Source organism: Acanthopagrus latus, chromosome 9, assembly GCF_904848185.1.
Source record: "Acanthopagrus latus isolate v.2019 chromosome 9, fAcaLat1.1, whole genome shotgun sequence".
In the NCBI taxonomy this organism is placed as follows: domain Eukaryota; kingdom Metazoa; phylum Chordata; class Actinopteri; order Spariformes; family Sparidae; genus Acanthopagrus; species Acanthopagrus latus.
In genome coordinates this window covers 4,020,295-4,162,438 of record NC_051047.1, presented here as the reverse complement: position 1 = coordinate 4,162,438, position 142,144 = coordinate 4,020,295, and the positions used below count along the sequence as shown (strand labels likewise).

Below are 142,144 nucleotides of genomic sequence, written 5' to 3'. Positions count from 1 at the left end.
AAGTTGGAGATGAAGGTGTAAAGGATGAAGGAGAGGAGAGGAGGGACAGAAGAGGGATAAGTCGAAAGAAGAGGGACAAGGAAAGGAAATTGTGAGGGGGAAGAGATGGACAGGCGGGAAAAGGAATGGAGCAAGCGGGGAAATGATAGAAGACTGTAAAGAAGTGAGAGTAGAACAAATAGTGAGGAAGAGAGAAGGACAGATCAAGGAAAGAAGGGAAGCATGAGAGTGAAAGGGAGGGAATGAAAAAAAGAGGGAAGGAGAGAGGAAAAGGACACAGAGACAAAGTAAGGAGAGGGAAAAGGTTGAGAGTGGAGAAGAGACTAAGAGGCAGGAAAAAGGAAAATGGGAGAGGAGGAAAGGAAGAGGAAGGAAAAAATAAAAAAACACAGGGAGGGAGGTAAGGAAGGATGAGAAGGTGTGAGGAAGTGAGCTAAAATATGTTAGAGGAGAAGGAGGGAGGACAGACAGGGAAGGAAAATTGATGGAAGTGAGAGGTGGAAGAGGAGGGAAAGAGGAACACAGAATAGGAAGAATAGAGGAAACAAGGAGGCAATAAGAGAAAGAAAAGTGAGAGTGAGCACAGGGAAGGAAAAACAGAGAGAAGGAGATCAATAAATGGGACCCAAAGAAGAGGAGAAAAAGAGGAAACCGGAGGAGCAAAGAGGAGTGGAGAGGAAGGACAGGAGCCGCAGAGGTCAGAGGTTCGTTTTTACAGTTCTCGCCTCCAGTGAGCCCTCTAGTGGTGGAATCTGTGATGTACAAGGCCGTGGCAGGGGAACACATGAAGCTGACCCCCCCCCCAAATAAGTTTCAGCAGAAATAACAAGATGGCTACCAAAAAAAATGTAAATTGTAAAATCAATATTTGTTCATCTCACTTTGATTTGAATAAACATAACATATATACATATATAGAATTATTTAGTTTGAACACAACCTACAACGTTTAATTGAAACATTTCGATATACATTTCCATGTGAGGCCAAGGCATTCTGTGACACAGTGGTGTAGTTTCCTCTGCAGGGAGCTGGATGCACTGAGAGGGACAGAAAAAGAGTCAATAAGCTGGTTGGGAGAGTCAGCTCTGTCCCGGACTGTCTTCTGGACTCCATAGAGTAGGTGGGTGAGAGGAGGATGCCATGGACAATGGCTCTCATCCCCTGCATGATGCTGTGGGAGCCTCAAGCAGCTCCTTCAGCAGCACAGTGTTAGCTCCTGACTGTAGGGAGGAGCGATACTGCAGAGCTTTTATTCCGTTATTCAGAATCTTTAACTCAGCGTCACATTTAATGTAACTTTGTGTCTTTGTCACCCAAAACTATTACCTCAACATCACAGCTATATATACACCTATGCTGATTGACACTGCAAAATCTAATCTTTTCTTCTCTTAATTATCATGTCATTCTCCTAATAATTTATGTAGTGTAAAGTCTTCTTCTTCTTATTATTATTACTACCTTTTCACTATATTTATTACTTTTTTTCACCTTGCTTTGTCCTGTTTTACGTGTGTTATTGTGGTTGTATATGTCAGAAGGCTGTCCTGCAGTCTCTCAGAGGAGAAAAAAAAAAGGGCAGTAAAAGAAAGTAAAAAAAATGTGTATAAGAGACTAACAGGAGACAAAATGATACCACAGTGAAACATGCTGATGGGAAGATTTAAGTCACCTGCACATAGCTGACTCCACCCTGACCACACCTCAAGGCTCTGACACACCTACTTGAAGACCTTAACGACTGAGAAAGCCAACCATTCTGTGAGATCACAGGAGGCTTTGTGGAACACTGTCACATCATGCTGGGATGGCATGAGTCAACATGTGGAGTCGGTGCTGCTGTGCAGATGAGTGGAGTGGAGTGCAGACTTAGTATGAGGACAAACCTCATTCTAAGATATTCTGAAATATATGGACTTTTTTTCAAGAATTCAACTTGTCAGCCTCACTGTTAAACTGATATTATCATTTTATATGAAAAAACAGTCTAACATCCAAAACAAATGGGTGATATAAGTATCTGGACTAGTGTACTACACTGTATACATTAACCATATCATGATTACAATTTGACTTTACAAACCGTGGTCCTCTCCGGATGTGCCTTTTATTTTCAATATTCATTTATTCATAAAATAAGTAAATGTAATTCATACTGTATGGCCATATGTCATGTATTTCTTTTGAGTTCATTTGTTTATTGTTTTGATGTTTTTTCCATTAAAAAAACAACCTGTGGATGAAGGTAACAAGCTGAAGAACTGAAACATAAACATTTCAGAAATGTTTTTACATAACATCTCTTTTACATAAACTATAACATACTGGATGCCAAAGGGAAAGCAGCAGATGACCAAGCAGTGCCTGTGTTCATGTCAAATCATTATCATACATCATACACAAAAAGGCTCCATTGTTCCCAAAAAATAATTAAACAGACTGAATTAAATAGCATTTAATTTAAAAATCTTTCATAAATAATCTTTCCTTCTGGTGAAATTATACAGTATAAACTTTTGTATTTATTATGCTAATTGCTAGGGTTACTTGTAAAAGGGAAACCTTCAGATGATGACAGTTTAAGAACATGAGATTCACAAAAGATGAACGCTTAATTAAAGGAGGATTTTAATCAGCAGAGATACATCTTCACTGACTGATTTCGTATTGCCTAAACAAACTAAATAATCAAGCTCTCTTTGATCTCATGACTGAATAAACTGGACCAGAAAAAAACAATTTTGTACTGTTTCACTTTGTTCATATGTGGCGGACCCTGCCACATTTCTGGCTTCTAACAGTGTTCTGGGACCTTATTTTCTTCTGAGAACATCTTGTCTTTTCACTTATGGGAAAAAAAAAACAACAAAAAAACAAAACATTTATATATTTCTGAGTGTGTATGTATCGTTTCCTCATTATACACAATTTGTAAATGAGTATGATTTCTCTCTCCTGAACTGCACAGTGCTCCTTTAATGCCGGTGCTGTGGCCAGTGGGGGGCGCTCTGATCAGAAGCTAACCTGAGGTGAGGCGAGCCATCTGAGTGGCTCCGGTCCCATTGACGATCTTTGGCCATGATGCTCCACTCGATTTTTTTTATTTCACCAACCTACTGCAAAGTGAGAAACTGACGAGTAGCCGCTCGTCAAATCAATGGAACATAATAAGGACACGGCAGGGGACGATGCAGGTATGAATATGTATCTGTGAACTCTTTTCAGGGCCGCTTTTTTTTTTGTATCGCTGATACTGTGGCGTCTTTCAGAGAGCGCTGTGTTGGTTGTTGCTAAGCTAACGGTAACGCCGAGCAGGGTAAACAGACGGATTTAAGCTTCCTTCGTGTAATATTACTGGGGAGTGGTTCGCTGTCAGGTTCTGTAAGGACGAATGTTGCTTCTCTGTTCAGTAATAGATTAGTGGCACGGTCTGTGTGGCACAACAGAGCTTTAGTTAACATTTAAAGAGCTAACACCGAGCTAAGTTAAGCATGAAACGTGCTCTCTAAGCGCACACACGTGAAAACTACTGACAGCGGTGTCGGCAGGTTTCAGCCCTCGACACCATGTCTGCTCAACACAAAGTTCAACAGAACTGATGAAAGAATGATGACAAGCTACTGGACACATCTGTAACGACAGTGTGACCTGTGTATGTCATGTTGCCTTAGTGATGTGGGCTAACGTTAGCTTACTCACTTTGCTAACTCACACAGCGTTGTGGTGACAGGGTATCTAACAGCACACACACACACACACACCTTGTGACTTAAATCTATTCCCTGTTGACTGACTGTGTTTCACAAAACTAAACATCAACCGTTGAAGTGGAGTTTGAGTTAGTAGCTATCGCTTCAAGGGGGCTTCAGACCAGGTGACAATCAGCCAAAATGTGACTGTAGCATTAGCGTCCATGTTTCCCCTGTGGTAACACAGCAGTGACGGCTGTTGAGTCAGACTTCATCCTTCATCTGCCTCTCAAATGATGACAATTGGTTTCAAACAGCAGGTGGTCACTGTACTTTAGAATAAGTCACTGTCAGAAATGTGTTTTTTTCTGAGACTGACTCTGCTCCTCTTCTTCTGTAGTTTCAGTGGTTTAGCCTCCCGTGAGTCAAGGGAGGCATGAGCACTCTACGGACACCACCTCCTCCTCCAAGACCTGATATCTTGGTGTGATTTCATCCTGTGTTGTTGTGAAGAAGGAAGAGAAACGGCCTCCATCATCCTCAAGACCCCGCGACCCAGCCTCCGTGTCGTATCAGCCTCCCAGGCGTGACTGTAGGCTTGTGATCCACTTTCCCTCAGGAAGAAATCCAAGTGTGCCTGCCTGTCTGAGCCTCACCTGAGGGCTTATAAGACTGAACAGCTACCTGAAGCTAACACTGTCCACTCTGACAGATGCTAGGATCAAATGTTGCACTGCTGTCGCTGCAGCTTTGATGGCAGTTATGTTTACTTTTGTTCAGGGTCCAACAAGAACTTTGACCAACATAACATTTTCAGCTCTGCTCAACTGGAGCTGACATCTCAGAAACACATTCCCAGAGAAGGCCACTTGTCGAGTGGGGAACTACAAGGACAAAAACAGGAGAACCCTCCCCCACCTCAGGCTTTGTTTTGGTCTCAGCTGTTAACTCCTAGCCTGCCCGTCGATCTCCACCCAAGACCTCTGTCCTCTTGAAGTAACCAATTCTTCGTTGGGTGGTGCCATGCCCACCAACCAGTCCTCCCCCTGGGATGGGGGGAAGCTTCGGACTGGCTCCAGCGCAGACAGTCCCCCCACTACGACCTCTGTCAGTACACAAGCCAACAGCGTTCTGGCAACTAAAGTGCCTTTTAGTCAGACTTCTTTAGAGCTATCCAGGAGAAAGGACCAAGCCAAACCTCCTTCCTCTAATGTTGCCTCATCTTCGCCCCCCTTAAGGCAGACAACAGTGGCCCCATCTGCAGCTTCTGTGTGGGAGAATGGGGACCGAAATAAAACCAACACCCAAAGCCAATTCACTGCTGTGCCAGATGGGTCTCCAGACCTGCCACAAACAGTTAATGGGATTCAAAGGCCAAACCAGGTACTGGCAGCAGGGCTGAAGCCGGCCGGTAGCATCCTCGCAGAGACCAGTGCCCCTTCCTCCATTGCCAAGAACGATTGCCAGACAGGATTTAATGGCCTGCTGACTGGCACTGTGCAGAAATGTTTGTTGCTCCAAACCTCTCAACATGGAAACGGTTTACAAATGAGCAAACATCAGGCTGCCACTGGTGACGCACCATTGGGATTGAAGGCTCTGTTGTCGGTTTGTTATCAAGACCTGTTAATCAGAGGACGGCCCTCTCTGCAGCACACTGACAAGTCAATGGTGAGTATTGGTGTCTCGCAATGTGGAAGCCTCAGCAGAAGATTTTCCCAAGAGTGAAAATAAAAATAAAAAAAAGACATTTCTTGTGACACAGTTTTAAAAATGTTAATGTTAAATACCCAGTGTTTGTCTTAGTATAGATCACCTTAAAGAATGTAGAAAAGAAAAAAGAAAGAAATGACAGACATTTAAAGGTGTAGGGCTCCTGTTGTTAATGTAGAACCAGGAGTGTCACAATTTCGGTCATGAATAATTTAAAAAAGAGAGATGACCTTTCAATCTTAACCGCACAGTCATTTGTTGTTTATTGATCAGTCACTGAACGCTGGTTTAACTCTGGAATCTTTACTTTTGATGAAGATAATTTGAACTTGAAAGCAATCAGGTTGTAAAATGTCCAAGTCATGTGAATTACAGATCTGAAAATGTAAGTAGCAGCTGTCAGCAGTAAAATCAATGATCTGTTGATATTCACAAATCCATCCAGGTGTGTCTAATGATGGCGGTGGTGTCGGTGCTGGAAAAAAAAGTTTTAAATTTAATCAAATCGTGACCTTTTTAATATTAAACGATGATATAAAACGATTGGACACAATACAGTGGAAAGTGATGGTTTCATAGAGAGCTAGACTGATAAATTAGCAGGTGAGGCTGAGGAAATAGACAACCTGTTTGCAAGAAATTGCAGCATAGCATAGTATAGTATATCAGTACCATCGAGCTGAAGCTGTCTAGGCTTTTATCATTACTGATGATGATGTTCCAGAGTTTTTTCAAATGTTGTCCACTTACTGCCTCCTCCATATCTGACCTGTTGCTTGTTTTGTCTTTTCAGCTTGAAACTGCAGACTGTTCCTCTCTGCCACCAGTGCCTCCTATATGCCTTACTCTTTGTGAACATCAGGGGGCAGCAGGGGGAAAGGATGCCTCCAGCTGTGGCAGCACCAAAGTGGAGATAAGAAGCACAACAAAGGAAATGACAACAACTACAAGGAGGAGCCATTCAGCTAAACTGGCCACAAAATGCAGTCAGACACTCAACAGCTGCGCAACAACCACTGCTTTAGACAATCAGCTGCTGGTCAGAGGTGGTCCTCCAGCAGTAAATAAGCCAATTCAGTGTCCACCAGGAAACACCTTGTCCACATGCAGAAGAAGCAGTCCTCCAGTAGCCAGTCCTTTGCCAAACGGCCGCACGCCAAGTGTATTAAGTGCCAGTGGCAGTGCCACGCAGGAGAAGCAGCCCACACTGCCAGATGACATCACAGGTAATCTGAAGGATCAGTCACTTACCATGGATGTCAAAAATGTAATACTGAGCTGAGCATCAGACACCAAAGCAATGACACCTCAAAGGAGTAGCGCTTTCAAATGAACACTTTTTGTACTAGTCAGCAGATATCTCCTCTTGGTCTAATGGTCTGTTCGGCGTGTACAAAAAAAAAAGAAAAGACATCATTAAACATTGTTTTAAAGCTCTGCAAAAGTGTTAGTGCTGCAGAAAGGGAAACATAAATTACAACTCCTGAGAGCACCACATTTCACTTCAGAAATGTGCTGTCCTTATCTGCTAGATAACATGCTGCTGTCTACATGTCTGTCTGTCTGTAGATGAACATGAGCTGGCTCTGAAACAAAGAGGCTCAGTGACAGCTGTCATTCAAACATAAGTTTGCCTCCTGTATTGTTATTATTGTTTATTGAGGAGCTGCAGAGTACATTAATGGTCAGAACGGTAACAGCATATAAGCCGGGCTTATTTTTTAACATTTGAGCACAAAATTAAGTTATTCGTCAACATATATTTGAACATTGTGGCTCAGCAACGCTGTCAGGAAATGACCTAGAAAATATGAAATATCGAGATACTAAAATACAGTGGGGCTTTAATAAATCTGTGTTATGTTCATTAGCAGACATGTGTAGACAGCCACATGTTATCTAACAGATAATGTCACCACATCTCACTTTGGTGTGTGTTCAGGAGAAAGTTGACAACCATGACATCCTACATAAGAACAGTTTTGCTTATTTCACTTGGTGTCACTTTTTATTTTCCTTTGTGCCCCTCCTGCTGGTTAGAAGTGGGCTCAGTTGGGAGGTGAAGTCTTCTGTTCACCAATCAGGATTTAGCTCAATTTCAAGCTGATTCTGATGACAGCTACTTGGTTGTTTGGTCACTGTCATTCAGATCAGTTGGTCAATGAGTGTTTGAGTGGTAAAATCTAAAATAAGTTTTTGTAGTAGCTAAGATGAAACCGTTACAAACTGTTGATAAATGACGATTCTTTCCCCTCGTAGATGTGGCCTGCTGTCCTTCCGGAGCCTTGGTGGGCTCTGTGACCACTCAGATCTCCACAATCCACCTGACCAGGCAGGGATCTTCATCTCCATTCCCTCTCTCACCCTCCCCAATAGAAGAATGTGTGGCTGGAGAGAATCAGCTGTCTGGGTGAGTGATAGTTAACTGCTCTTCTGTGTCTCTTTCTTTTCTATTTGGTCTTCTTTATACTGTATTAAATCTCACCCTTCATGGTTTCAGCCAGGAGTGTGTTATGCAGGTGGATGGTGTTGAGGAGGAGCTACCTGATGAGCTGGAAAATGCCTGTAGTGACGACAGTAAGATGTTAAAATACACACTCTCTCTCTCACACACACACACACACACACACAGACTTAAAATGTACTGTATCGTCGTCAGCCAGTCATTTTGTTCTTTAATCATGCACACCGCTGATTTCAATTGTCCTCTGTTGTTTTCAGATGACTCCGACTGTTCGTCCTCATCCACAGCATCCATTGCTCTGCTCTCTAGGTAAGGCTCTGTAACTAAAAGACAGATAACTTTATGTGTCAGCTTTTAAAGATCCCCTTCACACATGTATCAAGGCAAGGGCAGTTTATTTGTATAGCACAATACACAGGGGCTTTGACGGATTTCATAAAAAGTCTCTTATGGTTGTCTGACATGGTTTTTTTGGGTGTTTTGTTCTGAAAATCCACCTGAAGCTCAGTCTGCTCTGTGCAGCTTGAAGTGGCTTCTGTCAAAAAACATGGTGTGTATCCTCTACATCCTATGTACTTAAAAACAATCATTTGGCAATTTAACAGACACACTTATATATGTTAAGTCCATTTATGAGCCTAAAAAGATGACACGAACCTTCATCCTAGACAACTCCTTAAATTGAGCAATTTACAGTCCAAAATGTCGGCATGTTTTCCTTGGGCCGCCCACTTCTTATCCAGGTTTCTGATTGGTCTCCTAAAATGGCTTAAAACATATATCCATCAGATCCTGTGGACTCTTTGTCTCTCTTTCATTCTCTCTCACTGCATTGTGGAAAGAAGCTGAAAGCAGCAGAGCATGGTGGAAAGGTCCGCTGCATTGTGCTTCATATTGTTCTCTGCTGTGATGGCCTCAACAGTAGAACTCCCTACCAAAGACTGGCAGCTGATTCTTTGCTAAAACAGCCTGGATAGGGAGCACTATTGTCACCTTTTTTTCCCACAACCAGCTGATTTGTTTATGTGTTCATTTACACCACCCCACCCCCACCTTTCCTAAATGCTATAGCACCTGTATGTATAGTATAGTGTTAAGTTAGCCTAGTCTAATGCCATTGTATACCTGTCTGTGGTGGAGGGATTTTATCAAAGAAGAAATATTTGGAAGAGGATAGCACCATCACCTGTTCCTTCATCCATCGGTTTATCCACCTCTCCTTCCTTTCTATATGACTGTCATGTGAGTGGGTTTTATTTTGAGTGTGAATTCTCATCATTTTCCTCTTTTTTGTCCCTCTGATGTGATCAGTGGTGTTCTTTTCAAAAAAGCTCAGGGATCTGTTAATGGTGAACTTAGTTGCAACTTTTTTTTCTGGACGTTCAGGGTCAAAGTGTGCTTGTACTCTCTGTGTGAGGTCTCTGACCGCAAATTCACAGAAGCATCGTGTTTCGAGTGCTTGTTCACCCATCCAGCCCAGCGTCGACTTCTGTTACAAACCACAGTGGTGACTTGATGCCAACTTCCGTTAGTTAGAAGTGGGTGACCGTAACTCTAGCTGCATTACTTTTTCATTTTGTTGTGAGCCTGCAATTTGCTCAATTAATAGTAACAGCTAAGAAGAGCCGCGGTGCTAACAGGACGGAAACCAGACCGTCTTCAGCAGAAACAAACATTGAACTGTCATTCTAGGCAGAATTAATTAGTTTGCAACACGCAAAAACTAAATATGTGTTGTCTAAAGTTGATGTGTACGATACTGTTACTTCGCTGATGTGGCTGCATGTGTTTGGATGTCCACTACCCATTAATATGTCTTCTCTCCTTCTCAGTGTTGAGGAGCCGATGTTACTGGGGGCTGAAGATGATCGAGAGGAGAGACCAGCTTTAGTTCCCAGTCTGTTCCCCCTCATCCCTCCAACACTCTACTTCAGCACCGCCAGTGAGAAAGGTCAGGACACGCTCATCTCGCCGTTCTGTTGTGTGAAACAGATAGAAGCTCTAACAGTTGTTAACCAAGGTTTAGAGAGCTGACCTGCCAGTTTGAAGCAATCGTAGCTCTAAATAAGCACCAGCCATGAGCTAAGTGCTGATAAAATTTGATAATAGCCTGACTGTGATCATCACCACGTCGTCAAGTTAGAAGAACAAAGAAGTTCAAATCAAATCAGATCAAATCAAATCAAATCAATTTTATTTATAAAGCCCAAAATCACAATCAAGTTGCCTCAGTAGGTTTCACAGTCTATACAGTAAACAACATCCTCTGTCCTTACATCCTCGATTTAAGTGAGGAAAAACTTGCCATATTAAAAAAAAACTTTTAACAGGGAAACAAAGAAGGAAGAGACCTCAGGAAGAGCCACAGAGGATCTCTCTCCCAGGACGGACAGGCATGCAGTAGATGTCGCATGTACAGAACAAAACACCAAAATCACAATTTACAAGATGGCAAGTTCAAGCAGACAAAAAGTCCAAGCAGACAAAAAACAGAATGTTTAGCAAGAGATTTACAGGAGAGTGTATGAGTGTGGGACTGATGAACAGAATGAAGAGATGTCTGATATCAAAGCTGTTAAGCTTCAAAAATCAAAATCATCACAGCTCAACACAGTGACAGCTGACTTCAAGCTAGCTTTACCTCTTTTAAAGGAGCAGTTTACCCTCAAATCAAAAATAGAAAGACACATTTTCCCACGTAGAGCCCCCCCTTTGAGAAAAATGTTGATAAGTACTCTTCACAAACAGCAATTGAGCAATTTCATGTAGGAACAATTTTCCCTCTTTGTAACCACTCCCGCCAACTGAAACGCTGAGCAGAAGGAGGAGAGCATTGACTCAGGAACAAGACGCCCACACTTGAGACAGACGTAAACATAATTTACATCCTCCTCTGCTTAGTTCTTTGCTAGCTAGTCAAGAGTGATGCACTCTCTTCTGTGCAGTGATTCGTTTGGCAGGTGTAGTTAAGTAAATTAAAAATTGTGATTGTTTGTTGTTAGTATAGCTGTAAAATACATACGGCTTTTGTGTTGTGTGCTCTGCAGTGGAACTGCTGCCTGCAGAACAAAGACGACTGTTAAAGTGGAAGATGAGCACCGTCACGCCAAATGTTGTCAAACACACCATCGCCAGGTCACACTTCAAAGTCACCAAGAGTAAGTGTGTGTTTGTGTGTGTGCGTGCGTGCGTGCGTGCGTGTGTGTGCACGTGTGTAATTCAGAAACCGGTAAATCATAGACAGAGATGACCATGATGGAAACATGATATCTGCTTAACATCAAACTGGTAAACCGAGTCTTTACTACTGACTGAAAAATGGAGGTGATAGTTTGCACAGGCTGAAATGTGAATGTACTGTCAGATTTGTCCTGGATGATCAAAACCTGTTTGTCGTTGTGTCGTTCATGTAGAGAGCCATGACTGGTTGGGCTGCTGGGGACACCACATGAAGTCTCCTGGCTTCAAGGCCATCGGAGAACACCAGAAGGTGAAAAACTTTTGACACACTACTTATACCAGCTCATGTCTCCCAGAACCATTCCCCTCAGGGAAATGACATTTTCTCCAAATTCCTTCCTTTCCTTCCTTCTGTTGAGGGAGGAAATAGACAAAACTTCAATGTTCTCTCCTCCCGATGTTTCCCTGTGGTATTACTGTTGGTGCTACTGTTGCAAAGAAAGAGTTACCATAATTGCTACCACTATGAGCCTAGCTACTGTCAAAGCAAAAAACAACCATAAGTATCCCAATTTGATCTAGAAACCCTAATCTCAGTTCGATGACGAGGCAAAGTAAAACACTGGCTTGTATCAATGGGTAGGTAGGTTTTGTTACTCACTGGTCTGGTTTTGAACTGGCTCAAGTCCCGGTTGCAGTAGGAAACGCATCTCAACCGGGAAACAGACTTTGACTCAACACGAGCGCTCCCCATCGAGTGAATGCTCGTCCATCACTCTTGATTCACCTCTAGTTTCTATCACTCTCCCTCCTCCCCTTTTTTGCTTCCTCCATCAGTAGGGTTCTTTTCTTGTGCAGTGTGAATTTTCCACAGTTATTTCAGTTGTTCCACTGTTAGCTGAGGGTAGTGACTGGGGAAAACAATGCCTCTTCCTGTTTGGTTGTGCAGTGACGGACAATAGTAATTTTTGCATGGAAAATCCAGTCCAGTGACAGGCTGAATAGCATAGGGAACCAATCTACATGCAGATGTTTTTACAGCCGCTACACTGTGCAATCAGTATTTACTTGCAGAATAAAAGTTTTCTTGCTTATCATTCTGAAGTTAAACCTGGCTGCATTTGTGTTTCTTTTCTCCTAGTTGAACCACTTCCCAGGAACCTTTCAGATTGGCAGAAAGGACCGGTTGTGGAGGAATCTGTCAAAGATGCAGGCTCGCTTTGGCAAACAAGAGTTCAGCTTTTTCCCTCGGACCTTCGTCCTGCCCCAGGACATCAAGCTGCTGCGCAAGGCCTGGGAAGACAGTGGCTCCAGGCAGAAATGGATCATCAAACCTGTATGTTAATAATTTTGTTGTTATACTTGTTAAAGTGCCAAAAAACAAGTTAATCTGAAAAACATTAGCAGTGAGAGTGAAATTATGAGGTGACAGTTTCAATTGCTAGATAATTTGTTGTGCTGTGATGGTAGTGGTGATAATGATGATGACGATTGGCATGAATTGCTCCAAAAGCTGAAACAAGGTTGTTTGGTGATTAATTAACGCACCAAATGAGCCATTCGGATTGTGATGCTAAATGATGAATATGTATGTATGTTTTGCATAAACCAATTTTACCATGCTCTCTTCCTCCCCTCATCTGTAATAGCCTGCTTCAGCAAGAGGAATAGGAATCCAGGTCATACACAAGTGGAGCCAGATGCCCCGCAAAAGACCCCTACTGGTCCAGAAGTAAGTAGCCTAAAATAGATTTGGAATGGTTAGTAAGCAGTAGCTTGTAAGTAGGCTAGAGATCATTTACTGTACCTGACATTGATAATGATTTGCCATTAGGGTAAGACATCTTTTTGCTGGTTGTGTTTTGCAGGTACCTGCACAAGCCCTACCTCATCAGTGGTAACAAGTTTGACCTGCGGATCTATGTCTACGTGACATCCTACGACCCGCTCCGAATTTACATCTTCTCCGATGGACTAGTTCGATTTGCCAGCTGCAAGTATGTTTTTGCACACAGTGACAAACCCACTTACTGTAGATTAGTTCACGTAAAATAGAACCATGGTAGGAAGTCTGTCAGTTAAGCAGGGATAAGTCGAAGGATCTAGTGATAAAAATGTGATGATCTAAAAAAATCAGTATGTTTCATTGTTGGCATTTAGAATAAGAATTCAGAGCTGATGCATGAGGTCATATTTGATTTGATTTGATTTGATATGATTTAATTCATGTGTCTTTCTCCTCTGTAGGTATTCGTCTTCCATGAAGACTCTGAGTAACAAGTTTATGCACCTGACCAACTACAGCGTCAACAAGAAAAACTCTGAGTACCAGACCAACAGCGACGATAAAGCCTGCCAGGGACACAAATGGTAACAGAAAGGAAAATTAAGGAAATATTTTATATTTGAGTAAAAAATAGCATGAAGGTAGAGGGTGGCTATTTTGAAGAAAGGCAAGCATGGAATGTGGGAGGAAGACCATAAAAGAATCAGTTGGTAAAACAGGAAGTGGAAGGAAATAGTGTAATTGTGAGTAATTATTATATTGTGTTCATGTTGCTCCTTTCATCTTTGCTATTGTTAATTTATATGTATATTATTCTTAGCACTTGTCTTCGAACTGCAACAAAATGTGTGTTTGTGTGCATTTCCAGGGCTTTGAAGGCCTTGTGGCAGTATCTTGGTGCTAGAGGGGTCAACACCACTCTGATCTGGGAGAAGATTAAAGACATTGTGATCAAAACCATCATTGCGTAAGTTTGCCCATTCAGTCATTCATTGGTGGCAGAACTGCAGGTCAGTTGCTATTGATTTTCACAATATATACGATGTTCTGTTTGCCAGATGACCAGATGTTCCTCAGTCTTAATCAAGAAGTGTGTGTGTAGTTGAAGCAGAGCAACCACCACCCCCCCTCTTAACTAACACGCTGTCGATTAACAATCTGTCTGTATAAATGTGCAGTCTGTGTGGTCACATTAACAAGTCTTTTTTTTTCACGCTGAGTATAGAGAATTGGTAGAGATTGGAAAGTCTTAAGAAATGCTGAGCTGTAGTGGAGGATGATTAAAGATCTGTTTTGAAATAGTGAAATAATAACAACTGTGAAATGATCTCCCTCCCCTGTGTTGGTCATCAGCTCCGAACCGTACGTCAACAGCTTGCTGAAGATGAACCTTAAGACGCCTTACAGCTGCCACGAGCTGTTCGGCTTTGACATCATGTTGGATGAGAAGCTCAAACCCTGGATCCTGGAGGTCAACATATCACCAAGGTCTCACACACACACACACACACACACACACTTACACACATACATACAGAATGGCATAGTGGAAACAATAGCACCCATGCTGTTGTGGCTGAAAGCCATTTGGTACATTGTTTATAACAGGCTGTACTGTGGTATTCAGTGTTTACCATTGTATACATTTTGTCAACAACTACAACTTATATAGACGGACAATAATTGGATCCAGCTGTTTTCAGACTTGTATCTGTTGCTTTTCTGGTCCAGCCTCCATTCCAACACAGCGCTGGATGTTTCCATCAAAGGTCAGATGATCAGAGACCTCCTGAACCTTGCTGGCTTCCGTATTCCCCAAAAAGAAGATGTGATCGCCCCCTGCAGTAGTGCCTCCAGCTCCACCAGCAGGTAGGTTGCAGTCAGTCTACCTTACAGGCTGCCATTAGGATCACACGCGGGGCCACGTTAACTCTGGTCACAGTTGAAGAACAACTTTGAATATGATCCAATCCAACTAAATCTACAGCCTCAGAAAAGACCTTATAGTTGATTGAACATCTCTGTTTGTCGATGTGTGTCTGTGTGTATATACAGTCTGTGTGGGGGGAGCAGGGAGAGGACTAAGCCAGATCTGTCTGCTGATGAGAAGGTGAAACGGGCCTTTTACCTCACACAACGCTACGCCGACCAGGTACATGAACACAAACACACTAAAAATACTACAGCAGATATAAATAATTTTACAAGTAAAATGCATATAATGTTGTTAAAACAGTTTGAATGTTTCTTCAGCCAAGTTTCAGTAGTAAGCTGAAATGGTTGCAATGAGCTGTTCCACATAAAAGTTACCTCATCTGATATAAAACATGACTTCAGTTTATTGTAGAGTTGTGCAAAATAAACATTCTCAGAAAAATCCACCGCAAATGTTGTTATTCTCTTGTGTCACTACTGCACCACTGATTGTGTAGATTCTTGTGGTGATGATGAGCACTAGTATCAGTTTCAGCTTTCCCTTTTCTCTCTGTCTCTGTCAGGACTTCCTCTCCACAGTGTTGGACGTCTTGACTCCAGAGGACGTTCGCGTGCTTGCAGAGAGCGAAGACGAGCTGACTCGTCTCGGACAGTTTGAGCGAGTTTTCCCGTCACCTTCATCGTCTCGCTACCTTCGCTTCTTTGAGTGTTCGAGATACCTCAACATCCTGCTGGACCAGTGGGAGCAGAAGCACTGGAACAACAGGACGAAAGGTATTTGTGTTCCTCAATGCACAGCACTGTCACACTGGTGATCCTGCTGTCAGTGGTTTTGATTTTGCAGTGCTATCTGTATTTACTTTGGACTGCAAACTAAAATTATCAGAGAGGAAGAACATCTGAAATTGTTTGTGTGGGTTAATGTAATACATAATGTAAGGTGATGAATAGATGCAACATATTCAGACACATGAGCTGAGGCAGCAGTTTGTGTGATTTAACATATTTGAAAAGTCAGTATTGAACATTGGTTGAAGACTTTCAGCCATTTGATTTATTGCAGAAGCTCTCAGGTCATTATAGGGCTGCGCAATATTGGAAAAAATAAATGTTGTGACAAATGTCTTTCCTGTGCTATTATGAAATGATTCTGTCAAGCCATCCAAAACAAGGAAACACATGCCGCAAAAAACAGCAGGACTGCAGCCTCAAATATCTTAACTTAATATCGGTGTGAGCGTGTGTGTAAAAGACCTGTCCCGGACTTCAGTTAACTTGGTAAACAGTCTGTTTTGTTTTCCCCACTACCCCAAAACGTTTCTGTTGCAATCTAACTTACAATAAAAAGAAAGCCTGTTTGAAATAGCGCCCCTATAGATCCTCCAAAATAGCTCAACTAAAGCACCAAGGAGTCTCATACAGGGAAAAACACTCATCAAGTGCTTTAAGTGCCGACTTCTTATCTTGCCCTCTCAATACTAGGATCTCTTGAATAGTCAATACTAACTTTGACACAACGTGACTTGACAAAGAAAAGAATACGTTCAACCGTCCATAGACCTTCATCTGAGGAAAACCATGTGATGTAGTTGAAAGATCTGTTGAGATGGAGATTTTCTTTTTAAAGCCTGTTTTAAAGATGTTCAGCTTCACTCAGAAGCCCTCTGGAAAATGACAATATCAGAGTCAAGCTGCTGATGAGCTGAACAGAGAATGAGGTTAATAACGATGTCAGGAGCTCCTCATCTGACTTTGATATAATGAACAAACATCACACAGAGGGCAGAGGACACTGACACTGCTGGTGTTAAATGTCTGTCTCATGTGCAGGTATCAGTCTGCTGAAGTCTCTCTGTCAGAAAGGAGTCCACCTGGGAACCAGTGACCCCGCTCACATGGTGAGGAACTGTGGAAAAAGAACAAGCATTTCTCTGAATAAGCTGCGTTTGTTTTGAAATGTTGAAGCCTGATGCTGTGTCACTGATTGTGTCTTTGTGTCTCTGCAGTGGTCCAAGTGTAACTACATCTCTACGTTTGAAGCCCACAGACGAGACCTGGTCAGCCCATCCAGATCAAGGTACGCACACACACACACACACACACACACACACACACACACACACACACACGCAGTATCGTGCCACACTGCACAGTAATTAAAGCAGATTAACCCTTTCCTGGCTGCCCTCTCCCGTCTTATCCTCCAGGGTGGTGGTCAGCCTGCAGCACCGCTCCCATCATGACAACGACGACAGCTCAGACAGGGAGGTGGCCTCGGTCTCCAGCCTGCCTGTTTCACCAAGTCCCGGATCCAGTGTCGCCAGCAGTGCCTGTACAAGCCCTCAGCCCAGCCTCTCTCAGAACCTGCTGCCCCAACAGTTTGCCTCACTCTGACACCAGTTTGCTAACGTGACGTTCAGTACCCACAAGAGACACACAACTCAGGGTCCTCAACTTGCCCCCAACACCCCCGTATTGATCTTTCATGTCTAGATGAATGAGTACTGTACTGACAACTGAAAGCTTGGAGCACAGTCTTAACACTCACTGTAGAGGGGAGTGGATTTTGGATTTTAACAGAATTGTATTAGCCTGTTAGAAGGAAGAAGTACATTGACTATATACTGATGGGACCTTTGCAAAAATGTAGGATCTCTTTGAATTATGAATATTTCTGTGTTGAGAAAACATCTGGTCTTGAGGTAAACCTCCATTACTGCGACACCAGTGAAAATCTAACCCTCAAACCGCCATACAAGTACTTTCCTTGTTTTAACATACACCATGTTTAGTTAGAAGGTACTCTTCACTTCTGAGAAGACAGGGATTATTATTATTCAAGACATTCAAGACATGACAGGTGTGACATTTGTTTCAGCATGTGTGAGGAGATGAGTATTTCCTTAATCTCAACATTATTAGCATGTGAACGTGCTCATTAATGTCGTATTTAAAACTGATGACAGGACTGCATGAAGAAGCTCTGACAACAGTGGAAGCATATTGGTTTTAATTGGACGTCAGAAAATGACACAGGCTTCTGGCAAAAACCTTTAAAAGGTATTTGACTGGCCAGTCAAGTCTGAGCTCAGTCCAGGCCTGCTGGGCTCTCAACAACAAGACCTGTGTTATTCTGCTGTTCACCTTGTGGTTGTCCTGACAGAGAACACAGTGATCGTCCCATGTGCTCATATCGTTATAATCCACTGTGTAGTGTTTGCCTTCAGACAAGTCTTAAAACCCATGGATGTATGAATGTTACATCTTCTGCTTACTGGCACCTGTAGTCACCAACCCACAGCAAACACACAACTCTGTGCTCTTTACTTGTGAATGAGACCCTCAGATCCTAGCTGACTCCACTGTTGGTCCTCAAACTTAAACTGTGAAGAAGAAGATTGGCTTTGTCACATGTTACAGCACATTGTATTTTATGAGCACAAATTGGCGAAAAAAGAAATGGGCAACACTTCCTTAAAGAACAAGAGGCTCAAAGTTGGTGATAACAGACAAATCACAGTTTTGTGTCATTGTTTGACTTGAATCTGAGACTGTTGTTGGTTTGGTGTTCAGAGGTTGAGCAACTGATTGCACAAGTGTTACATTCCTCACCTTATAGCGTCAAACTTGGTCTACATGTTTGTGTGTAAATGGAGAGAAGGAGAACTACTTTAGAGAATGGAGTGAAGAACAAAGGGCTCTGATTGGACAAAAGAAGGGAGTGATGGTGAGGAAGAGGAGCTGCAGAAGTATAATCCTGACTTCACCAGGCTTTGTGTGATGTGTTGAGATCGCTGCAGCTTCAAAAGTGTTAACAGTGTACAATGTACAATAATACAACATTTTGATGAATGATGTTGACTCACAGTATGTTAGAGATACTTGAAGGTGAAACTGTGATCACCCAGATTAACATGCATGTTTGTGGACAAAAAACTAATGTTATAACAATATAAGAAGGGCTTTAGTTTTTGAGTGATGATAGATATGATAGTATATAGAATTTATTGAAAGTTGCCAAATGTAAATCAGACACCAGAATTTAACCCTGCAGACCTCAACAGTGTATGTTGATTAACACAGACATCAGTTCTTTTAAAGTTCCACTTAAACTCCTGAACACTGTGAGGTGAGCGGGTGCTGGCCCAGGGTTCAGTGTTGATGAGGGGAACCAGTTTGAAATTTCTTCTGTATCCTCAGGAAAATAAAAAGTATTTTATTTCAAAAAAGCTTCATCTACTGTGAGGACATTTTCAGAAAAGTAACATAAAACTACTTGAAGTTGACAATGTTAAATTCATCATCTGTAAGGCAGTGCTGGTTGTAGATGAGAGAGCCACAGCTGTCTGTGTTATAACACGTGGACATTATTTGAAAAGTGTATTTTTTTTTTTCTTTCATTCCTCCTGTGAATAGTAAAAAGCTGAGGTGTGGAAGCTAACTTGTTTACAAGAGTGTTGTTATGCAATTCACTAACAGATGCCAAACTGCTGTGCAGTGTCAGTATGTATCAGACATTTCTATCTTCATGCAAGCTGCTATCATCACTGATCATACATGAAATAGGAGGGGATATACAATACAAATATTGCATTTAAACAAAACAAGATGAGTGGAAACACACAGTGGTGTCTGAAGGCTTTTTTATGGGTGTACAGAGGTCTGGGCTGGTCAGAGGAAGTAGATGCTCTTCATGGGGCTACTCAGAGCATACATTAAAGGAACAGTTCATTGAAAAATGAAGTTATTATATTCCTACCCCAGTGCAGATGAAAAAAAGGTTGACACCTGTAGTCATCAAAACATTTCTAGAGCTTCACAGAAGGCAATCAACCGAAGCACAGGGGAACGGAGTCATTTGATGTTTATTTTCAGGGCTTTGTTTCCGTTTTATAAAACAAGTTCCCAACTATTTCAGTTGTTGAGGAGAAAGCTGCAACTCTGTTTTGCCATGGAGCCCCAGAAATGTTTTGTGGGCCAAAAAACTTCAGCCCACTCTCCATCAGCATGGGACTTGGGTAGATAATGACCGAATGTACATTTTTGGGTGGACTTTTAGTTTATGGGCCCATTCACACAGAGAGACGTCACTGAGTAGAAATGTGTTTAAAGATTAACTGATTAGTCCAATTAATTAAAATAGCTGCAGTGGAAGTTTGAAAAGGTGAAATATCTTGGAATAAGAAGTTCAAGAATGAACCACCTGCATGCTATGAAGGGCAGCCAGGAGGCTTGTGAACATATCTGTGTTCACACTTTATTTTTAAATCCTGTCACCATGTTGCTTATCCCTGTCTCTGGCTCCGCTGACACACCGACTGCAGCATCTTCACTTCAGCTAACATCTCTCTGTCTGAACTGGGCCCACACAGGGTCTGCTGAGCATCTCACACCCACTACTAGGAACAAAAAAGTCAGCATCAACACACCATGGGTTTGTGTGCTTATGTATTTATAAAGCTTGAAAACTGTTCAACATATACCTAACCTACAGGCTAAATAAGCTAAAACACAAAACCTCCAGTGGAGTGATGCAGCACGGCTCAGTGTTTGTAACAGTAACTCTGTTGGGAAAATATTTAGCTTTTTAAATAACCATGTTCATTTTAATTCTAATGGGAAAATCATTCAGGAGTCATTAATATTTTACATTATAGTTACACTCTGCTTCAACGCATGTATTAAGATCCTCTATACACTACAGCTACACTGCAGTCATGTTTATTGGCTGTATTCAGAGATGATATATATTATAGAGTAAATAATAACACTGTTTTTGAAATTCTTTAAGTGCAGATGACATTGTTTACTAACTTGTAAAATGTTAAAGGGCTATATGAATTGCTCAGGATGATGATTTCAAAATAAAAGTTATTTGCAGTACAAGTCTCCTGATTGTGTCTTTATCTGGGTGATTACAAATATTTTAACGTCCACATTTTTTTTTTTTTTTAAATAAATTATGTGTAATAAGCAGCTTCAAAGACCTGAAGTAGCACTTGGCCGAAAATGAAGCCAGATTGCAGGCTGTGGTATTCTGAATGTGTGTCAGGACTCTTGAAGCAGTTGTAAACTATAAATATCTGAGCTCCTCTAACCAGCAGCAGCAGCAGGTCCATCTGGATAACTGCATTTACTATGAGAAGGACACTATAGTAGAGCTGTATGTCAGAAATATAAGTCAATCTGGATTCAGACTACTTTCTTAATTCTAGAGGAGCTGTATTGATCAAACAATCATCAATGCAGAGTTCAGCCACCAACAAGTACAAGAGAACTGCAGCAATTGTGTGCTCCATTTAGATCGTTTGCAGTTTTTTTTTCTACACACTTTTGACTTGATGGGATGTTTTGCTGGATTTAAAGGAACAACTGTTAAGTACAGTGAATTTCAAGGCCACAGGTACATTTATAAATCTGAAAAAAAAAAAAAAAAAAAAGGGATGGTCTACTCAAGTATTCGGTGTTCGATGTGTCTATAAATAGTGACATGACAAGGCCCAGTGAAACTTAAACATGTACAGTAGTTAGTAAGACTGAGGAAGCCTTAAAGCTGGACTGGTCTGCTTTAAAAAAAATGGTACGTTACCTCCCAACACCCAATGACAAACTAAGCTAGCAACTAGCAGAACATAGTGGAGCATTTAGATAGAGGGAAACTTGGCATTTAGTTACTAAAGAGTCAAATGTTTCAGATGGAGTTAGCTGAAACCAAAGGAGCTTAAAGATGAAGAAATACCTTTAAGGATGGGGCCTATGTTTGTGGATTTATTGGCAAACTTGGTGCTGTTCCTGTTGGCTGTCAAACTGTAATACTGGTATGAGTGTTCAGCACAGATTATCTGCTAATGTGACAGATTTTTTCAAGTTGCATTTTTAAATTTGGTGGATGGCTGCCAGAAACATGGAAGATGAAGAAGACAAAGAAGACAAAGAAGAGCTCCTGTTTCCAGCCAAACAATACAGCATGTGTTGTGAGAAGTTTGAAACCAAGTCTGAAACCAGTTCAATGTTGAATTATCAAAGTAAGGAATTGTGAAAACTACTTAGTTTTATGTCATGTTTTCAACAAAGGTTGGCATCTTCTCATCAGCAAAGCTGAATAGCTCTGCATGCGCAGCATATTACTTTTTGTTATGTATTCTATATGTAATGAGCTATGCACGTACAGTGTCATCCTGTCATTCAAGTCTGCATGTGAGGGCCACACTCAAAACAAGTAACTAAGAGAGTTACAGCACTGGAAGAGAAGCACCAACTGCCTTTAGGACCTGACTCAACAAATTATTAACATATATTAATTTAAAACATGACATGTCCCGACTTTACACACAAAGTCAATTAAAAGTTATGGCTCAGAAATTTTCAGTGGCCAAATTATTCATAGTTGGACAAACATTATAACAAAAGTTACGGTGCACAGCAGCAGTTTTGAATACACTATCAGCATACCTTGTTGCACTCAGCCTGTCTGTTGTCACCTATACTGAAAGTGTCCCATGCCATAATGTACAATGTGTATTTGCGTTCCAGTAGTTTCACTGAAAAGAAATCTGGAGTATTAACATGTTAAATACACACTGTATCTTGCCTCTCAGAGAGTTGGTGGTAACAAAGCATTAGCAAGATTTATTTAGATGTATTCCTTATCTGTTGCTCAAGACAACACACTTTAACTACACATCATGATTATGCATGATTGAAGATTGCACATACTTTACATTATTGACCATTTTCAAAGTGAAATGTTTAAATATGTTAATTTCATCCAGTCCTGTCAGTGGGGACTCAGCTCATCCATTTGAACTTTATTGGTGATGTCATTTCCACCATCAGAGGATGTTTTTGGAGACAGCAATGGGGCTGTGCTTTGAATGCTTCCTGGATCGCTGGTGCTGCCACTTGAGAAACACTTGTACTTCAGTTTGTCACCACAACAACATATAGGGTATGTGTCTGTCTGTAGCTGCCCTCAACTCTCCCTGTACGTTTCCCCTCCCACTCTCCGTCCTCTCCCTCTCCCTCTCTCTGTAAATGCCACAGGCCTCTCACCCTTCAGTCCAGATTTAGACCTCAGTCTTTCCCAGACATTCAGACCCAGCTGTCCGAAGCTGACTGGAGGGGCACAGACTCCCTCGTCTCCTCTCTCTTTTCTGGCTAGTACCTTTGTCTTTCTGTTCTCTTCTTCTCTGCCCCTCCTTGCCATGCCTGGACTCTGTCATCACTTCTTTATCTGACATGGTAACAGAGCCTGCCAGATGTCTGAGCTGGACAGGGGGACGAGGCTTGTAGTCCAGGATTTTCTGGTTCCACAGAGGCAGACCTGCTGCTCCTCTTCGCAAGCCATGGAGCCTCTTGCAGAGGTAAGACACTCTGCTGACTCACCCCACCCCCCTCCAATCAGTCCACTTCTGCTGAGTGTCTGTCTGTGATGGTGTTGTGTGTTTGGACATGGCTTTGTAACTGAGACGCTGCCAAGAAAAAACACTCACGCATAGCAGGTCTGGACGCCCAGTTCTTTCACCTTTGGCAATAGTTTTATTGCATCATCTATTTATATTTACCTTTACAAATGAGACATAGTCAGCAACTATATGCCTGTGTGTACAAACTCCAGGTGGATATTACCATCTGCAAAAGTTTCAGACAGGACAGAGACACTTGTATTAATGCTGGAGTGGTGAGGAAGGCTTGAAAACTTTGATGAGGAGGTGAAATTTTGGGCTGGTTGAGGCAGTGGAGGATTTAATAGCACTTCCGAGCATGTATTAAGAAACAAATGAGGTCACAAGCAAAGCTAAATAAATCCTAGAGTACCAGATTCTACCAAATCAGCATGCCATGTTTCAGCGCATACTTGTGATAGAAAACATGATCCTCGGTGACAGACCCACTTTAATGTAATAAAAGTAAAAGGTAATTTAACACAGGGTTGCATAACAAAAGTTCATAGTTGGAATCTGCATCAGGGTGTATGGAAGCAGCAGCAAGGAGATGGTGGTGATAACGTGGTCGGCATTTTCGTATAAAAGTTCGACATCTGGGAAACTGTCCATCAATGTGGTGGAGACAGGTCTCTGTAAGGATGTGGCAGAGACAGGTCTCTGTAAAGATGTGGTGGAGAAAGGTCTCTGTAAAGATGTGGTGGGGACAGGTCTCTGTAAAGATGTGGTGGAGAAAGCCCTCTGTAAAGATGTGGTTGGAACAGGTCTCTGTAAAGATGTGGTGGGGACAGGTCTCTGTAAAGATGTGGTGGGGACAGGTCTCTGTAAAGATGTGGTGGAGAAAGCTCTCTGTAAAGATGTGGTGGGGACAGGTCTCTGTAAAGATGTGGTGGGGACAGGTCTCTGTAAAGATGTGGTGGAGAAAGGTCTCTGTAAAGATGTGGTGGGGACAGGTCTCTGTAAAGATGTGGTGGAGAAAGGTCTCTGTAAAGATGTGGTGGGGACAGGTCTCTGTAAAGATGTGGTGGAGAAAGGTCTCTGTAAAGATGTGGTGGGGACAGGTCTCTGTAAAGATGTGGTGGAGAAAGGTCTCTGTAAAGATGTGGTGGGGACAGGTCTCTGTAAAGATGTGGTGGGGACAGGTCTCTGTAAAGATGTAATGGGGACAGATCTCTGTAAAGATGTAATGGGGACAGGTCTCTGTAAAGATGTGGTGGAGACAGGTCTCTGTGGGCACAACAGTCTTCACATTGTTCGCAGCCTCAGTCCCATTTTGCCCAATATGAGATATTGCATATAGGGTGTCATTTATAGCATATTCTAATGCTACAGGAGAAAACTGACAACATGAGTGAATGGATAAAATGAATTAAATAGTGGTCCAAGTTCATGTCTGATGTATGATTAGTGTAACATGAATAGTTAGAGGGGCAACTGGTATGAAATGACCAGTATTTTGGTTAAATTCCAGAAATGGACAAACTTTATCAACAGAATGTATAGAAACATCAGTGTTGAGGTTATGTGAAAAAAACAAAACAAAACAAAAAAACCATCTGTGAACTGTTTTGTAGAGATTTCTACTGGCTAGCTAGTTGTCCTGTCTCACAATACCACTCCATATACACTGTAAAAGGAGGTGGTGTGATGGAACACGTATCAGCTGGGAGATGTACACAAGAAGCAAGTTCTCTATTTTTAACAAGTTTTCTTCACTTTTAGCGAAATGCATTTTTAAAAAATGTCTAGATATTAAACACTTTTACAAACACAGAAAAACCACTGTAAACCATCCGAATTCAAGTTGTCTAACTAACTTCACATAAATGAAATAAAATGTCCTGAAACAGTTGTGGTTTGTTTTTCCACACTCACCTCTGGTGTGTTTGAAATAAATCCTCAATTCACAGAACGTTCCAGCTCTGCAGGCCGTCTTCAGCCGCTGCTGGTGTCCGACTGATGTCTCTCCTGTCTCCTCCGGCCATGTCTTGCTTGGAGTCATATTCCTGTAAATCACGTCTGTACTGTCTCCTCTGTCTTCAATCCCGCATCTTCAGTCTTGGAGGCTGTATTCAGCCTCAGTCTGGTGTCCACCTGAAGGTCCAGGGAAAACTGAAGGGAGCCACTCAAATGCTGGGAAAAGAGCAGGATGGGGGTCCTGTAGGATCCTCTGTGACCTGTTGATCAGGAAGTCTGTAGTCCACAGGATCAGCTGGTCATCCAGGTGGAAGCAAGTGGATAGTTCATCTGCTAGGATGTGTGGCTGTAAGGTGTTGAATGCAGATGAGAGGTCTGCAAACAGGTCTGTGGCGTTACGGTGTTCCAGGTGTTTGTGTACCGTGTCCACGATGAGTGTTTTGGCATCATCAGCCCCTCTGCCTGCATGGTATACGAACTGGAGAGGGTCCATCAATGGGTCAGTTACTGTGATTATGTGCCTTCATGGTGAGAGAGGTGAGAGCCACAGGCCTGAGGTCATTCATGGCTTTAACTGAGCTCTTTTTGGCGATGGGGACCACTTTGGAGTGCGTCCATAGCTGGGGAACTGTGCAGCTGTCCATGGATCTTTGAAACAGGAGCTGAAACATGCCCCCCAGCTGCTCTGCACAGCACTGCCACGGCCACTGATGTTGTCTGGGCCAGGTGCCGTGGTATCCTCGGTCCTCCTGAAGGCTTTCACCACCTCCTCCATGTTGGAGGAAAGTTCAGCCGCTGCAGGCTTGACGCAGATGCCGTTAACTCAGTCGGTTGGTGTCTAGCGCGGCAGACATCATGTACATCCAACGGGAAAAAAACTCACAAATATATTACGCAAAACATACAAAACTGTACAAATCAGCTACTCTATGAGCTAACTGGTCAACTGCACAAGTAGCGACCTGGAAGCGGCTCTCTTTGATACCTTTATGATGCACTCTCAGCCTAAGATGGAGCAACATACCTGACTTATCGATGTGATTCAGAATTGAACTGATCATAACTCACTGTAGTAAATATAATGTTATGGTTTAACTAAACTGATTAGAAGTGGCACTCAACCCTTTTTTGGTCTGCTGACACTATGTTTGTCACTGTTAAGCTGTGAGATGTCAGCAAAGCCACTGATTTTATCATTCTCCTCAGGCATTCATGCATGTTTTGTACTCTATCTAATTTTCTCATTTTACATACTGTGTACATACTTTACCATGTGCCTCAAGCATTGTATTATTTTTACCTTGACAGTGCTTATTGCTAAGTTAAGTTAAGTTTAAAACATATCTTTGAGTTTACATTTGAAACCATGGAGGCTGCTTAGAATCAGTGTTGTATAGATTGGTCATGGTTGTCCATACATAGCTCTTGCCAATGTAAATTCCTTATTTGCAGCCTGTCTTTATTGACTCTGGAGTCAGCCAGGCTTTGAACACTTCCTGATCCAACAGCAGGTTCTTGGCTTGTTGTGATGACATGTATCAGCCAACCTGTGGACATTCCTAACAGCTGCTTCTTCAACAAATGTAATTATCACAGTCTGTCCCAACTACTTGTTTCAAATGAGACTTTCTGAGCTGTGAGTGAAACAGTTCCCAGCAGTGCATTGGGGTCACTGGGCCTTTCTGGTCTGTCCAGTGCAAATGCTCCGATAGTTTTCTTTTGCAATGAACTGTCACCGCCAACTCCAATGGCTCCATTGCTAAAATAGTCTGTAATCAAAATTTGACCAAAGGCAAACTTCAACATTTTTCACATGTAGTTTGAGGATTAACTTATTGGAAAAAAATATCTATATCAGTTCCTTCTTCAGTTTAGCTTTGCACAAAGACCCTAAGGTAGAGCATGACGACCTCCATCAAAGATGCATTTCAACCATGCAAACAGTTTTAATGTTGGTGAGTATTCAACACTTGAAACAGAAAACACAAGCGGTGGTTAGAGGAGAACTTAGTTGACCAACAACAGCTGAACCAGTGACTGCATGCAGCCTTCTCACCGCCCTCCAAACTTGGATAGGATGAACTTGTAACAAGATATGATGTGACATTATCTTACCACAGCATTAACCAGACAGATCAGTTAGGAAATGAGTTACCACTCAGAAACATGACTGCTAAAATCTCAGATGACTGTGTAGTGTTACTGTGGCACAGAAGACCTTCATGGCTGCCAAACATGGATGGGGTCATGGAGTCAATTCAGTTTGCAAAATGGAAACTCAGGACTTTTAGTAAACTGTGGATATACTTCCTGTCCCAGGTCCCATTATTTGAGATGGACCAGGAAGAGGATGAGGAAGATGTTCTCTCGATGAAGAGCATAGGTAAAGAAGAGAAGTTTGTGTGTGTGCTGTTTGACGACAGCCCATTTTCCATGTGCTCCTCACTCACTGACACTATTCTGGCAGCAGTGACAACATTTTAACAACCTCCAACCTGATTATGAACCCATATGATGAGCAGTCCCATACAAACACAAACACCAACATTTATCATGATTATTACGAACAGTATGGTTGATATTTGGGCTGAACATCATGTGTTTTGATAACAGTGCATCATGTCTTTTCCACTGTATATTTGTAGGAGACTGTACGTTTGCGACACATGATCTCACGCCCCATGCAGGCACAGACCCTGACACCTTCATATACACAAACTTCATGAAGAATCACTGCTGCTACGATGCAATTCCCACCAGCTCCAAACTGATCATTTTTGACACAACATTACAGGTAGGAAACTTTTAAGTTTTGCTTTGTGTCTAAAATAAATAAAGACCCACAACTGTAATGATTACATGACGATTTAGGGTTGTATTAACTGAAGTACTTGTGTGTTTTTTGTCAGGTGAAGAAGGCTTTCTTTGCCCTGGTGGCTAATGGTGTGAGGGCAGCACCGCTGTGGGACAACAAGCTTAAGTGTTTTGTGGGTGAGCCATGATACATGTCTAACTATAAAGTATCTGTCTCTAATGCAGGCACTCATTAGAGGTGTTTGGTATTCTAATTATCTGACTGACCTTTTTTTTTTTTTTTTTTTTTTTTTTAATGTTTGTTTATAAGAAAGGTGGCTCACTATAATCATGCAAATGTTATCTAACTACATTCTGTAATGTTGGAAACGATGAAAACCTATATGTGTAAATTCAATCTGAGTCTAAGTTTATTAAGGATCTCAAACATGCTAGCATTTACAATAATAGGTGTCTGACCTACATTGGGTTCCTACCCGCAGTTTTGGAGCCCCGGGCTGTGGCTTCAGGTTTCCCGACTGTGTGGCTCAGGGGTTTCAAATGCTCCAGGCCCATTTTATGTGCTCACATTTAGAGGGAAGCAGGTCAACTACAAGACATTTGTATTACATAACACGGACCGTAAGTCCACAGAACACACCGAGCTGATCATCATGACACTTAAAAGCCTGATCCATGGGTGTTCATTTTCTGCTTGCAACTGAAATTTAAACATGCGTGTCTGGACTTTCTGGTGGCCTTGAGGGTCAGAACACAAAATTTCCTGAAACACATTTCAGAAAACGTATTAGCCTATTCTGAACTATTGCTTTATTTTCTAAATGTCGTGTTTTTTCTTATGTCCCTCAGGACCCCCGTAAGATACCAAAGAATTAAACCAGACTTTCCATTTAAAATGTGTTAAAAAATCTTCTTACACGCAGAAAATAAGATTGTTGGATGAATGAAGTCCTTACCGCTAGTAGGCAACAATATTACATTTGCCATGATGGTAAAGCCATTCAGTTTGTAGGGCTTCATGATAGCATTAGCATGTTAATATGCTAATTGACATATATGTTAGCAAGCTTATGTTAGTGTTAGCTCTGGGGCTGCCTATGAAATGTCAATCATTCATTGTCATTGTCACAAGTCAGCTTACCCATGGTACACGGACCGATAAAAGAATGGCTGTCAAAAGTTTCAGCAGTCTTAAAATGATCTAAAATTGAACAAAAAAATTGCTATGATACAAACAGAACAGTAACTTATCATAACTAGTACAACAACTAGTCTGAAAATGCACACATGTATACTGTGTTGTGTACAACTGTCCAAAAAACTGTAACTGAGATTACATTTTCTTCAGTTTGTGTAAAGAAGTCCAACAATTTGAGAGCAGCTTTGCTCTTCATCAGGTGTACATTTCAAGCTTGGAAACTTTTATACTTGTGATAAGGAGGAAATTCTGTGGGTAATTTATTGTTGTTGCTCATCAATACTGATATGTATGTGTGTATGTGTAGGTATGCTGACCATCACTGACTTCATCAACATTCTCCATCGTTATTACAAGTCTCCTCTGGTGAGCTCTGTGCCTGGATGGTTGTTTTGCAGATAAACACTTCTGTTGGACTGTGGCCATTTTGTGTTTTTTTGCACACATGAAATGCACCCCAGTGGTGTCACATTTACAATTAGGGCACTCTTGTCCATCGTGAATTACAGTATTCACACACGCTGATGTCAAAATTGTCCAGTTATATAAGAAATCACAATTAAAAAAACCACATATTCAAACTGTCATCAGGTTTAGACAGAGGGAAGCCTGCAGAGGCTGACGACCATCACTGTCTGAGATGTTTGTTTTGTCTGCAGGTTCAGATCTATGAGCTGGAAGAACACAAGATAGAGACATGGAGAGGTGTGTTCAATACCACAACGTTTCGAAAATAGTTTGGAAAGTGTTTGCGAAGAATATTTGGATTTTATTTTGTAGTTCATGTTAATGACCTGTGGTGCTCTGTTGACAGAGATCTATCTGCAGTACTCTGTTAACAGACTGATTAGCATCACCCCTGACTGCAGGTGAGCCTTTGAAATAATTCATTTAAGGTGTCATCATTTTGATTGCTGTGTTTTATATTAAATACCACAGAAATCATGATTTCAATCAAGGATACCATCTCCCTGGTCTCTGAGATGTATGTGATATTTTAAGCTTTTTTCATCTTCCTTTACTCCCACCATTTTTGACTAGGTCTGTTGTTGCTCATTTAAATATAATATTGATATGCGTGACTATCATTTCTTTAGCATGTTTATACTGCATATAATCTTAAAGGGGCATTAGCACTTCCGTGTTTTAAAAACATTCTTAATCACTTTGTAATGCCAGTGAGTGAACATGCTCTTAAATAAGGTAAAAGAGAGATATTCCCTGTCTTACTCTGTTGCTTCTATCAGTCTGTGGATAGCTCATGTTGTGAGGTGCCTTGGCATGATGCGTATGATGTGCATGCTTGCTCCCGGAGTGCCTGTCTTGCGTCAATAAAGATATGTGGCCATATATATATTATATATATATATATATATATATATATATATATAATACCTGCAAATCTTATCTTATAATATGCCTTCTAACTAGTTCAGTAAACGCCAGTGTTAGCATGCAGCAAATCAAGCTGTGCTGACACTGCTGAGGCTCATGCTGAAAGCTAAACCAAACAGCCGTTGATGAATCTGACCAAGTTACTAAGTTAGCAAGCCAACACCAACGTCTCACATGAATGTACAGTATCATGCAAGAAGCCAACATGCTGACCAACAAGCTAATAATGATATTACTGTTTATGAATACAATTTCTAAAAAACATATTATAATATTTAATATAGTAATTGTCAAATGATAAGAATTGTAACTTTACTTATCTCTTCTATCAACAAGATGCTGGTGTCATGTAGTGTCATGTGGTGACGTTGCTTTTCTTGGTTGATGCTCGCTCACGTCTAAGGAGTGCGAGCACAACCCGAGAGTGAGCAGCAGAATGCTGATTTTACATCCCTTATGGGCCGATAATTTCACTGAAGAGAACCATTTTTTTTTCCTATCTTATCTAATGTCCCATTTTAAACATTTGTAAACAAGCAACTTTCTTGCACTCTGTCAGCAAGATGTAGGCCTACTGACCTCAGACCAGAATTCAGGAAGGTCTGTTGCATGACCTCCTTGAGCTGTTTGAATACATTGGATAACAGCACCAAATGCATAATGTGTCTTGTTACATCCTCACATGTGCTTATTATAACCTTGAATCGTGATTGTATTGTGTCCTCAGTTTATTTGATGCCATCTACTCCTTATTGAAGAATAAGATACACCGGCTGCCAGTCATAGACCCGGTATCAGGAAATGTCCTCCACATTCTCACTCACAAACGCATCCTCAAGTTCCTCCACATCTTTGTAAGATTTTTTATTTTTTTTTTTTTTACCTTTATATTAATTAGGTTTTGTACAATTCTCCACATTCAATATTGATTCAAATCCTTACTAAGCAAAACAAACAAAAAATTGAATCAGTAATTTCTCAACAAAATTTTCTTGTAAAAATACAAATTTGAGACAGATGGAGCATCTGTGCCCTAGAAAATAATCTCAACTCCAAAATAAAAACTGTAAATCCATTCATTCTGAGTGGACAGAAAGAAATAGACATGAATAACTGAGTGTTCAATTGTTGGTCTGTAATATATCTATTTTTAACTGTGATTTTAGTCAATGCACACTTTCCTCCCTTCCCCTCCAGGGGTCTATGTTTCCTAAACCCAGGTTTCTTCAAAAGCGGATCAATGAAGTGGCAATTGGTACCTTCAGACAGATTGCGACAGTCCAGGAATCAGCCTCTGTCTATGATGCGCTGACCATTTTTGTTGAGAGGAGAGTGTCCGCTCTGCCTGTAGTCAATGAGCAAGGTAGTCTACCATCACGGTCACATTGGGTGGTTTAATCAACCTGGAAGAGTGTACATTGTGTCGTTTAATATGTTTCCCTGATGTAGGGTTCTATTTCATTCTCCTTGAGGGCCAGAGACGGTATGCCATACCTGGATATGCACTGTCACATGTGCAGGAGGTCAAGACATAATACTAACACAGTCACAGCTGTGACCTATAGATGATCTAGATGATGTTGGTCTGGATGCTTAATTGGGCGACATTCTGAGCCTAGTCGCTTATTTTTGGAGAAGCAAAAGGATAATGTGTGACCTATTCTTCTGGTTGCAGGGCAGATGGACAGAAATAATGGCAGTCAAGGGAATGATCACAGGCTTATGACTTTGGTCTAAAGAACTCTGGAGATACACGGCTTATCTGTGCCCTGGTGTGCCGTTGCTGATACCATAACATAGGCTTACTGCCTCAGGGGCCTCAAGGTATTCGTTGCGAAATGTCAATCAGTCATTATTGTCTCCACTTCTTGGGCTGCTTTGACAACAATGCTGCAGATACTTTGACTTCTTCCTGCCTTTTCCACAGTTTTTACAGGATTAACATGCCAACAGCTGTTTCGTATGTTCCTTCAGTCTGCAACTGAGACTCCTCATGACCTTGTTAGCACGGGTCATTCATATGCATACATATTATCCCTGGTGTTCAGGAAGAATAGAGCAGAACGAGGTTAGGAATGTAAACTGAGGTTCTGTCAAAGTTCACTGTCACTCGGAGCCTCAATGAAAAAGATTCTGACAGACATTAATGATGGTGGTGCCAATTCCCTTCATCCTCCTGCTCATGTGTCCATTGAATATCCAGGTTTAACATACTGACTCTGATAAATATCCATAATTCATATAATCTTTGTTATATCTGTTATAACTCTCATTTCATTCATCTTTCAAAAATTGTTTTAAATGCAAAAGACTCCTGTCTTCACATCTAGACCAGCAGTAAAAATAATAATACATAATTAAGAGTATATTTTTTGTATTGTGATTGTCTGTTTTTGGTGTTTATTGATATTGGTAATTAGATTCCTTTTATGCAGAACACAAGCATATATCTGCCTACATATGTTGTACTGTACTGTATATACGTTTGACTATTTGTCAAAATATACTGTAGCCAAAATTTATATGAATATAAAATATATGTTTTTGACTATCTTTCCTATCTACTGTCTGTACATCTCTGTCTCCTCTAAAGGCAAAGTGATGGCGCTGTACTCCAGGTTTGATGTCATTGTAAGTTAACTTTATACATTCTGCATCACTGCAACTTTGTTACTGGGGACCACAATATACATACTGTATAAATCTCGAGATACCTCAAGACACTTGTGCTCCTCAAATAGTTGTATGGATGGGTTTCTTTTTGTAGTTTTTGGTCAAACAATATTGATTTGTCTTTTCTTTTCACATCATTCAGAATCTCGCCGCCCAGAAAAACTACAACAACCTGAACATGACGATGCGGGAGGCCATTGCCTCCAGAGCCTGCTGTGTGGAGGGTGTCCTCAAATGTTACCCTCATGAAACACTGGAGACCATCATCGATCGCATTGCAAAGGCTGAGGTAACATGCATGAACTACAGTCCGACTGACTGAATGTAGGATACAAAATGTTCACATGCCTGATATTGTCGAAACTCCAAAACAATTCAAGTCATTCAACACACACATCAAAACAACTTAAACCCAAACTGAATAATATATTTAAATATGTGAATAAAAACTTAGTTTCAAAGAATGTCCCACCCTGCCATTAGCTTTAGGTTAGGATGCCTACACATTAACATTAAAAGACACATGAACAGGGACAGTGAAGCAACAGTTACAGTATTGGCCCCCCCCCCTTGAAATTTTCCACATTTTGTCACGTTTTAGCCACAAATGTAAATGTATTTTATTGGGATTTTATGTGATAGACCAACACAAAGTGGTGCATAATTGTGAAGTCGAAGGAAAATGATACATGGTTTTAATTTTTAATTACAAATATAAAACAGAAAAGTGTGGTGTGCAAAAATATTCAGCCTCCTTTACTCTGATACCCTTAAATAAAATTCAGTGCAACCAGTTGCCTTCAGAAGTCACCTATTTAGTAAATGGAGTCCACCTGTGTGTAATCTAATCTTAGTGTAAATACAGCTGTTCTTTGAAAACCTCAGAGGTTCGATAGAGAACATTAGTGAACAAACAGCATCATGAAGCCCAAGGAACACATCAGACAGATCTGGAATAAAGTTGTGGAGAAGTTTAAAGCATGATTAGGATATGAAGAAAATATCCCAAGCTTTGAACATCTCACAGAGCACTGTTCAATCCATCACCTGAAAATGGAAAGAGTATGGCACTACAAACTGAACTACAAACCTACCAAGACATGGCCGTCCATCTAAACTGACAGTTCAGACTAAACAATTAGTCATGTACTCCACAAATCGGGCATTTATGGGAAAGTGGCAAGAAGAGAGCCATTGTTGAAACAAAGCCATGCAGTTTGTTGTAGGAGGCACAGCAAACATGTGGAGGAAGGTGCTCTGGTCAGATGAGACCAGAATTGACGTTTTTGGCCTAAATGCAAAATGCTATGTGCAGCAGAAAACTAACACTGCGCATGGGAAGATGGATGGAGCCAAATACAGGACAATCTTGGAAGAAAACCTGTTAGAGTCTGCAAAAGACTTGACATTTCAGTCTCTATATGTGCATCGCTGGTAGAGACTTATCCCAAAAGACTTGCAGTTGTCATTGCAGTGAAAGGTGATTCTACAAAGTATTGACTCAGGGGATGAATACTTTTGCACATCATATTTTTCTGTTTTTTATTTGTAAAAAAAAAACAAAAAAAAAACCCAAAACAATTACAACCATGCATCAATTTCTCTCCACGTCACATTAATGCACCATTTTGTGTTGGTCTATCACATAAAATCCCAATGAAATACATTTACATTTGTGGTTAAAACGTGACAAAATGTGGAAAATTTCAAGGGGGGTGAATACTTTTGCAAGGCACTGTACAGTCCTTCCAAGTCAAACAGAATTATTGGGCCCAAATAGGTGTGGTTAAATTGAGACAAACCAAGCTGCAAAGGACTTATGACACCTCCTTCACTGCATTGTTAGTCTAGGAAAAAGTTACCACCACCGAGTTCAAGATGAGTCATCAACAATGTTTTGACAGATAATAATCTTACTTGTTTTCAAATCTCTCTCTGTCAGACTGTTGTGATTCAATGATGAAGTTAGTAGGAAAGCATTTCCAACTGCTGTTCATAACTGTAACCTTTCCAGTTTATCTTCCCTGTATTCCCTTTTAAATTCAGCTCCTTTACCTTACAGAATGCTTTTTATGTGACATATTGTCGGTAGTAATCAGATTCTGTTGGGTTTTTCTCTCAGGTACATCGTTTGGTTCTGGTGGACAGTAACGATGTGGTGAGAGGGATTGTCTCTCTGTCTGACCTGTTACAAGCCCTGGTTCTCAGTCCTGCAGGTATTGATGCACTGTACTCCTAACTCCACCTCCTTCAATTCATCCCTTGCTCTTTTCTCATCTCTTGGTGACCCATTGATCTACCTATCTGCCTTCAAATCCACAAAACTTACCTGCTGCTTCAGGCGAACTGTGCTCCCTCCTCTCCTGTGAAGGCTCATGTTCCTACCGAACAAACTCTTCTTCATCCTCCTGAAGACAATGAAGATCTTTCTCCTCTTCCTGTAAAATCAGATTTTAACCCTGTCTGAGCGTTTTGGCTATCCGTCTTGTACTTCCAAGATCAGCCTCTGAATTACTTCCTTTTACTCGAATGAAAATCTTCTTCTGGAACGCAATGCTCCTTCAACATCCTTACATTCTCCCTGAAACTCCGATTTTAAGCATTGAACAGAATGTTCCCAGCACCTGCTCACGCCTGCTCCACCCTGCTCCAGGAAAATAAACAGAAGTCCTCTCAAAACCCTCCACCCAGCCAAAAACTAGCCACTATTGAATATTAAATCATCCAATCAAAGTTCAAAACCAGTTTACTAAAATCTTTTGATCCCACATACCAACCAGTATCCTTATCATCCAAGTTCTGACACTAGTCACCCACACCTACTCCCAAACATGCCTCTTTCATCAGTCAGCCACTGTCTTCATGCTGCGGTTCCTCCTATGAAACCACACTGCCAGCAGCACCTCTTAGCCAACACTTACCAGGTAGGGAGCCCAGCATTATCTGCCAGTGGCCGCCTGTCTGAGCTTGCATCTTCTTCTAGAAGGTTTCATCGCTGCCTGTTGTAGTTCTTCTGTAGATTCTGCACAAGGATAATGTGAGGGGGGGTTGGTACACACTTGTCAATAAACCTGTGTCTTGTTCACAACTTCACAGTTTTCTTTTACCATTCAACTAATATTAATGTAATTATTGCCATGTTAATTCCCTGATAAGGCAGTGAATCTCAAATAATATACCACCAAGGTGCCCACATGCTGTGATTTTGATTCCAGTGTTGTGCCATTCTGGTTTAAGAATCTGTTATTTGTTAGCAAAGCATCACATTAATGATATGAGTACAGAAAAATTGTCTTCACTCATATCATTGATGTGATGGTAAAACAAAATGTTTAGTAGTGAGCATGTGAGAGAAAATTCCAGCATTCTAGCTCTCATTCCTGAAAAGTGTTCAATCAAATTGTATGATCTTCATCAGCGGTGAGCAGTGCAAGAGGACTGAATCTAATGTTTAAATTCACTTTTTGGATACTTTGAGGACTTCTCATCCATGTTGAGACATATTATGTTTATTTTGAGGTTCATATGTTTATTTTGGGTCCTTTGGTTTTTCTCATCATGTACAGTGGCACAGCAGCTTGGCTCCATGTCTGAAATACTTCAATTTAGCCAAGTTGTCAAGTAAATGAATTCTTCCAGGTGGACCATTTCTTTTTCACACATCTTGAAAGCTAATGTAGCTGATGTAGTACTACAGTTTAAACAAGCAAAAAGCAACATAAAAAAAAAAACAGTTGATAACATCCAACATATTACTGGTTATTTAGTTGGCTTCTAATGAGGCTCAATGTTTACGTATACACATTGAAAAATAATATGCCCCCTTTAAAACTTGGGACCTTGGCCAACTCCATCTTCTGATGAAGATCATGTGATATGATCGAAAGCTCAAAATAAACCTTGTGCTGAGATGTCTTCTCAAGAACAAAAGTTAATATGTTAAGCTGAAGATCTCACAAACCAAGCCTGCCTTATCCTTTTTCACCTCTGTCAGCATGTGTTTACAGTACGCTGCATTTACATCATACCAGACTTACCCCAAATAAGGCAGCCATCTACAAAGCCTGTCGGATGTTGTACTTGTCACACTCCAGTGGTGGTTAAATCTGCCCACTAAAGTCATGACCAAAGAGATGATGCCACAAATGGAGCGACGCCTGCTAGCTAGTTCAGACAGACAACTTGAGCTGCACTGCTATACACATGACTGACATGCCCCACTCTCCACACTCATCTACCAAATGCACCTTCCCAATGTGACAGTCTACTTGAGCCTCAAAATTCTCCCATCTCTCTCTCTCTGTCTGCCAATACCACCACTGCCCTGTATTGCTGCATGTTCTTTCAGCCCCATCACCACCCTAGCATCCACCTATAAGCTCCAACTGGGGGGTTAGGGTTAGGGTTCAAGATGTTTAGCTTATCGCTCCCTGGTGATATGTTTACATATTGGAGATATTGGGGAGTGATGAGGTCTGAGCCTAGATGCCAAACTCTAACCATGTTTTTGTGCCCTAATAAACATTTCACAACTGAGCTGTCTGTCTGAACTTGTTTCCACAGCAGTCCAACAATGTAAACACCTTTTCTGCCAGGCTGTTTAAATACAATCGAATATTTCTGGTTTCTCTGATATGATGTGAAAATGGCTTTGTGTTGATGAAACAATCAACAGCATAAGACTTTGTGCTTACGTGCTTGTCTTCTATATTGAATAGATTAGAGATTTGTGTTGAGGATGTGCATAGAATTGTAAAAGAATGGGTTGCTCAGTTATATGGCAAGACCACAAGTTTACACCTCTGTCACAAAAAGTTTGCTGACAATTATTTTTTGCTCAAAACCCTCTGGCATCTTGACTAAACATTGGCACACTGTAGTCTCAAAAGTTAAACCAGATTCAATGAATGGAATCATATTACTCTGTTTTCTTAATTTTCTCATTTCCTCTTTTCCAGATATTTATCAGAGATCATGCTTTCAAGACTGGAGAAAACAAGATGGAGACTGATCATGTTTAACATGACTTTAAAGAGGTGGTCACAATGTTTGCAGAGCAGGGTTTTGGCTGCAGAAGACAAATATGGAAAGAGAAAGCAATAATATGCACACTTTACCCTTCGCTATGAGTACGAATAATGTGCTCAGTGATCCCCAATAGACAACTCTGACTGTGCTGGAAAGCTACCAGTGTGGAACTTTATCATTGGTGTGGCCGGAGAACAATGTCAAACTGATGATGCACATCCAAAGACTTTACCACTGACCTTGACCTGTGAAACATCAAATCTACATTTATGTTTCAAGTTGTGTTACTTGTGATTTAAGTTGTTTGTACAACAATATGACAAAAAGTGATGTGATATTTAATTGTCTGTACTTAAAGCTCCAGTATGTAGGCTTTAGTGGCATCCAGTGATGTAGTTGCAGATTGCAACCAACTGAACATCCCTCATCTCACCCTGCCCTACAGTGTACTTTCTGGAGGTCCTAAATGCTAACTTCTTCAAAGAAGGGATCTCAATGCTCCATGACAATTAGACTAAGTCTATAAACATAGAGTCTATAAAGTGACAATTTTGAACAATAAATGCCACTCCTTCTACCGTGGGGCCATTCAGCTATCAATCACCCCTCGTCAAAGTCTCATTTGAAGGAAACTATAACAGAAAATTTTATTTTCCTATTTTGGGTGTAAGAACACCAATGAAAACATGACTATAAATACTGTCATTTCTGCCAATAGAATCTCCGAAATCCTATACAATGAACCTTTAATTTTCTGGTCTTAGAATTATTACAAATTGGTTATTCACGTATTGAAAATATTGTATTGTATCATTATTATTTTGTAAATGCACTTGTGCTATAGTCAGAATAAATGTGTTAACCTGAAATAAAGTGATAACTACAAAACTTGCTTATAGAGATGCTATGTTGTATTTTGCAGTAAGGCATTCAGAAGAGGATATCATGCAGTAGTAATCTAGGACAGACTCTGTATGAATATAATCACGTTACATTGTAGCTCAATAGTTGAATCAAGTTGAATGAAGATTCAATGTACAACACAGGGTTGCATAACATAATGGAAGTTTGTGATTCTTTCATGCTACACTAATAGCATGCAGTGCATTGTATACAATTATTACCTTTCACTGATGCCGGAAATATTCAGCACACTCCTCTGCAGAAATATAGGCTCTAGATAAAAAAAGAAGTCAGACCCAAGTCAAAATCGGTGCAGCGTTTGTTTTCCTGTTGAATCTCCTGCATAGTGTCCTTGAGACCTTCAGTGACATGAACGAGGGATGTCATTTCCTCCAGCAGGGATGATTTCTCCCCCTGCCGGCTGAGGCGCTCAGTCTCCAGCAGATCCTCTACCTTATTAAGGGCAGATATGATCTTCCTGGTCTTATCTTTCTGCTCCTCAAGATGGGTTTGATGGAAAGCCTGGGATCTTTCCAAAGCTTCCTTTGCTTCCTGTTGCAAATCCTGTATACTCTTCAAGAAGCCTTCCGTGGCCTGACTGAGGGATGTCTTTCCTCCTTCCACTCCAACTGATAACCCTCCAGCTTCTGCTCAGCATTCCTCAGAGCAGCCACGAGGGTGCTGTTCTCGTGTTTCTCCTCGTCTAGCTGAGGTCTGGATTTCTCAGTCTCCTCCATCAGGATGGATTTCTCCTGCTGCCAGCTGAGGCGCTCAATTTCCAGCAGATCTTCTGGCCTTTTTAAGGGCAGATTCCATCTTCTGGTACTCTACAGGCTTATTGGCCTCTTTCCCGGCCACTTTTTCCAGCAGCCTCTAAATCTGAGCCCTCTCGAATACAAGATCGGCCTCCAGCTGTTGGGTTTTTGTCTGAGGTGCAGGGTTCTCTCTGCTGGGAGGAGTCTGCATCTCAGACTGCTCTTCAGGTTCATTGAGCAAGAGCAAGTGTCCAAAACAGGAAAACATAGCAGCTGAAGGTCGAGCCCTCTCTCATCATTTTACCCTTATCATAGAACTATATATTAGAACAAGACCATCACAATAAAATAAAATTAACTGTTAAATTTGTACTTTAAACTGTATGCCTTTTTTCATCTAGAAAAAGATGGTAAATGAATAAGGTACTTTTAAATGTTTGGTAAAAATGTGGGGTGCCATGCAGCTCAGTTGATAGAGCAGGCGTCCCGTATACAGACGCTTTGTCCTCGCTGCTGCGGACCCGGGTTTGACTCCCTGCCTGGGGCCCTTTGCTACATCACATGAATGTAGTCAGCTGACATTTATGTCCATCCATTGTGCCTGCTGCTTAGACAGCTGATGTGATAAGGTGAGTGTGTCTGTGAGCCTGCTGTCTGCTGATCCTCTCTGACTGATAGGGTGTGACTGCTCTGTTTACCAGAGGTGGTTTTGTTTACCCTAACCGTTTCACACATCCTGGTTACATGATTACCAGTGTACAGTACATGCACGCATACAAACACACAAAGTCACCTTTGGGGAAATTGCTTAGACTTACATTCATCTCCTTGAGCCTTACCCTAACCCTCGCCAATTTCTTCAGTCTAAAATTTAAAGATATGTGTTGTGGGGTCCAGCGTTTTGGTACCCACAAAGCTGTTGGATCCCTCATTGTGAGTGGGTGCCCAGTTTGGCACCCTAATGCAGACGAACAAGACAACTCTCTCTCTCTCTCTCTCTCTCTCTCTCTCTCTCTCTCTCGCTCTCGCTGTCTCTAGACTTGCCTTTATTCCCTGGCCACTCACCCTAACCATAATAAAAGCACCTTACCTTAACTTAAACCAAATTTTCACTCTGAACACAACAATCTACATTATGGGGATTTACATTTTGTCCCCCCTGAGTAATACACAACAACACACACATGTTGATGTCAGTCTATAGGTGATGTAAGGTAGGCAGATAGACAAAAAATTATTCATATTATTGTTATTAGTAATGTCTACTTGAGGAGGAAGCAGCATGTTTTCAGTGTCACACAATCTCTGGATAATTTAACAGTTGATTCAAAGAAGTACCCACTGCATTCAGATTACTGATATTATATAATGCCAATTACTACTCACACCATACAATTACTGCTACATTTGTTACGTGTTACTTAATAATAATGTAATAGTAATAGTGTTATACAATATAGAAGATGTTCAAAACAATTCAGAGTGTGTTATTCTTGGAGGCTCTTGAACTTTCCAGCAGGTAATCCAGGTAAAATGAATTAGAAGCTGACCATGCATTAGCCGCATGCTCCCTCTGCTTTACAGCTCCATCCTTTGAGCAAACAGTTCAAACACCAATCACCTGTTGAGGCTGCTATTCAACGTCTTACTCTGACTACCTGAGCCAACACAAGCAGTCAGGATGCAGCGGTGCATGTGAAGTTGGAGGAACTGATGAGTGACACTGACTCCTGCAATGGATCCCAAACTGAGGTAGGAGACCAGCTCTGTCTTTTGAGTTGACAGGCTAATTATGTCTTTTACTGTGGCTGAATTATTAAACTCATCTGAACATCTGAACTGCCATTTATCAACAGCATACAGACCTGTGAGGCTGTGATCAGACAGATGACAGCGAGGTGTTTAAAAACAGTGTCTTTATTCATTTAGATGAAACCAGGCTCTGCGTAAAATAACAATTCAGCTTTTCTCTGCAGCCAAATTCAGAGTGGTCTAGCAATGCTCTACAATGAAAAAACAAATATGTGCAAGAAAATGTTCCTTACGTTTTAAGGTAAACAAGGGAGGTTGATGTATATTCAACGTTTACCTTATGATCACTCCGAGAGAAGATTCAATGTTTGTTATCATGGAAATTTTCCAGAGCTGTAAAATCATCAGTGAACAGCAGTACTGTGTCTCAGCATCTGATACGCCTCAGAACATATGACATATTTATTTGGACTGGACTTTATGGATTATACTCAGATAGACCTGAGTCAACACTCCTGCACTGACCTCACACCAAACTGATAAAAGTACCTCAAGTCCATCTCAAATTGAGGACATTTTTTTTAATATATATATATATATATATATATATATATATATATATATATATATATATATATATATATATATGTCTTGAATGAAGAGAGCTTCTCTGTGCTCACCTTGAATCTTGAATTTTGTGACATCACAACTAGTCATAGTTCGATATGAAAACAATATTAAACTTACTCGGATGTAGAAACCAGGTAACCTCCAGGTCACAAACAGTTCTCCAAGAATTCACTCTTTCGAGTATTTCCAATCCTCTACTTCTTTATACTTCCACTCCACAACTGGAGGCAGTGTTTCCTTTTTTTTATTCACTAGATTCGTGCAATCATTCTCTAGTTTCTAGTTATTGTGAATATTACATGCTGCATCAGAACCAAAGTAGCAGTTTTAAATTGATTTATTTAATTGGCAATGTAATCTTTACATTTACGTAAATACACTGTATGTTTAATTTACCTAAGTACGTTTATTACCATGAATTATATTTGATAATTTATTCCATTTAATATTGGAGACTTTAGGGCCTTTCTGCATTTGTATGGGTGACATTTCACTTTATACAAAGTAATAATGGCATGATATCTATACTTAAACTCAAGTATGGCTTTCTGTTACTGTTTTCCTGGAAAGCAACAACAAGTCTTGTTTTGTATGGATGGGTCGCCAGAGCATCACTCCTTCAGTGTAAAGGCTTTTCCATTTATGAAGTGTTTCTGCTACAAACTTCACATTTTATTATTCTATTTTTATTTTTTTTAACATTGAATACAGACTGTGACACTAATGGGGAGCTAGGACGTGCTTGCTATAAATATTGGTCATAATTGACAACAACAGCCTGTTTTGTCATTTAGTTTAAAGGACTCATTCTGTTTTGTGGTCACAAATAGCTCAAGAAGCTCCATGAGAAACAGTTGAACATGAGTGTTGTTTGAGGCTCCACTCACCACTGAAAACTACAATATGATGAGGAGATGACGATTTGCTTTTAACTTGTGAAAAAAAAAGTCTGCTGATCTTGGCAGCAGATGTTTCCATTATGAGGATGCATTCCTCTGGTCTCCAGCTGCCCATCATTATTTATGAAGCATGGAGTTCTTTTGCTGTCTCATGTACAGCATGGTTAAACCTTAAAGCTCGGTGAGCATGACTTGGCTTTCAGTATCGCTCTATGATGTGCTCTGTGTTTGATTTGGATTTCCTCGAGGATGACAGTAGATACCAGATAAAACCTAAAACCTGATGAATAACTAAACTGTCAGTCAAGTCAAAGTCATGTTAATAACTCTTGATGCTTATGTAACAAGTCAAATTGAAAAACATCTTAACCGCACAAAGTGACAGGTTTATCTTGATATCCACACATCATCTAATTTTTATGACACCAGTTCAATATTTTGGAACAAATGCTTTTCAGTTTTAAATGTCGTTGGGTACTCTTCCTAGTCTGGTGAGTCTGCTGACATTTTTTATTTTTCTCTCCATAAAAAGGCCAAAACCAACAATGAATTAATCCCATTAATTAGTATTGTCCGTCTAGCCAAAGCCTGATTCAGTTAATCCACTGAGCTATTGTTGTCCAAAATATATGTTCCCTGATTGCAGAGATCACAATAGTTTATTTTATGTCACACTGCATCAAACTATGTTAATCCATGACTGAAAAAAGACCCCAAATAAAATGCACTTTTGATGCATTTTGTGTGTTTGAGTGATGTTTGATGTTTCAGCCTTTTGTTTTAAAGACTGAAACAACTCTTTTTGTAACCTGTTTTTAAAGATTGATATCTTTAATGAGAAGATATGTGCTCAGAGCTCAGTGCTTCAGAGGAAGTCAAGAATGTTTTGAGAGACAGACTGTTGTCGTGGGATTTCATGACTGACTAACATGTAGAATAATGCCTGGATTATCATTTAACTAGCGTTAATCACATATGTAACAAATGAATAAGAAAAAACAGAATAAATTAGCACCAGTCTGCCCTGTTTAGTTCTGCAACCCTGCCATACATCGTCACTGACACCATATTCTTCTACCTGTAACACTTTATGTTCCATGCTAAGTTTTCTTGTTAAAGGAACAAGATATTTTCACATGTCTGTTCCTTGTTATTGGATGACGTTCAGGCTGTGAGAGCAGCCTTGGAAAATAATAATGTAAACTATTACTTAGACCTGTGAATAGCTGTTAAATGGAGTGATGAGGGCAGGTCCCTTTACTGAAACCACAAACAGTGTTTCAGTAACATTGGAACCACTGCAAGTTCAACACTGAGAGAGAGAGAGATACTTAAGACTAAGACTGACTCAAGTTTATTTATTTAGGCATAAAGACAGGTGTGGAGCATGAGCAGGCTGAAGGATGTTTGATAAGTCTTTATTTACAGGAGGCATGTCAGATGGTATGACTAGAGTGAGTGCTGAGCAGAGAGCCGACAGGAATTATGCTCTGGAAACCAGCCAGGGCCACTAATCCAAGAAACAAGCGAGTGATAGCATGCTGTGTTAATTTGCTTGTCCGAGGGAAAACAAGGTCTTAGTCTGAGCAGAGAGACATGAGAAGGTAACAAATCCTCTGACATCCCCAAATGCTCAGAGGGCAGACAGGTAACCAGGTGTGAGTTGCATTGGAAGGTAGTTTTTAGCTGAAACTGAAGGAGCTGAACCCTCCTGGTGCCTGTTGGAGACTGAGAAAACGTGTCTTAACTTAAACAGAATGGATCATTCAGACAGTCCTGCATCCCACCGGTGAGCTGTTTAATGTATTTTTGTTTTTGACCATTTTAACTGTTCTGGATTTTTGGTAATCCCTTTAGGGTCTCCTTTCAATTAAATATATTATTTTCAGCATAGAGTTTTACTCCTAATTTCAGTTTGGGGAGTTCCTGTTTTAGAAAGCGACAGTGGAGGAAGATTAACCCTCAGATTTGTAAATGGAACCAATTTTATAGAATTTCCATAGATATTTCTGTATTTCTTAACTGACTTTAAAGAGCTCCATGGATTGCGACCTGAGTATCTTTAAAATGATGGATTACAGTTGTACTTCAAGTCTTTTTTATTACAAAAAAAAAAGTTTGAATACATTTTGAGGAAAAATCTTAAGTCAAGATAATAACCGCAATGTGAGTGAATGAGTTTTCATCTCAATTATCACGATTCTGCTTTTCACCATAGTACTCTCATATCTTAAAATACTTTTTCCCCCTGATGTTTGTATTATATTACTGGTTGAACAAAACAAGCATTGTAACAATTTGGGGTCTGGATTATTGTACAGATGTTATCCACATTATTTTCAGAATTTCTGTAAACCAATCAGTAGATTAGTGGAGAAAATCTGCAGATTAATTCATAATGAAAATCACTGGTTGAGGTTCTGTACAAAATGACTTTCATCTTAACAAAATACAACATCGAATTCTTCTTCTATATTAATGCATGGATGCTAATATAATAATATAGTATGTAATACTACTGCATTTTACTTTTAATATATAAATACATAGTTATTTCCTGCTCCAAGTTGATTGTATTGATATGCACTTCCTGGAAGAGACAGGCTTTTCTTTAAATTAAGATTTCCATTTGTTGCTATTTCTGTTAAGCTTTTAACTGTGCTAAATGGACTGTACAGAACATCTCTACTGTCGTCATGTGCAACAATCCTCGAGGAAAAATTGTCTTCTCTACTTTTAGCGTGTGTTTTTTTTTCATGTTTGATGTTTTTGTTTTCTTCTGTTAATTACAGAGATTTAACATTCCAGGCTTTATGAACAGATATTATGCAGCACTCATTTCTCCTGTAAAATTGCTCTGGGAGCTCCTATAGTCATAAATGGCATAAATAAATGACTGACATCCTTGACTGTTATCCTTCCTGGTTACGAACCACCAACCCGCTTCTGCAGCCATCTTCACCTTGTTGTGGGGACTTCAGCCTGTAATAATCCTGCTGTGATAAGCTATGTGCAAAAGTAATTTGTAAAATGAATGACGGAAGGATGACACATAGATCTGAGATGGTAAAAGTCTCTCTCCTCTGTGAGCAGAAAGGCCAAGATCATGTTTGGTCTGAAAGTGAAGAAGAAGAGGAAAGTCAACACTGACCTGGTCCTGGAAAACAAGGGAGCTGTGGGTGAGATACACACACACACCTACACACACACACGCACACAACACACACACACACACACACACACACACACACACACACACACACACACACACACACACACACACACACACCATCTTGGTTGTATTTACAGTGCACAATAGAGTATTTTTCCTGCCATATCACAGTTGGTGAGACCAGCCCTTGTCAAACAGTCATGTGTTGAATACTGGTGTACACAGTAACAGTAGTTATGGGTTGTTTAGGTTTTCAACACAGAGCACCATCACGGGATGTTACATCCCTGTTTCTGAGGGGACTTTTTTTAAATTCATAATTAAATGTTCCCTTTCATCCGTGAGGAGTCAGTAATCAGCTTGGATTCAGTCTGACACAACTGACTGCATTTTATTGAAGAGTCTGAAGTTATTTCAGAGCAACTTTTTCAGACATTTAAATCCACCCCTGTGTGTTATGTTACTGCTGTAACATTTTGCCAGCTTGCTTAAAGATTTTAAGATGGCTGGCCACCAAGACGTGGACAGGAGATGTTTCCACTAAGAGCAAGCACACTGTACATGTAGTTAGACTTCATTTACATCTGATTATATTGACTTCATTTTAGCTACATCAAGATGTGCTTAATACTGTAAACTGTGCCCTGTGTGTGTGTGTGTGTGTGTGTGTGTGTGTGTGTGTGTGTGTGTGTGTGTGTGTGTGTGTGTGTGTGTGTGTGCAGACAGTGAGGCGGAGGTGCCCTCTGATGTGACTGTCCTGCTGGAGGGAGAAAAGCTTGAGGATCAACCTGGAAGCTCCGCGGTCAGAACCAGGATAATACCAAACAATAAGAGGTCTGACGAACACGCACTATCTGTCAGCTATGTCTTATAACGTCAAAGTGTAGCAGCCAGGACCCTCATGCAGATACAGAGAATGACTCAGTTTAACAGCTTAATTATGTACCAGGGATGGAAGCGGGCAGAGACAGCTGGCAGACAAACGGGCGGATCCTGAATCATGTGGAAGAACACATTAAGCAAAGATGTGACCAAACAATCTCACTAACTACACAGACTAGCCAGCAAGGCAGCTAGGAGTGTGGAAGTAAAGCTGGAGATGTTGTAGTGGAAGACGTGGTGAGGGAAGGGAGGCTACAGCCACAGCACAGATACAAGCAAGAGCACAGGAGAAACTAAAATGAAAGTTTCAGTGTGATCGCAGTTTCATCAGTGATATTCGATCGGACTGACCCATTTGCTATCAGTCCTGTCAGTCATTTGGGGGAAAACAAAACTGTGTGTTAAGCTACTCTCTGGTTAGTATTCTTTCATTTTGTGGAGGCAATTATTTATCAGAACACCACAGTCTGGCACCAAAGCAAGATTCATTTAATGACCCGTCCTTCTTTTTAGTTCCTGGGGAGAAAGAGGGAAGTGGAGGGAAAAGAAGGGAAAGCACTGGGCCTTAACATATAAAGTACTAAACGAGTGTTCTGTCTGTTTGTGGTTGATGTGCCATGATGACCACTCTGACTGACACTTTACTGTTCATAGATGATGAGTAAATGTTGCATGTTTCTGTGACTGTGTTACAATCAGAGTGAGACACTGACCTGTCCGTATTGACATTTTCACAGGGCCAAGCTGAAAACTCGCATCCAGGACAGTGAAGGGAAACCACAGAGCTTCCAGGTGACAACAAACACAGCACACACTTATTCACTGTATGGGATGTGTATATGTTCAAATGCAAATTTAAACTTAAGTAATTCTCAAGGGAACATCGAGTTAGAACAAACCTAATCCAACATCCGATAAAACATTTTTAAGTCCACTAGATCAGGCGTCTCAAGCGCAAATTAGCTTGGGGCCACTGCTGGAATTGTCATCTTGTTGGAGGGAAGCTACAGCATTCATGCACTACAGGAAAGCGCAATATTGCAGAAATTCTCATTTGTATTTCCATCCTTAACATGATAATAAATAAATGCAAACAGTAGTTTGAATACATTTTATATGGTCAGTTTTTAAGTGATGGTGTAGATCTTTTTTTTTTTTTTATGGTAACTTAAATCCTCACACCGAGCCAAATAATGAAATACATCTGTACTGTATTTCTTGCCAGTCACTTGGCAGCACTTCTGCCCATATTTTCTTCATATCCAACAAAAAAATGCAAACAGATGGAAACATCTGTATGTACATATGGTTTTAACTGTACAAATGTTTTTTCCTTTTTTTTATAACCTTATAGCTGGCCAGCATGGGAGTCACAGCACAGAGTAACATGAGTCACATTGCACATTTAGAGAGTTAGGAGAGCTGACTGACAAGGAGATGGTGGATTTGTTATCAAATCAAATAACAGAAACACCTATCTGGCAATATGTCGGATTTAAACTCAGTGATAACAGGCAAACTCATAACACCTGACTGAGAGGTTGGAGCTGTGCAGCCTGTCGCCTGCAGCTTCCCGTCTCTCTGACATATTTAAAATTGATCTGCTGTCTAAAAATGCCAAAAATGACTTGTTTCACTCTGTAGACCCATTTTGATCAACGACAGCAGTGACTTTGAAAGTCCTGCTAAGAGTTTGTTCAAAAATAAATATGTTTGTGTTTCTATTTCAATTGAATATGAAGATGTAACTTAAATTGGTGTGAAACAACTAAAGAACAATGACTAAAAGAAAAAAAAAGGGGGTCTGGATTAGATTGTATTTTTGGCATCAGGTAGAGGGAGATGGGGACCAGGGCAGCTTGAGACCCCTGCACTGGATCCTGATTTTTATTTGGATCATCAAATTGCACTCACCCGTAGATACCAGCTTAAAACACCTGGGGTTGTAGTAAGAAACATTCTGAGAATCCATTCAGAGACCCCCTTACTTAGCCTAAAAACCTTTTAGAGAAACTCCGAGCCGGAAGAGACAGAAACTAAGTGAGAATGTGTTGTTGACCCTGTTGCTAGGTATGATACATTATTTGAAAATCTTGAAATATAAATGCACTTTTAGGGATAGTTGGCAGGAAAGCGCGGCTGTAGCTCAGGAGGAAGAGCAAATCAGCGAGTAATTGGAGGGTTGCTGGTTCGAAAACCCAGCTCCCTCAGCTGCATTTCGAAGTATCGCTGAGCAAGACACTGAATCCCAAATTTCCAGTCTACTGACAGCTAAAAGCACTGTTTCTCCTCTTTTTCAAGAAACTCCTCAGGCTCTCAAAAGTCCTTTTTCTTTTTTTCTTTACAAGATTCTAGTCTATAGTTTAAGGAAAATTCCCAAAAACTTAATAATTCTAAGAATTGTCTTAGAATTGTGTCACCAAGAGCAACTCAGAGTACAAGGAAGATTTATGAATATGGCCCCTGAGTGTTCCCTGAGAAATTAACAACACAATGAGAAACAACATATATTACAATGTTAAAGAAAGAGAGAGAAAATTCCTGTGCTAGCGCCAAAATGTAATGGGGTCTACAGCATTTGAGACCCATCCTCCATCCATGTTGCATGGAAATCTGTTTGGCAGTTTTTGTGTTACCCTGCTGACAAACCACCCAACAAATGCGTAAAACATAACCTCCTTGGTGGAGCTAATTAAACATAATGCAGCTGATTATTTTAATATATGAGCTGATAAAAGAAATGAAAATATTTTTGATATGTATGCACTACATTATAATACTAAAGATGTAATATGAGACCCATGAATGTACTATATATGAAGTCTTTACTGGGAATCAATCCAGACATCATCGTTCTCAAGTGTGCAGTGGTATTGTCCAATAATGATTTGTCTGTCTCACAGATTGCCATTAACATCACAGAGGCCAGGCAACTGGTGGGAGAAAACATCGACCCCAGTGTGGTGATCGAGATTGGAGATGAGAAGAAACAGACGTCAGTCAAAGAGGGAACCAATGCTCCTTTTTACAATGAGGTCAGAATAAGTTTGTTAGAATCATCTTCGTCTCAGTATCACTGTCAGCGGTTAATCTTTAAAGAACCCATGCTTCATTATTCTCTTACACTTTTCTTTCCGTCAGTATTTCGTGTTTGACTTCTTCGCCCACAAAGAGGTCTTCTTCGACAAAGTCATCAAGCTGACGGTGAGCAAAACAACTGTGAATGAGCATTTCAAAGATGAGCTATAGGTGTCATGTCTTGAATTGTGAATCATCAGCTCAGGCAGCTAGCATGATTATACTCAGAAATCATGAAAGTACATTTTCTTGATATATCTGAATGTGGCAGTGATTATCTATACATTTGAAGATGACAGCAAAATGTTCTCTTTGTATAGAGTTAAACATTTATTTTTTGCAGCAATTGTTTATTGTTTGCCTCCATGGTCTTGTAGCTTCAGGTTGACTGACTCAAGAACGGCATTTGTCTTTTTTGTGAATATTCAGGTGATGCATTCCAAAATGCTGAGGAGTTTCTCTATCGGGTCCTTTAAGCTTGATGTGTGGACAGTCTACAAACAGCCAGGTAACTTATCTTTTCTGACATGTCCCAGAGGAGGTAGCTGCACAGTGCTTTGATCAGAAGTTTCATCACTGTGTATAGATAAATCATCCTAAGCCCAGGCTTCATAAACTGTAACTGTAGTGCAGAAGCTGCTTGGACAGTCTAATATACTACTTATCTACTAGAGCAGGTTGGCTGAATGCCTAACATAAGGGCATAATGGGGATATACACTCTATATACACACTTCTGTCTCTTTCTTGCTCCCTTAGGTCACCAGTTCATCAATAAGTGGGCAATGCTGACCAATCCCGGTGACATTAGCACTGGGGTCAAAGGTTATGTCAAGTGTGACATCAGCGTCTCAGCAAAGGGCGATGCCATGCAGCCAGGACCAAAAGCCAGTGATGCCGACGAGCAGATAGACAAGTATGATACCTGCCTGACTTCTCTAAATGCTCTTTTAAAGGTGAATATATATTGTCCCCCGAGGATGGATCCTAGTTATTCTGAAAATCCTAGCATAACAAGTCTGCACACGAGATGTCTGATAATTGGATGTCGAACTGGATGAACACTGCAGTCTCTTGGAGGAATCAGCAGGGATTTAAACTGCTGCTGTAATATGTCTCTTGGATAAATGCCAACAAACCTGGTTGTTGAAGATTTTATGATGCAGTCTTGGTTGAAATATACTGTGACGTCCTTCTCCTCAGGAACCTGCTGATACCAGAAGGTTTTCCCGCGGAGCGGCCCTGGGCTCGTTTCTGTGTGAAGGTGTATCGCGCTGAAGGCCTTCCACGGAACAACTCCAGCATCATGGCCAACGTCACCAAGGCCTTCATCGGAGACAACACAGCACTCATAGACCCATATGTAGTGGTCAGCTTCTTTAAACAAGTGGTGGGTTGAATCTCTACAACTAGCAGCTGACATACTCATTTAAAAACTGATCAGAAAGCTCACAGCAGCTATTGTATTGGATTATGACCAGTTGTTCAATTCTTATGAGGAAGACAGCGGCTGTGTTTTTATTGTAATTAAAGCTATAAAGCTGTCTAATTTCTAGGCCCACTTTTGCTGTCTCTATAGAGGATTGCACTGTTCCACCAGGGCTCTAATCATAATGTATACTGTTGGGTACACATTTCCCCAATATTGAAATATGCCCAAATGCCCCTGCAATATACTGATATAAAAAAAATAGTCGTGCTAAAACAGATACCCTTGCACCAACATCCAAAACAATTATCATAAGATGAAATTTTAGTTATTACACTGAAAAAAATCAACATTACTATCATTACCTGTTCTCGTTTTACAATTTTCTGCAGTTCTGCATGGGTTTTTTCCAGGAGGGATGCCATACCCTAACAGAAGTGTTGTATGCTACAGTCAGTGTCAAACGCTGTCTCTCCGTCTACTATCACATTTTATCATAAAGTTTAAAAGAGGAATGTAACCAGAGAGTTATGATGATGCTATCACTCTTGATTTGTAGTTAGAAATTTTGTAACATGTCATGAAAATTAGTATCAATTAGCCCAACACTTATGCCAAAAAGGTTTTCTAGCTTCAGGGTTTGCTTCCTGATTATGCAACCCATTGACTATGCCCAGTAGAGTTTCCCCTGCTAGCCACCAGTTCCCACTACACTGTGATGATGTCACAGATTTTACAAATGGTTCTGTAAATCAAATGGATCAAAAATTCCTAATAGAGTCATAATTGATCTTGTTTCCAGTTCTTGGTGTCCTGTCGACAGTTTTACAAGCATCACTTTCATCGTGGCGGTTTATGGGGAAATGCTTTTTTAGCCGCAGGGGGAATTCAATAGTGTGAGTGGCCACCATGCCAATTTGGAAGCAAAGATGAGTGTTGTCCCCAGGGCCTGGTTGGGGTTAACATGGCTTATGGTTCGACATATCAGACAATAGACTGAATCACTGTGACGTTGCATTAGCAACAACACCCATGTCCAGGTACAAAACTGGCACTTGATTTGTATTATGGAGATCTATTTAACTTGCTCATTTCCGTTGACATTTTCAGCCATGGCTGTAATGCGTAAAGATAAATTGTTAAACATGCTGATCCAGCCTGTCTGTCATTTCTGTGCATGTCTTCATTTAATAACCTTACCTTGTTTCTCAGGGTCGCACGTCCACTCAGAAGTCCACAGCAGACCCGGTGTGGAACGAGCAGATCGTCTTCACAGAGATGTTTCCTCCGCTGTGTCAGAGATTGAAGATCCAGGTATGAATGTGGGAGGAGGAAGTGACTTTCTCCGAATTTCACCATGATTTAATGTCACATGATTCTGCCCTCTCTCTTGCCATAGGTCTGGGATGAGGGAAGCATGAATGATGTTGCCATTGGAACCCATTACTTTGACTTGAGACGCATTTCCAATGAACAGGATGGTGACAGAGGTAAGGACACACAGGAGTCATAATCTAGGTGGGAGGAGTGAATTTCTGATCGGCTCATGGTAACTGTTGTTCACATATTCTCTATCCATCTTCTTCTCTTCTTCTCTCTGTTTTCAGGGTTTCTACCAACCTTTGGTCCTGCTTGGATTAACCTCTACGGCTCTGCCCGAAACTTTTCATTAGGAGATGACACAGGGGAGCTAAATGAGGGCATCGGAGAGGGAGTGTCCTACAGGTCAGTGTTCAAGGATAATGATTGTTCCAATATTATTAGAATGAGAAAAAAAATCGCTACATTAACAAAAAAGTAACAAGTTACCAACAACAAGCTGCCAATTTCTTGCTGGCGTCAGGGGTCGGGTGTACATGGAGCTGGCGGTGGAGATCCTATCAGGAGGGACGGGGACAGAGTCCAAACTCATCCGAATAGTCAAGCCTGTGAAGGACTCTAAAGCAGGAAAAGCTGGAGGGAAGGACGGCAAGACTCCTGCAGGAGGAGCCGCAGGAGCTGCAGGTGGAGCTGCTGATGATGACAAAGGAAAGGCTGTGGCACCGGAGGTCCTGCCAGTGGAATCTCCTCCTGGGGTAGGGAGACAGAGCTTTCTCACATAGAAAGATGAGGTTTTTGGGATTGGTATGGCAAATGATAATAAACACTACAATACCTATTAGCCTTTCCTGTGCCCAGTCTTTTTCATGCTGGCTGCCTCTCAGCGATAATACACACAGTGAAAATAAATGGTTTCGGCTTTCTGAAATGAAGGATTGCATGCACCAGGCGTTATCTGCAGTGGAGGAAAATATGTTATTGGAAGTGCCTAAAATGGTGACATGGAAAGTTCTGCCACTGTTTCTGTGTCCAGTTGGATGCAGACAACATGGAGAGCTTCCTGCTGTTTGGGGCGGTGTTTGATGCCACCATGATCGACAGGAAGATTGGAGACAAGCCAATTAGCTTTGAGTTTTCACTAGGTGAGCTGCTAAACCCACTGTTTTCACTTTTTTTCACTGGTTTCTTTTCCAGTGTTGTTCCACCCGTCCTCCAGTCCTGTCCTTGTCTTGTTGTACTGTTGTACTTCTACTTTTGTTTCCTCCTTCAGGTAACTTCGGTAACGTCCTGGAGCCTGCAGGTATCACTGCCCCCAGTCCTGCTGTCAGTCGGAGGAGAAGAGGTCTGGACATCCAAGACAGCAGTGACATTTCGGGCTCCTCCACTCTGAGCTATTCCCCTTCCTCCCCGGCATCCCCACTCCTGCCCAGAGACCCTCAGGACACCACCTTGACCTCCAAGTCCATCACGACTCCAGAGAAACCGCTCATGGTCGAAGGAAACAGGTTGAAACCTGTTGTTGTTGTGCCACAATTCGATTTGATTTTCACTTTAAACATTGTTCGTCAACACTGACCATCATATCATTATCAGATCACATCTTAGATGTTCAAAGATCAACAGATCATTAGGTTTTTTTTTTATGTCCTGACTACTGTCATTTACATTTTCAAATTCTTCCTTAAAAGGATTTTTACACCAACAGTTTGATTTTATGCTGGTGGCTTTTTGCAAGTTCAACAAAAATTTCAGTTCAGTTTATTAAATCTGTCACGTGGAAACTCTTTACAAAAAATGTAATAGAGGATCTCTGAGATAGACAGTAAACCAACATCGCCATTGCTGTTGGTGTTACCTCCAGAAAAAAAAACAAAAAACACTGATCCTGCTTCTGAATTTGACAATTGAAATTGAATGCTCATTTGGACTGATTTATGATTCGGAATCAAAATGGTGACGCTTCGTGGCTACAAGTTACAATTGTGGACACACTGAAAAAAATGGTCTCAGTTGCTTGACTGTGTTATTGGTTATAAAAGTAAAGTTGTGACTCTTTGTGTTTGCAGTTCCTGTGTGCAGTGTTTTTTAGTTTACAGTTCATTTCTCTTCAGTCGCTTAGTTCATTGTGTGCATAACTGTGTGTTAATGTGTGCACAATCAGGTACTACATGTATCTGCCCCTGGAGAAGCAGAAGCCATGTGTTAATGTACTGAGTCACTGGGAGGACAGAACGTACCGACTGTTCAACTCAAATATGCTGGAGAATATAGCTGTTCTCTTTGTATGTACGCACACACACACACACACACACACACACACAGACGCCCTGCTCTTATTTTGTTTGACTATAGTTGTTCTATAGTTATAGACCTGATTTGAAGTAATTTCTGTATGAACAGTTTCTACCGACATCCTTGGAGGAAATTTATATGCACTGTCTATTTTTTGTCTTTTAGGAGGAGGGTGTAGCCAGCGCAGCTGCGCTACACAAGAAGTCAGATCCAGGAGCTGAGCATGCACTCAAAACAGTCCTCAGAGAATTCTGTATGGATGCCAGGTATTCAGACAATCAAATCTATTCAATGTCTCACAGCAACATAGATGAAAAAGCTTTATGCTGTTAGTTTATAAAAAAAATAAGTAAGCTTCTTATTGCCCCGATGTAAAAACCTATTTAGCCATTTTGTCACAACTGAGAAAAGATCCCACCTTCATTAAAGCTGCTGTCAGAGCTAAATAGCTCTGTATCCCAACAGTAACTGGTATAGAGTGTTTTTCCAGTCCCATGTCTCTCCTTCCCTTGCTCATGTAGTAAAAGACAAGAGACATTTTCTGGTATCCCTGCCCACTTTATCCAATCAGGACAGAGAACTGCTTGGAAAGGGGGTCCTGTCTGCATCGCAGGATCCTCCTCCTGTTTGCTGCTGACTGGAGATTACCATGTTCATGTGGTATTGTAAAGAGGAGGGGTGGGACTGCTACTGGCAAAACAGACAGGAAGTTATTGTAAACAATGCTTACAGCAGCTTTAAAAAAGTTGAAAGTGGGTCCAACAAAGAAGTTTTATTTGTGAAAATATTCAACTCTTGACTGTTACGAATCTCAGGACAGAGACTGAGGCCTACATTACCCACAATGCAACTCAGCCACTGAGCAACTCCAGGGAGGCAGTTGATCAGATTACATGCAGCTTCCTCTGTGAACACAAAAGGCTTCATACTACTCACTGAGACCTGTAAACACACTTAAACGTGAAGAAGGCTCAGTGTTCCACACATCTAACCTTCTTTACTTTAAGCCACTCGCTAGGATCATCTCTCTCTATCATAAAGTGACGGAAAGATCGCTGCCACATTAATAATTGGACCGCCTCTGATATTCATTAGAGAGACAGGGCAAACGTTCATATGGCTGGTCTGTATCATATAGTGAATTATGGAGTGCGATCATAGTCACTGAGGAGTGTTTAACTACCGTGATACAGCTGAATAATAGAGGATAACCCTATTTACTGTTTCAGTGTTGCTGATGGGTGAAATCTGGTGCTGAATTTTTATTTAACGGTAGCGCTGTACATTATGATGCACAATTCCAACACATTATACTACTGTTTTTTTCAGGGCAGAGTGTAGACAGACATGCTGACACCAGCTGCTTCATTTCACCATGAGCTTGTTGTGTTTTTTTCTGCAGGAGTTTCATAGCAACAGCAGAGGCCAAGTTGAAAGCGGAGCTAAAGTCAAGTTACCTGACACAGCTGGACAAGAAGCGCCTCACCATGTGTAAACAGGAACTGGTGCGAAAACACACGCGTGACATACACACACACACACACACACACACACACACACACACACACACATCTACAGTGCACAGGATCTTTAAGGCCATAAGACTGAGTGGAACAGAAGAGATCCTTCATTAACTGATTTTTTTTTTTTTTTTTTTTTGCATGAAAAAACAAATAAATCAAAATTGCTCTGTTTTTGTGACTGAATAAGAACAACTGCCTTAAAGGTCAACACAACTGATACTGTTTGAATTTGTTTATATGCGGCGAACCCTGCCACCTTTTTGTGTTTTTGGGACCTTATTTTACAATGAGAACAGCTTGTTCTGATGATCTGTTGCCCTATAAACAGCAGGCCTGCAGAGAAGTCAGATTTGTATTTCAGAGAAATGTGCTTTCAGTACAGTGGGACTATTTTTTGGACCATTAGGGGTTCAGAATATTGGGCCTTGGAAAACTGGGTAGTTCGCAGGTGCAGGTGTTTCTCCAGGTCAGGTGTTTCATCAAGCCTCAACAGCGTTAATCACACATCAGCACAACTAATGTGTGTGTGTATGTTTGTTTGTGTTGCAGGAGTGTATGATAGGAGAGGCCCAGTCCTTGGGAGACAGGAAGAGAAAAGCCGGTGGTGTGAAAGAATTGCTGCAGGATGCAACAAAACTCACACATAAACTACACTTTCTTGTGGAGGAGGTAGGGGACTCAACCTGTGTGTGTGTGTGTGTGTGTGTGTGTGTGTGTGCCCATGTCTTTTTATGTACAGCTTGTCGTTTTTGTGTACCTTTTATGTCATAACTTTTCTTGTCCACTTCACGCGCTGCAGCCCCAGCACACTGTGCCCGACCTCTTTGTGTGGTTGGTGAGCAACAACAAGCGTGTTGCATACGCTCGGGTCCGAACCAGAGACCTGCTGTATTCTAGCAACCGAGAAGCCCGAGGAATCCACTGTGGCAAGATAATAACTCTGTTTCTAAAGGTAAACATACATACATACTTATGACTATAGTATTACTACTATTATCAGTGTTGGGGAAGCTACTTTGCAAGCGTAGCTTGTAAAACTACATGTAGTTCAGCCTGGCAGTAGTTTGAGCAGTGCCTTCCATGGCACAAAGTCCCACCCACTCTGTGAAGCATTTGAGTGCTGCCATGGCAAGCCAATGAGAGGCAGTTTTGGCTTGGCATGTCATGACATGTTTCATGCCTTTTTGCAAAGAAAAGTGAAATTATTATATAGGTCTTTTTTTATATAAAAAAACAAAACAAAACAAAACAAAACAATTTTATATTATTGGCCAACATTGTAGTTTGTAAATAAACTACTTGACACAGCACAAAATATGAATGTAGTTTAACTACCAGCAAGTTACAGCAAATTGTAGTTCAGCTACATGTAGTTTAAATCTCCCCAACACTGATTATTTTTATTATTATTATTATTATTATTATTATTATTATTATTATTATCATTATTATTATTATTATTATTATTGTAAGAAGGCTGGCAGAGACAAGCTAATGCAGGCATATGTGTGTGTGTGTGTGTGTGTGTGTGTGTGTGTGTGTGTGTGTGTGTGTGTGTGTGTGTGTGTGCGTGCAGCCTCCAGGGAAGCGTGTTGCAGGCTTGTCAGTCCAAGCAAAGTTGGATGTGTATCTGTGGTATGGAACCTGCTCAGACTCCAGCCACATGCTGGACGACATACCTGCGGGATTCAGTCCGGCCACAGGGGGCGCCGACGCCAGCAGCCCTCCAAAGTACCTGCTCAGTGCAGGTGAGAGAGCCATTTTTATATTCTTCCATTTCTGTGGTTATTTTTCTTCCCTTCAAATCCACAAAATGCATTTGCCTTCTGTTTCTGGTTTCTAACACTGTTCCACAGCTAAGACTCAAAAAACAGTTTTTAGTACAATCTGTCATGTAGATGTCTGCATAAATACAGTTTATAGGAAAAGGAACTGATTTATCTTCAAATCCATTACATCACTTATATTAGGTTTCAAGCAATAGTGTGTGTGTGTGTGTGTGTGTGTGTTTGTGTCTCCAGAACAGCATACGTTCCAGCTGAGGTGCCACATGTATCAGGCTCGTGGTCTGATTGCTGCAGACAACTCAGGCCTGTCTGACCCTTTTGCTCGAGTCACCTATCTGTCACACAGCCAAACCACCAATGTGAGTATGTGTGCTTGCATGGGTTTGACTTCACAGATACCGAAACACACTCATAATAGTTGGCGGCCCTGATTTTAAAATCCTTTTTAGTTAATGAACAACATACTCCCATGCACATGTGCACATTGCATTAGAATTCTCATAACACCACTCTTGTGTCAAGTCAGCTGATCTTACTGCTACAACTTCATTACCATGGCCTCAGGTGAAAAGTAAGGATTTTACCACTAACTGAATTGTTCTCTAATATGGAGCAGGTTTTAACTGAGTCTGAGTCTAGACTCTAGACTCACAGATCTGCTCCTCGTCCTGCAATGAATCAGAGCTTTGTAAGCCCCCCTTCCTTCTTCCTGCTCTCACACACAGCCAACTACTCTCTGTCAGTGTATTTCCATGTTCCCCCCCTTTAGATCTACAGTTAGAGGATGAGTGTATCTGAGCTGACGGGCCTCATTCACTGCACAAACGCATGTTGTTTGGATCAGAGCTTAAACTAGTTTCAGTTGAGTGGAAGTGAAACTCAAACAGACAGTAGTGAAATGGCGCAGAAAGGAGTTCAGCTGCACCGGGACACCTTTGTTTGGTTCAATCTTGGATCTACTGAAGGATCCGGTGACTATTCCCTGTGGACACAGCTACTGCATGAACTGTATCAAAGATCACTGGGACACAGAGGATGAGAAGGGGATCCACAGCTTCCCTCAGTGTAGGAAGAGTTTCACACTGAGGCCTGAGCTGCTGAAAAGCACCATCTTAGCAGTTTTAGTGGAGGAACTGAAGAAGGCTGGATTCCAAACTGCTCCTGCTGATCCCTGCGATGCTGGACCTGCACTGGGAGAAAACTGAAAGCATTAAAGTCCTGTCTGGTCTGTCTGGTCTCTACTACTACTCTGAGAAACACCTCCAGCCTCATTATGGTGTAGCTCCATTACAGAAACACAAGCTGGTGGAGCCCTCCGAGAAGCTCCAGGAGAACATCTGCTCTCATCATGATGAGGTAATGAAGATGTTCTGCCATACTGATCAGCAGTGTATCTGTTATCTCTGCTCCGTGGAGGAACATAAAGGCCACAACACAGTGTCAGCTGCAGCAGAGAGGACAGAGAAGCAGGGACAGCCGGATGGGAGTCGACACAACATCCATCAGAGAATCCATGAGACGGGGAAATATGTGAAGGCGCTTCAACAGGAGGTGGAGGCCATCAGTGGCTCTGCCGATAAAACAGTGGAGCACATCGAGAGGATCTTCACCAAGCTGAGCCAGCTCATGGACAGAAGATGCTCTGATGTGAAGCAGCAGGTCAGATCCCAGCAGGAAACTGAGGTGAGACGAGTCAAAGAGCTTCAGGAGAAGCTGGAGCAGGAGATCACTGATCCACTACCTGGATCACAGTGCAGGCGTTCTGTCCTTCTACAGCGTCTCTGAAACCATGACTCTCCTCCACAGAGTCCACACCACATTCACTCAGCCTCTCTATGCTGGACTCTTTTTTTTCTGCTCTGGAGACTCTGCTGAGTTCTGTAAACCCAAATAGATGGAAGTCCTTTAAGGGACAGTGGGTTAAATTCTCTGTTACGGTGTGTTTTTTTTTCCATCATTGCTGCTTAGAGCTGATTCTTGTGACATTCCTTCACTGTACAGTGATCACCCGTCCATCAAACATGATGGGCGGTACTTTGACAGGTTTTTGTTCTGTAAATGATTGAGTGTCTTCAGGCAGCAAGGGCTGAGGTTTAAATCATGAATAAAACAAACATGAAGAAAGTTTTTCTTCTCCTCTTCATTCATGTTGTTGTACAGAGCTCATGCAGAAGAGCATTTCTCAGTAAGTCTCTATCCTAAAACAGGTTCGTCACAGAGAGATGAGCAGAGTTGGATCGTTTCACAACATTAGTCAACAAAGAGGATTTATTGCACAAAAACTAAACTGGGGATCCTTCTGTTGAAAAAAATAAGAATTAAAAGTTAAAAGTACTAGTGCTAGTGCACATTTAGGCCTTAATTATCTATAATTATCTATAATCTGAAATACTGGCTTTCAACTGAGGAATTTAGTTTAGGCCACTTTTTACACATGAGGATGAACTGTATCTCTAAAGCAGGTACTGTAATGCCAATAACAAATAAAGCATAGAGGGATCACAATACAAAGGACAACATTGTATCTGTTGAGCCACAACAGCCCAGTACTGTATACTGCAGTCGCATGAAGTCTCTATTTAAGTCTAGTGTACGTGCATTTTACTTCCCAAATCCCTGTTCATAGTCTTCATAGTCACTGTCTTATTTTACACTCAGGTAAAAAACGTAGACTGATCCTGCGCTGAGCTGGGCTTTCCAAGTCTGACTTGTTTGTGTGTGTGTGTGTGTGTGTCGGTGTGTGTATGTGTGGCTGTCAGGTGATCAGTCAGACTCTAAGTCCAACATGGAACCAGTGTTTGCTGATGAGCAGTCTGTTGCTGAGTGGAGATCTGCAACACATCGAGCAGGAGCCGCCACGCATTCTCATCGAGGTGTACGACGACGACGCGCTGGTAATACGATGTAGATAAACACACAGGTGCATTCATTAAGTAGTAGTTTGATCCCTTCCAGCTTCTGACCTCCTCCCTCTGATGTCACCCTGTCCCCTGCTGTGTGCAGGGTAAGGCGGAGTATCTGGGAGCCACAGTGGCGGTGCCTGAGGTTCGCCTGTCCTCTGACCCCTACACGCCTCCACTTCTGCAGTACAGCCCTCTGCACTGTGGCAGCCAGTCAGGAGGAGACCTGCTGGGTGCATTTGAACTGCTGCAGGTCCGTCACAGTGACTTCATGTACCATTCAGTTTCCATCATGATGACACAGGATGGAAAATGAATGCTGATAATGAGGACGTGTCGTTGTGATGACTGTGCGTAGATCCCAGAGTCCGGAGAGCAGAGCCTGCCACCGCTAGAGGAACAAGAAGGAGGAACCTACACAGTTCCTGCCAACATCAGACCTGTCCTCAGCACCTACCGACTGGAGGTGTGTGTGTGTGTGTGTATGTGTGTGTGTGTGTGTGTTTGTGACCCTGTTGTTAAAGACCTTTCCCAGGATAAATTGTCTTTACTGTCATATATACAGCAACATCAATGAAAGAAACACTGAAAGTGAGCAGCAGCTGAGTGTTTCTGTTGGAGAACTCTCAGCTGGACACTGAACTCATTTTCTACTGACATTTAAGGAGAAAAAGTTTTTTCTTCTGAGAAGCTGAAAGGTCAAATGAAAGGCCGCACCAACCACTTGGCCATAACAAACGTCTTTGTGTGTGTGTGTGTGTGTGTGCGTGTGTGTCTTCATCAGGTGTTATTCTGGGGTCTGAGGGAGCTGAAGAAGGTTCAGCTGCTGTCCGTCGATCGCCCGCAGGTATATGCACACCCAAGTGCTATGATACACACACACACACACTCACACACACTGGGCTTAACTGCAGATGAAGAAATTATTTGTAGACTTTACACGTTGTTTTTATTTCTCCTTTTTTTTTGTATATAACAATACTGTTATAAACCTCCAGGGGTTTTCTGAATCTCACCTGCACCATCTGCTTCTTTTGTTGTTGATATGTTTCTGTGTTTTTGTGTGCAAACAAAAATCAATCCATCAAATTCAATGTGACCTGCACGTCTGTTACACGAAAAGAAAAAAAAAGAAAAAATACAACTCATACCTCAAAACATCCTTGAACAGAACCCGTGAATGAGCAACAGCGTAACCATAATTAGGAAACAGGATCCTGATGTCCAGTTAATTTACACATTAGGAGAGAGTGAAGCTCTGGAGAGTGTGGAAAACTGAAATATTAAAAAAGACCCTCATGGAATTAATAATAAGCCCCTTCTCTCTTTCTCTAGGTGTTTATAGAATGTGCAGGTAAAACACTGCGTTCCTCCGTCATACAGAAGTACAAGTCCAACCCAAACTTCAGCACACTGGTGGATGCCATAGAGCTGGTAAGACTGATACTGGATTCATAGTGAGTCATAATAGATGAGGGTGAGATGAGATAGAGCGTGGCTGGTCTGATTCACTATGTGGCCAAATGTATCTGGACAGTCCTGTCCACATGTTATGACATGTTGATGATACTGTGCGTCCAAAAGTGTGGCAGCAGTTTAGTGGAGGCCTATTTCTTCACAAAGCCATCTCCATAAATAAAAAAAAAATTGCTCTCCAGTTGTGTGTGGATGATCCTCTGACCTCCACTCTATCCAACATCGCTGGGATGAACTGGAACACCTACTGTGAGCTTGCATTGGACTGCAGTAGTGCTCTGGTGGCTGGATGGGAACATATCCCTGTAGCTAGGCTCCAAAATCTGGTGGAGGTCTGATACAGATAAAAACTTTAGCTCATAGTTTGACATGAGTTGTCCACCAATCACATAAGGGTGTGGTGTTCACATCTCCACACACTTTTGGCCATGTAGTACACTATGGAATGAAGACATTTATAGGATTATTACCGTTATTTCTTCGAACATAAAAGCTGTACTCTGCTGACCTTTAGGAGTTACCAGAGAACGAACACCTCCATCCTCCTCTCAGTGTCACTGTTGTTGATTGGCGGGCCTTCGGTCGCAGCACGTTGGTTGGAAACCACATCATCAACAACCTCAAGGCCTTCAAATACACTCCACCTCCAGCCCTGCCTGCTCCCATGCAGACACACCAACCTCCCAAGGTGGAATACACCCCTGAACCAGCACTGACACCAGAGCCACAGAGCACCGAGGGTAACTAATGCGTTTATTTTTTCAACTTGATGATGCTTATACTTGCTTTTGTCCCAAGGGAACATTTTTTTCTGTCTCTCGTCCATTAGGACTGTCCGAGCATGCTGGAGAGACCAGTGCGACTGTATCACTAACAAATCAGGACTTCCTCATCACTGTGGAGGATGAAGCCCCACCTCAAGCCCCGCCCACACCAAAGCAGGAAGGACCCAGGAAGAAAAAGGTGAACATTACTGCATATGTAACTACGTAAATACCTATAGATATTCTGATGGATCACATGCGTGTGTGTATTTTAACTCCAGGACAGCAGAATGAAGACCACACGTGGTCGTTCAACCAAGCGGAGGAGGAGGACCATCGCTGACGAATCAGCAGAGTGTGTCATCGACTGGTGGTCCAAATACTATGCATCTGTAGAGAAAGAGGTAGAGGTGATTTTTGAAATGTATTGCCAAAGGTGAACTTTTTTTTCTATAAATAGAAACATGAACATATGTTTGTGTTCCAGGCCAAACAGAAGGATGGCTCTCCATTCCCCCAGGTCTTTGAAAAAGGTAGGAGCTCTCTCTTGTTACACCATGCCTCTGCCAGTCTGGTCTAAGGTGCTGTTGTTTGTTTAATCCAATGTCAAAGGTCCATATCGGTGAGCTAGTCACCTCTCTATCGATGTGAATGAACCCTCAAAGACACCCAAAAATGAAAATTCAGTCATTATTTCCTCCCCTCGTGCTGATGGAAAGTCAGACGAAGTTTTGTAGTCCACAAAACATTTCTGGAGCTGTACAGCAAAACAGTGATGCAACAGTCTCATAAACAGCTAAAGTTGCAGGGGATAACAGAAAAAAACCATGAAATTGCTCTGTAGATCTCAAACTGAGATATATTATAATAATATAATATTTTATCTCCCTAAAGGACATTGTTACATTTGTTTTTCTTTTAATACTGTGATACATATCATAGCAGATTTTTTCCCCAGTCAGTGCTGTGTTCCCATCATGTTTCTGCTGCCACCATGTGGCTGATAAAGTTTTTGCAGATTCAAACACCCATAAAAATAGGACAGCAGGCTCCACTCCACACCAGATGTTGGTTGTGGTGTGAAGCTTTGGTGTGAATAAAAGAGAGAAGAGGATGAAGAGGTTTAGCCCCTTTTCCTTTTGTTCAGGTGTTCCAGTGTGATCTCATGTGCAGCTGTATTCAGAGAAATCTTTGCAACACATTTGTAAAGTACATGTTACTCTCACCACTGATAGTTTTGATTTAGGTCTCTTATAGATATGGTGTGTGAACTGCTCTTAGATCAGATAATCCCATAATTTTCCCCTGACCCACACACATTTGGCTGTGTATTGCAGCTTTGCCGTACCAGAGCTTGCTCAGCGCTGGAATAGACTCCTTGGGTAAGGACTGAAGGAGTTGTGTCATTCCGGAGCAGCATGGCCCCTGTTCATTCTGACTTCCTGGGGCAAAATGTTCTGCTTGCTAGCTTGTTTACTGACTGAGGCTCTGGGAACTGACTGTATCTCACTGGTTTCTGTGGAAAAGCCCTGTGTATTGGCAGCTGTGTTGTTCAGCTCGGTCAGGGTGTGACACTGTCAGTCCTGTCACTGCATGATCTGCCCTGCATCTACCACTGTTGACCTCCAGCTCCTGCTTTTTTGCATACTATGTGTTGGTCCGAGTTTATCGTCGAAGGATCAGTGTGCAGTTCTTCATGGTGGATGGTGTCTGAAGAGTTAATTCTGGTGGAGAGGACGGACAGGTTCAATCACAGATATCACTGTGAGGAATCTGAGTGACACTTTGGAGTATGGAGTTCCTGAATTTACAACAAAACTGACCGACTCTAGTTTGTTTCCTGATGTTACCTGCTGTGACAACACAATGCTTTGCTGCTTCGTGTCAACTCGAGGAGCGCTGAATACATGTCTGGTTTGTTTCATCAGTCACCAGCTCGGATGGAGATAAAAAGAAAAAGCAGAAAGGAAAAGGAACCCTGGAGCTAAGCGTTGGTCAACCTACTAAGTTAGCCACGCTCAAGGTACTCACACACTGCACACAAGTCTGATGACATGCAGTTACATTCAATGATGTCAGATGTTCAGAATGAAAGAGCGACCAGTTGTGATAGACTACTGAAAATACAACATACATACAGTTCATTAATGCTCTGGGAAGCGTTGCCGGGAACCGTGTAAAGACTGACTTAAAATGATGCTCACAATGTCTCTACAGCTGTACAACAGGGAGCTGGAGTCAGAGTTCGGGCCTTTTGATGACTGGGTGAAAACATACGAGCTGTTCAGAGGGAAAGCCAGCGAAGAGGAGGGGGCGACCGAGGAGAGATTTGTTGGCAAATTCAAGGTGAGACGATTAGCTCGAAAGTATTTACCCTAAAAAAATACCGACGACATATCCTCACACTGATCTAATCGTCTATGTGCATATGCAGGGACGATTCTGCCTGTATAAACTGTCTGAGGATGATGCAGAGGACTGGGACGAAGCCGGTGACGCTGGGCACTTCAGAGTCAACAGAGGAATCCCTCCCAACTGCCCAGTCCAAGTTCTCATAAGGGTTTACATTGTCTCTGTGCGTTCTCATTTCTAAAGATAAAACTGATCCTGGGGGGCTTATTTTCTTTAATTCACATAGTCTCCACACTTCATTTAAAATGACACACACACACACACACACACACACACACACACACAACGCACACACAGAGCTGATATCAGAATACAGAAACTGTCCACAGTCTTGAAAAAAGCTTTATTAAAGCAAATGACAAAAATAAGCATTTCATTTGCCTACAAGTATAACTGAATAAACCATGAAAGCAGTGTGTGTTGGGTTTATATCTAAGTCAATTAATTTCATGTACTTTGAGCAAAGTGACTGGCAGAAGTTGCCCTGAGAACATGATTCAAGAACTGTTCTCCAAACACAAATCAAAAGTCAACTTTATTTCTACAGCTCAGAGTACCACATCCGCATTGGAGGGCTTTAAAATCTTTATAACATACATTACTGACAGCTGCACAGGATACACACCAGAGGCACACTGAGATGAGTGTGATTATTTCTCGTTTAGACTTTTTCAGAATATTCTGTCCAGTTTGTTGGGTCAACGCCACCACATTTACTCAGAGGCAATGATAAACATGTTGGCTAAATGTAAGAAAAGCGTAAAAACCATGAATGAACAAAGCTGGTAGTATGTGATTGCTCTTGTGTGTTTGTGGGCCTTTTTAAAACTTACTGTAGCTCAAGATGTAACACAGTCTAAATTTAGCGCCTCCTGTGTAGTATCACTGACTTCAACATCCCATATTTTCATATGTGATGTCACTGTTGCATGCAGAATGATGTTCTCTCTTTTGATTTGGTGTTTTTGTTGCATCAAGTGGCACCTTAGTACCACACAGAGGTCGTTGCCTTAATAAAGGCCACTGACGGTGTAACAGCTATCATGCAGGTTGTTTGAAGCTGGAATTGGTAAGCTGTTATTGACCAAGTATCCACCATGAGCGCAGCACGTCATTATCATCATTAACCATACCTAACTACTGCTTGTGTCTCAGTCAAATGTAAGGAAACACCTCACATTACCATAATTAATGCAAACAAACAAAAAAAAACATGGCTATTGTTAATACTCACCGCTGTTAAGCTATCTTACCTTGTTCATTTTGGGAATCTGCACCTTCTCTGCCATTCATGTGCAATTAGCTTGCTAATAACTTGCTCAAATCATATTCATCTACCCCTCTGGAAGGCTTTGGTCAAAATAAGTCCATAGCATAGTGCTTTCATTATGAGAACTAAAACTAGAATATGACAGAACACCCTTCAGAGAGTAGGTTTACCACTGTTGTTTTCCCTAAATGATTGATCCCCAACTTGATAAAGTTGTCATCAAATGGGCCAGATCCGACTGATTTTCTGACTGCTATCACACAGGGAACGGGAGCCTTTCCTACACAAAGTCGAGGAACAAACAACGTGTCAATGTTCTTTTTTTTTTCTGAAGGCGTTTCTTCATCAGAACTCAGATACCATGGATATGTTGGTTCTAGTGCGATTCTCGATTAATTCCCATTGACCTCAATTCAGCTTTCACCACAGTCTGGCACCAAAGCAAGTTTCATGTAATGACCCATCCTTCTTCTTTTAGCCTCCTTGGCATAGCGCAGGAAAGCAGGCACCCATGTAGACAGACAGGTAGCCTGTCTAAACATTTCATACAGGCTTGGGTGGGCTTGCTAGAGGCCTGCAGCTTACACAGATACTGGATTGTTTTGATTTATTGATTGCTGTTGAGATTTTAATAGTTTCTTTAAACAAATATAATGAAAAAGGCTTCTGGAATAATTTATCAACCCAACTTTAATATTAGTGAATCCATGAAAATTCATTCAAAGACAGGGAGACTATGTAAACTCGGACTAAATCATTGTGTTATGTAATGTGCTGTCCCCTCGTCTCTCCCCAGGCATCGAATCTGCATCCAGCTGATCCAGATGGGAAGGCGGACCCTTACATTGTTCTTCGACTCGGCAAAGATGAAATCAAAGACAGAGACAACTACATCCCTAAACAGCTGAATCCTGTGTTTGGAAGGTTACTGACTGGCTGACTCCAACTTGCCTCTGTTTTAAAGTTGAACACATTTCATTTTTGAAGCCAGAACTTCTCAAGCTCTTTCTCTTTCATCTCTTCTTCAAGGTCATTCGAGATGCACGCAAAGTTTCCTCAAGAGTCTCTGCTGTCTGTGCTGATCTATGATTATGACTTGGTGGGAGGGGACGACCTGATAGGAGAGACTCGCATTGACCTGGAGAACCGGTTCTACAGTCGGCACAGAGCTACCTGTGGACTCCCGGCTGAGTACAGCCTGTAAGTCTGGGGGCCAGCCTTCATTCAACCGGAGAAACTCAGTTTGAGTTATCTATTTTCTTGGATTCATTCTGCTGGTTAAGGTTACTCTTACTTCGTCTCCTTGCTCTTAAGAATTGTTGAAAAAAGAACTTTCATCTGATGAAACAGATCTATTAAATTCTTTCTGAAGCTTTCATTCTTCATTATCAACTTATAGTTTGTTAATCACATGAAAACAAGAAAGTGTGCATCCTCTGCCCCTTGCTTAGTGACGGTTATAATGCCTGGAGAGACTGTCTGAAGCCGTCTGAGCTGCTGTCCAAGCTGTGCAGAGAGAACGGTCTTGAAGATCCTCAGTTCAGACCAGGACGCATCACTGTAGCTGAAAAGGTTTTCACTGGCAAGACACTCTTCATGCATGAAGGTAAAGATGTGCTCTTGGTCTCCTCCTTGAACCTTTAGTTTACCCTAAATTCTATTATTCTTAATGCAGAAATATGTTACTTCGTGGACATACCCTGAATAAAACGAAAACATGACCAGTTTTGTGAACATTTGTGATTTGATTTTCATCAGCAGTGGTGGTCATTTTAATGTGTGTTCTGAATTAAGTTTTTGGGCATTAGCTGTAAGCTAGCAAACAACAACACACACTGAGGGTGTGTGTCAAGAACATTACAACAACATTATTGTACGACAACATCCAACAGTGGAGGTCACGTCTGGTTGATCAGTCAGGTTGATCATCTGCTGTGACTCTGGGTGTTTATTCCTCCAGAAGCTCTGGATCTGCACTGACTCTCTCCTACAGAGCTGGACAACTGAGCAGCGGCTGTGCGCCCAACCCCCCCCCACACCCACCCACCCATACCATGCTACATGTTGATTTATGTTTGATTATGATTCAGATCACCTGATTATTTAGTATCAGAATTTGACAGTCGAAGTTGGATCCTGAGCCTTAATAATGCAGACAACAGCAGTGTCACTTTGAAACTTCATGTTAGTGTGTGCGTGTGTGTATGTGTGACACTTATGAATATGATGTGTGCACATCTCTCAGATGAGCCAGTGGAGTCCTATGAGCACCTGTCTCTGAAGATCCTGCATCGCTGGGCAGAGATCCCAGCTGTGGGATGCAAGCTGGTGCCAGAACACATCGAGACCAGAACGCTATTTAACAAAGCTCGGCCTGGCATGGACCAGGTACTTTGAATATTATCCAACAAAGTACATTTTCTGAATGTAACTTATCTTGACACAACAGAAATTAAGCATAATTTTTACCAGGCTCACGAGTCCTGCTTCCAAATAGGCGCAGACATTCTGTCATCCAGCAGCCTCCTTTTTTTGGAATAAAAGCATAATTTACAAATGTAATCTGATAAAATTGTCTATGAATCACATTTCTAAATATTTCTGTCTGGTACTGGTGCTCACAATGGTTAATAATATACAGTGTTGGAGAAAATGGAGATCATGATCTGTAAGTTCACTGTCATTTCTTTGGGTTGCAGCTTCATATTGTTTCTATACAGAAGCTCAATGACTGGCCTCACACATGGGTCTTTTCATCAAGTGCTTTTCTCTTTGCATCACAGCTTTCCCCATTCATAGCAGCTATGCCAGAGTGCTATCGTGTGAGAAAGACATGTATCTTTAAGGAATCTTTTCAGCACTAAAATGTGTGTGTGTGTGTGTGTGTGTGTGTGTGTGTGTGTGTGTGTGTGTGTGTGTAGGGCCAGGTCCAGATGTGGGTAGACATGTTTCCCATGGACTTGCCTCATCCGGGACCTTCGGTGGACATTTCACCTCGAAAACCAAAAGGGTCTGTAAAGGTCCCATATTTTGCTCATTCTAATATTTTAGATGTTTTTATGTCAGGTGTCTATTTGAAAACGTTCACATTCTTTTCTGTTCAAAAAACACATTTTCTCATACTGCCCGACTGCAGCGCCTCTATTCACCCTCTGTCTGAATGCTCTGCTTTAGCTCTTGTCTCTTTAAAGCCCCATATTAAAAGCCCAGTCTGCTCTGACTGGTCAGCGCTCAAAGGCCTAAGGAGGCACTGCCTGTCATATGCTTTGGGGCGTGGCTGTGGGCGGTGGTTGTATAGTTATGACATCACAACCTTGCAGAGGTCCTGATAGCTTATTAAAGACACAGTGAACACTGAATGTTTCTGTGTGCATGTCTCAGTGGATTGAGCATTTTCATATTTTCTCATCATTTATACAGCACCCAGACCAGATTTATTATCAAATAGATATGGAAGTCTCTCTTCATACTATATGGGACCTTTAAAGTCCTGAATTAAACACTAGTTATTCTACTTATTTTGAAAAAAAGGGAACTAACAGCCCAGTGTGTGTGTGTGTGTGTGTGTGTGTGTGTGTGTGTGTGTGTGTGTGTGTGTGTTCAGGTATGAGCTGCGTATCATCATCTGGAACACAGAAGATGTGATTCTGGAGGACAGCAACTTCCTGACCGGCCAACAGTCCAGTGACATCTACATCAAGGGGTAACACCAAGCTCTGTTCAATATTCAGATGTTAATCTCACTCAGAAATGTCTTTTAGTTTGCTTATTCCTAACTGAAAGGAGCTTAATACTGTATGGTCTCTATCTATGAATAATGAATGTCCCTCTTTGTCTGTAGCTGGCTGAAAGGTTTGGAGGACGACCGGCAGGAGACGGATGTCCACTACAACTCTCTGACAGGAGAAGGAAACTTCAACTGGCGCTTTGTGTTCCCCTTCAACTACTTGCCTGCTGAGAAGGTGCTGACGTATAGACAGGCAGACGGACAGCCGTGTCACACCTGCTGAAACAAGCATGACCTTGAATCTGCAGCAGTTCCAGCTGTTATGCTGATGTAGAAAAATTACCGATATGCCTTCTCAACACATGTATGTTTTCCCCTCTCTCTCTCTCTCTCTCTCAGGTGGTAGTGGTGAGGAAGAGAGAGAGCATTTTCTCTCTGGATAAAACCGAGCAGAAGCTTCCAGCCATCCTCATTCTGCAGGTCTGGGATTTCGAGACACTGTCCTCTGACGACTTCCTAGGTGTGTGTGTGTGTGTGTGTGTGTGTGAAGGCTTCTCCATGTGTATATGTCTCTCTCTATCTGTACTGTGTATTTGACTGTGCATGTGTGTCATGTGTATGTAGGCACAGTGGAGTTAGACCTCCACGGTTTCCCTCGGGGGGCAAAGACGGCAAAGTCGTGTAAGGCGGAAATGTTGTCGGAAGGGCTGGATAGAATCTCCATCTTCCAGCAGAAGAGAGCGAGAGGCTGGTGGCCCTTCAGCAAGTCTGGAGAGCTGACGGTGGGTTCACAGGCACATACGTGCTGCACAAAACAAAGTCATAAAGACTGACGAACACTTTTACTGTCAAGTGTAACTTGTGTTTTGGATCCATCAGGGGAAAGTGGAGGCAGAGTTCCATCTCGTGACAGCTGAGGAGGCGGAGAAAAATCCGGTTGGCCGCGCCCGCAAAGAGCCCGAGCCGCTGCCAAAACCGAAGTAAGAGTCAGGCAGTGTTCTGAGTAAACTAACTCTGACCTGCTGTGGGTTCTTTATGTGACCATGTATGTTTTGACGCAGTGGAGTACAATGTGCACTGGTGCACAGTCATGTTGGAAGAGGAAGGGGCCCGCTCCAAACTGTTCCCACAAGGTTGGGAGCATGGAATTGTCCAAAATGTTTTGGTATCCTGAAGCATTCAATGTTCCTTTCACTGGAACTAAGGGGCCAAGCCCAGCTCCTGAAAAACAACCCCATACCATAATTCCTCCTCCACCAAATTTCACAGTTGGCACAATGCAATCTGAAATGTACCGTTCTCCTGGCAACCTCCAAACCCAGACTCGTCCATCAGATTGCCAGATGGAAAAGCGTGATTCATCACTCCAGAGAACGCGTCTCCACTGCTCTAGAGGCCAGTGACGGCGTGCTTTACACCATTGCATCCGACGCCTTGCATTGCACTTGGTGATGTGTGGCTTGGCTGCAGCTGCTCGGCCATGGAAACCCATTCCATGAAGCTCTCTGCGTACTGTACTTGGGCTAATCTGAAGGTCACATGAAGTTTGTAGCTCTCTAGCAATTGACTGTGTATGTTTTGACGCAGTGGAGTACAATGGGACTTTAAAACTGTTCAAGCTAGAAGTAAATGCCTGTGGGTGAATTGATACTACTGTACTTAGGGCGATGAGACGCCCGCACTGCATGTTTTTCAGACATTGAGTATTTTCATTAGATACGAAGAGCATGTCTGCAGGTTAGGGTTTAGTGTGACATTTTGGTAAGTACACTTGCTTTCTTGATAATTACACGCTGCTCACTAACACATTATATCTCATTTGTTGGAATTAATACAAAAGCTGAAGCTTTTTTGAAAGCCTTAAGTAATTTGTGTCAGAATTACCCAAAGCACTGCTCTGCTTTGAGCTGTTAAAAAAACAATACCAATGCTGCTCAGTTTACTTAGGCACAAAACTACTGTGTCCTCTTTTCCCCTCCTCCCCAGTCGTCCGGACACCTCCTTCTCATGGTTTGTCAATCCTTTCAAGTGTTTCTTCCACTTGGTGTGGCGAAGCTACAAGAAGTACATCATCATCGCCCTGGTCCTGCTCATCACAGTGCTGTTCCTCGCCCTGCTCTTCTACACACTGCCAGGAGCCATCTCACAAAAGATCATCAATGGATGACACACACACACACACACACACACACACACACACACACACACACACACACACACACACACACACACACACACACACCCTTTTTGGCTTTTTACTCCAGTTTGAATAACATTTTCTCAAAGACTAAACTGCCCAAGTTTTAAAACAATGGAAGTACATGTTCTTTAAAGATGTATGCATCTGTGTCAATATCAAATACATATAATATGACAAGTTGTCAGTCAATACTTTATAAAACCAGTGTTTCTGGAGAGAAACACACTGACCTCGTTCTGAACAAAACTGCATCCTATTCAGCTAAAGCTATTCTGAGATCTGATTTGGATTCAGACACCACTTCAACAAACTGAGTATATATCCAAATATATGTCTCTTTATTATGAAATTTGCTCTTTGGCTGCATCTGTTTGCTGAGCTGCTGCAGAGGGATACATAGCCGGGACCAAAGAAGCGGCGATAAACCTGCACCTGCAACCAGTATGAAGATACTGACTTCATTCGGCTCACACCAGCTGCTTCAGCTGAACTATAATCTGTATCTTCTACAGAACAAGGACTGTGGATTTTATCACAGTGTAGTCGTGGTACAAAGGAGCTGCTTTATGGCCACGATGAAGAGCCGATTACAGCAACCAGCAATAATAAATATAAGAAAACAACAATCATTTTAAAGTACTGCAATGCTTTTGCAGTTCCTTTAAATAACATATGTGAGCAGACTGTCACGTGACGTGATAAATGAGACCTTCCTGTCTCTCTTGGTTGTATATACAAGCATGTGGATGAGTTATTGAAGTAGTTTATTGCTGCTGGACTATGGATTTCTTTGTGAAGGACCCCGGTCAGATTTTTCACAACAGTTCAATGGCTGTGACTTTATGCACAGTCTTGGGGCCTCTCTCCTCTGCTAACCGAGAGCAACAGTAGCTAATGTTAGCTTAGAAATGGACTCCACTAACATAAACTGACGTCCAATTACCAGCACATCACAGAAGCTCCACAGAGCCCTTTTCGTTACTCTTTAAAAATCTGTACTAATGTCTTAAGCTTGTCTTAATATACATATTATCTATTAAAGGAGAAAACAAAGGTTCAACGCAGTATTTATTTTAACTGCATTTATTAGAACTGAACAAGGCATCAGGCCTCTCATTTTTACCTGGAGAGCGACTTTGTTCTTTTGGTTGACTGACAAATAAAATAAAAAGAGCACCAACAGTATTTATGCTGTTTGCAGATGTGACATGTTTCTAGTGAACAACTCTTCAGTCAGCATCTGTCAAAGACAATAATATTTGACTGGTTACTTCTCTGTGTACTCTGCCAAGTAGAAGTGTGTCTTTCACATATTTCAGCTCCACAACAAAGTGCACTAATTACAATGACCCACACATTGTAAAACAATTTCTGTCCAACATTTAAAAGACAGTCACATGCACACTTAAAGAACAATGAGACAACAATACTGTCCCTGTGGTACAATATTTCAATCAACTCAAACAACTTTTTTTTTGTACAGGACGGATAGAGAATTGTATCACATTTAATGAGTTTACAGTGCCTGTCTCAGTCTACTGGATGTTATATGTAGCTGATGGAAAAGGAGGGTATAAGAGTTCCTATGATGCATAATAGCAACAATAAGGTGATCCATACCAGGGGCTCTCATTATTTTGTCTGTACATATGGTTCAGTCCAGATGGGATGGAACACTGTCATCTATGCTCAGTAAAGAAGTGAATTCACTTGTAGTCCCAGCCTCTACTTCTAATGTGTTGTGGAAGGAAATTCAGTGTTATGTGAGCAAGTTGTTAACAAAATGATAAAGAGTTTAAGTGGGTAAGATCCAGTGGCTGACAACACAAAGATGGCTGCATCACCACTCCTGGACTGAGCACATTCTGCAGGCGCCTTCTCCTCAGCACCAACAAACATCTCACTGCAAGACATCTGCGTCTGTCAGGGAGATACTCTGCCGCGATAGGCTGACCTGGGGGTAGGAAGAGGATGAGGATGATGTCACAGTGTGCTGATTTTTGGCCATGTTGGGGCCTCTGAGGAGCAGAGAAGAGGAGGAGGTCGTAGGTATGGGAGGAAGACTGGTAGAGATGCTGTTTGCTGCCGATATGTTGAGGAAGATGTTGGAGTGAGACTGTCCAGAACTCTGTCTCTGCTGAGCACTGGAGGTGGCAGCTGAAGCATAACATGACAAAACAGTTGCCTTCACTTTCCTGAGACAGCATCCATATCATCTCATCTTAAACATGTCTATTTAATCATGCTAAATGTGTGCCTAGTTTTTAATTTGTAACAGAAAATCTGCAGTGGCTGCCTCTGCACTTGTGTCATTGTGAAAATGACAGCTCTGTATGTCGCACAAGTGAAGAAAACTGTGACAGAGGAACGACACAAGCCAGTAATAACTGGGACAGTCGACAACAGTTTCAAAAGGAGAGTCATCTTACCATGATGCACTCTGTGCTGCTGATGCTGGCTGCTGATAGGAAAGCCAGTTTGTGAAAGACCTGCAGCACCACCTAGAGCCTAGAGAGTGGCAAGACAAAAAAGGGGAAGGCATTTAATTCTGTCAAGTCCCAGTGACGCCTAGTCAGTAAGTAACAGTGAGGTTTGTAGGCTGCAGCTTACGTGTTAATTATTCAAAAGCTTGCAGCAGATCCTGTGCAATCAGGCAAAGTACTGACCATGAAATCTAAAGTAGGATCTGCTGCTGTAATGTGAGTGAAGGTATCACTTACTAACTTGAGTGCAGTCACTAACAGCACTCAAAGTTGTGACATTAACAGCTCTAAAGAAATTACTGACACTTGATACAAAATCAGCCAGAATACAGACCTGAAAAAAGGGAATTGTGATGCAGTTCAACTTAAATGTTTCAGCCTGAAAATCTCCCACAGAGGGACAACTAATACATTTGACACTTCCTGTGTCAGGGACATAGCCATCATCTTAGTCATCATGTACTCCTTTGTGTAATGGAGAAGCCGAAGTCACTACAGACCTGAGCCTGGTTAATACAGGCCTGGAGTTTCCTTTTTGCCCTCCATCTCGCCACCCTCAGTCTGGTTTTCTCTCGACGCTCTCGCACCTGCAACACATCATCACTTTTTACATTAAGCAGGAAACTTCTAGAGGAGATGACGCTTTAAAATCTACAACTTTACAACATGAGTATTGCAATTCAGCACATAGATTATTTGACTACGCAGAATGTTTCCGTAAGGACAGAATCCGTTCTGAACACTAGGCTGACTCACCATATCTGCTAGCAGAGGCTGAGGCAGCGTCTTCTCCAGCTCTCTGCGTCTGTTGAGGCTTCGCCGGCGGAGCTCATTCCTGCGCAATTTATATTCTTCATAAAGGCTGAGGTCTTTAGTCCAGGGCCGCACCCCCTGGCGAGGTGGGATACCAGGTGGCAAGGACACCATCGACAGCAGGGGGGCTGCTGGCTGAGGCACTGCATCTGAGAGCACACACAGGGACTTTTTTAAAATAAGGCTAGAGGTGGATGGCAGATTACTGATTCACATAATTAAAGATCCCCTCCATGGATTTATTAAGGCATACAAAAAATTCTCCAAAATGCGATTTTTGCAGATAAAAAAGTATAATTACCTTAACCTTAAATTAACATCCTTACAACTCCACCTAATCCTTCTCCATCCTTCAAGATTCCAGAATCTATGAATATTAGGGGTGTAATGGTATGCGTAGGGTCCCATATCGACTTGGTAAATGGCGCTAATGTGTCTAAAAGCTGTTTCCCAACCAGAGAGGAGCTTCTAGATGTGAAAGCAGACAGTGCCAAAGACATTACCAAAGTAATTAGTATTTATATCAATTTCAAATCAGCCATTTATAAAAATATGACCTATGTGAGAGTTTATGTTTACCGTTTACTGATTAATACACTAACAAGCAGAAGTGAAGCAGCTTTTAGTTTCTCTGCTCTCCTCCTGTGGAACAAGCTTCCTGAATACCTGAGGTCTGCTAACACTGTCAGCTCACTGACTCTTAAAACATCACAGTTTACTGTGGCTTTACACTGAGTGAGACACATAACTTCTTTATAATCTGCAATTATTTATTTGCTTGCTTTTATTATTGTTGTAAAAACAATTTTATTTTATTTTATTATTTTTCTTAAACTATTTACTGAACTTTTTTATAACATTTCCTAAAAATAAAAAGTAAAATAAAGCAAATAAAATAATTTCAATTTATAATGTCTTAACCAGGTGGAACAAACTATGACGACACTGCGGCTGGTTAAAAATAAATGGAAAGAAACTGTGACCCCTTACCGAGGTGCATACACAACTGTTATTTCTGTGTACCATTACAGCCCTAATGAACACACATATAATTTCGACTGCACAAGTTTAACTGTTGGACACAAGATGTCTTCTGCTTCACAGTAAAGTCCATTCTCAGTGTGTGCGTCTACTAGAGGCTTTAAGTTTCTCTTCACAATGTCGTGTGCTAAATATTGGACCAGCTTCCAAACTAGTTGTGATGTCATAAATAATGCTTGTAGGCCGACCTCTTAAAATTAGATTTTCAATGAACACTGAGTAAATTTAAACTTTGGAGCAGTGAATGTGGAATCAGCCTTCAAGTGTCAAACTCTCACTCACACACATATTCTACACAGTGAAGCTCAAACATTCAGCTGTGGGAACAGCAGGAAACAGTGGTCAATACTGCTTTGTAACAGCTTACAATCAACACTGCCATGTTAGATTTTTTGCTCAGATTTTAAAATCAGTCCAGCAGTAACTCAGTAATGTGACTGACATCTGCCAACACTCACACACACAGATTTACTCACAGGTGCTTGGTCCGGCTGAGCTGAAGGCTGTGGTGTGATTTCTCTGGCCAGACCATTCTGTCACTGAACTCTGAGCCTGGAGGAACAGACGGAAACCTTAGACAGACTCTGAGAGGCAGTGCATTCCAGGAATTATCTTGTGACATGATACTTTATGATCTGTTTTTTTGTCATTGCAATTCAGTTTCCAGATTTTTTCTTTTACTTTTTTTTAACATTTCATCAGAACTCATTCTATTCTGTGACAACAAAGCATTCAATCAATTCCCAGTCCAGTGGGCAGAGATATTCCACTGTTTCCTCATAGATTTGTCCATCTGATCACTGAATGCGGGTGCTAATATTTGCCGCAGGAGCAGACTGTTTCTCTCAGAGGGATGGACACCAGAGACCATTGACCACTGATAACAATATCATCAGAATAATAAAACTATCAGCACACTGTCTTTCAAAAATTGTGTAGAGACTAACTTATTAGAGATGTGTTTCTCTTGGGGAGAACATGCTCACAGTAACTGCTGATCATTCTCAGATTTGATGTTCAGCTCCAACCTAACCTCGGACTCTGGAAGATGATCCTGCTCCACCTGATAGTCCAGCAGCAGGTTGGCCTCCTCCTGCTCATCCTCTGGCTCCTCCTTGATACAGATGACCTCCTCCACCTCCTGCTTCACCTGCATAACAACAGGAGACAAGCAGGATTTTAGGACTAGCACGAGTTTAATACCTCCACAAGTTTACCCAGGACGTGACAGCCAGATGCGAACATTCCTCTCTTAGTTCAGAAGACCGCCTGTTAATGGATCATTCAGCTTAATACTTTTCTGTCCAGATCAGCTGTGACTGTGACAGAAACACTGATTTTAGTGTATAATTTCTGGATTCTGGTGACCGATTAAAGCTCAAGTTACGTTACTTTTAAGCTTAACAGGCATTCAAAACCAATATTATTTTTCTCATTCTGCCCATTACTGCAGCACTTATATTCACCCTGTGTCTAAGCATCTTAATTTTGCCTACTCGATTATGTTTTGCATTTCATTGTCAGAAGCATGCATGTAATGATGAGCACTAAAAGAATGTATTATTCTAAGAACTATATCAAGGATTGTATTAATTCTCAATTGTTACGTATTGTATTAAGTATCTATCATGGCAATATTTTGCCTTCTAATATCTGATTCTTGATGCACACTGACAAATAGGAAAATTAAATGAAATGTAACCAAATTGTTGGTATTTTTGTACTAAAAAAAATACGTCACCTGTGGAGCAGAGGAGTGCAAAGTGGAGCTATCAGCCTGGGGGGAACCTTCCGGGAACAATGAGCCAGCACCTGGCTGCTGTCCTGGATCCAGAGTCTGGGCCTGAACTGGAGAAGGGGCCTCGACGGTGTCCACGCCTTCTATTTGTGGTTGTAGAGAGATGGTCCACTCACAGTCGTCATCCTCCTGATCGTCGTCCTTGCACTGAGCTTTGTCTTGCTCAGTGGGACAGAACAAAACTGCACAAACATAGGCATGGTCTCCAGTCAGGGATACAACATGACAACAGTCACATTTGTCCATATGTGAGCCACGGGTTTCCTATTCCTATTTTCCTGTTTTTCTATTAGTTTGGAGGCTGTGTAGGTTGGACACTTCATCCCTCTATGTGAACAAGAATCAGGACCCCTAGACGTGAAATGGAGGGGTAAAGCTACGTGGTGGGGGTAGGAGGTGATGCATTTCTTTCATAGTCTTACTTTAGGCTTCTACCAAACCTTCCAAATCACATGTACAAAGAAGCAAAGGAAAAACAAAAATTAAGCACACACACACACACACACACACACACACACACACACACACACACACACACAATAAGTTCCATACCTGTACTGCTGTCCACAGAGAGTGACACAGGCAGCAGTAAGTCAGATGTGTCTGAGCTGGCAACTCCCGCATCTGAATGACAGTTCACTCTGACGGTATGCCTGATCGTGCCCTGTGGGGAGGTGCATTCTGGGGGTACAAACACAGGAAAGAGTGTAAGTCACTGAAGTGGAGAGTCAGGTAGATGTCAGTCCCTTTCGTGATCAGTACCTTGATTGCTTCTTGTAAGTGGTCCCTCAGAGGTACTGGTCTGAGTCGAGCATGGCGAAGAGGTCTCCGTGGAAGAAACTCCAGCACTACCTCTCTGAGCCTGGTGGAAGGTTGACGGTTGGATGCGGACCACAGTGGAGGCGGATGCCCTCTGTTGCAGCTCCTCTTCCACTCCCTGCCGGTAGTACTTCAGCTTCAGCTCGGTGTAGCGCAGCTTGGCTCGAATATTGTCATTCTCCTTCTCTTTCAGGGCCTTTTCCCTCTGCAGCGCCGTGAGGTCCCTCTTCATCAGCGCCACCTGGGCCTTTAGCTCCTCAAACTTGATCCCCACCACTTTGAGCATCTCTGCCAGCACCGTCTCCACCGCTCCGTTCACTGCTCGCTCGACCACGGCCCCCATCTGGCCTCGGATAAGTGACACGGCGATGCTGACATCCATTTTGAAAAGACAACAAGACCCAAAACAGCTGGAGAATGTTCTTCAAAGTTTTACCTGCGTGCACAATCGCATCACAGTTCAGGTGACATTTAACCATTCAGCTCTTTGTCTGCAACTCTGTCACTTGTTACAACTGTCTAAACAGCGACAGAATTTAAAAATGTTATAATTCAGAGACATGCTGTCAATCACACTGAACATTTAGGCCTCTGTTTTTATTAGAGTTACATCAATCGTCAAGCAGTAATTGACAGAAAACAAAGACAGCTTGGACAGGTACAGGACAGCCTTATGAAAAAAACTATGATGGTTAAAACTACATTAAGTGTAGAAATGATTAATGACCACATATTGTTCTCATTTCCTGGTACATTAACTGACAACAGCATGAATAGCAACAGCAAGAGTCCCCTGCATGAGTTAATACACATTTTTTTTCAGTATCTAGTATTTGGATCAGCTCTATGAAGTGTTATTAGTGCTGAGCACACTGGTCGTGTTGTGAATGTTCCTCTCCCTTCTGTAACAGGAGCTCAGTCAGGCCATTGTTCTAGACAGCTGTTCATCAACATGTCAGAGACAGGAACATGAGCCACGCAGTCAAATCAGATAAACTTTAGCTAGCTAACGTTAACGTTAACCTCCCTGTTAAGAAAATGTAGCGATCACGTTTTTCAGACTGTCTGGAGCAGAGACAACCAACCTGACTCAAAAGCAGTGGTGCAGACAGTTCACGAGCTGTTGGCCTATGGCAAGCCGTTTTAACATTTAATAGTTAGACTGGATATGTATTGCAGATATCTGTAATTCAGTTCTTCCTAGTCAAAAGAACATTTCAGATGTTCACAATGACATTCTTCTGAGGACAAATGACGTCACGTTTGCCATTCATGTGTATTGGCCTTTTAATTTCAGATATCCACAGTGACATTCTGGATATCTAGAATGAACATTCTGGATATCTGCAAGTGAATTCTTACTGGGATGACTAGCACTTATACTTTTTAAGGATTTTTAGATATCTTAAATTTAGTTTTGACTAAAACAATCAAAGTTGTAGATATATTAAGCTAACATTTCTACTAGTAAGAATGTTATTGCGGATATCTTTAATTACCATTCTGACTAGTGAGAATACAATTTTGACTAGGAGAGATGCTGTTGTGGCTATCTAAAATGCAATTACAGATAGGAGTGTGGTTGGATTACATGTTAAAACGGCTTGCCTTAGTCGGCCTGGTCTCTTTGTGAGTCAGACTCTGCCGACAGGCGCCCGTTAAAGTGTAGACTGGGAGGACAGGGAAGACGTGTCACTCACCTTGTTTGTGATCAACCGTTCAGTCAGTTACCGTTAGCGGTCTGCTAAATTTGCTAACGAGCAGCTTCTAACATTCTCTCTGTGGGCACAAGATTCAACACTGGCCACCGCTATTCATGAATGTATCGCACACCTCTAAACAAGCGGCTGACGGCGGTCTTCCAACAGAAATGTAGGAATAAACAGTATCGTAGTATTTGTGTTGCCATCACAGCGCAGCGCAGTGACGTGTTTCCGCTTTCCGGGTCAAACAGCCAGTAAACCGTGGAGCAAAGATCGTCTATTGGACAGATGATCACTCTGTGATGAAATCGCAACGTCCTTTTCCTTTTCTTGTTCAACAACCACAGTTACGGGTCTCATGTCTGAGCAACACAATCCTGAGTGTGTACAGAGTAAAGTAGTGTCCAAACGTTTTTCCTTGAAAGGCCAAAACTCAATGGTGAGCCATGAACCTAAACCTATTGTGTCACATTGTATTGTTAAGATGGAATATGGTAACCTGCTTGTTTTCCAAGTTGTCCTAGTTAACTGACTTGTTATGCAAAGTGTCACTCTGCCTCTTAGTTCTATAATATGACAAAATAAATCACGATCAGGCATCCTACATATTTAAAGGATACATTCACCCAAATATTAAACTCCAGTCATCCACTCACCCTGCTGAAGATGTGAGGGTCAAAGGTTTCCTCGTCCACAAAACATTTCTGGAGCTTCACAGCAAAGTAGAGTTGTGGCACTCTGCTAAACAACTGAAGTAGATGGGGACTTGACTTGAAACATAAACAAACCCTTGAAAAGAAAAATAACATTGGCTTCATACATCCTACATCTTCCAAGTCTCCAGAAGCCCAGAGATCCCTTGAAAAGTATGTGATGCCTTTGACGCATGGTTGGGCTCGTGTTTTCTTCAGGTACTGAAGCTCCTGGAGATGGAGCCACTTCTTTGGTGTTTGGTTGTTAACTACATTTTAAATCAGGTCCCCAGCTAGAATGTTGTGGGACTTTTGCTGTGAAGCTCCAGAAATGTGTTGTGGACCTCAAAACTGAACTTTTCATTTGAAGAGCATTGTTACCTCCGAAATAAAATTCATTGGAAAGCAGATGGTGAGCAACCCAAACCGTATGGTGGGGCATCTTCAGCCCATTGTCCCCACATTGTGCAGCACTGGTTTAGCGTTGTGTGTGAAAAATCATGTCAAATTCATATACATTGTCATGCTCAGGCTTCAGTTTGAGGTTCAAGTTGCGGGCTCAAAATACATTTCTGTTTAAGCCTAATATGGAAAGACTTCCACCACAAAGATTTCTATAGATTCTTCACAGTTAAAGCCCCTTGTTGTTTTAAAGCTTTTAAAATGCGGAAAGCAAACGTGATGAAACAGTAAAATAAAGCAGATGTCTGAAAGTACAAACAGGGAGGCAGGGTCGAAACTTCAAGCCTGTGTATGTGTTCCTGTACGGCTTGTGTCTGACTGATATGGCAGCATGTCTTTGTTGCCCTGTTTGTTGGAGCAAATGTTGCCAGATACTGAAATTTCAACCTCTTTCTGCTTCATTATAATATTTACCATTCATTGATATGTGGCAATTGAATTTGGAACCCTGACAATAGTGGGATATGACAGATGTGTAAGCCTTTACATTATAATCTCACAGTCACTACAATAAACGCACAAATAGTCATTCTTGTTATTTGGACAGTTTCTTTTGCAGAGTTGGAGTTTTACTGTCCCTCATTATTTGTTCAAAGCGTCATGGCTTTATTGTACACAAAGTGCACTGTGAGAACCATCTTGTGGTTGAACTTTCTTGTTCACCAAACAGAACCGTGTCATATCCTCATGATGTTGTTCTTTTTCACTGCAGTTGCTCCTCTCAGTGCCATTCTACTCACCTATATAGATATTGCTGGTGTGTGTAAAAGCTTCAAGAGCGACTAAAGAGAAGGCTGTGAACACGAGCGCTCTGCATGTTACTTCACTCCTCAGCTTTGTCTTTGCCCGTTCCTACAGCCTGGTCAGTCAGAGATTTGACGTGTTGTTTGTTCCATTTGAGCCGCGTGTTATTTTATCAGTGTATGGACAAATCATTCAGCTCTTCTGACTCAGATCATACATGGTCCGTCAAAAACTGGACATGCTTTTCAAAAGTTGGTGACAATAAAAAGACTTCAACACTATCACAAGTGAAGATGTTTAATTTTGACAGCATATTAGACATTGGTGCATATGTTTATAGAGATGTGTGCATGATTGTGAGTCAACTGCCTTCACAAATTGTGTTTGTGTTGTAATAATATTCTGATCTTGTCAAATCTTGTCAAATGCCCCTATATTAATACTAATACTGAAACGTATAAAACTAAACAAAAACTTAACATATCCTCTTGCATAATTGAAAACTGGAGATGCTCTTCTCCCACCATAATCATCATCATCATCATCATCATCATCATCATCATCATCATCATCATCATCATCATCATCATCACCAGTGTGTTCCATTTGGGTTAATAATGATTTAATTTCATCAAACACAGTTCTTTTCATACTCAGGTCAGGGGGTTGTGGTCCCAGCTGTAGCTGAGCTCAGACCCAGTAGCTCTAACAGAGAGAAGTAAGAGTAGATCCACGGTCTGGAGATACCCTGGCTTTTTTCCAGACCTTCAGCCTCCAACGTGAGACCCCTTTTAAAGGCTAACTGCTGCTGCAAGAGTGCCATCTGTCTGCAGGGAGAACAGATTTAGAGAGCGACAGATAGAGTGAGCTGTATATAACAAGCCATACATTTGTGATATATAACATGTATATCAGAGGGGATGCGAAAAGTACTGTAAGAATTTATGTTGCCAGACTAGGAGAGAACACAAGGTATGAAGGGCTGTTGACACCAAGAACGACCACTGTAATATAAAAGAGGTCAGCTGGAGTAAAAAAAAACAATATTATAAGCACTCCTGCAATTTAGAAAGATTCTGATTGAGGGTTTCTTCTGTTTATTAAATTACTCTGAGAGTGATCCCAAAGACCCCCTCCTCCTGGTGTGGACCACAGTACAATTTAAAACAAATTAATTAGTTATCATTCTCGGTGTGGACGGCTTTTTCTGGCCTCGAAAGTACGTAATTTACAAAATCTCCAGTTCACGCGGACTGACACGCTGTACATACCTGGCCAGCAGCTCGGCGTGCAGCCTGTCCTCCTCTGCGGCCTGAAAGGCGGCCTCTTCTTCTGTTCTTCTACGCTCCTCTTCCTTGTTCCTTCTGTCCTCCTCCTCCTGCTCCTTCCTGCGGAGGTACTCCGTCCTCTCAATCTCATCCATCTCCTGGAGCTTCTTGCTCTCCTCCTCCTGCCTCCTCTGCTCTTCCAGGCGCAGAAGTTCTAGTTCAGCTGGAGGAGACAAAATGGATTTCCAGGAACTGTTTTTGGTATTTCAGCTAAATAATATTAACAAAAAGGTACAGTAGAATCAAAGTCCCTCTCTGGCTGAATATTCAGTGTTTCTAGCCTCAAAAGGGTGTTTAAAGGGCCTTTTCTAATGTGAAGTGTAACCCAAGATAAAGTATGAGTTAGTGCCAACATTAACTCACATAAACGCTGTTGGCAACAAGCAAGTTCACACAAAACAAATCAATAAACATTTTTAAATCAATTTTACCAATGGGTTGAAAACCAACCGACACACTGGGTTTTCATTTTGTCCAAGACCAGATATACACCAATCAGTCACATCATTAAAACTGCTGACGGTGAAGTGAATAATTCATCATCTCATTAAAATCAGTTTTCTGCTGAGAAAACTTGGGTCATGGTATTCATGTGAACGCCCCGATAGCATGTGTTCCCCCAGCAGGACGATGTGTCCTGACACAGCACAAAGTGGGGAGCACTTTTGCAATGAGGGGGTGTAATTTTTGTGCAACGGGATTCAGGTGGGTTGTGTGTGTGTACCTGCCATTGCTTTTCTTCGTAACTCCTCTCGCTTTTTGTCCTCTCCTCACACTTACCTTTCCTCCTCTGTTCCTCCTCCTCTCTCATCCTCTGGAATCGCTCCATCTGCCGCCTCCTCTCCTCCTGCCTCCTCCTTTCTCTTTCTCTTTGCGCCTGTTCACGTCTCGCTCGCTCCTGCTCTTCTTCCTCACGTTTCCTGCTCTCCTCCTCCTCCACCAGCCTCTTCAGTCTGCAGATGGAGACTGGATGTTAATGGAGCAGCACTTGTTTTGCCCTCTCTTTGAGTGCATTTCATAGGAATGAATGGCGCTCAGCCTCCAACACTGTGTCCAAGGATTTAATTTGATGTCCTTAAGTGCAGCATTCATTGGCTCTTAGGCCAGATGTATTTCCCTAAGGAGTTGGTGGAGAAAAAAACAAAAAGCAAAAAGAAAGTAAATACTGGACTCACCAGATGGACTGATATATAACTCTGAATAAATTATAATGTTGATATGTAAATGCTGGATGTGTAAATAAGCTGTTTGTTAACAAGTTCCCCTTATCAATGTTATAGAGTGGTGTAGTCTGCAGGCCTTAAACCCAGAAATCAATTAGCATTTTGCCATTTCTGGTTCCCGGACTAAGTCGATAAGTCTATTTAAATGGGTTTTTCGCTTAAATGCCTGATATAAGGTGTGTGGTAACCACAGGCTGAAGATATTTACATGTTTCTTTCTCCAACATGAAATATATAATCAGCTGTCCCACAATCTAATAATAAACCTCCATGTATTAAAAATTGGGGTCTAACAAGTGTCTAAATCTAAAACACAATCCCATAGGCTTTTTGTGGAGTGAACCATCATCCCTACACCACTCTGCAGGTGATGATATCAATGATGTGATTCTACTGACCCCAAGTGGCCAAAAAGGTTATTGCAGGTTTAACACCTTTGTTGAACAACAGCTGATTGGAGATTCCAGTTTAGCTGTTTGATTAACACAGACTTCAACTTTAATAAAAAAGTAGGACCTGAGTTCCTCAGCTTTTTTTCTCCTCTCCTCCGCCAGCTCGCTCTTCATCCTCTCCTCAGTCTGCTCCCTCTCCTGCTGCTTCCTCTCCTCTTCCTCCTGCTCCCTCCTCTTCCTCTCCACCTCTAGCCTCCGTCTCTCTGCACGCTGGGCCAGACGCAGAACCGCAGCCTCCTCCTCCTCACTCTTTCTGGGCCTGGATGACTAAAACACACACGCGCACACGTGCACGCACGCACACACACACACACACACACACACACACACACACACACACACACACACACACACACACACATGTCAAATCATGAAAAAGTACTTTTCATAGTCTGTCTGTGTGTGACACTACCCACCTCTGGCTTTACTGTGTTCAGCATCAGCTGTTCCTCTGTTACCATGACAGTTGAACATGACGACAGGCGTCCACGTGATAAAGCGAGTCCCGTGGCGCTGGTGGGCACTGCCCCCTCACAGGAAGAGGAAGCAGACCTCCTCCGGCTCCTGTGGGTGAACTGAGATGCAGCAGCAGTGGATCTGAGCGAGCTCACTGACTGGACACTGCTGTGTCTGTCAACACTGCTGGAAAGACGGTCCCTGTCTGTGTCCTCCTCTGGATTTGGAGATTTAGATTTAGTTTCGGTCTCGTTGTTGTTTCTCTGGGTTGCAGAGGACCGTTTGGTATATTTCAGGCGAGACCCCTCTTCCATTTCCTTGTTCATCTCCAGCTCCTCTTTCCCATCATTATCTATGAGAAAAAAGAAAACCAATGAAAACCAAGGTTTCAGGCAAAGAACAGGACATGATTGATGAAGGAAGGATCATGAATGTGAATCCCAATGTGAAATCCAAAACAGTGGTGAGATTCAGTTATAGTGGTGTCTACAAAATGCCTCTTGTACTGACTTACCAATTATTACATGTAGTAAAAATAAGGCGTATATTAACCACATTCTGTGTATTTTGCAATACATGTAGCAGGATGTGGCATTATTTCTCACTCTTCTTCTTAATTTACTTTTAATAATTTAACTTGCACCTAAACATATATATATGAGGGTCAACATAACAGCTGTTATGCCATTTTCAGAGAATGTTAGGTGAAAATTCAAACAAAGTCCCTTACATAATAAACCAGGAGTTTTTGCTGAAATGTCTGTAGTCTCACCAGTAACAAACTCTTTGTGTTTCAGCCTTCCTCTCCTCCTCCTCCTCCCATCAGAGTCTTCTTTCTGCCTCGTCACCTCTCCTTGCTCTCCCTTCTCCCCATTCACCTTCGCTTCCATCTCTTCCTGCCTGTGTGTTGTCTTCTTCTTCTGAAAGGCACAAGGGTAACTGTAAATCTGAATAGCATCTCATTTCATGAATTACTTAGAGAGAAACATTTTCCCCCTACCTTTGGGTAATTATGTGTCAATTGATGACATTTTCATTAAATAATCTTCAATATTGCTTTAGAAATGGTGTGTTTTAATTTTAAGTAGGCTTATGTATTAATAATCCCATCATGCTCCGCCTGATATATTTGCTTCAGTCTGACTGGAAGCAGCAGCCACAGTGATCTCTCTGCATGACACAGTACAGATGACTCACCTCAGGCGGGAGGACAGACTGCTTCTTAGTCTCTGCAGCTTCTCGGTTAGTCTTCTCCTCCTGTTTCTGGCTCCTGGTCGATTGAGCAGCATCACTCTCTCTCTTATGTCTCTGCCGTCTTCCTTCCTTCCTCGTCCTTGATGTCTTCTGTCCCTCTGTGTCTGTACTTCTCACTGGTTTCACATCCCTTCTACAAAATAAATCAAGTGTAAAAGTGTGCCACTTATCGGGACTTGTCAGAAGGCTCTCACCCTGTAGTTACTATAGCTTACTGAGTGTCTCTCCTCTTTGTGTTCCTCCTCTTTTGGTCCACAGTGTCCTCCGTTGTTGCTTCCTGTGAGTTGATGTTCTGCTCGCTGCATGATGTGTCATCTTTTACCTGCAGCTTCTCTCTGGACAAACTGACAAACTCCAAACACTTCATATCATCTCAGAAACATCTCAAACATAAAGGATAACTTTCAATATTAATCCTCTGCAGTAACATCAGTTACCCAACATCTGTCTTGCAGAGACAACATGGGATAGATGTAATGCTCGTTGTGTCCAGCCTCTTGTTTGCTGGCTGGATCGGACACTCAGTGGTCAAAATACATCTTAGGTACCACTGACGGTGATATGGGGATATATCATTCCCCAGAAAAATCTGTAACTGAAACTGTTGCTATAAACATTTAAATCACTTAATCTGCATCTTTGTTTATAGAGGTGGGGCCTGTTTCAGGAAGTGCTATTGGCTGCATGGGTTCTCTCCAGGTACTGTGACTTCCTCCCACAGTCCAAAGACATGCAAGTGAGGGTAATTTGTTAAAGTGTGAATGTGAGCGTGACTGGTTGTTTGTCCCTGCTGTAAGAGTGTGTCAGACGGCTGCTTCAGGCTCAGCGGGAGGGGAGGAGTCTGAGAGAAACTCTGAGCTTGTACAAGAAAACCTGTCTGTGGGCACGTTAGCTTCACAGGGTCACTCGCTGCAGGAAGTGACTCAACATTCACCTTCATTGTCGGTCTGTGATACCGAATGTGATATCAGAAATCTTTCTAGAAAAGTCAGTTTTTTTTTCTGGGAAATCTAGCAGATTCATACATGTGTCTACAGCTGATAATTAACATAAACTGACCAATCATGTAAAAGTGAAGGACACAAACCTTGGCTGACGTGATCCAGACAAATGGCTGGACTGTTGTGTACCTCCCCACTCTTCCTGTTTGTCATCCTCCTCTGCCTCGGTGTGGCCTCCTCTTGGCTCCCTCAGTGGAGGCAGCCTAACATGGTTTTTAGCATCCTTTTTTGGCGCCTTCCTTGTTTCTGTCACCGCCTCTGCACTCTTTATTTTTTCCTGGGTCACAGCCACTGGATAGGTAATTAAAAAAAGGTTTTGACAGCATTCGTTCAAATTCAAATTGTTGTCAAATAGTCAACAAAGGTTTACCTGGATCTGTGTGTCCGCTGGGTGTGTAAGCGTTCGTGTCACTGTGAAGATCGATGAGCTGGCCGGAGATCACAAATGAAAAGTTCAACCAATAGTTAGAGAGAGGATCAAGACATATAGGGTGCTCAATATCCACATACAAAAATCACATTTTGAATCTTGTGTTAGTGCAGAATCAAAAAGACACAAACACAGCACAGATATCAGTTCACACATGAGAAACAACTGCATCAGTTGTTCTTGGTCTGTTCTCAAGCAGTAAAAAAAAAAATGTCTGCAAGTTTTGTTTGGCCTGACACAATCTGAGTCAGAGGTAAATCAGTCTGAATGGAAGGAGGGCCAGATGCATCTATCAAAGCAAATTGCAGCTCTGCAGATTCATCTGGGACAGAGACAACATTTAATTATGCTGAAAATAATTATGTAACTGTATTATGGCATCCTCTGTTGAAACAGTTCATTAGTAAAGAAGTTTTACTGTTGCTCTGTTGCCTTGTTGAAGCCACACACCCTGCTGCAAACTGACAGACATGTGACCTTCTGTTTTCTGGATGAAATAATCAACACAAGGCTGTAAAACCTTGGTGTTCATGATAAAGGTGCAATAAATCAATACAATTTTACTAGAACACTAGAAATTGATTACCTTTTCCAGACTTTGTGCTAAGCTAGGTAAACACATGCTCGACTGCTAAACTCGTTACTGTAAACTGTTAAAAATGTAAATCCAAAAACATCTATTCACCTTGTACTGGTGTTGCTGGATGTCACCCTCAGGAACGTTTGTGTTTAACTCCACCCCTCTCTCTGCACACTCTGCAAACACAGTGTTTTGTTCAGAGCAGGTGACGTGCTGAGTGTCTAAAGCCCTGTACACACGCACGTATTTCTTAAAAAAGCTATTTTTCTATGCATTTTGGCCTCTCATACACATGTAAACAGCGTTTCAGGTCACTGCAGATGGAGCTTTTTTAAAAATTCCATTCCATCCAAATGCCATTTTTAGTGTTTATGTGTAAAACCATCTTTTTTGGCCTGTCTCCAGGGACAGCCGCTCAGTGTGGGCGCAATCCGACTGGCTCCTTGCAATTACATGGTAATAAATAGGGCTCACACTAATGATTTGACGCCTTAATCATTGCAATGGCAATGTCAATAACTACATGTAAACCACCTATAGTAGACCCCCTGGTTGTCGGGATGCTGACAGCACAGTAAGGAACAACAGCTGGAGCAAAAGAATCTGCAGGACTCTTCGCACTGAAACGAGTTATTTTAGGATTAACATGTTGAAAGCCTCAGCTGGGAGTTATGGTCAGTCTATTTTCCAAACTCTCACCTATCATGGTCATAAACTAGGTAGCAATCAAAAGATTACAAGACACAAGTGGCTGAAATGTATTTCCCTCAAAGGCTGGATGAGCTCACCTATGGAAATAGGGTGATGGACAAATAGATTCTTAAAGAGCATTCGGAGTAGGCCTCAAGTGCATATTTACACTCAACACAGTGTGTGTGTGTGTGTGTGTGTGTGTGTGTGTGTGTGTGTGTGTGTGTGTGTGTGTGTGTGTGTGTGGGCGAACCTGCATGTGTATGTTCAGACTGCAGGACAATGACCCAGGGTAACGTCTCTCCATCTGCAGACAAAACCTGAAGAGCTGAGAGACAGAAAGTCTGTCATTGATAATAACAGATAATCTCTACCTCACTTTAATGTTGTATTCATAAGTAACAATCTGTAAATCTCTCTTCTAGACAAGGTTTAGAGATGTTAGATTTCTTGACGATGGAAGTTCTCACATGAAGGCTTGTTGAGCGTACCTTGCTCCTGTGTGTTGCAGGCACCCTGAGGTGGGTTATGGCTGCTGTTGTACAACGACAGTTGAATGATCTCCCCATCAGGACCCAGGATCAGACAGCCAACAGATTTACCGTTCTGCAAATCTGGCAAAACACAACAACTCTGAGAAACGGAGACAATGACCTCTTGACTGTCCAGGTTGTTACTGCTATCATACTCATGACATGAAGGAGCAGAAGTGCTTGTTGAGTAAACACATACACATTTAAATGATCTAACTGTATATGGAAGGACAAGGTTGGAAATGACTGTATTAACAAGATGACTTTCATGTTTTTGTTGAAGTCCATATATATATATATATATATATATATATATATATATATATATATATATATATATATATATATATATATATATATATATCCTCTACACTGAATACCCCACTATTGCATTTAAAGTGCTTATGTGTCAAAGGGAATACAGTATGAAATGTTTAGCAGGGAAATCCATAAATCACCTCAGTGCTGTAACTGGCCTCTGTCATCAGGCCCCGGTCTGGAGGTGTTCATGGAGAAGCTGTAAAACTCTAAGCTTTAGTGGATGTTGTATGTCCTGTAAAATGTCCTTCTGTTCCCTTTAAAACTCAGGCTGGTATGATACAAAGGCTGGTACCACATCTGCTAGGCAGTGAGGGAATGGCAGATTTGGAAGATTCTGCTGGTGTCTGCAGGTAAATGGTAAGGTCGAGGCTAATAGAGGAGACTGTGGAAGAGCACTAGGGCCAAGGATGAAAGAAAAAAATGAGAGGACGATGTTGTTGTTTTTTTCCATTATGCACTTCAATGCAATATTAAAATCGGCCTTTTGAGACTAGATTGTGGCTGAATTGGTGAAACTGTACTATAACAACAAAAAAATGATTTCTCTTTAAGCTCTAAAAAGACAGTGTAGTCGTCAGTATTAGGACTTCGATGAGATTGTGTTAAAAGCTACGTCTGTTCAGAGGGAAAAACAACACAAGCTTGGAAGAGGTAGCTTCACTAATTCACTTTTACAACAAAAAAGTCCTCTTCTCTTTTTTTCCTCAAGCCTGGTTCTAATAGGTGATAGACAACGAGGGTGGACATAACACTATTTTGTAATTCTAGAAACTTTTTTTTTTTATCTCACTCATACAAGTTTGAGTCACCAGACTCTCTTAACTGCACAAACCTGTTGCTCATTTGCTAGTTCCATCTTAATGAATGTTAGCTGTCCATGTGGTGCATTTTCATGAGATGTGATTGTTGGCATAATAACACCCTTGAATTGCTTTAGGACAACCTGTTTGGCTCTATCCTGCCTATCCGTACAAGAAAATTGTTATCTGGTAGAGGCCTATTCTTTCTTCATGAGTGGCCACTGTGCATATTACTGTAAGCTGTGAGTTAACAGTTTCATGTTGTGTGACACTAGTTGAGGACTACACACCTCTCAGCTCCAGAGGAAGAATGCCCCTGACCACACCTCTGTTAGCCTCGCATGGATCCTGGAGGTCATGTAGTGGGTTCTGTAAGAAGGCCAAAGAGCTCTGCTTGCCCAGGCCTCTCCACCCTGCAACACAGCCCGACACGCCCACTGGAGGAGGAGGCTCTGAACGACAAAGCACAGGAGAAGGTAGTGTGATGAACGCGAAAAACAAGTTAAGCCTCTGCAAGAAAGAGTCTTTAACTGGAGTTAATTGTCTGGGATGAAGCTCAGCTGAGGAGTTTGTGCTTTATACGCAATACATCTTTTGTTTAACTGCAGCATCTCCACTTCTTTGAAAGTAACATAATAATAATAATATTAATAATAATAATAATAATAATAATAATAATAATAATAATAATATATATATATATATATATATATATATATATATATATATATATATATATATATATATATATATATATATTGCTATAGTGTCTTGTGGAGCTGATGTAGATGCAGGAGTTTTGTGGTCAGAATGACACATTTGCACGCATCGTACATCATCATACAGCTCCTCTCATCAGCCCCAACTAAAAATCAATCCAAAATCCTTGTACATGTTAGAGAGTGTGTGCTGTACCTTCTCTTGGCTCCAGCAGTATCACAGAGCCTTTCTCGGAGGGTAGCCTTCCTCCTCCTGCTCCTCCTTGCACTTCTGGTTCTGTTTTAAAGTTCTGTCTCTCTGTTTTTTCTCCTCTTCCTCTTTGCTTTCCATTAATTTCCTCTGAAATACAAAGGCAGATCTACACTGACAAGTAGCACAAGTTATGATTTTCAATACAGACTGTGTCAGAATATTCATCTGTGAATATTTGCAAAAGTCTGCTTAGTTTTCATATGTAAAATATAATTATTCAGTGGTATGTCACTTAAACCAATAACACTGACTTGAGTATAATAACAATAAAGGCTATTGTTTTCCCAGAGTACACATTACTTAAGCCTTAACTGTCTTGGGCAATTCTTAAAGGGGCTCTAAGGAACTTATGTGTTGTGTTGGAATTTGTTCTTTAGTTTAAGTTAGCAGACTCTCTCTAAACTAAAATTAGCTGCTGTTGATCTCTGTTAGTGGAGAGGAGAGAGGCACTGGGAAAGTCACATGACTGTTGCAGACAATCTGACCTGAGTCCATCACAAAGAAATGCACAGTCCAACAGCATTAAACCTATTCAACAAATCATCCACAGGCTTGTATAGACAGAAAGTGATGGGAAAGTCTCATTTATCATATTACAATCTGCTCACAAATGGCTGATAATAAAGTGATTAATACATAAAATTATAATTATAAACGTATAAAATTGCTCAAAAATGTTACATAGAGCTCCTTTATGCTGGTGCTATAAGCAAAGTTCATTTTTGAGAGTCATTTGTCAGATGATGATGTTTTGGGATTGTAGGACGGGATGGCCATCATTCCAAAGCATTCTTTGGAATCAACGTTTTTACAAATAGGACACTTAACAGTGTGATCTGATTCAGTGAATATCAAGTAGTTACAAAGAACTCAGGAAGGACTTTACATACAAACTCATTCACTACTCCCAATGTCCCCAATGTCAGAGCTCCATCACTTCTTCCTCATAAAAATGTTTTGGTGATTTTCAAAAATGTATTGATAAGGTAAAATATATAGAATATTTTCAGTTTCATCCTTTAACCAACATACCAACAGTATAGGGTTTGTGACATGACAAAAACTTAGAAATCTTTCAGCTAGGTCAGTGTGTTTGTAATCGTCTTCTGTGAGTGTGTTTTCTTTTTTTACCCTCCTTCCCGGGAAACAGCAGAGGAGGAAACAGAAGCTGATGATGGAGTCGATTTGGGTTTTCTTGGGATTTACACCCAAATGTTTCCGCACTTGGTCGGGCATCAGTCTGCACCTGAGCCTGGACCGCCCAGCTGGGGTCAACAGCACAACTCTCTGCTATGGGTGGGAGGGGCTGTTCATGGTGTTCATCGCTGCTGGGGCCCTTCAGTTGTGGCTGAAACATTCAACAGACACACATCTGCCATGAGAACACACAGAAGATGCATATGCACCTTTGCATATATTTTTCCTTTTGTAATTTGTCCATTATTGGCATGACATAACACTGGACATGTTACCACTCTGTTATTTAAAGAGGTAATAGACCATTTTCAACCCCCCCCTGCTTGCAGTGTTTCTCTATGAGTTTACTGTTGGCCTCTCAGAGTGTTAGCACCATGGCTAACAGCCAGGCTACTCTCCAAAGCAAGAAAGAACCATAAGAAACCCAATTTGATCTAGAAATCCTGATCTCAGCACTGTGAAAACGCAGAGTTAGACTTTATTAGCTTTTATTCCCTACTGATCTGGTAGAAAGAATGTCGGTTTTGAACTGTCTCAAATCTAGCTCGTAAGAGGCCAACTGCTGCATCATCCGCAACTGGACTTGTTTCAGTTCCTTAAAGATGTCTAACCTGTCAACCAAGTAGCTTCTTCAGTTTGAGGTAACTGGAGGGGAGCTGCAGGCTTTTAAACTCTATATGAGAGTACATCTAACAAGTAAGTGTTCTTACAGAGCCGCTAATTCAGAGTCGTTAGGGACACTTTTGGGTCTTTGGCCCCAGCCGTCCTTCCTGTGGGTTTCTAGTGTTATGTGATCCCATGTGTGAATGGTTGAGGGAACTCAGTACTGCATTGTAGGTGGGTGATAATGTGTTAGACCATAACTAAGACAGTACTTATCACCCACCTACAATGCAGTACTGAATTCCCTAACCTATATAACCTAAATCAAAATATTTGCAATCTGGGTGAGCACTGAGCTCTAATAGTAGTATTTATATCTGTCTTAACAATTATACTCTTATTTTGTTAGGCTAACTGTCTTGCAGCTGCTGTCTTACCCTGCCTGTCCTTTCCCAGCAGGGTCCATGACAGACGGAATGTCTCTGAGTCAGAGGAGGAAGGAGGCCTGAGGGCGTGGAGGACAATCAGAGCATCAGTTATTAATATACAGTCTGCTGAGCGGTAACATTTACTTTTATTATGACCAATGTTTCTATAAGTACTAGTTCTTGTACACACACACACACACACACACAAACAAACACCTATCCTACCATGTCTTTTGGCATTCAGTGATTTTTCATAGTTGTCATTATCACTGGTCGTCTCACTGTCTTGACTGGAACAGCTCTGATCATCTGCCATGTCAGGTACACAGATCATGTTTGGATGATGCAGCTCTCCACCCAGACTTTGCTGGTTTACATCAGTTTGATGTGAACCTTCAGTATGCTGCTGACTCACGTCATAATAAGTCTGCAGTTGGTAGAAAAGACATTTCACACATCAACAACAACATCACTGCAGCAATTAATAACAAAGGAGTATTGACAAATGTCTTCGGCTGTAATCTCCAATGTCAGCATATCACCTGAAGTTCTTCATCCGATATCATTGAATCAGAGTGTGCACAGGGCTGATGTTGTATCTGTGGGGATGGAGCCCTGGATGTACAGGGTACCTGGAGGAATACATCCTGCCTGACTCTCTTCTGCTTCCTCTGCTCCTCCTCTTCATCTGTAGAGAACGTTAGGATTGAATAGGTTGTATTCTTCCATGTTTTCTTTCAGCAAAACGGGACAATAAACACAAACCACATGAACCCCAAGTTTCATGGATTTACACATAATTAACAGTGGAATTTGTAAATAATTTTTACAACAGATGTGTTCCATTTCCCTTGTTCACCACAACATAATATAAAAGAGTGGTGCAGTCAGGGCTTCCACTGTCAGAGCATAACTAAAGAGGTCCATGCATATTTTTCCTCAGGTTCCACCAGAGCTTCTGCTTTTGACTTTGAATCTCGCCCATATCATTTTGTATTGACACATCATTCTGTCCAGGCTGCCCAGAGAACCATTTAACTTAACGTTGCACCTTTTACGGCCAATGTTGACTTTTCTTGATAGGCTGGTGACTGTTGTAATTATAAATGGCAGCAAATGAAAAAGTCTTCACTGAGGAGACCGCCGGTCATATCCAGTGTGAAACTAAAAGGTTTCATAGATTTATTATTTTGAGTTAGTGACATAGGGTTAGGGTTAACCTATCTGAATTTATGCATGCAATGTAGGTACATTCGTAGTTACTACTTCACTTCTCTTTAAAAACTTAAATCCACTTGTCAGCACACTCGCTCCCAGGAATTTCTGTCCTTTGCAGTCCCCTGGATAAAAACTAAACCTGGTAAAGTTGGTTTTAGTTTCTTTGCACCAAACAAATGAAACGAATTGAAGTAGGTATTAAAACTAGCCAGGTATGTGTCACTGGATCATTTTAACTGTATACCGGATGAAATAGTTGTTGTACAGTGTACTGCTTTGCATAATTCACAAGCATTTCTGTTATTTATTGTTTTTAATTTCTATAATTTGTTGTTCTTATGGCTGTAGTTTTACTCTTATTTTTTTCCTGCAATACTGTTATACTATTGTCAAAGGTGTAATTATTGGTCTATTTCCTCTTATTTAGGTTTGATAATAGTTTCCCTATTGTTATTACCATGGTTACGGCCTTATTTGTTTTGTCTAGCCTTTATATATATATGTGAAATCAGGGCAATTGCTGTAAAATACCTTAATGCTGAGTCAGTGTTTCCCTGAAAAATAAATGGAATCTAAAAAAAAACAAATTTCACTCTTGTAAAGAGTTTGGTATGGCTTTCAGGATGTGATTTTTTTGTCTGTCCATTTCTACCTTCAGGTTGATTCTTATCTTGCTCGGTGTTTGGCTCTGCAGGAAGCCACTCAGGGTTCAACTGTAAAAGCAGCTCTTGACTGGATTGCTCCTGTGTGATGTGAATGGGGGGAGGACTGGGACGATGAAGGTCTGGTACAGGAGGGAGATGAAGAGGAGGAAAAAAGGGTGGACCGAGTCTTGAGGAGGTGAACTGGAGGGAAAACACACATTAAAACATGTACTTCTTGCTAAAAATGACCGGAAGCTTACATGTTATTACAAGATAATGAAATGTTATCCAGCTGTGACTGGACTATAACGGAGGAGAAAGTCAAGCTTGTTTGTTAAAAGCTGCCTGCAGCCTCTGGGACCAGGGTTAATGTGTATGCTCAGGCCGATCCAAAGAATGAATGTTCCATGAAACCAAAACAATGTGCTAACACAGGCTAAAAGCTCTGGAGCGTTTACAAATGAGGTAATAATTCTCAGTAGGTGTGTGATAAACCTTTTCCACATTATACAGCATGAAGTGATTGAATTCAATACCAAAATATTGTTTAATAGAGCATTACCTTCCCAGACTGCTCAGTTTACTTAAATGAATGCACATTACCAGCAGCAAGTATTTGAGTACATACATAACTGTTTTTTTGATGAAGAATATGGTCTGGGTAAACATTATAGAGTCTATGCACAACATACTTACAAACATATATACCTGTTATTATTCCTGGTCTATTTCAGCTACCTGATTGTTGCTGTAGCTCAAAATGGCTGCTGTTAGTTCTTTGACGGTGCTGAGATCCTGTTCCACTCGGCGAGTATACCGCCGGACAACTCGCCGCTTCCTGTCTCTGGTCCCCAATTGACAACTGGTTTCTAAAGCAACCAAGTCCTGGAAACAAAATAAGATCAACATAAACGTGAAGTTTTTCAGTAGGAGTTGGACAGGTTTTTGTTTTGTTTTTTTAACTGAACTGTGGCTGGCTTAACTTCTCGTAACATTGTGGCCATTACTGCTGTTACATGTGTATACACAATCACACACACACACACACACAGTTACCTGGGAGTACAGTAATAGTGGCCCCCTACGAGTGCTGTAAGTCTTTGGAAGGGTTGACACTGCCTCCACATGCAGATGACCTCTGTTGGACACTTGCAAGAAAGAGACCTGTGACTTCCAGATGTAGTAATCCTATTGGTCAATAGATTAATTATATTGTTTATATGAATGTAATGATACATTGATGAAAGTCTGGGCTAATTGATTGATGAATTGTTTAATTGGATTGCTGTCATAATATAGGAAGGTTGAAACATTAGAAATGGTGCTGTTGCTGCCTTTGTGAGTGTGAGAACCTGAGGTGTGAGGAAAACGTCCAGCCGTCCGTCATATCGCCCTGTTGAGACAAATCGACCACACCCCCGACTCAGCAATGACAGGGACAAATCCTTCATGATGTCATTTAATCCTAAGGAACGACCAAGTCAAGGAGGACATGACTTAATTAACAAATTCTCTTAGCCCAGTCACCTGCAGACAACAGATGTTTAAACGTTTGTATGTGGCATAGGCTACATACTGTACTGACATTAATTCAAAATGTGCCATATAATTTTTACATAACTGAATGTCACATCAAGAGGGGGAGGGTGTGGAGTTACAGGCAACAAAGCTACCAAAAGGTCTGTCTGTCTGTTTGATGGATTTTGGACATTTTTATATGCGAATGGTCAAAATGTTCTTGAGCAGCATTGAATTGAATTTCTTTATTGTCATTGTAACAAGTACAATGAAACTAAGTGCAGTCATTTCAGTGCAAATAGAGCTTGATAAATAGTTAAAAAAAAAAGTAGAAACAACTCATAAAAAACAATATAAACAAACACGTAAGAACAGGCATGTCCAGTGGAAATAAAAAACTGTATTTAAAAAAAAAAAGTGCATTTCAGTGAAAGGAAAAGGTGAGTGAGTTATTCACTTCTGGTGGTTATTTAGTGCAACCACAGCTGTTTGGTAGAAACTGCTTTTGAGTCTGTTTGTGCGAGTTTTGAGGACCCTGTGTTGTCTGTCTGATGGAAGTACTTAGAACAGATTGTGTCTGGGGTGTGATGAGTCCTAAGAGATGGCCAGGGCTTTCCTGAAGCAGCGGAAGCCATGAAGTTCCTCCATTGGTGTCAAATGGCAGCTGATGACTTTCTCGGCCACCTTAATGACCCTCTGCAGCACTTTCTTTTGCACCACTGTGCAGCTGGCAAACCAGACACAGAGCCAGTATGTCAGTATGCTCTCAACATAGCTCCTAGGATCATTCAGGTACTTAAACCCTCTACCACAGTAAGGTGGCAGTTCAGAGGAGTTTTTTTTTTTTTTTTTTAAACTTTTTGTTAAACACACTGATGCCTTTATATGACAGAAGAGGTCATCCGTGAGAAGATTGTCGGTTTCTGAACAGCTGGTTTCAGGAGTCTTGCAGCCTGAGGGAAGAAGCTGCTCTATAGTCTGGTGGTACAGCACTAAAACAAAGTTTACTTTGTTTTGCTTTCTTCACATGGGCTGCTGGAGTCACCAAGAAATGAGCAGCTTTAGACAAATGTAAATCTTCGCATTTTCTATTCACATTGTGTAGTCTTTACACACTATAACCTATATGTGCTGATGTAATTAGAGCTCATTCCGACAACAACAACAACAATAATACTACTACTACTACTACTAATAATAATAATATTGATAATAATAATAATAATAATAATAATAATAATAATAATAATAATAATAATAATAATAATAATAATAATGATAATAATAACAACAACAATAATAATAATAATAACAAACTTTGTTTCCATAGATACAAGGTGCTTCACAAAATATAAAAAATAAGTATATAGGTGCAAAGCTAGGGAATCATATAAATAAGAATATAATGCAATAAAACATTAAATCCTTAAAACAGATATCATCAAAATGCTAGTTTGTGTTTTACTAAAAACAAGTTACAGTAGTCCAGGCAGGAGGAAATGGGGGGTGGATAAGTTGTTTAAATATGTTGGTATCGCTGGTTTGCCATTAAAAGGCTGTAGATAACCAACAACAATTTTCCTGAAACTACAACCCAAAGAACACTCAATCTTGAGTCGCCAAATCAGACATTTCAGACATCACGTTGGAAAAATAATTCTCTACATATGCTTAATAATACATATGATATATCAAAATATTGGTAGGAACAACTCTGTCTTTCCCAAACTTTGGTTGTGACTTGTCCCTATGCAAACTTACGCCCTTGGAGAACAGGCCTGACCATGTTGACAATCTGCAGCAGGTCTGGAGTCATGCAGTCTGAAACATCTTTGAAGAACCCTGCTAGTAATACATCAAACTAGCAGGAAGAAGATTTCATAATTATGTCTTGCAGGTTTTTGTCATAGATTTGATCAAATTGTGTCATGATATTTCGGTTGCTTTGAGGTAGACATGTGGACAACACACCTCTTGTACTTAGGTGGCACTGACCGCTTGTCTGATTTTCTGACATTTGGCAGTGATGGCAAAAAATGCTTATTAAGATTATTATCCAATGTATCCTGGAGTATGTTATAGCAGAAGACATTCTCACAGATGAATAGATTAAGACGAAAATATAAGATATGAGCAGTTCGATGCTTTGTCACTTACATGGCTTTCACTATCATCACGTAGTCCAGGGTGGTAAAAAAAAAAAAAAAAAAAAACCTTGTACATCTAAATGTACTTGTATTATCACATTATCATCCAACAGAATGTACATGTGAAAACGGAGAGGACTAAATCCAGCCCTTCTGAAACATTACAGAGAACATTTAACTTTATTCAATAACGTGAAGGTATGTAGTGTTCTCCTCTAGTCTTCAAACCATTGCAAACAATATGTGAATAAAGATTTCTTGAAGATTGAAAAAAATATATCTCTTATCGATATCCACTTATTTTACATATTGAGTACTGCCCAGTTCTAGCTATAATTCAGTAGAAGGGGGTAACATTTTATGATATCACACCTCAGTGAGCTGCTGAATTGCACCGCAGGGTTATGTAAAGCCTGGGAAGTAAACCAAATGGCACTGCCCCCCTCATGCATTATTTCTCTATGTCCAAATTTAATGCTGGTATATGCTAACGTAATGCAGATAGGCATTTTTTTAAGTTAATTGGTTTTGCTGCTGAAAAATCTCAATTTATTTGGATATACATAACCTCAGAATTGTATAATTTATTAATGTTTTAACTCTTTGAGTGGTGTTAAATAACTTGATATGGTTAATATTGTAATTGTAAGTATTCACGCTGATGATGATTGATGATCTAACTTTCAAATACTTGACAACAATGCAAGAAAAAACCTTGCAAATGAGAATATGCCAAATTAACAAAGTGTCTGTCATTTTTTCACTTTAACATTTTATTCTTTAAATCATTTATTCACTTATTCAGTGGTTCGCAACAGCAACATGTGCTGATAACAAGCAGAATATGTGCTTCTAAATTGCACATCATCCTGTCATGACTCTAGAGTCAAGTCTTTGTGTTATGTTCAGAATATGGTTTTGTGTCCTATATTCTCCTGTAGCTATTTGATTTCCATGTCTTTGTATCATGTCTTGTTGTGTCTTATATTTTGATTTTCCATGCCCTACTGTGTCCTTTAAGTATCTCCTATGTTCATCCCTCTGTCTCCCCCTGTCTGTAGTATTGTTCCTTCCATGCCTTCCCCTCATTATCTCACATGTTGGTCCACCTCACCTGTTCCTCGTCTTGTTGGTAGTGTCTGTGTATTTAGTCCGTGGCTGTGTCTCAATTCAGGGGCAGCATCCTTTGGAGTGTGTATTTGAAGTGCAATTACGGCACAAAGCCATGCGAAGCTTGTCCCAATTCAAAGTGTTCTCCAAATGCTCCCCACAAATGCCTCCTTCTTTTGCCTGTTTCTGGAGGACACACCGCTACTATCCTTTGTGGCTGTAAATTGCCCAAGATTCATTACGTGCTCAAAGAGAAGAGAAAAAAGGAAAAAAAAAAACAAAACATGACGACAGCAGGTGGTGGATATGTGGGATTTAAATCTAAGTATTGGGTTTATACTAGTTTTTTACTCATTTCAACATCCAATGCCAGATGTGTTAAACTTAAAACCTTAAAACCTCTAAATGTCTGTTAAAATACATTGGTAATGCTCAACTTGATGTCTTTGGAAGTAAAGCCTTAAAAGCTTTTACTTTCAAATGTTACACGTTCAGAGGTTGACTTACATCTTTTTGAATGGTATGTTCATTGACATGTCACTCAAAACATGTGTGCACAGTCACAAACTCACAGAAGTGTGCATCGACTCCACTGAGACACAGGTGACATACACAACATTTTAAACAAACAATTCTAAGTCAAAAGACAAACAGGAGAAAATAAATAAAAGTTGCACAGGAAGAAAATAAAAAATATAAAATAAACCTCTCAGTAACACTTTGTGTATTACACAAGTAAGTCTACCAATTGTTTAATCAATCTTATTTAAAGGTCACTCACATTTGCCTCATTAAGAGGTTTGCAGAGACTAGTACTCAAACCCCCTCTTCATCGGCTCGCTCCACACCTTTCACAGACAAATCCAATAGTCCCCAAACCTTCTCAAAAAGTTCTTCCTTCCCTCATTGTGTGTATATATGTATTTTTTTATTGTTAACATTTGCCTGAGCCAGTATGTGATACTTGGTCTGCTGGACTTCTTCTAAGACAATGCAATTGATTCTTTTTGCATGCAAAAGACACATCTGTCATTTGCTCACACTTGGTGTATTTGTCATTGACTATTTGTACTTCATGTACAGAGATTGGCCAAGATGAACAGATTTAGATCAGGCTGTGATCCCTGCTTGATTTACAGACTGTGAAACTGTGAAGTCTAGTAAAACGTTCGAATGGAATAAAGAGTGATGTGTAGGATCATCCTATTTTTGCTATATTAGAGCCATTTTTTTTTCTGATGACATATCACTAAACGTCATTTATATTTCATTTTGTTTCAGGGAGCAAGGAGCAAATGGAGTGTTTCATAAAACTCCAGGCAGAGAATGATCACCAGTTCACTGGGGAGAAACATTCAGCCACAGCTGGATGGAAGTAAGGCAATAATAACAAACAAAAAAATAAATCAGCCATTTGTCAGTCCTGATGTCACTTTTTGTAAATCTTTGTATCTGTATTAATGTGATATTGTGTTGACCTTTTTTCTTGCCTCTGTGTTAAGAACAATTCTGGAAACATTGGGCCTGCGGGGCAAAGTTGAGCCCTAGCAGGCCAGAAAAGAGTGGGACAACCTTAAAAAATAAATAAATAAATAAATAAAAATACAAAGGTTTGAATGATAATATGGCAACAAGTTTGTGTTTTACCCATGCAAGTTAATAAACAGTTAGTTGGAAATTGCTGATGTGATTTCCACTTAGGATTGCAAATATCCAGGGATGGGTGAGGGGACCAGTGAGAAGCCCATTGCTGCTACTTGGCCCTGGTTTGTCCTTCCTCATGGATGAGGTGTTAGGGCAGAGGCCTTCCATTGCGCCCCCCCCGTCCTAATTGCCTCCATCCCTGAGGAGACACCAGGGCCAAGTGCTGCTGCGGCTGACCAGGCAGTGGTGGTAGAGGATGAAGAGGAGGACGAGAGTCGGCCAGGGCCCTCCAAAAAGTGAAAGAGGGAGGACAAACTCATCTCCCTCATCAGGGAGGACATGCGGCTCCAGAGAGAGACAGAGGCGAGGCGGGAATGAGAGAGCGCAGCTTGTATGGAGAGGCTGTTCTCCCTGCTGGAGAAAATGTCAGAACACTGACTTTCTTTACTGTTATTATTTTGAGTTTCATTTCTATTCAATCTGTTCATTGTAAATATTCATATGATTTCATTTTTCACATATTTTTTATTCTCAGTCTTTCAAAGTGTACTGAAATTAAAATTTACAACAGTCGCAAACCTGAAGTATGGCATCTGCAGTGGAAAGGCTCAAAATGCTTTGCCTGTCATTCACATTCTGTGTGGTGGCATTGGTGCGCTCTTTTTCAGCCCTGTGTAGGCAGAAGACCTGGCTCCATAACACTATGATGCAGGAGAGACTCATCCACATGGCAATAATGAATGCTCAATAATACATTTTGGATTAAATTGATGGTCCCCCATTGATGAAGCCCTTTTCTTGACACCTACGGGAGGGTCCAGAGATAAAGAAAGATTATTTGTATTCTATTTTTGCTTATTTTAATTTGGTGCCATGTTATGGAGCTATGAAATAGCCTACCTTGACTGGGTTTAGATTTAGGATAATAATGGAAAAAATAATCCAAGGATTACTGATCTCTTGAAATGTTATGTGCCTCATAAAACATGCAGAACTGTAGTATCGTATGCGTATTTACGTCCAGTTATACTGTTTTAGCCATTTGTATCATTAGGTACAACAGACTATAATGGTAGTTTTTGATGAATGAAAGCTTATATCCGGTAGCAGACAAGAATATAATCCATTCAAATTTTGCTATCTAATTTTTCTTTCCTGCAGAACAAAAGTATCAAATTGTTTTAAGATAGTGCCCAAGAGTTGAATGGTCCAGTCATGAATACCAAATTAAAGGCAAGTCGAGCCTTTCATCAGTGTTAGTCAAGCAAGTCTCACGTCCCTAACATTTGTGACTGATGGCTGACTCGACTCGAGTGAAGTCATGTGACTGGAGTCTCCCACCTCTGCTGTATATAACATCGTCAATGACAAGGTCGGGTAGGAATATATTACTATATAACTATAGAAGAGCTAACAATTGCTTGGAGAAGCTCAATTAAAAGAAAACAATGGAACAATGGTGAACTTCTTCATATCTGGCACTGCAAACTTAATCCAAAATGATGAGCTATGAATGTATAGTAGTGCAGCAAAGCAACATATGGAGTCCCATATTGTTATGATTGTGACATCTGTGACAAGATCAAAATAACTCTGCCAGTCTTTCTAGTAAATGGTGGAAGACTCCATCCATCATTTCAATTTGATTTTTTTTCTGAATATATTTTTATCATAGTCTTCATTTCTATTGTTGTGGGGAATGCATTCAAACTCAACATTTTTGATTTTTTGGCTCAAGACTTCTGATCAAATTTCATTATTAGTTTTAAGAGATGTTTAATATACAATCACTGTTCATAATTACAGAGGGTCTTGTGGCCATTAGCTGCTCCACAACACACACACGCAGTTACAGTTAATTTGTCTCTGGACACTGAACACCGAACAGCCCATTATTTTTTCCTAATGGATGTGTACCTCTCTTGTGAGAAAAGTTTTCACACCTGCTTTCATTAGTGTCACATCATGACATCGCTGCAAGGACAAACAAAAAACAACTTGCACACAATGATATCATCTTCACAGGAAAACATGATGCAACCTATGCTGGAGAAACAGATGATGAGGTAAACAGACACTTTTGGACAAGATCATGTCCCTTGAACCTTTGTGATGCAACCTCAACACATCTAAACATGATGCAAACTTTGCTGAACCTAATACACACTTGTTGGGATGGAAAGTGGATGTGCACAAGTGGAATAATCTCGGAGGTAGTCAAAGATTAATTGTGAGTGAACCATCAATTGACAGACATCATCAAGCCCTCAACTGCTAAGACCAGGAGGCCTTCATCCTACTAACGTCGGCACTGCTGTTCTTATATATCAATATAGACAGGTGTTTGAAGCAGGTTTGACTCTAGGGATGCAGGACTTGGCAGGTTGCAGGTGACTAAGAGGCTGCTAGTCATACAGTTAGTGCTGGTGTGGAGTCTACTAGCTTTGTTAATGTGACTAGTCAAGGATATAGTGCAGAATGCCAGACTGATAGCTAAGTTTACAACATTGTGAAGTCACCTCCCCTCGCCACTCTCTTAGTGAATCATCCTCTAAACGTAATATAAACCACAATAACTTTGATCTCCACTTCTGACAGCGCTCAGCAAGCGCCTTAAACAGTCTTTGAGAATAAGATACCAAAGATAATTACTACTGCATCACGTCATCCCTACAAGCATATGCAGCCAAAACATACCATTACTAAAAGGTACCTTGTTCCAATTCCTAAATTATCAACCATGAGCTCCACTTAACAGCTGTCGCTGGAAACTCCTCCAATGAGCTTAAAACCCTCAAATGTGGCTGCATTAATATTAGATCACTGTACAAAAAAGCCTTGCTGAGTAATGATTTGATTACTGAGCATATGCTTGACATGATTAGCTTATCTGAAACATGGCTGAAACCTAAAACTTTTCTGCCATTAATGAAGCCATTTCTTAGAAGAATTTAGTGAATTTATTGCAGATTTTGTTGGGGTTGGGTATGTTGGGTATATCAATATCCACTTAAATAAGCCCTCTGACTAAGTAAAGCTTTTCAGGTGACAGTAACTCTTGACAACTGCGTTATTATTCAAAGTTCAACTGTCAAGAATCTTGGTGTTACATTTTTTCTACCATCTCTTTCATTCAGCACATCAAATTAATCACAAGATCGCTTTTTACCACCTGTGCAACATAGTTCAAATTAGGGTGTCCACGTATGACACAGAGATCCTGATTAATGCCTTTGTTTTTGTGTAGTGTGGACCATTGCAATGCCTTATTTTTGGGTCTGCCACGTGAGAGCACTAAAAGTCTTTAGAAGGTTCAGAATGCTGCAGCTAAAGTCTTAAAACATACAAGAAAATCTGATCATATTACACTTGGGCCTGTCCATTGGCCCCCTATTTATATAAGCATACTTTAAGGTGCTGCTGATGACATACAAAGCTGTCCAAGGTCTTGCCCTGTCTTAAATGTCAGATTTTATTATACCATAAATACCAACTTGTGCATTACACTCTCGATATTCAGGGCTCCTGACCGTTCCCAGGGTCAAATGGCTGCGTGACTTTTCCCCTTACCCTAGAAAAACCTCCAAGCTGATAACAGACAATCTGGCTCTATTGATGCCTTTAAATCTACACTCAAAACTTACTTCATTGACTTAGCCTTTAAGCAGTCCTTGACTTTGATTGCTAGCTTCTTCAGTGGTCGGTCTCAGTCTCAATGAGTTACCTATAGTATTGGAATTTACATTGAAAATACATTGCACTTCTTCACTATCTACCTCTTCTGGCCCCTGCTGCCTCACATATTCATGCATATGGAATTGTCACACCCTGGGTTCTGCTGGATCATCGCTCTCCTCTGTTTTACAATCGCCTTATAGCTGTATTTCTGTAAAATGTGATGCTAACTGCTAGCGAACGTGTCAACCTGTTTGTTCCTCAACTAAGTTTGAGAAATGCTCCTATTCCCAATGCAATCTCATTGGCGACAATTAGTTGGACCATCCCCATTTGTTGACGATATCATATCATCATCATCGTCTTGGAAAATGTGTAACATAGTCTTTAAAACGTGGTAGCTTTCTGCTACATTTGGATTACGTCAATACCACATATGCAAATAGTGACAAGCATAAATATCAATAACATTACTTTTATTTAACCTTAATACTTAGTGTACTAGTATTTTTGGTTTACTCAAGACCAAAGTGATGTTGTGTGACACTCTAACTCAAATTACATCTTGTGACATCTAAAATATGCTGACAAAATACACTAAGTGCACAGATACAATTATGCTACAATACTGAAACACTACAAATGATTGACTCTGCACACTATTCAAGTTCCTGTTCTTGAGCTATGGCTTTAAAAAAATGACTAGAGCATATTTTCCCCAATATTATGATGTCATTGTGAAGTTGACCTTTGACCATTTGAAGGGTTAGTATATAGTATATCTAATATTCTATCTATATCTATCTAAAGTATATCATCACCATGTGACATCTCTGTAAAATGTTGTCAAAATCATTATAAGAATTGTTGAGTAATGGTGAAAAATCTGTTTTGTGAGCTTGTAGTCACCTTCGACCACCAAAATCTGATCAGTTCATCCATGAGGAGAACTGAACATGTTTCCTTGAGGCCCTCTTGAGATATCACCTATAGGCATACAAACAAGTGTAGGTACCAACACAGAAAAAAGCATGACGTGAGGGAGGAGGGACGTCAGTCTCCATGTAAACCACAAGCTGTAGCGTGAAGAAAGTCATAAAAGAGCTGTGCGACAGAGTTCTGGACAGAGAGCTGCTGGAACTCAGCAGAGCTTCTCCTCTTAGGTGATGGAGTCATTGGATGGAATAGAACTCTGCTTTCCACAGCTAAACTCATCCTGCAAGAAACCTACACATCCTCGCACTGAAGCCATGCTCATTTATGTTCTTCTTTCCTCCATTTCTCTGCTCACCGTGGCTCTAAACCTGCTGGTCATCATCTCCATCTCACACTACAGGCAGATATAATCATCTAAATTTTTTTTTTTTTTTTTTTTTTTCAACTTGACCCATAGGGAGAAATTGTTTTATTCTGATGTAGTTGTGACACTTACTAAACCATCTGTGCTATCTCTCACACACAAAGCTATTTTGTGCCTGTTTTGATGATAATTTACAGTGTGTAATGCATCATTGCCATTGCCCCTTTTCATTTAGACACACTGCTGTATTACTACGTTTAAAGAACTAATCAAATCATGTGTTATGACTTTGTAAATACAATATGTAAAGTGATGATATTCTCCCTCTCCAGGCAGCTCCACACCCCCACCAACCTCCTCCTTCTCTCTCTGGCTGTATCAGACCTCCTTGTGGGCCTCGTGCTGATGCCGGTTGAAATCATCTACATAGAGACCTGCTGGTTTCTTGGTGACATTCTGTGCACTCTGTATTATGTTGTGGACTATATCATTACCTCTGCCTCTGTAGCCAACATGGTGCTCATATCAATTGACCGCTATATAGCTATTTGTGACCCTCTGCATTACCCCACCAAAGTCACTAAAAGAAGAGCACAGACATGTGTTTGTTTGAGTTGGGTTTGTTCTGTTGTCTTTAGGATTCTCCTTTTACATGATCACCTGGAAAAACCAGGAAGATCTAACTCCTGTTTTGGAGAGTGTGTGGTTGTAATCAATTACATAGCAGGGATTATTGACCTTATTTTCACCTTTATAATACCCATTTCTATCATTGTAATTCTGTATATGAGAGTATTTGTGGTGGCTGTGTCTCAGGCACGTGCCATGCGGTCTCATATTGCATCTATAACTGTCCAACGTTCAGGAACAGTAACTGTGAAGAAAACAGAAATGAAAGCTGCAAGGACTCTTGGTATTGTCCTAGCTGTATTTCTGTTGTGTTTCTGTCCGTACTATTACCCCAGTCTGGTAGGTGAAGATACATCAGTCGATGCTTCATCTGTACCCTTTGAAATCTGGTTGGCACATTTTAACTCGTGTTTGAACCCTGTCATATACGCCTTATTCTACCCCTGGTTCAGAAAATCTATTCGACACATTCTAACACTTAAGGTACTGAGGCGTGGCTCACGTGATGCTACAATACTATGATGAATTGCAAGTGTTGTCAAACTGAAATGTTTTTTAATGGGAGGGGAATGATAATCATTGTGCTGTTCTTCAGCAAATCATAAGCCTATCAATGTAAATTGTTTATTGTTCTTTAATTGTATACTGTGTATGTATATATACATTAAAATCATGATCAATGTTGGAATCTTCTAATCAGTTTTCATCATGGACATACATAGATAAACACTGACATTCATGTGTGAGACCTAAACAGTTCACATGGCCTGTGATTAAGATACTTCAGTAATAATCATTTCAGCATAAAACATTTTCATGTTAAAACAGAATATCCAATGTGAAAAAAGCATGCATTAATTAATTCACATATTGTATATTTTCTGTTTAAAAAACAAAACCTAGCTTAATTTGGCTTCATAGTCTCTTCAGTTTCATCCAAGGCTCAGATGCCAGTGTACAGGGGCCTGTTTTTTTCTTTAAAATTATTATAGTTGTATTATTTAGATACTCACAAATGTGTAGGCGTTCCACAACTTAAGAGCAGAATTATGTACAATTTTGTGATAACATCATCACATCATCATGGTTGGCAAAGGATATTCACTGCCATCTGAGCCCCTTGAACAGGCTAACATCAGAGGGATGTCTAGTAAAAATGCCTTTCTCCATGCTATTGCGTCTGATAAGAGAGTTGGTGTAGGTGTCTTCCTGTACCTTCGCCTGCTTCTCCAGGGTTAATGTGGCTGCCCTTCATCCTGTAGGGACAGAAGTCCCGTTTGCTTCTTTGGTCTGCATCTGAGAGTCAGTGAGTACTGAGTCCTTATGACCTTGATGGTATGGGTCATCCAGATGCACTTATAGTAACTTCAAAATACAAATATCATCACAGACCGAGTATATTTAGAGATCTATCATATCATGAGGTCATCCAAATTATGCTTCAGCTTTTTGTTTTTCAACAGTACTGCATGGAAGTTAAAGTAACAATGACTGTGAATTACTGATTTAACAACAATGGGACAAACTATCATAGCATAAGACCTGAACATTTTTTTTTTCTTGTTCATTATTTTAGTTAGAGAAATGTCAATTTCAAGCTGTTAGATTACAGTCAGACCATGCTGTCAGGTGTGTGCATAAATCTGAGAGTAAACTTTGTTGTTTTTATGATTGAATACATTCTGAAACAGAGAATGACATATGTGAACTTTGAGTTTCATTGTTCACTCAGACACTCTGTTGCGGTAGCAAATACACTGAATTCAGAACCTTAGAGTTCAGCTCTATCCAAACCACACCAGGGTTAAAGGCACACATTAGGTCAGCAGGAGCCATCATGCCATTGATAAGGACACGTGAGCTCAGAGTTTCAGAGTTGTTACCCAAGTGGCCCCACAGAAGTGGCCATGACGTCTTTGAAACTCAGAGCTCACAGTGTACCCTAAAGACTCTGTAACTGTGACCAGCTGGCAGGGGTTCTCACACACATCTTTAACAACTCGCTGATCCAAACTGTGTTACCATCATGTCTGAGGACTGCTACAATTGACTAATAAACCCACACTCTCCTCTCTCAGTGATCACCAACCCACAACACTATCCCACATCATGATGAAGTGCTTCGAGAGGCTTGTAAAGGACCACATTGTCTTCAGACTCCCCCCCACATTCAACCTATACCAGATTGCTTACTGGTTTAACGCTCCACAATGGACACCATCTCCTCTGCACTACACCTGATCTTAGAATATATGGAAGGGAGGAACTCACATGTGCAAATGTTGTTTATGGATTTCAGCTCAGTGTTCAATACCATCATCCTGCAACATCCAAAGTCCAAACAATGATGGAAGGGTGGAGGCAAAGGCTGGGACCCACTGGGAGCCGGCGGAGAAGGTGTGGGCTGGGACCCACTGAGAGCTAGCGGAGAAGGCGTCGGCTGAGACCCACTGGAAGCCGGCAGTGAAGACGAAGGCTGAGACCCTCTGGAGGCCGAACCAACAATTGGACAACCCTGCTGGACCTTGTCAGGGCCACCGAAGGAGGATCAATAGGGGATGTTGGCCTGGGAGCTGAAGGAGGTTCACAGGGTCCCTGTGGTATCATCGAACCAACAAAGGATCAGTGGTGACCTCCGGAGCTGGGACTGGACTCGGCTGGGTGTAATAATATTTTTATAGGTAAATGATGTGTGTGTGTGTGTGTGTGTGTGTGTGTGTGTGTGTGTGTGTGTGTGTGTGTGTGTGTGTGGTCTTTTGATTATTTTTGGTTTATTTTAATTTACTTATTTTTGTTAAATAAAGTGTGCTCTCTTTGATATGAAAACCGTCTCTCGCCCTGTGTTATCATTGAACCTGTGTGACCTTGTTCAATAAAAGTTAGCTTAGAATTTTCTGGGGGTGAAATTACCCCAGGTGGCATTGTCGCAACACCATAGCTCCCCTTCCACCACGCCACACATGCACTTTCTGTGCCACATGAAAAAAGCACACTTTCCCCTTCTAATTCTCAACACTTTACAGAGGCACTATAGAGAGCATACTGACCAGCTGCATCCCTGTCTGGTCAGGAGCCTGCAGTGCCTCTGATTGGAAGTTCCTGCAGAGGATGGTTAAGACAGCAGAGAAAATCATTGGGACCTCACTTCCTCCCACCCAGGACAAAAAACGCTACCTGACCAGGGCTCACAACATCAGGAGTGATACCTCCCACCCCCACCATGGACTGTTTTCGCTGCTGGACTCTGGAAAGAGCCTTCAAAGCAGAACAGCCAGCTTCTTCCCACAAGCCATAAGACTGTTGAACACAAACTAAAATCCCTCCATCCTCTCTCACACACCCACCCACTCAGGACTGCTATACTTGAATATAACAATACCCATGTGCAAAATATTTTATATTTTATGTACAACGCCAAGCCAACTGCAATGTAATTTAATTCCAATCTGCACTGCATGGTGTACATTTAAGATGGAAAATAAAGAAAGCCTAAGTCTAAAATATAAGGAGAGTTACATATGTAACCAAGGTTCTATGAATTGCGGATGCCTGCCAGAGTTCATGTTAACTTGGTGTCTTGACGAGAAGATTCTGTAGGAGATGACTGCTGCCCGGGTACCAGGTCACTATATCAAGTTGCTTGTGTCAACAAGTCACATGTGACTTTGTTGGAACTATGTCTCGACCTCCTGCACACGTCAGCGATGCATATCCAGGTATGACATACCGTCTCTGGTGGTCATCAGGAATCCATAGAACCTTAGTTACATATGTAACTCTTGTTGTGTGCCATTAACTAATATCTAAGGAGGGTTTTCCTATGCTACATTCTAATCAACTGATGACTGTATGTAGGGTCTTTAGTTGTACTGTAGTAGGAGCAATAGGCCAGAAAGGCAGAATAGGTCAATTTGTCTCTTTGTTTGTTTGCTTTTTATATTTTGTTTTCTGTTATATTTTACTGTGCCTGACTATGTTCAGAAGTATTGGGAGCCAGAGTATGATAGGATTGTCTTTGGCCTTCTAAATACATTGAATTTGCATATGGGAGGTGAGAAATGATTAATATGAATGAGACTTATGACAAATTGCTCTGATCAGAGAGCTGCCAGAGTTGTGCAGCTTCCTCTCTCTCTCTCTCTCTCTGTCTGTTAAAGACAGCCATGGAAGAAGATGAACTCTGCTTTCCCAAACTGAACACCTCCTGCAGGAAGATGAAACACTCTAACTTGGAGGCAACTCTCACATACAATCTGCTGTCATGCATCACTCTGCTAACTGTTGTTCTTAACCTGCTGGTTATCATCTCTATCTACCACTTCAGGCAGAGATAAACTTTTCTGAATGGCTTATTAACTGTTTTTTGCAGATTACAGCTAGACAATATGATGTTAGTTATTACTTTACTTTGTTATTACAAGTAGATTTTGCAGTAGTTTTTTTCAGTATTTACCTTTTCTTTTTTTCCCTCTTATTTAAAAATTGCTGTATGAATGTATGATTTTTACTTCAAAAGTTAATGGTAACTATGATGATAATTTTGAGATAGCTAGGGATAATGTGAAATGATTACAAATGTTTTAACACACTTCAGGTTGCTCCCCAAACCTTCGCCTATCCAGTCCATATCTGTTCTATGTAGATTATTTTACATCTGCAAAACACGGAACAGTTAATTCTCCTTGTATCACAACTTCCGACAACACATATTTCTACACCTTCTGCGTGCCACACTATGTTCAGTGTTGTTATTTTCCCATTTCAGGCAGCTCCACACCGCCACCAATCTCCTCATCCTCTCTCTGGCTGTCTCAGACTTCATTGTCGGTTTCCTGCAGATGCCAGTTGAAATCCTGCTCTTCCAAGGCTGTTGGATCCTGGGTGACTTCATATGTGCTGTGAATTCTTTTTTAGCTTGCCTTATTATAAGCGTTTCAGTAGGAAACATGGTGCTCATATCAGTTGACCGCTATGTTGCTATCTGTGAACCCATGTTTTACTCCACTAAAGTCACTCTTAAAAGAGTCCAACTCTGCATTTGTCTGTGTTGGATATTCTCTGCTTTCCACAGCAGTTGGTTACTGAGGGATGTCTTGAAACAACCAGGCAGATATAATTATTGTTACGGAGAGTGTGCAATTGTAATTAATCATGTTGAAGGAGTTTTTGACTTTGTTGTGACCTTTATTGGCCCCTTTAGCATCATAATAGTTCTGTATATGAGAGTGTTTATGGTGGCTGTGTCCCAGGCTCGTGCCATGCACGCCCATAATGCAGTTGTCACACTCCAGCATTCAAGGACAATAACTGCTAAGAGATCGGAGATGAAAGCAGCCAGGACAATTGGTGTTGTTGTAGTTGTGTTTCTTCTGTGCTCATGTCCGTATTACTTTTTCACTGTTACAGCTGAGAATGCCACATTAGAAGCATCTTCTGCAGCTGTAATTTGGCTGCTATATTTAAACTCCAGTCTAAACCCTGTGATTTATGCCTTTTTCTACCCCTGGTTCAGAAAATCAATTAAACGCATCGTTACACTTCAGACACTTAAGCCTGGCTCATCTGATGCCAACATAATGTAAAGATGGATTGACCAAAAACATTCTCTCCATGAAAGGTAAATTATTTTTCCTTTAGCAGTCAGTACACCAAATTCACACATTCATATGTCAGGACAATTTAAGATAACATGGAGAAAATGACTGTATGCTTAAATAACCTATACATTTTTCTGTGTCATTTAATTCTTCATTTTCAGTAGACTGCTGTTTGTTCTGTGCTTCACTTATCCCATCAGAATGCCTGAAACATGAAATATTGCTGTTGTGTGGAAACCTTGTGATTTGTTTTCTCATGGCAACACCATGACTTGTATCCTACAGGAATGATAACCAGACACTGGCTCTGATTTAGGCATTGGTTTCAGGGTACAGGAGGGAAAGTCACTGTATTTCACTACTGGCACCTTTTTTATGTCAAGTGAAACACAGTTATATAGTTTCTTGCTTTTTTTATTAATCAAATTGAATAATATGCTATTTATTTTGCTATTGCTCTGTTCATGTAACATTCTGACGCTGCTGCAACAAACAAATTTCTCATTCTGCGGGACATTAATTTCTGATTCTGATTCTGATCAAGGTTTCTAGATTGTCAGTAAAATACAGTAAGTAAGCAGTAAGCAATAAGAATACAATTTTCATTTCTAATCCTTAATCTTAACAATACTGAATCATAGTATCAGCTTTCCCTTTATTACTGCATTGTTATGAATTCTACAAGTTGTAGCACAGTACAACTGTGCATAGTTTGGTTCATTAAAAAAAAAAAAAAAAAGTTGGTAACACAATACAAGGTTATGCAAATGAAGTGCAAATCACAACAACAAATCAGAAAACACAACAGCAAAACTGAAAACAAATGGCAAATCAGAAAACACAACAACAAAACAAAAAACACAACAGGAAAACGGAAAAAACAACGGAAAGTCAGAAAACACGACACATTAACCAAAACGGAAAAAGTAGGTACCCTTGGGCAACAGGAATTGTCGCTGATTGGACTGGTCCATCCTTTGAACCGGAAGGACATGGTTTACATGTTTTCAAAACAAGAGTGCTGCTAGTGATGACATACGCACTGCTGTTAAAGGGGCAGTGTGTAATACATCTATATTTAGTGCCATCTAGCTGGGAGGTTCTACATTGCAACACTGCTTTGCTCACCCCTCCTATTCTGAAGACACTGGAGATGTTCCAGAAGCTATGGTGGCCCTGACGGACAAGAAACTCATTTTCAAAATATGGACTCTTTCCCAACAGCGTTAAGTATTTCTACTGATTCAAGTAATGAGGTAAAGATGAAGTCAGTTATTAAGGCAGTGACAAGTGCTTTCGCTGAGCTCCCTCTCAGTTCCACAGTCAATCTGGCTCTGAGCGAAAACGTGTTTAGCCTTACTACGTAGTACCACGTAGTGCTTCGTGTCCCTCTCGGCGGTCCATTGTTATTTTAAAGTCGGAAAGACATGGCGGCCTCCATAGAGCTTGCCCGTGCTCTGTATTTTCAGATAGGTAATTCTTCGCTCAGGAGGATAAGTCAGATTGTTAGCAGAGGTCTTCCTCTCCATGGAAAAAAAATGTTCCTGCATCTAACAGCAATTGAATAATTTCATTAAAAATTTGACAATTTTCAAATGTTTGCACCACAGATTTAAAAAAAAACATCACCAACTAAAATGGCCTACATCCTTTTTCTTCTGAATAAAACTGGAGAATAACATGACATATTTTTTCTTAGCTGTCAAAACATCCTCATTTTTTTATTTCTACACCTACACAAGCATCATCTCTAGTTTAACGTGGTTAGTCTGCGCAGACCTCAGATGGTTAAAAACTACATAGTACTGTGTAAACACAATTTGCTTGAAAATTTATATAAATACTTCACTGAAACTGAGGCAATGCAACACACTACAGACACTTTGTGAAAGTTTTCAAATTTAAATAAATCAAGCGTGAATCTAGGATCATACAGCTAAAATCAACCAGTTCATCCTTTTAATAAGTTTATGTGGCCTGAGCTTTCAAAGACTGCATAACCATAACCATGCCTTATCACTAAACTTATATGCACAGTAAAACAGGCATGCAAAGACAGCCTCTGCACAGCAGGTTAAAACCACGTCCAACCTGCTGGTCCCATTTCAACCGTTGCTGCACAGAAAAATTTGATGCTCCACGCTCATATTTATGTTTAAAAATGTGCGGAACAACCTCATATAAGACCACTACTTCAGTCTTACAATTTGACATAAACCAGAAAAAGCAAGTGGCACAAGTGACACATTTAAGATATTATAGCCTGCATTTACATATTCATATAACTGCAGAGTCTTCGACTAAATGTTGGCGTTGAAGCAAGATATATTTGTCATTGCCAGGTTAGCATAAAAAAAAGCCAATGGTCATGCTAGCAGAAGCGAGTGGCAGTACTAGCCCTAATGTTGGTACTAGCTGGAAAAAAAACCCCGACAGACCCCTGCTAACGCCCACGACAAAATGTCGGCTATTTCAGGTTCGTCTTTATCACTTATTCAAAATGAATTAGCAAGTTTACAGCAAAACAGTGCACATCCTTTCCTGAGCCACATTTTAGGCTAGAGCTTAGATTGGGCCCAAAAAAAATCAAGTCTGACCCGACCCGAGCCCGTGCACGTTGTGTCCGAGCCCAGCCCAGCCTGACACATTAACTGTAATTATGAGGCTGAGCCCGATTTAAACCCGACAATTTTTTAATACGTGGGCTGATACAACTGACAGTATTTTTACTTTATTCTGGCATCCCAGGGAGTGATGTCACGCATGCAACAAGTCACGTTTTCATCATGAGGACAAGTCACGTGTAAAACCACGCATTGACACAAATACAAACAACAAGGGAGAAGAGAGCTGCTGGAAATATAGTCATTATTTTGAGTTATTGAAAAAACACACACACATACACACAAATGCTTGATCAAGGGCCCAACCTGGCCTGACACAGCCTGAGAATAGTTACAGGACCCAGACACACTGAACCAAGCAGCTCTGTCGTAAAGCTGCACCAGTGTGTCAATTCATTCAGCAAGCCTACGCTGCAGGTCCAGAAGAGGTATGATGGTACACATAATGATGTTGACATCTGCGTGTTTTTTTCCAATGTTTTTACCCTGGTGTCCACCTGTCAATCGAAACATGTATTGGCTGACTGTTTCCTCTTTGCTAACCCTCCTCTCGGTCATGTACATTTGTCTTCAAGGAAGCCGCCGGGAAATCAATCAGTGGCTTGATGGATTATCATACACACATTATGACGTGTATATTTGTGTAGTCTGTCATAAACAAGAGATTGTGGGCTACGGGGCACATTTGTGTCATGGTGCTGCAGAGACGAGAGGTGGGGCACTGGGTCGGAGGCTCTATTCTCCATGTAACAAGTTACAAGTCGTTTATTTAACCAGCACTATTACTCTGAAGCTGTTTAATTAGCATAAAAATGAACCATAAGGCAAATATTCCACATATCTATCAGTGCTCCTCTGATCCCTAGCAACATACAGAAATTGACACAATTTATAAATTGATAAATGTCGTATTTTGATCAACACTGTGTCTCAAATTAATTATTTTGCATTTTGCAGGTCAGTGCTAATTAACTAGCACAAGCTAACTTCTAATGTTAGTAATACCGGCACTAACTTAGCGTCACTAACATGTCGTTAGCTCGCAAGCCAAAGCAGTAAGTCTGTAAGTCCATGAACTATATATTATGTTAAATAGGACAATTTTATGAAATAAATATTGGATATACACGTTATTGACTTTACCTGTGATGCTTCACCTGAGCTGGCAGCTCCACCCAGTCCACTGTTGTCAGTCATCTTTGGCTTTGGAGCATGTGTGTTTGGAGTTATTGGGGTTTGATTATTTTCACCTGTGACCTGCCTGTGACCTATGTGACGTCATTTCAACACTTTTCCTACTCGTACCCATGAACTTGAATTTGTATTCACAGTGAAGACTTTGTAGTTGTAGAAATTAGAGTCGTAGTCTTTGCAGACTTTGCATTCACAGCTTTTAGATTCATACTCACATAACAACAGTCCTAACCCAAACAATTTCTCAGACTCACATATATGACACATTACGAATATGAATGGTTAGAATTATTCACACATCTTTTTGATAGCTATGTTACTGTAGTGCCTGGCTCTAAGACTACCTGTAAAAATGCCTGACAACGCCACCTTCCACTAAGGAGCAGGAGGAACCCTTAAACCTTCAATATCTACAATGCAATTGGTGACCCACTCTTCCCTGAACAGAACAATTTACCAGAGGCGTATCCTGTGCAAAAGTTAAGTTGGCTTTATTACAATATATAGATCAAATTTCACTAAAACATAGGCATGAAGCAATGAACAAAACAACAATCTCACTGGGTGGGTAAAGTCAATCAGTTCTCTTCACAATAAGGGCGGGTCAGCTATACACAGCAACAATAAAATGACTGTGGGAGACAGAAGAGGGAGACAGCAATTCTACCACCACATGTATGCACTACACACTTCTTCAACCTCTATTTACATATGATTTATCGCAATAAAATACATGCAGTGTCACGACCAAATATACACACCACTACTGCGTGTCAACCGTGCAGTCCCACCACAGAAGGAGGCTGTGTGTCAGTGCGGACCCGGCCTTTCACAGAGTCAAGCTGTAGATACAAAAGAGAACAGACACATTTAATGACATCACCATCCAAATGACTACTACCTAGTACATCAAGTATAGTAGAAAATATACCCTAATTGCCTCAAGCCTACAAATCAAATAAACAGCAAAAAGTAAATCAACAGTAGAAAACAGTGGCTGGCCTGGTCTTTGCAAGGGTACACCAACCCCAGTAATTAAATAATGCGGGAGCAGAGGGAGCAATCCAGTGCATCAACTACAGTATCTGTGCCACAGCATCCGTCAGTGGTCACGTCAGTCCTGAACTGAGCTATGTCTAGCTTTCACCCTGTATGAGAGGGAGAGTACACACCAGGTGCTGCAGCCAAGTCAAAGGGCTCTTCACTGAGACAAGCAGCACTTTATCACTTCCTGATTGACACCGGGTCACATGACCGCAGACAATCAACTGGTCATGTGTCCATGGCAAGTATCACACTATCCCCACATTACTCCATAGGAAAACGCCTGCTCTTCACGCCAAGGAGCAAGAGCATTGGACACACACTAATCATCACCCATGCAATCGCAGGTGAGGATTTGCGCTTTTCCATAGTGCAGATTCAAATGTAAGCTTTGCCACAGTTTGAGTGCACAATAAGGCACATTTTATATTTGGAACAATGACCAGAGGAAATTGACTGAGTGATAGAGAGTTGAGTCTTGTGTCTCTCTACAGTAAGGTCCCACTCCTTACTGGTCATTGCTCCTACTGAGGAAGCTCAACACAGTGTTGGAAACAAATTTTAACTTACTGTCAAAAATTGTGCCAGGTATTTTTTTTTTTTTAAGATACTTTATTAATCCCCGGGGGGGGAAATTATTTCATCAGATATATATTACATGCAAACACACCCAAAGTTCTCTGCATTTTGACCCATCACTAGCTGCATATATATTGTAAGTATATACAAATACACACACACCTTGCAAGCTAGGACAGTGCCCGGGGAGCATATGGGGGTTTGGTTTGGTGCCTTGCTCAAGGGCACCTCGGCAGCAGCCAAGGAAGTGAACTGGCACCTCTTCAGCTTCCAGTCCACTTCCATATTGTGGTCCATAGCTGGACTTGAACCGGCCACCCTCCGTTCCCCATGCCAAGTCTCTACTGACTGAGCTACCGCTGCCCCTTTTTGTAATCTTTTGTACTCTTCTACAATGTCTACATTCCTCCTGTTGACAGCAGCTACAGCCAGCTCCCTCTGCTTAGTGGAAAATGTCACCACCATCTCTTTGGTCTTCTCCGTGGTTAACTCCAGGGCCGATTTATCACACCACTCCACACACTCATGCAGCACTGAGCTGTGGGAATGTGAAGAGCCTTAGAGCAGGGACAGGAGAACTGCCTCGTCTGTGTACTTTACCAGATGACAGTCTGAATGGGTGGACCTGCAGTAATTGGTGTAAAGGATGGAGTGCAGAGGTGAGAGGAAGCAGCCCTGAGGGGAGCCTGTAGAGGTGATCAAGATGTGTGTGAGAAGGTCTTATTGACCAGCACCCTCTATGACCTGTTGGTCAGGAAGTTTGTAATCCACAAGATCAGCTGGTTGTCCAGGCTGAAGCGGGTAGAGAGTTTCTCTGCTAGGATGTGTAGGGGGTTGAATTTAGAGGAGAAGTCTACAAACAGGAGTGGCTGTGGCATTAGGGTGTTCCAGGTGTTTGTGTACCATGTCCATGATGAGTGTTTTGGCATCAGCAACCCCTCTGCCTGCATGGTATACGAACTAGAGAGGGTCCATCAATGGGACAGTTACCTTGATGATGTGCTTCTGTATGACCCTCTCCATGAGGTTATTAATTGAATATTTACTGATATTGATCTACTGCTAATAATAAATACATCCTATTATATTGTACCGAGCAGTTCTCTTGATTATTTGTGTATTGTGGTAACAGATGTTGCCAGTGCTAGGATTAATTTCCTTCACTGTTCCTTTCAGTTCAAAGTAAACATCCTTCAATTGAGACTGTTCCCATTTGTTATTGGTCCCTGATTCCAGGATGGTGCCTCGTAACTATTAATTCCTATTACTAATTTTTATCATTATGTTTGATAATGACTTTTAGTAATTATTAATTGCTAATAACCAAACCTGCCTACCAGTATACCCACCTATGGCCAATATGTTGATCCACTGATATTGATGAACTAATCATTACCTACTGATCATTATTGTATTATCTCTCTGTTCTTGAGTAACTCAACATTATCTACCAAATAGTCCTCCAATCACAGTAATTGAGGAATTACTCATTAACAATTAATAAACTAACTTACTGATAACTAATCAAGTTGTTACTTATCTATTCCTTACTCGCTCAGTCACGACTCAGATTTTTCATTTTTGATTATCATTTCCAACTTGGCAAATTCTTTGGGATTGAAGGATCAATCACCATTCCAAAGCATCAGTATCTGACGAGAAGGGAATGAAACTACAATCAAATCAACTTTATTACAAAGCGGACCTTGAAAGGTGTGGCATTTTAGTGACCTAAATACAACAACAATTTCCAATTTTATAAAAAACTGTTGCATATGAAAAACATGCTGTTGAAGAAAATGTTTTGTAATAAAACAGACTAACAATAATGCACAAACTCTGCAATTGTTTGGTAGTTATTCTTTTTCTACTTTTTATTCTTTGTTCCTTGAGCACTAAGATAGCTGGTGGTCATTTTATTACACATATACTACAGACATCTAGATACCACCGTAGATACCGCTACAGCATGTTGGCATTACAGGAGTCAGGCTGCAGTATCTGAAATGAAACAATGAGTTTGATAGATTTTCTAAACCAGGGGTAGAAAAAAGCATAGACCACTGGATTTAGACAGGAGTTAGAATTAAGTAGCCAGACCCCATACATTTGAAATGCCACACTGGTTGACATGGCCTGGCCTGCAATGGATGGATAAAAATACGGACAGAAACATATAAGAAACACAACCACGACAACACCAAGAGTCCTGGCTGCTTTCATCTCAGACTTCTTAGCGGGTGCACTTACTGAACTCTGCAGATTGACAACTGCAATATGAGACCGCATGGCTCGAGCCTGAGACACAGCCACCACAAAAACCCTCATATACAGAACAACGATGACAACAATGGGGCCAACAAACGTCAACATAACATCTACAGCTCCTGTTGTAGAGTCAACAACAACTATGCACTCTCCATAGCAGGAATTATATCTGTCTGGCTGTTCAAGGTAGTCCATCAATATCAGACCGTTATAAAACGCTGAACAGGCCCAACACAGACAAACACAGATTTGAACTCTTCTTTGAGTGACTTTGGTAAGGTAACACAAAGGGTCACAGATGGCCACATAACGGTCAACTGATATGAGCACCATGTTTCCTACTGAGGCAGATGTAAGGAGAAAAGAGGCATAATAAAACAGCCCACATATGAAGCTCCCCCAAAACCAGCAGCCCCCGATAAGAAGGATATGAACCGGCATCAACAGGAGGCCGACAAGGAAGTCTGAGACAGCCAGGGAAAGGAGGAGGAAGTTGGTGGTGGTGTGGAGCTGCCTGGAGAAAAAGAAGATCAAGTCAGTGAACGTGTATGTAGCAGTTTAGGAAGTCATACACATATTCCTGTCTCTCAAAGTGTGAATAGCCAAATATTTCCAGTTATAACGCTGTATAAAACATTCATTATTTTTTTTTCAGGGTTAGGGTTTACTAGCTAGGATGTGCTCAACAACATCCCTGACATGACAATAGATTCAATACCAGTTTTGAATTCTACTGTATGTTTGTCTATACTAGAGGAGATTGAGCCTAATTGGATTCCTACATTCATTTAATCAGTGGATCCTGGGTTGTAATACTGGTATAGTATGGATTAGTAAAACTATACAAGTGTGTTAAATGCTAAATGCAATTCCTGTTGAAAAATGGCATGATGTACTAATATCCCTATTCCCCCAGAAACAACTCTTGTCAAATTATGTGCTGATATTTCAGATTACAAGTTTGTCTTTATGCCTGAAGTGGGATATAGAGATGATGACCAGCAGATTTAGAGCAATAGTGAGTACAGAGATGCAAGACAGCAGGATGTAAACAAAAATGGTGTCAGCACGATGCTGTGTTGGCTTCTTGCAGGAGGCGTTATGTAGCTGTGGAAAGCAGAGATCAGGTCGTTCCAGCATCTCCATTATAAGAGAGAAAAAAGGAGAAGAGAGGCTGATGAGTTCTGGCAGCTTTCTGACCAAAGTTTTCTCCGTAATAAAGCTGACTCATCTTGGCCCTCCTCCTTTTCCCATAACCAAAGGACATTGCTTTGATTCTGTGATGCAATGATTACATACAATTTCTATGGCTTTATGGAAAGTTGAACCTTATGGATTGAACTTTTGGACTTAAATACTATAACAAAAACCGAAGCAGGGAAAAATTGAATGTTGCTAAAATGAAAAGGAAAAAAAAATGAAGATTAACCTTTTATTATGTTATCAACTGATATGTTGCCCTCTGAATTAGCAACAGGCTGACTGTCCCATTACAGCAGAGAAGCAACTTCCTGTATACCAGTGACGGACTGGGAACAAAAAACGGCCCTGGCAATTTCACCCACCAGCGGCCCGTTTGATGCATGTAAAGAACACACATTGCTGATAGCCCCAGTGATGGTGAACATAAACTCCCATGCTATAAACAACTGCACCAGAACAACGCACAACCCCAATGCATGAAACAAATTAATAAATCATCAGAGCCAGCCGCTCCATAATAGAAATGTATCTTACCGTCACACAGTTATCCATGTCTACCTCTTCATCCTCCTCTTGCTCATATTCGTCACTGTCCTGTCTTTCTCCTAGGTGTGCTGGCTCAGCTGTGTTGCTAACATTAGTGCTAGCAGTATTAGTGCTAGTGCTAGCTGACGCTGCACTTGATTTTAAAAATGTATCAGTCAGTTTGCAGCATTTTTTACAGTGAGTCAACAGTGCTCTCTGAGATTTATCTCTTTTTCTCTGTTCCCCCCTTGTGTCGCTTGATGCCTCAATTCATTTCTTTGCTAGCTTAATCTCAGTCAACTTCCAACTTCCAGCAACCACGCAGACGGTCTACTTGATTCAGTCTTGAAATTCCCAGAAGGCATTGCTTCATTTTAACATTTGCAAACAAATAATCAAATAAAAAAATGCAGGTAGATTTGTTTTATTTCAAACCATGCATGTTTTTTGAACATCTGAATAAGAAATTTCACTACAAAACAATGCAGACTGATATAAAAGTTTGTGACTGTAAAAGGTAACCATGACTGTGATATAGAGACTTGTATTGGTATATAAATAATGAATAGATTGCCAGATTAGCTAATATGAAACAATTGGAGAAATATGGCTTCCTTTTAGTGCAAGAACTTTAAAGACGCATCTAAGCGGGCTGAGAAAAACAATCTTCAGGCAGCTTTCTTATTGATCGGCTGGCTCAAATGGCCCACGAGGGCAAGCGGCCTCTCTGGCATCTGCCCAAGTTCGTCACTGCTGTATACCTAAAGCATAGGCATATGCCTGCATTTAGCAGATGTGAATTGGATCTCACCTAAGTTCCAAAGTAATTTGTTAAATTTACACACTTTTTTTTCGAGACAAAAATTCTGCCCAGCAAGTTAAAGGGTGATTTAAATTCACTGCTTAATGTAAAGTGTGTAACTTTGCGTTGAAATGGGGTGGAGGCATAAGGGCTCAAACTTTGTGATTTAAGGCAAAATGCACACTGGAACAGGGAAAGGGCATATCCTCAGGTACAGGTTTGATGATACAGCATAAAATGCACAACAGTGTTGAATGCTTAACGAACAGTCATGCAAATGCAACCACAGCATTTAACTTTCACGGCCAGGGAACCACAACAATAGTTTGGACTCAATAGCACGACCAGACACTAATAGGGATAGGGAATGGTAATAATCTTTACTCAGAAATCAGTTTGGTACACAAGTAGGCAGTCAGCGCGGGACAAACACTTCAGACAGGGAGCAGGCAGAGGCAAGGAGGTCGGTACACGGTGGTCATTCAGCAAGGACAGATGAATCATGCGGGGAGAAGGCGGAGGCTAGGTTGTAGGAAACATGGCTGAAGTCAGTAACCAGGAAACACTAGAAGAAGATTGAAATCAAGAGCTGAGACGTTTCTGCCTCCAAGACTGGGAACAATGGCAGCTTATAACCATAGGCACAGTGGAGGGGAGAGAGACCAGAGGAAGAACAGGGCAGGTTGTTGTGGGCATACTCAATCCAGATAAGATGTCTGCTCCATGCAGCTGGATTCTGGGATACCAGGCAACAGAGACTAGTCTCAAACACTCGGTCTGGCCATTTGACTGGTGACGTGAGGCTGACTGTAGCGCCCAAGAGGGAGCAAAAGCCTTTCCAAAACCAGGATGTGAACTGCGGCAATGAGGCACTGGAAGGGGGCAAAGGTGTCCTGCAAGGGGGTGTCCAGACAACTTGTTCGTTGCGCACACTGGACAGGCGGCAAAGTATTCGCCCACCTCTTTCTCCATAGCAGACCACCAGAATCTTTGTTTTATGACAAAACAGGTTTCTTTACTTTACTTTTGGTTACTTTTGATTCCCAGATGGCAGGAAAGGAGGGATGTGTGGGCCCAGTGGATCACCTGTGAGTGCAGAGAGACAGGCACAAACAACCAGTTCTGGGGGCAACCGTCAGGAATAACAGTGTCACTATTGGCTTGCTGACCTTTTCTTCAATTTCCCAGGTGACTGCCCCGACAGTCTGGATTGAACAGACAGGACAGGGCATCCGGTTTCACATTCTTAGAGCTTGGCTGGTAAGAGAGAGAAAATTCAAATTGGTTAAAAAACAGTGCCCACCTGGCTTTTCTGGGGTTGAGATGTTTGGCAGACTGAATGTATTCAGTCTTTTGGTTTTTGTGGTCTGTCCAAACAAGCAATGGGTGATTAGCTCCCTTCAGCCAGTGACGCGTGATGAAGAGCCACTTTGACTGCTAAGAGCTCCCGATTGCCCACATCATAGTTCCTCTCCGCAGGGGAGAGTTTCCTGGACAGAAAAGCACAGAGGTTTAGCTTGTTGTCAACCTGGGACCATTGAGAGAGGACTGCCCAGACGCCCAGATGAGAAGCATCCACCTCCACCATGATTTGCAGATTGGTGTCTGGTAGCATGAGGATGGGTGCCGAGGTGAAGCTCTAAGTTTTCGAAAAGCAAGGTCTGCCCAGGGACTCTGAAACTGGACCTCAGGAGAGGTTGGAGGATGCAGAGGAGCAGCAATCATACTGAAAATATGAATGAAATGTCTATGAAAGTTAGCAAACCCCAGGAAGCACTGGACTAGCTTACAGCTAGTGGGAGTGGGCCAATCCACCACTAGAACTAATGGTCATCTATAGTATAGTTTACTTTAAATTTACTTTGTTTTATTTAAAAGATTCATAATCACACAAATTAAAGTAATACATCGAAAACATAGCTAAACTGTAGGAATGTAGGCATTCTATGAACTGAGAACACAAAAATTGATAGATTAATCATAAAGACAATCCTAAAGTGATGTTATTTGGCAAATATTGAACAGCAGAGGAGGTCTATGATGGACCAGCACCTCCACTGGACCAGGATACGGCAGATATGACAGACATCTGCCTAACAACACACCCTCCTTCCCAGATGTAATGCCAATGCGCTGGACCTGCTATAACTAACCTTTCCTAAAGCAAACACTTAAGGTAAAGATTTGGCATTAGCTCCCCTTCCACCCACATCATGAAAACAAACATTACCTTTAGTCTGTTAGCATTATTCTTCATCTAGTTTCTACTTTTTTCTGAACTAGATGAATACTTTAGTTTTTAAACCATGCTGTAAATGACCAGTAACGGTGGCTCAGCGCAATTCGCCTCGCCTCTCCTTGCATAGTAGTACTGATCGTCATAGTAATAGACACCAGGGGTCCATTTCACAAAGCAGGTTCAACAAACTCTGAGTCTAACCCTGAACTCTGAGTTGATCTACTCTGAGACAGGAAACTCTGAGTTGATCAAACTAACTTAAATCAGCTGTTCTGGAACTAAAAACTCAGAGTAGTAGTTCACCTCCACCTCCCACTCTCTGATTTTGGGGCAGCCATGGCTTTTCCTCCACAATTCTAACATCAACTGGAAGAGCGGGCAGATTAGAGAATGGGGGAAGGACTGTACTGATCACTGCATTCCAGTTCCGGTTGCTGAAATAAACCTATTTTCTGCTGATCCTGTCACAGACCTAGAATATCTGGACCTGACCACGGTTCCAACCTAATATCACCACCTAAAAGAGGTGTTTAACAAATTTAAAGCCTTGTCTCTCCCTCCTCATCGTCTGTATAACTGTGCCATCAACTTGATTCCCGGATCCACCATTCCCAAGGGGCGCCTCTACTCCATCTCAGGACCAGAGCGAGCCGCCATGAACGAGTACATCTCCGCTTCCCTGAAAGCGGGATTAATCCGTCCTTCCTCGTCCCCGGCTGGAGCCGGATTTTTCTTTCTTTCTGTGGGGAAGAAAGATGGATCTCTTCGATCCTGCATTGATTACAGCCCGCTGAATGACATCACAATCAAGAACCGGTATCCGCTTCCCCTGATGACATTCGTATTTAACCAGCTTCAACAGGCTAAAGTGTTCACTAAACTTGATCTCCGAAATGCCTATCATCTGGTTCGCATCAGAGAGGGGGACGAGTGGAAAACCGGCTTCAACACACCCAGCGGCCATTATGAGTATTGCGTCTTGCCTTTTGGCCTTACTAACGCTCCTGCTGTGTTTCAGGATATGATCAACGACGTACTGAGAGACTTCTTGGACCAGTTTTTGTATGTATATTTGGACAATATTTTAATATACTCTCCTAACCTTGCCGTACACCAAGACCATGTTAGTCAGGTTCTGAAAAGACTCCTTGAACACCATTTATATGTCAAAGCAGAAAAAAAAGTGTCTTTCATGCCGATACTGTCTCGTTCCTGGGCTTCATTGTAGCCCCTGGAAGAGTACAGATGGATCCAGCTAAAGTAAGCGCTGTGGCAGATTGGCCCACTCCAGACAGCCGTAAAAAGGTTCAGCAATTCCTTGGATTTGCAAACTTTTACAGGCGGTTTGTCAGGGGCTTCAGCTCAATAGCTGCTCCTCTCCATGCTCTTACCTCCATCCAGGTCCAGTTCCACTGGAATTCCGAGGCCGAAAAAGCGTTCCAGGAACTCAAGCATCGGTTCACCACGGCACCCATCCTCACCTTACCTGACCCTCAGAGACAATTTGTGGTGGAGGTAGACGCTTCCAACGGAGGAGTAGGAGCAGTGCTAACACAACGTTCGGATAAGGATGGCAAGATGCATCCCTGCGCCTTCCTGTCGAGACGGCTGTCCCAAGCTGAGAGAAACTATGACGTCGGCAACAGAAAACTACTGGCAGTGAAACTGGCGTTGGAAGAATGGCGACACTGGTTAGAGGGTGCCGAACAACCTTTCATTATCTGGACTGACAAAAATGTAGAAATTATCAGAAAGGCCAAGAGACTAAACTCTCGCCAGGCCAGGTGGCCTTTGTTCTTTAACCGCTTCTCTTTCACTCTGTCTTACAGGCCAGGACCCAGAAACGTCAAAACTGATGTGCTACTGCGCCTCTTTGATCCCGAGCCTGTCACATCGCGGTGAGGTTGTCTTGTCTTGGGATCTGTCTCGTGAATTTCCTGTTTTATTTTGAAAGTAACTCTCCTCTCATTTCAGGTCACTTGCCCTTCCTCTTCTGTCCCTGGTCTGACGTCATTCCTAATTCCTGATTGTTTCCACCTGTGCTCCCCTTCACCTTGTGTATAAAGTCTTTGTCTTCCCCTGTCTGCGTCGCCAAAGTATTTCGTCTTCCATGTCGTGTACCGAAGCCTTACGAACCACAGTCCTGACCCCTGCATTGTTAAGTATTGTTCTTGTTTTATTTATCTGTATTTTGTCCTCTCGAGAAGAGTGAATTTGAGTTGTATTTTTCTGGTTAAGTTTTGAGTTTGTATATTGAGATTTAATAGCCTTTTGTTTCTCCTCCTTGTGAGCGATTTTGTGTTTGTAATTTTCATAAGATAGAGAAGTTAATTTTCATAGCCCTTGTGCTTCCTCTACGGAGAGATTTGTTTTGTAATTTTTTATACTTAAGATTGATTCTCAGAATAGAGTAGGTTTCCTCCTGCAGGAGCATTTTTTGGTTAATCTGTGTTCTATGTTGTTTGTCTTGTTTGTCCCTCAGAATTTCATAGCGTTTTGGTTTTCATTCATTCTGGAGAGTTGCAAAAACAGATCAATAAAACTTGACCTTACTTCTGCCTATACTGCATCTGAGTCCTCTTTCATGTCCAAGTCTGACAGAGCCTAAGACCAAGCAAACCGAATCTATCCTTCCACTGAACTCTGTGGTCGGAGCGGTGACTTGGCCTATATAAACTGAGGTTAAGCAAGCTAACGGTGGAGCTCCTTCGCCTTGTGGCTGTCCCACCAACTGTCTGTATGTCCCCGCTGAGCTTCGGCCACAGGTGATTCATTGGGCTCACACCTCGCTGCTTTCTTGTCTTCCGGGAGTCAAAAGGACCATGTATGTCATCTCCCGGAGGTTTTGGTGGCCCGCTATGGAGACGGAGGTCCGGGACTGCTTCAACCACTTCCCATTCCATCCAGACCATGGTCGGACATCTCATTGGACTTTGTTACAGGACTCCCGGTCTCCCAGGGGAACACCACCGTCCTCACGGTGGTCAACCGATTCTCTAAAATGGCTTGATTCATCGCACCACCCAAGCTACCTTCTGCTAAAGAAACAGCGGAGGTTATGATGACTCAGATCTTCAGAGTCCATGGATTCCCGAGAGACATTGTTTCGGACTGGGGGCCCCAGTTTGTGTCAAGATTCTGGAAAGAATTTTGCAGACTAATTGGAGCCAAAGCCAGCGTCAGGATTCCACCCAGAAGCTAACGGCCAGACTGAATGCCTCAATCAGCAGCTAGAAACCGGCCTCCGTTGCATGGTACACCAGAATCCCTCTACATGGAGCAAACACCCGGTCTGGGTAGAGTATGCTCACAATTCGTTGCCCACTTCTGCTACTGGTCTTTCTCCCTTTCATTATGCCGTAGGTTATCAACCCCCACTGTTCCCGGACAATGAAAAGGAAGTGTCGGTACCCTCAGCCTATGCCATGGTTCAACATTGCCGATGCATCTGGGCAGCAGCTCGACAGGTGCTGATTCGTCAGGGAGACCAAGTCAAAAGGATCGCAGATCGAAGAAGATGTCCGGCTCCCAGTTACCAACCCAGACAGAGAGTCTGGTTATCCCCCAAGGATCTAAACCTCAGGGTCCTGTCCAGGAAATTGGCTCCGCGGTTCGTGGGGCCATTCCCCATCACCAGGATTATTGGTCCTGCAGCGGTTCGACTACGCCTGCCTCGGTCGCTACGAGCACACCCTACGTTCCACGTTAGTCAAGTCAAACCTGTGAAAGAAAGCAAGATGGTGCCTGTTTCCCTCCCTCATGTGTATAAAGTCTTTGTCTTCCCCTGTCTGCGTCGCCAAAGTATTTCGTCGTCTTGTTGTATACCGAAGCCGTGTTCCACCTTCTCGAATCCTCGTCTTGTTAAGTATTGCCACGTTTTGTTTTTCTGTATTTGTCCTCTTTAGAGAGTGATTTTGAGTTGATAATTTTTCTGGTTAGGATTTTGATTTCCATTTTAGCATTTGTTTATAGCCTTTTCCTTTTTTTCCTTAGGGAGAGCTTTTTGTTGTAACCTTTTATTTCTAAGAAAGAATAGATCATTTTCATAGCCTTTGTGCCATCCTCTTCGAAGTGATTTTCTTTTGTAAAGTTTCATAATCCAGTATTACAGTTCAGAGTAGGTTTTCCTCCTTAGGGAGCGTTTTCTGTTATCGTGTGTTTTATGTTTGTTTGTCTTGTCTGTTCCTCAGAGTTTTATAGAATTTTGTTTATCATTCCATCTGAAGAGTCGCAAATCAGAATAATAAAACTTGACATTACTGCTGCCATTTCTGCATCTGAGTCCTCTTTTTGTCCATGCCTGACAGTATACTTTGGCCAGACATGGACTCAGCAGAGGCAGAGCGACTCTCAGAAGTCCTACGAGCTCAGGAGGCTCGTTTGAATGACATTACTGCTGCCATTTCTGCATCTGAGACCTCTTTTTGTCAGCGCCTGACATTTCTAAATCATTTGGAGTATGTCATAGTACATACAGTATGTAATTGGCCATTGACCAAGGAGGTTGTGTAATTCATTTGTTTCCTATTCTAAAAGTTGGATAAATTATGTTTAATAACATGTTCATCTAATTGTGCTATTAATGCATTGATCATCTATTTTAAAGCAACCTCTGCCAGCCAGGATGAGGAGCCATCTACCTCCTCAGCCACACAGGCCTCTACTGAAATGGTCTTGTAGGCTCTGGGTGAGGAGCCATCTACAGTGCCTTGCAAAAGTATGCACCCCCTTGAACTTTTCCACATTTTGTCACATTTTAACCACAAATGTAAATGTATTTTATTGGGATTTTATGTGATAGACCAACACAAAGTGGTGCATTATTGTGAAGTCAAAGGAAAATGATACATGGTTTTAATTTTCATTTACAAATGAAAACAGAAAAGTGTGGTGTGCAAAAGTATTCAGCCCCCTTTTCCTCTGAAACCCTTAAATAAAATTCAGTGCAACCAGTTGCCGTCAGAAGTCACCTATTTAGTAAATTGAGTCCACCTGTGTGTAATCTAATCTTAGTGTAAATACAGCTGTTCTTTGAAAACCACAGAGGTTTGATAGAGAACATTACTGAACAAACAGAATCATGAAGCCCAAGGAACACATCAGACAGATCTGGAATAAAGTTGTGGAGAAGTTTAAAGCATGATTAAGACATGAAGAAATATTCCAAGATTTGAACATCTCACAGAGCACTGTTCAATCCATCACCTGAAAATGGAAAGAGTATGGCACAACTGCCAACCTACCAAGACATGGCCGTTGATCTAAACTGACAGGTTAGGCAAGGGGAGCATTGATCAGAGAAGCAGCCAGGAGGCCTACGTTAACTCTAGAGGAGCTGCAGAGATCCACAGCTCAGATGGGAGAATCTGTCCCCAGGACAGCTATTAGTCATGCACTCTACAAATCAGGCCTTTATGGGAGAGTTACAAGAAGAGAGCCATTGTTGAAACAAGCCATGCAGTTTGTAGTGGGGGGCACAACAAACGTGGAGGAAGGTGCTCTGCTCAGATGAGACCAAAATCGACATTTTTGGCCTAAATGCAAAACACTATGTGCAGCAGGAAACACTGCACCTCACCCTGAACACACCATCCCACCATGAAACATGGTGGTGGTAGCATCATGCTAGGGCAATACTTTTCTTCAACAGGGACAGGGAAGATGGATGAAGCCAAATACAGGACAATCTTAGAAGAAAACCTGTTAGAGTCTGCAAAAGACTTGAGTCTGGGGTGTAGTTTCACCTTCCAGCAAGGCAAAAAGCCTAAATATACAGCCAGAGCTACAATGGGATGGTTTAGATCAAAGCATATTCATGTGTTAGAATGGCCCCGTCAAAGTCCTAAATCCAATTTATGATTTCTGGCAAGACTTGAAAATTGCTGTTCACAGACACTCTCCATCCAATCAGACTAAGCTTAAGTGGGTGGGATTTAATGAGGAGGGGAAAGGGAAGGGTTAGAAATAAGTCAATAAGTCAGACAGCTTCGGTCAGAAAGCTGCCAGAGCTCAGCAGCTTCTCTCCTCCTTCTCTCTGTGGTGATGGAGCTGGAGGGAGCTGAACTCTGCTTTCCTAAACTACCCAATACTTCCTGCAAGAGGCCAGAGCCTCCTCACCTTGACACTCTGCTTATTAATATTCTTCTATACTCCATCTCTCTCCTCACTGCAGCTCTCAACTTGCTGGTCATCATCTCTATCTCCCAATTCAGGCACATAACCTTCACAGGATATTATGTATTAATAATATTATAATATCGGTGATGTTGTTAATAATGATGATATTCTCTCTCTCTCTCTCCAGGCAGCTGCATACACCCACAAACTTCCTCCTCCTCTCTTTGGCTGTCTCAGATTTTCTTGTGGGCTCTCTGCTGATGCCGGTTGAAATACTCTTGACACAGACCTGCTGGATGCTGGGTGATCTCATGTGTGTGCTGTATTTTCTGTTACTGATCATCATAGTCGCTGCATCTGTTGGAAACATGGTTCTCATATCTTTTGACCGCTATGTTGCAATTTGTGATCCTTTGCGTTATACAGTCAAAGCCACTCAAAGACTTGCAACAATATGTATTTTATTGTGTTGGACTTGTTCTGTTGTCTACAGCATTTTCCTTTTATATGATAACCTGAAGCAGCCAGGCAGGTATAATTCCTGCAATGGGGATTGCGTGGTCAACATTACAGGAGTTGTTGATCTTGTTGTCAGCTTCATTATTCCCATTACTGTCATCATAGTTCTGTATATGAGAGTATTTGTGGTGGCTGTGTCTCAGGCTCGTGCCATGCGATCCCAAATTGCAACTGTCTCACTGAAGACTGGTCAAGTCAAGAAATCTGAGATAAAAGCAGCCAGGACACTTGGTATCCTTGTGGGTGTGTTTTTGATCTGTTACTCTCCATATTACTGTGTGTCTCTTGTAGGCCTTGATATCTTGGTTGGTTCTAAAACCGAGGTCTTCATAATGTTTCTGGTTTATATTAACTCCTGTCTAAACCCTGTAATCTATGCCCTTCTCTACCCTTGGTTTAAAAAAAACTATCAGGCTCATTGTTACATTTCAGATCCTACAGTCAGACTCCCATATGGCCAACATTGTGTAAACAGACACTGTGGGAGGAGTGACAGTGCAGTTGTTGTTATGTTAAAAATTTATCTCTGTTCTTATCTGTTATCAGTCACTTCTCAGTGTCTCTCTACAGTATATTGAGCTTATAGGAGTCAGGCTTCAGTATTTGAAGTGTAACAATGAGTCTAAAGGTGTAGATCAGAGGATTTAAACAGGAGTTAAAATAGAACAGACATATTACAAAGGCAGCTGATGAAGCATTGAGCATGGTGTCCTGTCCTGTTAGTGTGACACAAAAATATGGGCAGAGGCATAACAGAAACACGACAATAACGACACCAAGAGTCCTGGCTGCTTTCAACTCAAAATTGTGAGACCGCATGGCATGAGCCTGACACACAAGGCAGGTTGGAGATGGACTTGTTGGGGTTTTAATAAAGGTCCTTATTGAATTGTCTTCTCAGCTATTTTTTCATGTGTTAATATTGAAGATTGACTGGCTAATTCTCATGTAGATTCTTTGTAAATATTAGTTTGCTTAAACTCAAGTAACTTGGCAATAGAGATTGAGAAAAAAATATCTAATGTTGTGCTAACTTGATAAAATAAGTTCAACCAACATCTTTTTTTAGTTATCTCAAATAATATTTTATAGTCCACCTAACTTGACACAGAAAGTTGAGTCAGAACATCTCTTAAAGTTATCTCAAATAATATTTTGTAGTCCAACTACCTTGACACAGGAAGTTGAGTCAACAGACTACATGTTGCATCAACTCATGTTTCGAAGTGTAATAAACTTGACACTATAAGTTGACTCAAATTAACTCAACAAGATGACTTGACTTAATTAAGTTGAGTCAACTAATCTTTTTTACAGTGCACAAGCCTCTGGCTTTTCCATTTACACAGACACCAGCTCACCTGTTATGGCTCTGACACTACCTCAGGCCGCGTATCAGATCTGCAGCGAAAATGTTCCCCCTTCTCACACATGATTTCTGCACAGGGTAGTGTGAATGGGGCCACTGAGAGGGAGCACACACACATGCAGATTTTACCTTGCCAAGGCTGCAGTCCTTAACCTCACTGGATGAAATAAAGACTGCTTTGTGTTTAAGTAACACATTTTGGCTCCAGAGGAGACTCTGTTTTATCCAGTCTCTAAACCCTGCAGATGTGAGGAGAATCTCACCCAGAAATAAGTGGACTGCTGCTGAATCCCACTTTCTTCCTGTAACAACTCTGTGTTTCTTCTGCTACGCTGCCACTGTCAGCAAGCTGGTTGGACACTGGAGTGGAAAACGCCAGTTCTTCATGCCAAGGAACAAGGGGCAATGGACACACACTAATCACCATCCATGCAATCACAAATGAGGCTTAATTTAGTGTCTGGGGTGATGCTAGATATAATGTAATAGGCTTGTGAGCCTTAGAGGTAACAGTAGGTGAGTGACGTTGGCCAGAAGTAAACAAGAGGTGTGGCTAGGAATGCTACTCTGCGTTATGGCTGCAAGTCTCATCAATATAACACTAGAAATTTATAGCATGCATTGTATACTTTAAACTGCAATTATTTGTGAATTTTGTGGACTGTCGAGTCCAATTTACTGCTGTTGAAGAAAACATGGACACAGCATGTCCTGTTTTGCAGACTTAAAGGGTGGAACCTGCAGGAGATGAAGAATATCCTTTTTGAATCCAAAAGTGTTGAGCTTCCTCAGGAGATGCCAGCAGCGGCAGTAACTCCTGTGGAAGCCCAAAGCAGTGTTGGAAGCAAATTTTGATGTACTGTCAAAAATTGTGCTCAGGTATTTGTACTCCACAGTCTCTACATTCCTCCCGTGGGTTGTGGTCACAGCAGCTGCAGCCAGCCCCTCTGCATACTGGAAAAAGTCACCACCATCTCTTTGGTCTTCTCCGTGTTTAACTCCAGGGTTGATTTATCACACCACTCCACACACTCATGCAGCACTGAGCTGTGGTAATGTGAGGGGCCTTAGAGCAGGGACAGGAGAACTTTCTCATCTGCTTACTTTACCAGATGACATTCTGGATGGGTGGACCTGCAGTCATTTGTGGAAAGGATGAGGATCACAAGTGAGAGGACGCAACCTTGAGGGGAGCCTGTAGAGGTGATCAAGATGTGTGTGAGAAGGTCTTATTGGCCAGCACCCTCCGTGACCTGTTGGTCAGGAAGTTTGTAATCCACAGAATCAGCTGCATGTCCAGCATCATCTACTACTCTGCCTGAATGGTACACAAACTGGAGAGGGCCCATCAATGGGACGGTTACCTTGATGTTGTGCTTCTTCATTACCCTCTCCTTAGCCTTCACCATGAGAGAAGTGAAGGCCACAGGCCTGAAGTTATTATTGAATATTCAGATCGATGTACTTTTCTGATAATAAATACATTCTATTATATTGTACAGAGCAGGCAGTTCTCTGTGATTATTTTTGTTTTGTGGTAACAGCTGTTTGTGACAGTCAGTGTTAGGATTAATTTCCTTCACTGTTCCTTTAACTTTAAAGTAAATATCCTTCATTTAAGACTGAGGATGGTGCCCTATAACTATCAATTTGTATTAATAATTTGTATTATTATATTTTATAATGATTTTAAGTAATTATTAATTGCCAATAACCAAACTTGCCAACCAATGTACCCTGCTATGGTCAATTCAGAGTTATTTATGAACTATTCATTACCTACTGATTCATTATTATATTATCTGTCTGTTCTCCAGTAACTCATTCTTATCTACCATATAGTCCTCCAATCACAGTAATTGAGGAATTACTCATTAACGATTAACTAACTAACTGATAACTAGGTTTCAGGGTATGTATTTTAGCTGTTTCGTCTGCTTTGTCTGTAGTTAGTCAGCTTATTAAGAGTTTTACTTCATAATAAAGATGATTTTCATTTCTCATTTTGAACTTGTAAAATTCTGACACTTTGGGACTGTTGCATATTATGAAAAACATGTTCGGTAAAGACATGCTGCAAGAATCTGCTCTTATCTATGAAGACATTTTTTTGTAATAAGATTAATAATAGTTGACTAATTATGTACACACACTGTTTATTCTTTGTTCCTTGAGCACTAAGATAGCTGGTGGTCATTTCAGTACACATATACTACAGACATCTTTGAAGATACCACTACAGTATGTTGGCATTACAGGAGTCAGGCTGCAGTATCCGAAATGAAACAATGAGTTTGATAGATTTTCTAAACCAGGGGTAAAAAAAAGCATAGACCACTGGATTTAGACAGGAGTTACAATAAAGTAGCCAGACCCCATACATTTGAAATGCCACAGAGGGTGACATGTCCTGGCCCGCAATGGACTGATAAAAATACGGACAGAAACATATTAGAAACACAACCACGACAACACCAAGAGTCCTGGCTGCTTTCATCTCAGACTTCTTAGCGGGTGCACTTACTGAACCCTGCAGATTGACAGCTGCAATATGAGACCGCATGGCTCGAGCCTGAGACACAGCCACCACAAAAACCCTCATATACAGAACAACGATGACAACTATGGGGCCAACAAACGTAAACATAACATCTACAGCTCGTGTTGTAGAGTCAACAACAACTATGCACTCTCCATAGCAGGAATTATATCTTTCTGGCTGTTTAAGGTAGTCCATCAATATCAGACCATTGTACAAAGCTGAACAGGCCCAACACAGAGAAATACAAATCCGAACTCTTCTTTGAGTGACTTTGGAAAGGTAACACAAAGGGTCACAAATAGCTACATAACGGTCAACTGATATGAGCACCATGTTTCCCACTGAGGCAGATGTAAGGAGAAAAGTGGCATAATAAAACAGTCCACATATGAAGCTCCCCCAAAACCAGCATCCTCCTATAAGAAGGATCTCAACAGGCATCAACAGGAGGCCGACAAGGAAATCTGAGACAGCCAGGGAGAGGAGGAGGAAGTTGGTGGTGGTGTGGAGCTGCCTGGAGAAAAAGAAGATCAAGTCAGTGAGCATATACAGTATGTAGCAATTGAGGAAGTCATACACATATTCTTGTCTCTCACAGTGTGAATAGCCAAACATTTCCAGTAACATCACAGCATATAACATCATACTTTTTTAGGGTTAGGGTTAAATAAGGCGTATGTGCTCAACAGCATCCCTGACATGACAATAAATTCAGGACCAATTTTGCATTCTACTGTAGGTTTGTCTATAGTAGAGGAGATGACAGTCAGAGAATATGGAGCCAAATTAGATTTCAACATTCATCAGTGGATGCTGGGTTGTAATACTGGAACAGTATAGTATAGTAAAACTATAGATCTCTGATAAATGCTAAATGCAATACATGTAAACTGTTCAAAACTCAGAACGTCATAAAATGCCACCATGTAACAATATCCCTATTGCCCTAGAAACAACTCCTGTCAAACTGTTTGCTGATACTGGGTAAAATATTTCATATTATGAGTTTACATACCAGAAGTGGGATATAGAGATGATGACCAGCAGGTTTAGAGTGATAGTAAGTACAGTGATACAAGACAGCAGGATGTAAAGGGAAATGGTGTCAGCACGATGTTGTGTTGGCTTCTTGCAGGAGGTGTTAAGTAGCTGTGGAAAGCAGAGATCAGGTCGTTCCAGCCTCTCCATTATAAGAGAGAGAAAAGGAGAAGAGAGGCAGCTTTCTGACCACAGTTTTCTCCATAATAAAGCTGACTCATCTTAGCCCTCCTCCTTTTCCCATTACCAAAGGACATTGACACAAAGATTACATACAGTTTCTATGGCTTTATGGAAAGTTGAACCTTGTGGATTAAACTTGTCCCATTACAGAAGAGAACCCACTTCCTGTATACCTAAAGCATGGGCCACATGTCTGTGTGAGTAACACGTGAATTGGATCTCACCTAAGTTTCTATGTAACATATTCAGTTTACGTCTGCCCAGCAAGTTAAAGTGAAACTCTCGTCAAAATGCAACCTAGGCTTTTTTGGGAATGCACTCGAGTCGAACCTTCATGTAAAAGCATAATTACGACAAAAGAGGCACTTTACCAAAGATTCATCATATTTTCCTTTTCAAGTCAAACTCATTTTCAAAGGAAGTGCATAGGGCACTTTTACGATAGCATCAAAATTGCTATTTTTAAAACACTAAGAAGACTCGACACAACACGAAACTTTGCTCGTGGTATCACCAGGGTCTCTACACATGAACATGAGCACTGAAAACATTGTGTACACAGAGTTTACTGAAAAGAACGTTTTTGAACAGCTGACCTTGGTAACTTTGTGGACAAAAACAATGTTCTTAGTGCTTGTGTTCATGTGTAGAGACGCTGGTGATCCTTGATTGGACTTCATGTCTTCACTTGTGCATTTTTCGGTCACTGCTTTTCTCTTCATCCAGCTAAAGCAATGAGTGTGACGAATTCAGAGCACACATTAGCTAGAACATTACGCAGAAAGCATGTATGGGGTGTATTTAACTCACTGTTTTAAGACAGCCGGCATAGTTGCTGCTCTTTGTCAGCCTGGTTTTCTGATGCCTTCACAGCAGCAGCCTACAGCACCGTGCACTAATAATTTGTCTGTAAACATTAGCTGTCAGCACACTTTGAAAGCCATCATTCTGCTGAATCTTCTGTTGTATTATTGCTTTTAACAGTCCTGTGGAGGATAACTTCTCGTGGCATTTTCACCTATGAAGGGGACTTTTCCAGTCCTGGCACCAGAGCCCTATCTTATAAACAACTGTATCAAATACATCAAGAGGACACAAGTAAACTAGGATTCCAAACACATCTTTATTTTGTCATTTATGTGGTTCAAATATGACCTTGTGTCCTCTCTGGAAATAGCCAAGCTCAATATTTTTTCATTTACATCTTTACATGTGACAGTACCCTCTGTGCCTTTTCTGAATGGCCTCGATGCAATTGGTGGGAGGCACATAATCATCCAAACCCCATACTGTAGCCTGTTTGTCTTGGGAAATATATTCTCGCTACTTCTAATCAGTAGGGCAGGTGCAATGGCTGAATGGAAACATCTGAGGACCTCCCACCTGTCTGTCCTCCTTTAACCACAGACTTTAAGTGCCTTCCACAGATCAATAGTTGTAGTAGGCAGAAGTAAGCACAAACAAATCAATGCTTAACTGATGAATAAACAGTCTTCCCTTTTCTGTTATTATAAGGGAACTTTCTCAGTTATTCTCCTTGCAATGATGGACGCCCACCACCATTTCTGAATGGAGAATGTAAGTATGCTGCACACATCTGCATATGGCAGGGCCCTATGCCAAGGAGACACTGAACCTGCCTGAAAACACCCCTCTTCTTGGTACAGGGGAACTTGGCCCTGTTTCTTATGTCTTTGTGGCTGATGAGGCCTTCCTTCTCAGAGGATATATACTGAGGCGCCAAGACAGGGAGCAAAGAGAATCTTCAACTTCAGGCTTTCCAATGCCAGGAGAATGGTTGAGTGCTCCTTTACATCATGGCTGCTGCATACATGACATGAAACATTAAGTCAATGACGTACAGTGTAAGGTTTTAGATAAAAATCGTGTCTGTTGGAAATGGAAATGGAATGGAATCAATAAGCGATTTTTAGCTGGTTGACCCACATTTAAAAAACCTGTGTGGACCACCTAGTTTTGGTGGAAAAGCGGTTTGAAATAGTGAGTAGGATGTGGGGGTTACTTGATACAGTTGGCTCAGAGGAACTGTGTAGCAGGCTGTAGTGGGGAGTAAACACAAAAAGTCAGTTTACCCAACTTTTTAAAATCAAACAGGATTACTTTACCTATTTGGGAGTAGCCCATTACTCATGATGTGTAGGCTACATTTTGCAGCTTATCTG

At 41.3% G+C, this 142,144-nt stretch overlaps 9 protein-coding genes, 1 long non-coding RNA gene and 1 pseudogene across 16 annotated transcripts; 6 read left to right on the top strand and 5 right to left on the bottom strand.

The window, feature by feature from the left end:
- Window positions 1-3,022: 3,022 nt before the first annotated feature.
- On the top strand, window positions 3,023-19,211 carry ttll4 (tubulin tyrosine ligase-like family, member 4). Of its 3 annotated transcripts, none has more exons than XM_037109715.1 (21): window positions 3,023-3,197; window positions 4,093-5,363; window positions 6,199-6,631; window positions 7,665-7,815; window positions 7,906-7,982; window positions 8,127-8,178; window positions 9,702-9,820; window positions 10,917-11,027; window positions 11,283-11,359; window positions 12,191-12,385; window positions 12,699-12,781; window positions 12,918-13,046; window positions 13,297-13,419; window positions 13,704-13,802; window positions 14,189-14,323; window positions 14,567-14,704; window positions 14,891-14,987; window positions 15,334-15,544; window positions 16,601-16,668; window positions 16,777-16,847; window positions 16,978-19,211. In XM_037109715.1, exons 2-21 carry the CDS (start codon window positions 4,716-4,718, stop codon window positions 17,162-17,164), a joined length of 3,204 nt encoding a protein of 1,067 aa, XP_036965610.1. In that variant the 5' UTR covers window positions 3,023-3,197; window positions 4,093-4,715; the 3' UTR covers window positions 17,165-19,211. The 3 variants fall into 3 exon arrangements, with proteins under 3 accessions (XP_036965610.1, XP_036965612.1, XP_036965611.1); XM_037109717.1 differs by lacking the exon at window positions 3,023-3,197 and adding an exon at window positions 3,311-3,734; XM_037109716.1 differs by lacking the exon at window positions 3,023-3,197 and adding an exon at window positions 3,762-4,012.
- LOC119025782 lies at window positions 5,637-6,216 on the bottom strand. The gene is made up of 2 exons (XR_005076916.1): window positions 6,078-6,216; window positions 5,637-5,880 (listed from the first exon to the last, which is right to left on the bottom strand). It is a non-coding gene; the product is annotated as an uncharacterized LOC119025782 (long non-coding RNA).
- A 3,543-nt stretch (window positions 19,212-22,754) lies between the features above and the next one.
- On the top strand, window positions 22,755-39,359 carry prkag3b (protein kinase, AMP-activated, gamma 3b non-catalytic subunit). Of its 2 annotated transcripts, XR_005076739.1 has the most exons (14): window positions 22,755-23,133; window positions 27,451-27,514; window positions 27,777-27,925; window positions 28,041-28,122; window positions 29,451-29,509; window positions 29,803-29,848; window positions 29,958-30,012; window positions 31,266-31,392; window positions 31,736-31,901; window positions 33,132-33,169; window positions 33,354-33,500; window positions 35,334-35,427; window positions 35,553-36,135; window positions 38,170-39,359. XR_005076739.1 is itself a non-coding variant. In XM_037108620.1 (13 exons), exons 1-13 carry the CDS (start codon window positions 23,029-23,031, stop codon window positions 38,220-38,222), a joined length of 1,185 nt encoding a protein of 394 aa, XP_036964515.1. In that variant the 5' UTR covers window positions 22,758-23,028; the 3' UTR covers window positions 38,223-39,292. The 2 variants fall into 2 exon arrangements, 1 of the variants encoding a protein (XP_036964515.1); XM_037108620.1 differs by lacking the exon at window positions 35,553-36,135 and having other exon boundaries at window positions 22,758-23,133; window positions 38,170-39,292.
- A 5,201-nt stretch (window positions 39,360-44,560) lies between these two features.
- On the top strand, window positions 44,561-73,408 carry fer1l6 (fer-1 like family member 6). Of its 2 annotated transcripts, XM_037109337.1 has the most exons (46): window positions 44,561-44,967; window positions 46,272-46,357; window positions 47,073-47,184; window positions 47,970-48,024; window positions 50,136-50,267; window positions 50,374-50,436; window positions 50,740-50,818; window positions 51,069-51,225; window positions 51,513-51,699; window positions 52,951-53,052; window positions 53,138-53,228; window positions 53,346-53,463; window positions 53,582-53,813; window positions 54,092-54,200; window positions 54,329-54,563; window positions 55,220-55,340; window positions 55,516-55,616; window positions 56,753-56,855; window positions 57,423-57,542; window positions 57,673-57,825; window positions 58,450-58,621; window positions 58,895-59,019; window positions 61,420-61,554; window positions 61,664-61,813; window positions 61,919-62,026; window positions 62,345-62,407; window positions 62,896-62,994; window positions 63,551-63,776; window positions 63,866-63,999; window positions 64,082-64,204; window positions 64,288-64,333; window positions 65,138-65,182; window positions 65,729-65,823; window positions 66,018-66,146; window positions 66,235-66,375; window positions 68,279-68,406; window positions 68,512-68,682; window positions 68,934-69,088; window positions 69,728-69,870; window positions 70,404-70,492; window positions 71,087-71,185; window positions 71,324-71,444; window positions 71,609-71,729; window positions 71,834-71,991; window positions 72,089-72,189; window positions 73,196-73,408. In XM_037109337.1, the coding sequence occupies exons 1-46, from the start codon at window positions 44,936-44,938 to the stop codon at window positions 73,374-73,376; spliced, it is 5,646 nt and encodes a 1,881-aa protein (XP_036965232.1). In that variant the 5' UTR covers window positions 44,561-44,935; the 3' UTR covers window positions 73,377-73,408. The 2 variants fall into 2 exon arrangements, with proteins under 2 accessions (XP_036965232.1, XP_036965233.1); XM_037109338.1 differs by lacking the exon at window positions 65,138-65,182.
- Window positions 73,409-74,460: 1,052 nt separating this feature from the next.
- Window positions 74,461-82,322, bottom strand: si:ch211-67e16.4. Of its 3 annotated transcripts, none has more exons than XM_037109341.1 (10): window positions 82,064-82,322; window positions 80,307-80,706; window positions 80,097-80,225; window positions 79,488-79,726; window positions 78,780-78,896; window positions 78,223-78,298; window positions 76,649-76,854; window positions 76,393-76,479; window positions 75,839-75,917; window positions 74,461-75,566 (listed from the first exon to the last, which is right to left on the bottom strand). In XM_037109341.1, the coding sequence occupies exons 2-10, from the start codon at window positions 80,704-80,706 to the stop codon at window positions 75,310-75,312; spliced, it is 1,590 nt and encodes a 529-aa protein (XP_036965236.1). In that variant the 5' UTR covers window positions 82,064-82,322; the 3' UTR covers window positions 74,461-75,309. The 3 variants fall into 3 exon arrangements, with proteins under 3 accessions (XP_036965236.1, XP_036965234.1, XP_036965235.1); XM_037109339.1 differs by having other exon boundaries at window positions 80,307-80,799; window positions 82,064-82,320; XM_037109340.1 differs by lacking the exon at window positions 82,064-82,322 and adding an exon at window positions 81,449-82,010 and having other exon boundaries at window positions 80,307-80,799.
- A 1,963-nt stretch (window positions 82,323-84,285) lies between these two features.
- On the bottom strand, window positions 84,286-99,555 carry LOC119025928 (uncharacterized protein KIAA2012 homolog). The gene is made up of 22 exons (XM_037109960.1): window positions 99,447-99,555; window positions 99,151-99,282; window positions 98,833-98,979; window positions 98,103-98,295; window positions 96,775-96,920; window positions 96,458-96,659; window positions 96,242-96,309; window positions 95,136-95,352; window positions 93,948-94,091; window positions 93,323-93,484; window positions 91,870-91,992; window positions 91,632-91,706; window positions 90,794-90,864; window positions 90,049-90,106; window positions 89,765-89,969; window positions 88,893-89,021; window positions 88,621-88,810; window positions 88,196-88,343; window positions 87,384-87,775; window positions 87,003-87,234; window positions 85,236-85,455; window positions 84,286-84,791 (listed from the first exon to the last, which is right to left on the bottom strand). The coding sequence occupies exons 1-22, from the start codon at window positions 99,543-99,545 to the stop codon at window positions 84,623-84,625; spliced, it is 3,522 nt and encodes a 1,173-aa protein (XP_036965855.1). The 5' UTR covers window positions 99,546-99,555; the 3' UTR covers window positions 84,286-84,622.
- A 9,799-nt stretch (window positions 99,556-109,354) lies between these two features.
- Window positions 109,355-110,640, top strand: LOC119025937 (trace amine-associated receptor 13c-like). The gene is made up of 2 exons (XM_037109966.1): window positions 109,355-109,524; window positions 109,821-110,640. Exons 1-2 carry the CDS (start codon window positions 109,355-109,357, stop codon window positions 110,638-110,640), a joined length of 990 nt encoding a protein of 329 aa, XP_036965861.1.
- Window positions 110,641-114,281: 3,641 nt separating this feature from the next.
- LOC119026054 (trace amine-associated receptor 13c-like) lies at window positions 114,282-115,700 on the top strand. Its single transcript, XM_037110144.1, has 2 exons — window positions 114,282-114,442; window positions 114,884-115,700. Exons 1-2 carry the CDS (start codon window positions 114,282-114,284, stop codon window positions 115,698-115,700), a joined length of 978 nt encoding a protein of 325 aa, XP_036966039.1.
- A 7,418-nt stretch (window positions 115,701-123,118) lies between these two features.
- Window positions 123,119-124,570, bottom strand: LOC119025931 (trace amine-associated receptor 13c-like). The gene is made up of 2 exons (XM_037109961.1): window positions 124,398-124,570; window positions 123,119-123,938 (listed from the first exon to the last, which is right to left on the bottom strand). The coding sequence occupies exons 1-2, from the start codon at window positions 124,568-124,570 to the stop codon at window positions 123,119-123,121; spliced, it is 993 nt and encodes a 330-aa protein (XP_036965856.1).
- Window positions 124,571-134,456: 9,886 nt separating this feature from the next.
- LOC119025819 lies at window positions 134,457-135,300 on the top strand (annotated as a pseudogene).
- A 3,134-nt stretch (window positions 135,301-138,434) lies between these two features.
- On the bottom strand, window positions 138,435-139,928 carry LOC119025816 (trace amine-associated receptor 1-like). Its single transcript, XM_037109762.1, has 2 exons — window positions 139,756-139,928; window positions 138,435-139,254 (listed from the first exon to the last, which is right to left on the bottom strand). The coding sequence occupies exons 1-2, from the start codon at window positions 139,926-139,928 to the stop codon at window positions 138,435-138,437; spliced, it is 993 nt and encodes a 330-aa protein (XP_036965657.1).
- Window positions 139,929-142,144: the final 2,216 nt, after the last annotated feature.

Bases quoted from the DNA above. Each gene is read 5' to 3' on its own strand.
- ttll4 (XM_037109715.1), top strand. From the start codon at position 4,716: ATGCCCACCAACCAGTCCTCCCCCTGGGATGGGGGGAAGCTTCGGACT. The intron at 11,028-11,282 runs GTAAGTGTGTGT...TCGTTCATGTAG, and splicing joins ACACTTCAAAGTCACCAAGA to AGAGCCATGACTGGTTGGGC. The intron at 12,782-12,917 runs GTAAGTAGCCTA...TGTGTTTTGCAG, and splicing joins AGACCCCTACTGGTCCAGAA to GTACCTGCACAAGCCCTACC.
- prkag3b (XM_037108620.1), top strand. From the start codon at position 23,029: ATGTCTGAGCTGGACAGGGGGACGAGGCTTGTAGTCCAGGATTTTCTG. The intron at 27,926-28,040 runs GTAGGAAACTTT...GTTTTTTGTCAG, and splicing joins TTTTTGACACAACATTACAG to GTGAAGAAGGCTTTCTTTGC. The intron at 28,123-29,450 runs GTGAGCCATGAT...GTGTATGTGTAG, and splicing joins CAAGCTTAAGTGTTTTGTGG to GTATGCTGACCATCACTGAC.
- fer1l6 (XM_037109337.1), top strand. From the start codon at position 44,936: ATGGATCATTCAGACAGTCCTGCATCCCACCG. The intron at 53,053-53,137 runs GTATGAATGTGG...CTCTTGCCATAG, and splicing joins GTCAGAGATTGAAGATCCAG to GTCTGGGATGAGGGAAGCAT. The intron at 53,814-54,091 runs GTAGGGAGACAG...TTCTGTGTCCAG, and splicing joins CAGTGGAATCTCCTCCTGGG to TTGGATGCAGACAACATGGA.
- si:ch211-67e16.4 (XM_037109339.1), bottom strand. From the start codon at position 80,745: ATGGATGTCAGCATCGCCGTGTCACTTATCCGAGGCCAGATGGGGGCC. The intron at 75,918-76,392 runs GTCTGTAGTGAC...GCCACTCTCTAG, and splicing joins CCTGTATTAACCAGGCTCAG to GCTCTAGGTGGTGCTGCAGG. The intron at 75,567-75,838 runs GTAAGATGACTC...GTTATGCTTCAG, and splicing joins GCAGCACAGAGTGCATCATG to CTGCCACCTCCAGTGCTCAG.
- LOC119025928 (XM_037109960.1), bottom strand. From the start codon at position 99,545: ATGAAGGATTTGTCCCTGTCATTGCTGAGTCGGGGGTGTGGTCGATTT. The intron at 90,107-90,793 runs GTGAATAGATGT...ATCTCCGGCCAG, and splicing joins TCCAGCAACACCAGTACAAG to CTCATCGATCTTCACAGTGA. The intron at 87,235-87,383 runs GTGGGTAGTGTC...TGTGTGTTTTAG, and splicing joins TGAACACAGTAAAGCCAGAG to TCATCCAGGCCCAGAAAGAG.
- LOC119025937 (XM_037109966.1), top strand. From the start codon at position 109,355: ATGGAGTCATTGGATGGAATAGAACTCTGCTTTCCACAGCTAAACTCA. The intron at 109,525-109,820 runs GCAGATATAATC...CTCCCTCTCCAG, and splicing joins ATCTCCATCTCACACTACAG to GCAGCTCCACACCCCCACCA.
- LOC119026054 (XM_037110144.1), top strand. From the start codon at position 114,282: ATGGAAGAAGATGAACTCTGCTTTCCCAAACTGAACACCTCCTGCAGG. The intron at 114,443-114,883 runs GCAGAGATAAAC...TTCCCATTTCAG, and splicing joins ATCTCTATCTACCACTTCAG to GCAGCTCCACACCGCCACCA.
- LOC119025931 (XM_037109961.1), bottom strand. From the start codon at position 124,570: ATGGAGATGCTGGAACGACCTGATCTCTGCTTTCCACAGCTACATAAC. The intron at 123,939-124,397 runs GCATAAAGACAA...CTTTTTCTCCAG, and splicing joins ATCTCTATATCCCACTTCAG to GCAGCTCCACACCACCACCA.
- LOC119025816 (XM_037109762.1), bottom strand. From the start codon at position 139,928: ATGGAGAGGCTGGAACGACCTGATCTCTGCTTTCCACAGCTACTTAAC. The intron at 139,255-139,755 runs GTATGTAAACTC...CTTTTTCTCCAG, and splicing joins ATCTCTATATCCCACTTCTG to GCAGCTCCACACCACCACCA.